We start from the raw sequence: 144,179 nt of genomic DNA, 5'->3' as shown, positions 1-144,179 counted from the left end.
GATGCTTTCTTATTGTCCCCATACTGTTCCATTGCATCTGTACATCTAACTCTTTGTGGACCCCATTGTTCCTTGTCAGTTCACATCAGTCTGATTACTTCTGATTTCTTCTGTGGCTCGTTCACTCTTTCAACATTTATTGAGTCATTATTGTGTGCCAGAAACTAAGTCAGACACTAAAGCTCACAGATGATATTCTGGATTCGATCATGGGCATGGATTTCAGTGCTATTGACGTGAGTTGTAGCATTTTTCAGAGGGACAAGTCCCTCTGGGTTGTGATGTCTGCTTTTGGTATTCCCCTGCCTATTTTCAACTCTCAGAGTTGTGGACTGGGTCAAGAACATGTGGTAGGGAAAGAAGTTGTCCTTTTCAAATTTAAGCCAGCTGATGACAGCCCCTAGCATCTGCATAGTCTGACTGTTCGTTCGGTGTCTGCCTATTTTAACACAAAATTCTTCTCCTTTGTAAAACTCTAAATAGAATCACAGGATCATAGTGAATTGTGCACAGCAGGCAACTCAGGTAAAGTCTGGAAGACATGTTTATTTGCTTGTCTTTCTGTATTTTTTATCAAAGAGGTTTCTTCCAGCCCACCCTTTCTCCAGTCTTACTGGTTTCCTTCTTCCCTTTCCCAGATCTTCTCTCACCCTCAAATTCTCCTCTCTTATGCTAAGCAGTTTGGCTGTGTCTTAGCTCTTTGATATTTTTGTATCAGTTTTGGCAAGCAATGGCTCCTCCACTTGTCAGAGCCCATCTTCTATAGATGGTAGTAGTACATTAGGACTAACAAACATTTCTTCCTTACGAAACATAAAATCCCAGAAACTATGGGTGAAAGAGCTTAGTGACATGTTAGTGTCCTATAGAATGAGGAAATTGTTCTAAAGAAAATGACAGAAATTAGAAAACAAACTAATGCGTCACCAATGTCTCTTGCCACACGCATGCTGTAGATGGCTGAGCCAATCTTACAGCTTCATTTGTTTCTGTTCTGATTGCAACGAAGAAACGGAAGCAGCTCAGCAGATTCTCTATACTGATTTCACAGTCTTTAATCCTTATGAATGAAATTGCTTAAGGTTCAATCTATATTGTAAAGATTTCTTCTTGTGTTTCTATTTCTCTAGTGATTTCTGTTCTTATTTGCTATGGCATAAATCTGTGAAAGGATGAGTATTCTTACAGGAAAACTTGCTTTGTAAAATTCTTATTATAAAATGGCTTCTTTCTGCACTGTGGTGATGGGAGGGTCTTTATAGCTCTCTCTGACTTTCCGTGAATAAAACAATTTCTGGGCCAAATGTTGGATAAGATAATGTTTTTCTTGCATTTCTTAAAAATCATTTACTCTATGAGTACTTCATGTATTCTCCTATCAGCTGTGTTTTCTCTGACTAGTCTCCCCACTCCCTGTCCCCACCTATAGCAGCTGGACTAAAACACTATGCGCTTGTTTTATGGTTTTGTGCTTAATGGATTCATGTCCTCTTACATGTGGACCACATAAGTCAAGGAAGGAAATCATTTTTATGTTCTACATGTTTACTGCGGGTCGTGTCGTTTCTTCTTTGACCCAAACTCTGGTGTGCTGGCGTGTGAGCTTGTTTACTCTAGATAAAACACAACTTCCAATTTGGAAATGAGATGACTTAACAAGTCTCATAAAAAGAATTGGAAAGATCTCTGGACATCCAAGAGCTCTTATGTGCCGGCATTTTGTAGAATGTAAAAGAATCTGGAACATATGGATTAGATTCCTGTTAAAATATACACATTCCTTTTAAAAACTGCTTGAGAGAAGTCACATTTTGAATTTCCTCAGCCTCTCTCTTCTCTTTCCTTCTGGCTAATATCCTATCCCACTTTTGGGACATTTTTTCAAATGGTCAAAAACACTGTCTTGATGTTCCTATAATCAACCATCCTGAAGAGGTTTCGGAGACCTGCTTTTTAATTTTCAATCACTTTCATCTTTTCTGATGGACAGTTCTAATATTTCAAATATGGGTTCCAGTGATGATTATTGTTTGCACTGTTATGTTTTTTGAACATGCATAGTTTTATTTTTCTGATTTTCTGATAAGAAGGATAGACTGTAAGTCAATGTAATTGACCACCAGATTTCTTTTAAAACTTTTCATTGAATTTCTGATTATTAAAGTATTCTAGTTTTCTCTCTACCTCTCTTGCTACTACTTAAGAGTCTGCTTTATTGTAAGCTGTAGGAGTAGTAGAACTTGGCTCACTTCTAGGTCTGTAGGACCCTGAACAGTACCTGGCACACAGTTGGTGCTCAACCGACATTTATTGACTTGTATGACTAAATTTTCTGAATGGAGTTATGGTTCAGGCTTTATCCTTAAGATCTATCCTTGACCTCACTTTCTACCTTACTTCCTTACAAATCTCAGCCACTCCTGTTCTCTCAGCTGGTACTCACTGGCCCCTCTATACTCCTGCTTCCTCTATCATGACTCCAGTTACGTGCAGACACACCAATTAGCTGTCTTCCCATCACCTTAGGAAAAAAACAGTGTAATTTACATTCTTTCCCCCAGTCTTGGAGTCAACCTTTGTTTTCACCTTTGCTTTCCCCATTATTATCTAGACATTTATAGCATCCTTTACATTCTTCCTTTTTAAATTTCTTGATTCTTTTTACTTCTATTACCAGTTCTCTAGTATTTTGTCAAAATATAATATTTCCTCTAAGCTTGTCCTCCTGCCTTTCTTATCTATCTTTACATGGTTGCTAGATGTATATTCTAAAATCTTGCTGCGCATATATGGTTTATGTGCTTAGAAATGTTCAGTGCAATAGGAGTCTTTGGAAAAGGATGATAATTTTGTGTTTGAATTCTCAAAGTCCTTCCTCCCTTTGTCCCAGTCTATCTTCCCAACTTCATCAAAATTGAAATGGTTTGCTAAGGTGATATTCAAAAGTAATGTACAGGATGATTTGGTGGGAGAGGGCATGTGTGACTTGAATCTGGGGCAACTGTCATTGAGAATAACCTTAGAAATAAAATTTATATTTCTTAAAAATAAAGAGAGGCTGGAGGCCAAGACATAGGTTCAGAAAGTCCTCAAATGCCTGTTGCTCATGTTTTGGTATTGATATGTGTCTAGACTAAAGATCCTTAAGACCAGAAATTATTTCAGAAATCTAGAAGTTGCTTCTGAAATCGATAGTGTAATAACAGCTTCTGAAAACAGTCAAATGTAGGTTCAAAGCCTTCATTTCCTAAGTAGTTATCACTTTGGGTAAGTTATTTACCTTTTTCACAACTTGGTTTTTTCATCTACAAAATGGAGGTGAAAATATATAACATAAAAATTGTTGCAAGATTAAAATGAAGTAATTTATGCACTGTACCAGATGCAGTCCTAAAATAACAAAGTTACTCAGAGATTCGTAGATATTATTATCATTATTTTTCCTCTTTTAGACGCTTAAAATTCTTTTTTTGGCTCAAAAAATCTGGCTACTTATTTGTCATAGCTGTATCTCTAGCACCCCTTACAAAGATGGGTATTTTACAGACTGTCAATATGTTTTTTAAATTGGTGATAAGTGTTACTGACATTTATTAAGGTGGTTATCTTGCCTTTGGAAACCTTCACTATTGTCAGGAAGAAGCTAAACCAAAAACTCTAGCATAAACCAATCTACAGTTGCTGATATCATTGGTGCCTTTTTATTTTTATCATTCTATTAGTCAAAGTTTTCTATGTGGGTAATATGACCCTTAAAATATTAACAGAGGCTAGTTTTTATGGAGTATTTAATAGATGCTTGGTCTTTGTCAGGTAACAAAAACACTGAGCTCTAAACCCTGCTTTGAGAAACACATACTGTAAGGACATTCCACCAAGTATAAAGCATTATGAGAATGACTGAATCTGCCAGAGAGTCCTAAGAGCCTTCTTAGAGGAGATGAGAGCTGAATATAGACATGATCAGTGGGTTTTAGTGGTGAGGGGTAGAGTGGATGTGGAATTCCAGGGAAAGAAAATCTTTTGAACATATGATACGTCTGAAAGGGAATGGCAGGCAGTTAAGCATGATGACTTCAGAATTTCTACATAGGAGAGCTTGGGGGCAGCATTCTGGTTGTGAAAAAGAGCCAAGAAACATGCATGAAAGTTGCGTTTGCATAGCACCTTGATGTAAAATAATAAAATATCCATTATCCATATTAAAAATGGGAGGGTGTGTCTCCTGGATGTTACTGGAGGGGACGGGCTAATATCTTCTAACTCATCTCCATGGCTCTGTATCCATGACAATCTGGAGAACTGGCTGAGATGAGTTGCAGAAGACGCAGAGGCAGGTAGAATAAGTAATGGAAAACCCCGTAAAGCATGCTAAGGATCTTCTGCAAGGTTTAACATGATCAGTGTGATGTCTCAGAAAGTTGACTCCGGCTAAAGTGTGGAGGGTCCATTGGGAGATGATGAAAACTGAGACAAAAGGTGAATTAGGAGCAGTGGATGGATTGAAAAGGTAATTGAGCTCATTCTTTACTACAACATTGTTTTGATTGATAAGAAAACATTTTATCTATGAGATACTTACAGTACAATGTTATAATACTTAACATTTATTGAGCTACTTCTATGTTTCAAACATTATTTTGGCCTCTTTCCATGAACTACTTTGCTTAATATTTATGACAACCCTGTATTTAAACATTCATTGTTTTCTTTCATTTATAGATTTTAAAAAATGAGGCATAGACAGGTTAAGCAACTTGCCCAAGGTTACACAGCTATAAAGAATTAGAATTAGTTTTAGGTGGCCTGATTCCAGAGCCAGTGCTCCTAATTATTATGTTAAGTTGTTTATTCATGACAACAATATTTTTACGTTTAATAATAAATTATTCAGAAGATCAATGAGATGCTATATCAACTGCAGTGTCTTACATGTAGGATATGTGTAATTACTATCTGTTGAATCAACAAGTAAGTTACTAATAATAAACATTCATCGAGCATTTACTATCTACCAGGCACTGGGCAAAATGCTTTACTTAAATTATTTAGTCCTCATAATAGTCTCTTGAAGTAAATATAGCAAAATACTAATACTTTTATATAATCAATTAGGATTACTAAACAGGTTTATATAGATAATCTATTTTGATTTACATAAAAATTATATAAATAACATTTTGGTTCTTATTGTGAGGTTAAAAGACATACCCAGGTCATAAAACTAATACATTGTGAAACTAATGCTTGAACCCAAGTCTTCTGATCCTAAATATTGCTAACACTACACTGCCTGTCAGAGATCTTGATCTTATTATAAAACTGTTCTTTTGTAAGAATTAAACTAACCAACGACTGTCATACAGGGAAGGAGGTTTGGCACTTGCCCTTAAAAGGTGGGAATACAGGTGTGGGAGAACATTCCAGGTAATAGGAATGATTGTCAAAGAAGAAAAGAAGGTTGGAAAATGTGAGATATTTTTGATGTTTAGCAGCTCAGGTGTGTGGCAGGTACTTAGCAAACTGTAAAGGCACGATATAAACAGTAGTAGTTGTTATAATGGAGTTATTACTAGAGTAGGCCAATTTGGATTCCTGACACATGTTGTATTTCGTTTGGATGGAAGGAGAAATCCTAAACTGTTCAAGGAACTGGAATACGCATTATACACATATATACGTTGGAGGACTGGACCCCTGCCATTCCTATTTTTATATGTTGAAATATCTAACTGTCTAATCGTGGTGGTACAAAGTTCACTCCCTCAGCAGCCAAGATTGATTTTTTCTTTGAGTAGACATGCTTCACAGAAGTACCCTTTCCCGTTACATTTTGAAAGTCATCAGACACGCTGTTATAAATGATCACGGAAGATTACTGGAGATGCTGCAAAATAATAGTGAACCAAGTAGCATCTGTAATTTCCAAGGATAGCTTGCAATCATCACTCAGAATGAACCCTATCTGAGTGCAGGGCTGAACTTTTTCTTTTCCTCCCTCTCTCTTCCTTTTACTACTTTATAACATAGCTGAAATGGATACGGCACCTCATGAATTTTTATGCAAAATATTAAGTTGCAAGCCACTGCTGTGCAGACAGACTTTCCTTGTGAAGATGAGAGTTAGCCTGCATAGTTCAATGGCTGACATCCTCAGCTAGAAAGACTTCATGTCAAACTGACCAACTGACAGTAAAAGTCCAATCTGGTTGCTGGCCCAGAAAGGGCTTTAGATGCCTCTTGGTTCAGACTTTCATATCGGCAGAGAGGAAAATTATTCAATATTTGTTGACTGAATCAAACCTGCTCAAGATGTCTGTTTTCTTAAGACTATATATATATATATATATATTTTTTTTTATATATATAAAAATATAAATAAATCATATGAAATCAGGTTCTCCAAGTTGACAACTGCTGAGCTATCCTTCCCAGTTCCTTCCAAGCTCAGACGCAACTGGTTCAGATGCAATTGCTCCCCAAGTCTTACTGACTTTTTCTCATTAATGTCTCTTGAATCCACATTGTGTCTCTTTGTCCATGCTGTCATAACCGGCTCAGCCTCTCTCCTCTTTTCTCAATCAGACCATTGTAGCTGCTTGTGACTCGATTCCCCTTCCTCCTGCCTTTCCTCTTTCATCCATTTCTTTACCAGCTGCTAGAGTGATTTTTCTGCCTTCCAGACCTTGTTCTTTGGCTCCTTTGTTGTAAAATCTCTGATGGCTCGCACATTGCCTAAGGGAGAAAGTCCAAGCCTCTTGGCATGACATTGATGGTTTTTCATTAGCTTACCACAACCAGCCTTTACTTTAACTTTCCGCTTACTTCCCTGTCATGCTACCCCCAAATATGGCATGTAATTTTCTGCTTCTATGCATTTCCTTACCTACTTTCTGAAGCTTTTCTGAAGCTTTTCCTGGTTTCAACCCCTATTTCCTGCTCAGGAGAAAGTTTTTTCCTTTTGTGTCCCTAAAAAATGTAATCCAGGGAAAAATTATTGAGGTCCTAATTTGCACCAGACACTGTGTTTTATCCTTGAAACTAAGAAATGTCACACTTCAATTGGGAGAATTCGGGAGATGAATAAAGAAACAGATAATTATAACCCAATGATGTAAAGATTGTAATAAAGAAAGGCTTAAATAAAAACTAGAGGAAGACTTTTTAGATGCTCTATCTAAAGTTTCCTATCTTTGTATACCCAATAATTCTTTATTATATTATCCAGTTCAATTTTCTTTACAGAATTTATTGTCTAAGCTATTTATCCTGTTGTTTCCTTTTTTTTTTTTTCTTTTTTGAGACGGAATTTCGCTCTTGTTACCCAGGCTGGAGTGCAATGGCGCGATCTCGGCTCAACGCAACCTCCGCCTCCTGGGTTCAGGCAATTCTCCTGCCTCAGCTTCCTGAGTAGCTGGGAATACAGGGCACATGCCACCATGTCCAGCTAATTTTTTGTATTTTTAGTAGAGACGGGGTTTCACCATGTTGACCAGGATGGTCTCGATCTCTTGACCTCGTGATCCACCCGCCTAGGTCTCCCAAAGTGCTGGGATTACAGGCGTGAGCCACTGCACCCGGCTGTTTCCTTGTTTATTTTGTCTTTTCCCACTGAAATGCAAGTTCTGTATGAGCAGATCTTTTGACTCTTTCATTTACTCTTGTCAGCCTGTGTTTTGAACAGTGGTTGGCATACTACAGGTGCTTCAGAAATATTTGTTGCTAAATAAATGTGATTGGAGAACACTTCCTGCTCCCGTTCCCTATCTTCCTCCTTTTATCTTTCTCTTAGGTTCACCAAGAGTGGTCTAAACTCTTACTGAAGCTGTTGAGTCATTATGAATATGATATGCTTGATGTGAAATATGTTTTATTTTATTCTGGGGATTTTTCTGACTATTACTCAAATTTATTTATTTGATTATGCATATCACAAATGTGCTAACTGCCAGGCTAGATGTAGAAAAAGAAAGATAAAAAGTAGAAGTCTCTTAAGTAACTTATTACACCAGATTAAACAGACATTGATACACTGAGATAAGTGTTTTTAATTGCAGTTAACACAAAGGTATACCATTTTGAGGAGGGCACAGATTTCTTTCATTGCCCCTCAGACAACCTTAATACTAATCACATTCTAGGCTCTATCTTTGGGGTATCTCAAATTTTCTTAAAATATAAATCAATTAATATTTATGGACAGCTACTTTGTGCACAATGCTTAGATATGGGGGTACAAACGGGAATGTTAGGTGCCATGTTCCTAAGCTATTGGAAGTCCAGTAGATTCTTCCCAAAAGGAATTTGAGTATTCTACAATGGATATCAAAATGCTGGTTAAAAAGGAGGTAAAACAAACATGTTAAACATGGTCAATCAAATATAAATTGCCATCACATTTGGATTTGAAATTCTTTTCTACAAAGGCAAAATAGGAACTGGATTAGGTTATAGAGCTTTTCAATGTGACAAAACTGTGATTTTTGATGGATATTCTGTTCTCTTTAGATTAAATTCTTTAAAAAAATTCAGAGGATCTAATATCAGTCATCAAATGATTAACATACAATGTCCTACAAAATAGCTTTTGTAACCATAATTAAATCTAATAACTGGCATTTACTGGACCAGGAGCTGCTGTAAATATGCTTATATACCTCTCATTTAATTCTCAACCTTATATGGTAGATGCACTTATTATCTCCATTTTGCAGATGGGGAAACTGAAGCCTAAGAGTGAAATAATTTATCAAGGGTTCACCACTAGTAAGTGGTAGAGCCAGTAATCACATTCAGGCAGCTTGACTGCAGAGCCTATGCCCTTCCTCTGAAAAATACAGAAGGAAGTAGAATGAAATCTCCTGATATTAACTATCCATGAGACTCTGTCATATCAGTAAAGAGCAACTCAGGACAAGTCTGTGATTGTTTCACTCTATGTCTTCTGGTGGCTCCCGGACCCTTTGGTAAAATGCTTAAAGGAGTTTGCGATGGAACAGAAATGAGACTGCACACCTACAATATCTGATCTTCAACAAAGCTGCAATGGAGAAAGAACAATAAATGGTGCCAAGATAACTGGCCAGCCATATGTAGAAGATTGAAACTGGACCCCTTCCTTACACCATATATAAAAATTAACTCAAGATGGATTAAAGACTTAAATGTAAAACACAAAACTATAAAAACGCTGGAAGACAGCCTAGGCAATACCATTGTGGACATAGGAATGGGCACAGATTTCATGATCAAGATGCCAAAAGCAATTGCAACAAAAGCAAAAATTGGCAAATGGAATCTGATTAAGCTAAAGAGCTTCTCCACAGCAAAAGAAACTATCAACAGAGTGAACAGACAAACCACAGAATGGGAGAAAAATTTGCAAACTATGAATGTGACAAAGGTCTAATATCCAGCATCTTTAAGAAACTTAAATGACAAGAAAAATCAAACAACCCCCTTAAAAACTGGGCAAAGAATATGAACAGACACTTATCGAAAGAAGACATACATGCAGTTAGCAATCTTAAAAAAAAAGCTCAGCATCACTGATCATTAGGAAATGCAAATTAAAACCACAATGAAATACCATCTCATACCAGTCATAATGGCTATTACAAAAAAGTCAAAAACTAACATGCTGACAAGGTTGCAGAAAAAAAGGAATGCCTGTACACTGTTGGTGGAAGTGTTATTTCAACCATTGTGGAAGACAGTGTGACAATTTCTCAAAGACCTAAAAACAGAAATATCCTTCCAGCCAGCAATCCTCTTACTAGGTGTATATCAAAGGAATATAAATTGTTGTATCATAAAGACACATGCACATGTATGTTCATTACAGCACTATTCACAATGGCAAAGACATGAAATTAACCTAAATGTCTATCAGTGTGGACTGGATAAAGAAAATGTGGTACATATACAGCATGGAATACTATGCAGCCACAGAATGGAATACTATGCAGCCACAAAAAAGAATGAGATCATGTCCTTTGTAGGGCCATGAATAGAATGGAGGCCATTATTCTTAGCAAATAAATTCAGAAACAGAAAACCAAAGAATGTGTGTTCTCATTTATAAGTGGGAGCTAAATGATGAAAACACATCGACACATAGATGGGAATAGCATACGCTGGGACTGATCAGAAGGTGGAGGGTGAGAGGAGGGAGAGGATCAGGAAAAATAACTAGTGGATACTAGGCTTAATAGCTGGGTGACGAAATCTGTACAATAAATCCTCTCAACAGAAGTTTACCTATATAACAAACCTGCACATGTACCCCTCAACTTAAAAGTTATATTTAAAAAGGAGTGGTTTGGTAGTATAAATATTTTCCTTCAATGCTCAGGAGCTTCTGTAGGCATTATGACATTATGAAACTAAAATTGCATGACAAGGCTCCGTGTATTTGGTTGAGTATGGGGTTTTACATTTTGGAAGCTAGAGGAGCAGATGGTAGGGTTGGCATTCCATATGAAAGCTGAGAACCCCAACAAATGTTTCTTCCTTGATGATAGATCTCTTCATTTCCACATGGAGAAAGGTCATAGGGAACCTACAGACAAAGTCAGGGTTTCTCTTAGAATCAGCTTTTGATTAATTCTAGCTTTGAATTCAAGTTTTGACCAGCTAAAACACTTGGAGGGATTTCTGTTGCTGACTTTTGGAAAAAAAATTTGTCAAGGTGGCACGCCTCTTACTTTCATCTACCAAACTGAAAGGAATAAGGCTGAAAGAATATGCTGAAAAATCCACTTGATAGGAAAAAAATGCAGCTTGGGCTCAACTTTGTACATTTCATGCCTTTAAAAAAAATACTATAGGTGAACTTTACAGTGAATGCTCTGAACAAGTCGTTTAAATGATTCTATAATGAGAAAACTCTTTTGTATGAATTTGTGAAGTTCACAGTCAATGCTGATCAATAAATCCTGCACCAGTTATTTTTTTAAAATGCAATTTATTGTAAGGTGGGGGAAAGAATGTATGGATTGGATTGCTTGTTCCAGCTTTCAGTGATAAAGAATAGATTTGATATCAGTGAGACTAAAGTATCCCTCCACACCGCCTACACTGCCTCAACCCCCTCCTCCTCACCAACTCCTACTCCTGGTTTTCCTTTTCTAGTGCCCTGTCTGTAGTAACCTTGGCTGGGGCTGCTGTGGATTCATCAAGTGGTGCTTTGAAAAATTCAAAGATGTATGATACTGCCTGGACAGCAGACAGTACATTTCATCACATTCGTTCATGGATTTCTGGCATACCTTCTTTAATACCTGTAACTCAGAAGGACATCATTCTTAGATGCTGTGGGCTCCATCCTCAGTTCTCAAGTTGCACACTTACCAGGAAGAACTGTGGTAGTAATATTTTGAGTTGCTTTTTTTATTTGTTTAGGAGTTTATCTCCTTTCAGTAGAGCAGACTAGAACATGAGTATTAGAATTTAACTGCCTGGTTTTGAATCTTAACCATATCATTAGGCCTTGGAAAAATTCTTTAAGCTGTGTAAGCTTCAGTTTCTTCATCTGTAGAATAGAAATAATAATAGTGTCTCTGCCCTCATAGGGTTAATCACAAAGTAAAGTACTTGTGTGTGAAGTATAGTGATTTGCTCACATCAGTTCCTCAACTAACATTTCTTATAAATATGGCTGAGTATATGTGACTTTCATTGTCTTAAAAATAATAAAGGTATCTTTTTATTCTCTGAATCCCAGAATTTATGGGATACAGCACACTGAATTCATGACAGCAATGAAGCCTGAGTATGATGGTTCCATGGATTTTCTCAAGTCAGCTCCTAAGTTAATGTTCTCCTTTGCATTTTAGTCTTGGCTCTGCTATGTATTCAGTGTGACCTTGGGAGTGGCATCCTTTTGTTATCCAGAAAATGTGGGATTGGCATGTAGGTCTTTGGAGCTCTGAAATTCCTTGCTTCTTTGACATTCTCTTCTCTGTGTTCTGGTTTCTTATGGTGACAAGATATCAAACACTGTCAGGATGCAGACTCTATGGGCCTATGTATCATCTGACCCAGAAGTCCTGAGTCAAATAGTTGGCTGATTTTGAGGAGAGCAGGTCAAACCTAGGAGTCAAGACGCATAGCCTGGAGTTGTAAAATCTTCATTCTATTCCTTGTTCTGCTTCTTCTGGATGTGTGACTATGGGCAAGTCACCTAGCCTCTCTTGGCTCGCTATGTGGGTACGATGACCTTTACTCTGTTTATTGCTCAGAGTGGTGATAAGGTTCCAAGGTGAGTGTTTTGTCAACTGTAACAGGTACACAGTTATTGTCGTGCTGCCATGGTTTTCGTGTGAGGATGCAGTTTCCCTTTCTTTGGGAGTTTACAGAGATGAGGATACAGAGACTTTTCAGACAAAGCCAGTAGACATTTCCTCAGAGTGGTCAGATCATGCTTAACTTCTGGGCAGAACATAAAAGTTGTGAATTACAGGCCACGAAGAGAACTGGACTGCAGTGACTCTAGGAATAATCATTATAATTGAAGTCATAACAATAATAGCAGAAGCTTCTTTCTGTTACGTGCATATGATGTGACAGGCACCAAACTAAGTGCATTAAATTTATTATCTCATTTAATCCTCACAACAAACCCGTGAGATAATAAGAGTACTTATTGTGCTCCATTGTGCAAGCGAGCAAGCAGGTTCAAGGGGGTCTCAAAGTTAATAAGTGTAATTGAACATGTTGGCGTAATTCCCAAGTTTGGGCCTCTCACTGCTGCATTATCTCCAAGGAGTGGAAACAGAATGAAATTAGGGTTATCCCTAACCTAGTGTTACTTTACTGAAAGTGTATGCCCTCTGGACTCTTACATCTTAACTGTCTCTGGTTGTTAATTTCTTTTTAGCCAGTTTCTTCTCCCAAGGAAGAGGCTATGGATCTGGAGGTTTGGACTATGAAACAGACAATGAATCCCTAAGGAAACTAGAGGTGAGGGCTTCCTAGGAGAGAGCTGAAGCATGACTAGGAGAGCTGAAAAGGGTGACAACTGTGACAAATAAGGTACTAATAGGTATCTGTCTAATAAGGGAAGCAGGGAAGAGCCCAGGCCATGGTGGTACCATGAGACTCATCTGGGACATATCTGAGAGGACAGGGCCTGGGCTTGGCCCTTCTCCTCAAGACCCAATTTGCCTAATGAAAAGGTGAGGACACTTACAGACAGTGAAGAAAACACTGCTTCTCAGGCTACCTGGCATTGACTTCAGGAAAATTAAGAAGGCCTTCACTTGGCAGAATCTCATCATCTTGGAAGATTTTTGAAGAAGATTTAACCTTTCAATTACCAGGAACAAAAAGCACCAGTTCCGCTGGTTGCTGAGGACTGTTCTGCTGCAGGCATTACACGAGCCTTTTACTTCTCTTCACCCTCGCCATCATAATGAGCTGGGTATTGTTCACCCCAATTTTTACATGAAAAAAACTGAGGTTCAGGGAGATTACACACCTTTCCAAAATCACACTGCTTGTGAAAGAATATGGTTGAGATTTAAACTCAGGTCTGTCTTAATCATGTCCCTCTACAGCTTCCCAAAACTGAGATAAAAGAAGCCTAAATACTATTCCATTTACATAACATCTGGTAATCTTTTATCTGTGTGGTGAGGCATTGTTTGAAGATGTAAAATAAATACTTTTGCATTCTACAATAGTTTGACAATTCTCATTCTTTTACATAGTCTTATTTTGGCCCTTTGCCAAGTATGTAAATAGATGTATGGGGATATGTTACCCTCAGAGAGCAGGGTGCAGAATTCTTACTTCCTGCCTGAGGTTTCCTCTTCTCTGCCAAATAGAATGCATCTGGCCTATTCCAGATAAAATAAGCACACAGTAGTCAGGAGAAACTGAAACCCAAGGGAGGTGAGGAGATGGCACAGAAGCCCTGGCATTGTAAAAACGAATGCTGGACTTTTGACTCAAATATATACAATCATTATGGTTAAGAAGACCAGGCCCGGTGTGGCGGCTCATGCCTGTAATCCCGGAGCTTTGGGACACTGAGGCTGGTGGCTCATTTGAGGCAAGGAGTCTGAGACCAGTCTGGCCAACATGGTGAAAACCTGTCTCTACCAAAAATATACAAAAATTAGCCAGGTGTGGTGGCACACACCTGGCTAATGGGAGGCTGAGGTGGGAGAATCACTTGACCCCAGGAGGCAGAAGTTGCAGTGAGCTCAGATTGTGCCACTCCCCTTTAGCTTGGGCAACAGAGTGAGACCCTGTCACACACACAAACAAAAATATTTGGAGTTCAGTCTTTAGAGTGCTTAGGTCAAGGGAATGTCATGATCTGACTCAGGCTGAAATATGATCACTCTGGCTGCCATGCGGGGAATAACTGAAGAGTACAGCAAGGGTGTACCCTTACAGCAAGGGTGAGGGTGGGAAAAGGTGGCAGTGAAGGCCAGCCAGGGAGTATTGCCACCTATTAGTTCATGTGAGAGGGAGGCTTGAACTAGGGTGGTAGATACGGAGGTGGAAGTGTTGAGGAATGGCCAATGTTCAGGTATATTTTAAGGATGAGTAAATACTATCTGGCACATGGATTGGGTGACTTCTAGGTTTTGGTCTGAGCAGTCTTGCAAGGTAGGAAGGGCTGAAGAGGAACACATGGGGCAGGGTGCAAGCTGCAAACTGAAGGAATAAATGGGAATCAGAAATTCCCTTTGGACATTTTAATTTTGAAAAGCCTAGTGAATATCCGTGCGGGGTTTTGGAGAAGCTAATTAGTCAACAAGGTGGAATTAGGGAAGATGCTGGGGATGGAAATTTCACATTCAGGCATCATGACAGAGTAGATGATATTTAATTATTAGCCTGGTTGAGCATACCTTGGATAAACTTAGAGAATAAATCAGAGTTGAGGATTGAGCCCTTGGGTATCTCAACATTTAGAGATTAGAATGAGGACAAGTTGGCAAAGAAGCAGTATAGAAGAAAAGTCTAATAAACCAATGAGCAAAGCAAACAATCAAAACAGAGACAAAACAGGAAGTATGCCTTTCTAGAAGTCAAAGGAGACAAATGTTTCAAGAGGGAGAAGGAAATTAGCCCTGCCAAATGTTCCTGAGACATCATGTACGCATGAGACTAAAAGCTGTCCATTGTCTTCATCAGGGTGGATGGCACTGGGAGCCCTTACAGAAGGAGTTAGTGTGGCATGGTGGGGATGAAGCCTTGATTAGAGTGTTTTTATTAGAGAACAGAAGGTAGACAAATAGAGACTATGAGGAAAGTAAAATTTTCTTAGAATAATGTGGCGAGAGGCTGGAAGGAGCTGTGTGGCCAACAGAGGTTTTGTTTTCATTTAGTTTTATTTTTGTTAGTTTACGTGGGAGGTATTATACCGTGGCTGTGTTCTGATGGAAAAGGGCCTTTCAAGTCAGGGCTGTGTTGCACAGGTCAGAGATGTGTGGCCCTTCCCAGCACAGGCCCTTATGCATTGATTCTGCCAGTTTGTCTTAATTTTGTTCTTTCCTCGAAGCCACCAAGTCATGTAATAATGAAGGCAGAAGTTGAATTCAGAGACCATCTCTCCCAGATTATTCTGACTTAACCAATCTTATTTGTACCAGCAGTAAGAGAGCTTTCTGCTTAAGTAATATTATTTGGCACTCCTAGTCCTCTTAGTGTTTGGTAGCACTGATTTCTGAATTTCAATTTCTTTCTGACCCACGTTACTTTGTTACTTTATTTAGATCTGCATCCTCTGTACTAGGAGTCAACTATAAGTCTTAGGGACTAATGATCAACATGAAAGAACTATGTCTTAGCCTCAGACCTGCCTTAAGATTGTTTTCCAAGCCTATAAAGCTATAAAGTCATTTAAAGAGGACAGTCAATGCTCAAGGAAGATTTGGAGGCAGAAATGTAGGAACTTTGATTTTAAGCTCCATGCTTTTGCTTTGCCAAGGCCTCTCCGAGCCTGGTGTTACTTGTGGATATGAAATACATCTCTAGGTCTGCATAATTAGCCTCCAGACCCAGCCCATAATCAATTATCCAGCGTGAGCCTTGCACTCATTTCTCTGGTTACTCTGCCTATTAAGTCTGTCTTCCTATTGTAACAATGGAATTCATGGATTCCTGGTGGTCTGTACCTGAAAATCAATTTTCACTCAGCATCTTTCTTTTATTTCAATTTTGGTCTTCTTGAGCCAATGCAAGGATTTTTGTTAGCTCTTTAGAAAATCGGCAACTGCATATCTTCTTTAGACCTGTTCCCAGCACATTGGTGGGTTTTCAGAGCATGGTGGCTCCTGGTATTAGGATGACTGCTTTTTTCTCAAAGCCTCCACTGAACCCCTGACATATCTCCAGAATCTCCACAGCCCCAAGAATTTACCTGGTCTGACTTCTTGGAAAACCAATCAAGGCTTGCTTCCTTTTACTCTAAGTAAAATGCTAAGTGCCAAGTCTATACTGCCTAGATTATGCTCTCATTGAGAGGTTTGGTGTTTGTCCACCTAGCAGAGGTTCCTGGCCTCTAGGGAGACCATGTGATTTCATCGGAAAAGAACAATAGAGTTCTGGAATCTTCTTTTGGAATATTTTTTTTTTCTGGCTGTTCTAAGGGTGTAGCACTCTTTCTTTCACTATCCCTCTCAGAACATATTTAATTGAAGTGAAAAGAGCCTAAGATGTGTAGGTAGTCAAATATACATGGATTAAGATTGAGGTCTATAAAACTTCTGTTTATTGACCTTTTGGCCATAATTTCATTCTCAGTCTTTTCCTCTGTAAAATGAAAGTAAAATGACTTACGGCATTGAATTTTAGTGAGTGTTCATAATAATAGGTCAAGTGCGCGGTATAAATAGTAGGTATAAAAACTTATCATTAATATAGATAATAACAGTTATAGGGCATGCGTCGTATGCTATGTTAGACCATAAACAAAAGTGAATAGAAAATAGTCTTTTACTCTAAAATATCTCCTTATCTAGTGGGACACGTAAAAGAATAATTCTAATAACCGCACAGCATCTGGAATAATAGAGTAAGCACAAAGTCTTAAAGGAGTCTTAAATAAACAGTAATTGATTCTTTTTAGGTGGTATCAGAAGTGCCACCTGAGCTGGAGTTTTCTAAAACATAAAGGACATTTTGGGCAGCGAGCACATTATGAACAAAGAAAGGGAGATAGGAAACAATATTCTGGCTTTTGAAATAATGAGTGGATGAAATCCAGTTTCTAGTAGTGTAATGATAGCTGCCAAAAACCAAATCTCTCCACATTCCCTCCAAAAAGCATACATATCAATAAGGAAAGCAAATAAAACAACCCATAGTTTATGTCTAAAGCACATAAAAGACAAGAATACCACAAGCTCAATTTTTGTGTAAGCACGTAGTGGGAGGCAGACTAATATCGCTCTCCCCAAAGATGTTTACATCCTAATCTCTGGAAACTGTGAATATGTTAGTTTTCAAGGCTAAAAGGGAATTAGAGTTGCAGAGGAAATTAAGACTGATAATGAGATGACCGTAATATGGGGAGATTATTATGGATTATCCAGTCGGGCCCAACATAATCACAAGAGTCTTTGTAAGCAGAAGAGGGGGAGAGAAGAGAAAACCCATAGAGATGGTCATATGATGGCCAGGTGCAGTGGCTCATGCCTCTAATCCCAGCACTTTGGGAGGCTGAGACAGGCAGATCACCTGAGCTCAGGAGTTCGAGTCCAGGCTGGGCAACATGGTGAGACTTAAAATACAAAAATTAGCCAGGGTGGTGGCGCACACCTGTAGGCCCAGCTACTCTGGAGGCTGAGGCAGGAGAATTGCTTGAAACCAGGAGGCAGAAGTTGCAGTGAGCTGAGATCTACCCACTGCACTCCAGCTTGTGCAACAGAGCAAGACTCCATCTCAGAAGTGAGACTCAGCCTTGGAAAAACAAAATAAAAGAAGTGGTCATATGAGAAGGATTCACCAAGACTTTGCTAGCTTTGAAGATGGAAGAATGTGGCCAAAAGCCTAGGAATGAATATGGCTTCTACAATCTATAATAAACAAGGAAACATTCTTTCCTAGAGCCTCTAGAAGGACTGCATTTTGCATTCTCCTCAGTTTTAGCCCAGTAAGACCCATTTTAGACTTCGGATCTTTGGAATTGTAGGTTAATACATTTATATTAAGCCACTAAATTTCTGGTAATTTGTTACAGCAGCCATAGGAAATTAACATGTAGGAAAATAAACATTCCAATGCCCAGGTATACTCTGAGGTCAAGCCAGAGAAGAGTTGGGTAGAGATTTCAAAAGGATGAAGGAGGGGTTAGGAAGGTCCTACCATCAGTGGAATAGAATAAAATTGCTCTTATAAAGAAGGAAACCTACTCTTAGTGGAAAAATACTGAGACTGGGTCTGAGGAAAAATGTATTAGAGCACTGGTTGCTAGAGAATCAAAACATAGGAGATTTAGGAGGTGGAGGCTGCAGTGAATTATGATTGCACCACTATATTTCAGTTTGATCCAGTCTCCAAAAAACAAAACAAAACAAAATGGGATTTAAAGTTTGTGGGACTAAAGGGCAGCCATTTGAGAAGCCACTGTTTTGGGAGAGGAGAGTACCAATTTAGAGGGAGCTGTCTCTTAGAGACTTGTTGGTATGGGAAGAAGAGAGCAAGCTATGCAAATAAAGTATACTTCTGAAACAAAAGATAATTGTAAAATCAGAAGGCACACCAACTCAACTTCAATCCAAATAAAAGATTATTGATTAAATAAATTAATCTCACTATAACAATAAAAGAGAGAGCTTTTGAACATAAACAATCTGACAAGCCATTCAAATTCATCACTTCTGCCTACACAAACCAGTTATTACTGATAGGAAAATATAAGACATTGAAAAATGAATAGCAAATAGAATTTACTAGAATATGAAAATAAGACAAAGCAAAAATATATATATATATTCTTCTTAAACTAATCATGAAGCACAAGAAAACTGACACATTATCACAAAGTGAATTGAATATTCTTAAGTAGTTATAAAGAACTTCCTCAAATAAAAAATTCAAAAATTCAGAATTGAGTTGGACAGAACACTCCAGAAGATAAGAAATTAATATTTTAAACTCACAAAAGAATTGAAGGGAAAGAATCATCTTCAAAATAAAGATATTTAATAAAATTCAAGGTACTTAAGTATAAATTCAACTGAAAATACAACAAAGAAATTGGGAAATGGAAATATAACAGCCAAGACAATAATAACCACAAAATATGGAAGGTAAAAAAAATTAAAAGAAAAAATCAAAGATCTAGAAGATAGACAAAGAAGGCTCAAAATATCTGTAATTAGAGTTTCTGAAAAATTAACACAATGAAACAGAACTTATGTTTGAAACTATAATCCAAGAAAACTGTCTGGAAAATAAGTGACCCAAACTTACATATTGAAAGGTCCTACCATATACTTGGGAAAGTTGGCCTGGAACAGTCAACACTGAATCATAGATAACAATAAATTTTTAAATATCGAATGAATCTCCAGACAAAAAGACAAATCCACTTTTAAAAATCCAGATTGGTATCAAAACTCTCAACAGCAAAACACAAAGACAATGGTAGAACTATTTTCAAGAAACTTAAAGAAATAAAGTGTTAACAAAGTATTTTGTATCTGGCTAACTTGTAAGAATTTAGGGAATACTGCACTTAAAAGCTCTTCCTGAAGAATATAATAGAGGATAAATTTCATTCAACCAAACTATGATTGGGGATAGTTTGGCACATTGGGAAAACACTAAATATATTTAACTTTAGATTTCAGACTTTAAAAAGTATGGAGGCAAGATCTGATATCAAAAGAAGTGATGTGAATTTTATGTTTTTACAAAATAGAAGTAGCATAACTAAATTATGGGAGGAGAAGAGGGAGAAAACTTCAATGTGATACTACCTCACTTCTGCAAGAATAACCGTAATAAAAAAAATTAATATTTATTGGCATGGATGTGGTGAAAAGGGAACACTTTTACACTGCTGGTGGGAATGTAAACTAGTACAACCACCATGGAAAACAGTGTTGAAATTCCTTAAAGAACTAAAAGTAGATTTGCCATTTGATCCAGCAGTCCCACTCCTGGCTATCTACCAGAGGAAAAGAAATCATTATATGAAAAAAATATTTGCACATGCATGTTTATAGCAGCACAATTTGCAATTGCAAAAATATGGACCCAGTCCAAATGCCCATAAATCAATGAATGGATAAAGAAAATGTGGTACATATTTGCTGTGGAATGCTACTCAGCCATAGAAAGGAACAAAATAATAGCATTTGCAGCAACCTGGATGGAGCTGGAGACCATTATTGTTAGTGAAGTGACTCAGAAATGGAAAACCAAATACCATATGTTCTCACTCATAAGTGGGAGCTAAGTTATGAGGACAAAAAGGCATAATAATAATGCAATGGACTTTGGGTACTTGGGGGAAAGGGTCAAAGGGGCAAGGGATAAAAGACTACACATTGGGTACAGTGGACACTGCTTGGGTGATAGGTGTACCAAAATCTCAGAAGTCACCACTAAAGAACTTATTCATGTAACCAAACACCACCTGTTCCCCCCAAACCTACTGAAATTTTAAAAAGGCAAAAAAGAAAGTTTTAAAAAGCTCAATGTGGTTTTGATTTGCATTTCTCTAATAATCAATGATGTTGAGCTTTTCTTCATAAGATTTTTGGCCACCTAAATGTCTTCTTTTGAGGGTTGGTCTGTTTATGTTCTTTGCCTACTTTTTAATGGCAAAGGACATGAACAGACCAACTCTCAAAAGAAGACATTTTCGTATTCGGACCCTACAAGGAACTTAAACAAATTTACAAGAAACAAACAACTAGGATGGTTGTTTCTTGTAAATTTGTTTAAGTTCCTTGTAGGGTCTGGATACTAGATTTTTGTCGGATGGATAGATTGCAAAAATATTCTCCCATTTTGTAGATTGTCTGTTTACTCTGATGATAGTTTCTTTTTGCTGGGCAGAATCTCATGCCAGTCAGAATGGCAATTATTAAAAAGCCAAGAAACAACAGATGCTGGCAAGGTTGTGGAGAAAAAGGAATGCTTTTACACTGTTGGTGGGAGTGTAAATTAGTTCAAACATTGTGGAAGACAGTGTGGCAATTCCTCAAGGACCTAGAAATAACAATACCATTTGACCTAGCAATCCAATTACTGTGTATATACCCAAAGGAATATACATCATTATATTATAAAGATACATGTATGTGTTTGTTTATTGCAGCACTATTCACAATAGCAAAGCCATGAAATAAGCCCAAATGCCCATCAATGATAGACTGGATACAGATAATCTGGTACATATACACCATGGAAAACTATGCAGCCATAAAAAGGAATGAGATAATGTCATCTGCAGGGACGTGGATGGAGCTGGAAGGCATTATCCTCAGCAAACTAGTTCAGGAACAGAAAACCAAACCACATGTTCTCACTTGTAAGTGGGAGCTGAACGATGAGAACACACAGACACATGGGGGCGAACAACACATATTGGGGGATGTTGGGGGAACAAGAGCATCAGGAGCAACAGCTAATGGATGCCGGGGTTAATATGTAGGTCATGGGTTGATAGGTGTAGCAAACCACCATGACACACATTTACTTATGTAACCTGCACATCCTGCACATGCCTCTCAGAACTTAAAATAACAGTTGGAGAAAAAAAAGCTCAATGATGGATCTATACATAGGTGATATAAGAGTCAGAGGATATGTTTAAAGATGAAAATCCAAATAGTAGAAGCCTAAATAGGAAAATAAATGTTACAAAGGGCATTATATAATGGTGTCTACAAGAACAAAAAATAAAAATCCCGAAACATTAAAAAGGGAAAAAGAGAAAAAATAGATTACCTTAAAAATATTTTTTTACAGTACAGAACACATGCTAACTTTTATGTTAGAAAGAGAAAATTGGAAAAACTGAGGTACAAAAGGGTTAAATCTAGGACGTTTGAATCTAGAGCACACTCCTTAGCTTAAACAAGGTGAGATATAAGATCTTATAGAGAATGTGGCATTCTGTAATGCTTATTTCTCTTAAATGCACTTATAGATTTGAATAATTGTCAATCAAAATCTCAGTAGAATTTCTCACATCAGTTATTAAATTCATCTGAAAAATCAACGAATGGTGAACAGACTAGTGTACACATATTAAAATATAAGAGAAAATATGCAATAATTGAAATACTGAGATAATATAATGTAATTAAACAATAAATGTAAGAAGTGAAAATGTATTACATATAAATTAGAGAATAGAAAAATCTATAAATAGTTGTCCATCTATTTTAAAAATAAAATTATGTCCTTGCCTCACGCCAAATAGCATTAAAAACCTAGCCAGCAACATATTAGAAAATAGAGATGATATCACATTTCTGTAGTGATGCTGACATTATAAGCCTTGAGATATTAGGTTAAATCACAAAATTAAAGATAGTCAGATTTAATCATCTGAGATAAATATCTGTTCAGGGAAAAAAATAGGGTAACAATATAGTATGAGAAAACATTTACAACAAACATAATAGTGGCTAATATCTTTATTATATGTCACAAAGAAGTTGAAAAAAAATCTGAAGACCCTCAAAGGTAAACATGCAAAATTTATGAAAAAGATTCAACCATACTAGTTCAGCAAAAAACTCATAGTTTTTCTACCTTTTAGAGTAATATGAGTTTGGAAAATATACTAGTTGAGATTGCAGTCAAGCTGTTACCTATACTTAATAGTGGTATGATAGATGGATATAAACCTTTTAGAAAACAATATGAAAAATTAATGTAAATGAGAAATTATGAAATATGTACACATTTTGAATTTGTAAATTATTTTTCTGTGAATTTTTATCCTAGGGAAAAAATATAAGAAAAAGGAAGGCGTTAACTATAATGTCATTTGTGCTAGAGTCTGGAAACAATCTAAATACCCAGCAATATAGATATTGTTATAAAATGAAATGTATTGATTTAGAAGATTATTGTATGATAATTATAAAATATTGAGCAATATAGAGACATTCTAAATATACACCAACTAAAAATAATTCAAAATGGTATTGATTCTGGGGAAGTCAACTATATCTGATTGTAGATAAAGACAGGAAGCAAACAAGAAAATAAAAATGCTTTGTTTTGTTAAAAATGTGACCTTTAAAAGCCTTTTGTACTTTTCTTTTTAATTGTGATTATATTATTGTGCAAGACATTATATGACAATCATCATTACATTATCTCTGGCTTAATTCCATTTCTATTATAGGAATTTGCTTATTATATTTAAATTGTGTGCTTACTCAGTTTATCCATTAGATTGTAAGCTGCCTGAGGGTATCTCTAACGTGAGTATAATGCCTAACACACAGTAAATCCTCATTTGTTATTCAGCAAATGAGTGATTATAGTTGCAGTTAACAGTAAAGTTTGGAATGATGGAAGAATGACATTCTCTTAAAATGAGGTAAGAATGGCTGTAATGTCTCAATCACAGGCTTATTTCTTATATGGTACTTTAAGTCATTTTTTTTTTTTTTGGCCTTCTTGTGTGTTGGGAATGAGATGGGATAGACAGTGGAGAGATTTAAGCAGCAAAGGAGAAAAGAGGAATCTTAGTTAATACGAATTTACTTACAGGCCATTTGAAAGAAATTGCTTTGTATTCTTACTTTTACAACATGATATCACTTCTCCTAGACACTAATTGGGCATGTAAAACAAATGACTATACTTAATCATTTCTTCCTGTTGCCAGCAATACAGAAAACCCTGTTTGTGAATCTGACTTAGGACTTTGACCTCAATGAAGCCAGACTTCGGTGTTTGGGAAAAATAGCATAAAGGAACACATTGTCTTTCCACCTCTCTGTATTTTATCTTTGGGTCAAATTAGACCCTTGAGAATGCTTTATTTCCCTTTATTTCCTCTTTCTACTCTCCGTCTTCCTATTTTCTCTCTTCTCCTTCTTATTTTTTTATTCTTCTCCTCCCTCATCCTTTTTCTCTTGCCCGCTCTACTCCCCCTTCCTGTTCTCCTTCTTTCTTATTGTCTTCATATCTTCCTCTTCATTTTCTTCCTTTTTGATACCTCAGTTACTAGAAATTTTGAAACTAAAAACACTTGTAGCCAATTATAATATAGTTGTAAGATTTCTAATATTTCTTGTCATTGTCATAATTTTTTCCTATTTTTTTCTAGGGCTCTACTTAATTACACATCCCTGAAATCAGACTGACATGGTTTGATGGCTGGTCTCTCCACCTGGCTCTCTGAGCCTATGATTTTCTTATCTGTAAAATGGGTACAATCTACCTATCTTCCTGTCTGTTGTGAAGGTTAAACAGTCAAAAGGCTCTGCGACATAATTTGTTCAATAAATCTTGGTTCCCATCCTCCTTTCTTGTTAATTACATCAAGTCTTTTTTTCATAAAAGGATGAGATTTAAACGACTGCTAAAATATCTGATTGTTAAGGGAATGGCAGTATACCATATGTGTGTTGTGTTTTTAGGGGGTGGGGATAATTACAAAAACCATGCTACCTACCTTCAGACTACTCCCAGGCCTGCAGCAAAGAGAGTAAGATGACTTGTTTTCAATTAAGTAAGATACCCTGTTCTATGAGGCAGTGCTAGAAAAAACTGTGTGGATTTTTTTTTTTAAACTGTGGTTCCGAGTGAAGTAAATAAAGGAAGACTTCTTAACTACAGTTTGACCCTGTCAGATATTTGTAAGCTTTTGGACATCAGTAGTGATTTGTCTTCCACTTCTGGCTTACAACTTCTGGCAGGAGCCCTCACCTTCTGCCAGACCAACATGGAAAACGGAAGACTCATCTCTGGACAGGGAGCATGGATGTGGTGTATGTGAAAGGCAGGAAGATTGAAAGGCAGCACGGATGTGGTGTGAGTGAAAGACGGAAAGATTGAAAGGGGGTTATCTCCTTTTAGCTGGGTAACAAATAGTGCTGGTCCATGGGCCACATTGTGAATATCATTGAAGTAACCAATGAACAAATAAACAAACAGGTTTATGCTAAGAGAAAAGGCACAAAAGTGTTCACATGAATTGGGAGGGAGACAGATCCCAGTGCTCCCCAAAGAGGTTCTCCCTCACTGCTCGTGCCTGGCTTATCATGCACTTGCACAGTTGGTTTTTTCTCAGGTGTTCAAATATATAAACTTTAAGTCATGAATAGACTATACCTTACCTGCACTGTTGGGCTTTCACACGCGACTGCCGTTTGTTTTTATGTGTTGTTCTCCTCCAGTGAACTGTGAGATTCAAGAGGGCATTGTTTGTGTCTCACTCAAGTTTGAGTCTCAGAGATCAATTCAGGGCCAGGGCCATAGTAGGTGTTTAGTAAATATTTGATAAAAACAATCCTGCTCTTCTGGAGCTTATAGTCCAGGAGGGGTGAAGTAAACCAGTGTTGCTCAGATGATCTTTGATAAAGAACCAATTAAATGTTTTTAAAATTTTCAGTCTCTTTTAGGTTGGCATTTTGAGCAATAATTCCAAAAATATCAAAAAGACATACAAAACACAAATCTGAATTTTTTATTATTAGATTCTACAGACATGAACTTCCCCTGTTAAGCTGCTATCCAAGTTTCACAGTTCTCTCTGTGTGTGTGTGTGTGTGTGTGTGTGTGTGTGCACGCGCATGCATTTCTGGTTTGCAGACTGGTGGCAATCCATGGACCACACGTAACAAGGGAATATTATATACAAATGCATGCATATTGTGCAGGTGTTGTGAAAATGCTAGAGAATGAAATAAAATTCAGCACTGGGATAGAGAATGATGGTGCTGGAGGATGGTGTTACTTTACTGAGGTAAGTTGGAGGGCTTCTCTGATGATATGAGGTTTGAGAAAGGGATGGGATAAAGTGAAAGAGTGAGGCTTGCAGATATCAAAGGAAGAGTTTCAGAGGCAGGAAACAATATGAACAGAGGTTGTGAGGTGAGATTAGTGCTATGTTCTAGGAGCGGGGTCAAGGATAAAGATGGGTTAAATTACCAGTGCCTAGTAGACTATTACAAAAACTACGGATTTTATTCAGAGCCATTATAGGGTTTTGAGCAAAGGTGTGATATGATCTGAACTGTAAATGTGGCCACCGTGCTACTCCATGTAGAATAGACCATAGGAGGGAAAGTAAGGAGGTAGACAAATGATGGTGGTTTGGCTGGGGAGGTAGCAGGGGAGATGGTGAGAAGTGGTTGGAGTATTAATTAACCTTGAAGACAGAGCCACCAATGTTGGCTGATAGATTGCATACAGACTGTGTGTTGTAAGAGTCAGGGCTGACTCTGAGGATTTTCGTTAGAAAAATAGCCATTTGCTGTCATTTATTGAGATTGGACAGTTGAAGAACAGAGCTGGATTTGCAGTTGGAGCATGAGTGGGAAACAATCATTCTGGTCATGTTAAATTTAGGATATTTATTTTTCATACAAAGATAAGGAGGCATTTGGGTATAAGATTGGAGTTCAAAGGAAATGCCAAAACTGGAGACATAACACTGGAAGTCAGGAGTGTATGGGTGGAATTTACAGCCGTGGGACTGAATGAAGTCACCTAGGAAATGAATGCAGATAGAGAAGTAAATAGGTCTGATGCCTATGTCCTTGGGCTCCTCCACATTTAAGAAGTCTAAGAGAGGAGGAAGAACTAGCAGAGGAGATTGAGAAATACTGGCCACCTCAGAATAAGGTCACAAAGTTAACAGTTTACTCAACAAGTAGTTATTAATCTCCTAGTCTTATGTTCAGGACCCTGTAAGAGAAACTATATTTTGGAAAGGTTTACATGCCCATAAAATGGTTAACCTTTCAGGGAAAAAAGTTTTATCTTTTAAAGACTAAATTCTGAATTCTTTCTCTTTTTTAAATTTTACTTTAAGTTCTAAGATACATGTGCTGAACCTGCTGATTTGTTACATAGGTATACATGTGCCATGGTGGTTTGCTGCACCTATCAATCCGCCATCTAGGTTTTAAGCCCTGCATGCATTACGTATTTGTCCTAACGGTCTCCCTCCCCTTAACCCCACCCCAAGACAGGTCCTGGTGTGTAATGTTCCCCTCTCTGTGTCCATGTGTTCTCATTGTTCAACTCCCACTTATGAGTGAGAGCTTAATGTGGTGTTTGGTTTTCTGTTCCTGTGTTAGTTTGCTGAGAATTATGGCTTCTAGTTTCATCCATGTCCCTGCAAAGGACATGAACTCATTTTTTTTATGGATGCATGGTATTCCATGGTGTATATGTGCCACATTTTCTTTATCCAGTCTCTTATTGATGGGCGTTTGGGTTGGTTCCAGGTCAAAGACTAAATCTGAACTCTTTCAAACCCAGCTATCTGGAATCATTTATCCTTTACAAATACCGGATAACCAAATGACTGCTTTTAAATTTTAGATTTATAAAACAGTCTACAGTATACAAAATATTTTCCCATAGACTGTCTCTTTTGAACTTTACAGCAAACCTCCTACATAAGCAAAACTTTGTTTCAGATCTTCATTTTATTTTTAGAGAAACTAAGGAAATAGATGGAAAGACAAGTAAGTGGTGAACCTGGGTCTGAGTCCTAAGCTTCCCTCGTAAGCTCTCAGGGCTTTTTCCTTGACTTTGCCCCCCTCCCACAGAAATAATACAATACTGTATGGCTACTGGGGAGCAAATAGCCTTCAGGGCCAATCAGGATCTGTAATCTTCTTCCTTCTGGAAAAACGCATTCCAATTTCTAAGCAATTGACTTGTAAACAAACAGTTGGAACCTAGCCTGGTGGTAAGTTAGAGATGCTATTTCTCTGTATTTCCACAGTATCTAGCTTTCTGAAAAAGGGCAGTTTGCGACGAACATGTAAATTCTCTTCTCTGTCATCCTAATTTTCCCTCCGGTATTCCACTTTCTGGCCACTGGTATCACTGCAGATAGAAGCATCAGTCATTTAAGGCTACACATTCTTTTCCATCTTTGGCATTTCATGAGTTACCAAATTCAGCCTGTTCTGTGTCCTGAACCCCTCTGGCTGTCCCCACCCCTATGCTAGTGCCCTAGTTTCAGCTCCTCATCTCTCACCTGCACTCCTGACATGGCCTTCGCACTGGCCTCTCTGCCACCTGGCTTTCTGCCTCTAATCTACTTTCTACAATCCAGCCAAAGGGCTTTCTAAATGCAAATTTAGCCCTATTAAAACTGACCCTATTTAAAAGCCTCTAGTGCTTCCAGTTGCTCTCGGGATAAGATCCAAGCTCTTTAGAATGGCATATCAGGACTTTCAGAATTTGCATATGGGACACAAAAATGAAAGATGTTCATTACCACCTTCAATGAGCTCACAGTTTAATCATGGAGGCCAATGTATACACAAATAATTTTAATGCACTATAAAAAATGTTCTCAGAATTATGAAAAATGTAAACAAAAACTAAAACAAACGGTAGTAGTTGTAATACTTCCATTATTGTGTAAGACGTAGGACTACAAGAGAGGAATTAAGGCTGTTAAGAGGGTGTTCTCTGAAGTCATCTGTTTGCTTAGTTTACCCACTCTGAAGTAAAATTTAAGTTATTGTCTGGTAAGTTCTTACCCCTGTAGACATATGCATATCTTGCATACGACCTAGACAGTTTCTTTAACTTGGGAATTAAAGAATAAAAGGGCTTGTTGAAAATGTCTTCTTGCATGAGAATTATACCTGTTTCATTATACTGTCCTGCTCAGGTATAATTCTGAACACCATGTTGTGACGCTCTGATATTTATTTCCAGTTCTCCCTCATAAAAGCCCTAAGCCAGTGGGGCAATATAAATGGCTCTGCTGGTTGCATTGTTTCATTTCTGCTTTTCCTCTTTAGGATGGTCTGTGTCATTCTGAACTGAGATGCCCCTTTCTCATTTCAGGGTCCTTAACTCAATATTTTTAAAGTCCTTAGCTTTTGCTCAGGCATTAATTTGAAGTAAGTCATTATGCTTGGGTTTTAAAAAACAATTCATTTCTGTGTTTCTGCTCTTCATGTCTTCATAAGATATGAAGGCTTTGTTATAGCCTTCATAAGGCCATTACCCAGTTTCTCTATGAATGATTACAGTGCTATAATACTAGATTGTGTTCCTTAAACCACTACATATAAGAAAAGTAAATTCCTGTTTGGATTATGGGCTGAAAGAGGAATCGTCATACACAGTAACATACCTGCATAACCTCATTACATTTCTCAGGAGATACAGCTCAGTGGAATTAATCTTAACTATTTCCCACTGTCTATTTTTCAGAACACTAATGCTGATAAATACCCAGGGAAAATAGTCAAATAAGCCTATATATTATATTAAAAACTCTACATACTATGTCTGATCTTGAAGAGTCATATTGCATAGAACATCTTAGAGGTCAGTAAAAGAAGCAGTACAGAACTGTGTTATCTTTAGCCCAATGCTTATTAAACTTACTTGACTCAGAACTCGTTTTGTGTTGCACTCATTAATGATCATTAAAAAAATGATGGCCTCTTCACTTATGAAAATGAGCCCAATTTGGGGTTAAACACCAATAAGCACTTGTTATGTTGTACTGTAATTGGTTTTTTTTTTCAATGTTTTATTATACAAGGTTTTCAAAATTAGAGAAAAACAGCAATGTGTAGGTGAAAGCTGGTATCTCCACCATCTAGATTCTACAACGAACATTTTGCTACGTTTGCTTTACGTAATTGTTTCTTTCTTCCTATTAGATTGGAGTGCCTTTATGAGAATTAATTTTTAATTTTTATTTCACCAATACTTAGCATAGTACCAGATCCATAGCTTGGTAACCAATAGGTGTTTGTTCAAATAATGAATGAATGAATGGACAGAATTTTTTTTTAATCCCCAAAGACATCATCTTGCTACATCACAGGGTCTAAGTTTTAAGGGAGATCAAAGACTAGCCAAAGCTGTTCTGCAGCTTTTCTAAGTCTGAACAAATATTAACTTAGAATAAGGTGCAGATCCTGAGATGGGACTTCTCTTGGGAGGGAGGTGGAAGCCTGCAATTTTACCACTGTGAGCTAATGAGTAGCCCACAGAAGCCTGTTTTCATCTCCGCACATAATATTCATTTTGAGAGGAGGCAGCTTTTGCCAAGTCCAGCAAGCTGTGATGAATAAAATGAAAGCAAGAGCTGGTCTACCAAGTCTTGACCACATGCTGGATCCTCCCCTTCACAGGTTTCATGTCTTTGTGAGATCCTGGTGCTTTCTGCTCTGATATTTGTCTGCCCCTTTTCATTCCTGGAAACCTGATCCTTGTTTTGTCTGACTCTCCACTTTCTTCATTAGTAACTGCAGATAGAAAACAGTTATTATATATATGTCTTTTATCCTTTTATACCTTAGTGTCTGATTACATACCCTGGGTGCTAAGGAAACAACTACCCTTCTTCTTTTATTTCTTCTCTGTTTCTGCAACCAAATCAAAATCAACAGTCTTTTTTCAATTTTAAAATATACTTCACTTTCCCTTCTAATGAATGCCATCCTAACTTTTCTAAGATTTTTAATCTTGACACTTGTCCTTCCCTCCTCTTTTTTTCCTCTATTCTTTTCTTTTTTCTCCTCTCCCCTTTGATTTTATTTCTCTGATAGAATGGAATTCAGTGCTGTAAGTTTAGAAGAAATCAGGTTGGGGGTTATAACCAAATCGATAAAGTATGTTGAATGAGCCTTCAGTCATCAGGCTAAGGTCTACTGTTTACTTGTTCAAATAGTTTCCACCGTCCTCTGTTTTCTAAACATGCCCCAAGTTTCCCATGACCTTGTATCTGCCACGTCAGTTCCTTTAACTGAACACTACTTCTGATCCACTCTGTTTTATTTCTGTCAAAATATGACTCTTGATTCAAAATTCTGTAATAATCCTCTCTGAAGAAACTTACCTATTTGTCTCTGGCCATCCTTAATATTTACTTCGAACCTCTCATTTAGCACTTATTTCATTCAGTATTGTTTTTTTAAAAACCATGTAAGTGCGTTTATCATGCAACAAGTCATTTTTATACTTGCTTACAAGACAAAGACAACATATGCAAATGATACACAGTTCAAAAGATACAAAGGAGGTAGTGCACTTTTGAAAAGCAAGTCTAACTCTAGGTTCCTCAATCATCCAGTTCTGGAGACAAAGGTTACCAATCCCTTTTGTATCCTGCAGTGTTTTTTCTGTTTTTTGTTTGTTTTTGTTTTTTAATTCACTTGCTAGCATATCTTACGCACTGTTCTGTACCTTGCCTTTTAAACTTCACTCTTTATTAATTATGGTGCCTCATTCTTTTTGAAAACCTCATAATTGTCTTCCATGATAGATATTGTTGGATATGTAGGATGTTTTCATTGTTTTTAAATGAATACTATACTTTAGGAAAAATTAGAAGTGGAATTACAGGGCAAAAGTATATTTTTTTCTCCGTTGGCTTTTTTTTATTAAGATTAAATTCATGTATATTAAGGGTACAACTTGGTAACTTTTGGTGAGTAAATATACCCATGTTACTCACCATCTTAGTAAAAGCATAGGACATTTCCATCACCTCAAAGTTCCCTTATATTCCTTCTAGTCTATCCCACTTCCCCCTATAGGCAACCACTGTCTTACATCTATCATCCGTAGGTTAGCTTTGCCTATTTTCAACATCATATAAATAGAATCACATAGTATGTATACTTTTGCTCACCATAATATTTTTGAGCTTCATTCCATGCTGTTGTTATATCTGTAGTAAATTTTAAAAAATTTCTGGGTAATAGTATATTTTATGACTGTATTACACCTTTTTCTCATTCTCTTGTTGATGGACATTTGAGTTGTTTCCAGTTTGAGGCCATTATGAATAAGCTGGTAAAAACATTCTTGTAAAATTTTTTTGATGGGTATATAGTTTCATGTCTTTTTGGCAAATATGTAGAACAGAACTTCTAAGTCATGGAGTGGATGGTATGTTTAACTTTGTAAGAGAACTACCACCCAGTTAACATTTCAACAAGCAATATATAAGAGTTCAAATTTCAGTTTGCTGAGAATGATGAAATAAAAAAAAAAGAGTTCAAATTTCTTTTCCTCTTCACCAATATTTAATGTTGTCATTATTTTTATATTATTCATTTGAATGAGTATGAAATTCTATCATTGTGGTTTTGAATTGCATTTCCTTTATGGCTAATGGTGTTGAACATCTTTTAATGTGCTTATTGGCCATTCATATATTTCTATTTTCATGAAGTATCTGTTTAAGTCCTCTGGATTAAAAAAAATTGGGATTATTTATCTTTCGCTGCTGATTTATATGCATTTAAAATGTATTCTAGATACAGATCCTTTGTCAGATAAATATACTGTAGATATTTTCTCATAGTCTGTGGTTTGTCTTTTTTTTTTTTTTAAATCAATGTCATTTGAAGAGCAGATGATTTTATTTTCAGTGAAGTGTAGTTTATCAGTATTCTTTCCTTGATGATTATAGTCTGTTGTGCTCTCTTTAGGAAAAAAATATATATAATTAAAAAAATTTCCACATTTATTTTAAATTCAGGGGGTACTTGTTTGTTATAGGTATTGTGTGGTGCTGAGATTTGAGGTACAGTTGAAATTCTCCCCAGGTAGTGAGCATAGTCCCCAGTAAGTAGTTTTTCAACCCTTGCCCTACTTCACCTGTCTTGTAGTTCCCAGTGTCTATTTTCCCCATCTTTATGTACCTATTTTAGCTCCCACTTATAAGTGAGAAAACATGGTATTTGTTTTTCTGTTCCTGCATTACTTTGATTAGGATAATGGCCTCCAGCTGCATCCAGGCTGTGGCAAAAAACATGATTTTGTTCTTTTTTATGGCTACATACTATTCCATGGTGTATATGTACCATATTTTCCTCATCCGGCCTACTATTGATGGTCATCTGGGTTGATTCCATATCTTTGCTATTGTGAATAGTGCTGTGATAAACATATAAGCACATGTGTCTTTGTGGTAGAACAATTTTTTTTCCTATGGATATGTATTCAGTAATGAGATTGCTGGGTTGAATGATAGTTCTACTTTTAGTTCTTTGAGAAATCTCCAAACTGCTTTCTATAGTGGCTGAACTAATTTACATTTTCTCCAACAATGTATAAGCATTCTCTTTTCTCCCTGGCCTCACCAATATCTGTTATTTTTTGACTCTTTAATAATGGCCATTCTGATGGGTGTAAAATGTAATTTCATTGTAGTTTTTATTTGCATTTATGTGATGTTGAGCATTTTTTTCATTTGTTTCTTGGTCATTAATATGTATGTGTCTTCTTTTAAAAGATGTCTGTTTATGTCCTGTGCTCACTTTTTAATGGGGTTGTTTTTTGTTTGTTGATTTATTTAAGTTCCTTGTAGAGTCTAGATATTAGTCCTTTGTCAGATAACAAAGTTAATATCCAGAAGGATATTTTCTAAGTTGTTTTTTTTTTTTTTTTACAGTTTTAGGTCATATATTTAAGTCTTTAATCCACTTTGAGTTAATATTTGCATATAGTGATAAGTATTTGTCCAGTTTCATTCTTCTGTATATGGGTAGCCAGTTAACTCAGCACCATTTATTGAATAGGGAGTCCTTTCTCCATTGTTGGGTTTTGTTAACTTTGTTGAAGGTCAGTTGGTTGTAGGTGTGTAACTTCATTTCTGGATTTTCTATTCTGTTCTATTGGTCTATGTGTCTATTTTTGTACCAGTACCATGCTGTTTTGGTTACTATAGCTAGCTAGTGTAGTTTGAAGTCAGATAATGTGATGCCTCCAGCTTTATTCTTTTTGCTTAGAATCATTGTGGCTATTCAAACGCTTTTTTGGTTCTGTATGAATATTATTTTATTTTTTGAAAGTTTTAATTTTTAATTTTTGTGAGTACAGAGTAGGTATATGTATTTATGGGGTACATGAGATATTGTGACACAGGCATGGAATGCATAACAATCACCTAAGGGTTAATGGAGTATCCATCACCATCACCTCAAGCCTTCATCTTTTGTGTTATAAACTATCCAATTATACTTTTTTAGTTATTTTGAAATGTATGATTAAATTATTATTCACTGTAGTCACCCTGTTGTGCTATCAAATACTAGATCTTATTCTTCTAAGTATTTTTTAGATTAAACATCCCCACTCCCCACAATTGCCCCACTGCCCTTCTCATCTCTGGTAACCGTCATTCTACTCCATATCTTTATGTGTTCAGTTGTTTTAATTTTTAGCGCCCACAAATAAGTGAGAATATGTGAAGTTTGTCTCTCTGGGCCTTGCTTATTTCACTTAATATAGTGACCTCCAGTTCCATCCAAGCTGTTACAAGTAAAAGGATCTCATTCTTTTTTTATGACTGAATAGTCTCCAATATGTATGAGTGCCACATTTTCTTTATCCATTTGTCTGTGATGGACACTTAGGTTGCTTCCAAATCTTGGCTATTGTGATAGTACTGCAATAAACATGGGAGTGCAGATACCTCTTTGATATACCTATTTCCTTTCTTTTGGCTATATACCTAGTAGTGGAATTGCTGAATTATATGGTAGCTCGATGTTAAGTTTTTTTGAGGAATCTCCAAACTGTTCTCTATAGTGGTCTTACTAATTTGCATTCCCACCCACAGTGTATGAGGGTTCTCTTTTCTCTACATTCTTGCCAGTATTTGTTATTGCCTGTCTTTTGTATAAAAACCATTTTAATTGGAATGAAGTGATATCTCATTATAGTTTTGATTTGCATTTCTCTGGTAATCAGTGATGTTGAGCACCTTTTTATATATCTGTTTGCCTTTTGCATGTCTTTTGAGAAGTGTCTATTCAGATCTTTTGACCATTTTAAAATTGGATTATTAGATTTTTGTCTTAGAGTTGTTTGGATACTTTATATATTCTGGTTCTTAGTCCTTTGTCAGTTGGATAGTTTGCAAGTATTTTCTCCCATTCTTTGGGTTGTCTTTTCACTTTATGGATTGTTTTCTGTGCAGAAGCTTTTTAACTTAAAGTGATCCCACTTCTCCATTGTTGCTTTGTTTGCCTATGTTTGTGGGTTATTACTCAAGAAATTTTTATCCATTCAAATGTCCTGGAGAATTTTCCTAATGTTTTCTTTTAGTGATTTTATAATTTGAGACCTCAGATTTAAGTTTGTTATCCATTTTGATTTGATTTTTGTACATGATGAGATAGGGGTCTATTGTTCTTTGAATATGGATATCCAGTTTTCCCAGCACCATTTATTGAAGAGACTGTCCTTTCTCCAACATATGTTCTTGGCACCTTTGTTGAAAATGAGTTCACTGTAGATGTATGGATTTGTTTCTGGGTTCTCTATTCTGTTTTCTTGGTCTATGTGTGTTTTGTGTTAGTATCATACTACTTTGTTTACTATAGCTCTATAGTATAATTTGAAGTCAGGTAATGTGATTCCTTCAGTTTTGTTCTTTTTGCTTCAGATAGCTTTGAGTATTCTGGTGCCATATAAATTTTAGGAGTTGTTGTTATTTCTACAAAGAAATAGTAAAATTTATGGTTCCATATAAATTTTAGGAGTTTTTGTTATTTCTATGAAGAATATCATTGATATTTTGATACTGATTGCATTGAATGTGTAGATTGCTTTGGGTAGTATGGACATGTTTAACAATTTTGATTCTTCCCATCCATGTATATGGAATATATTTCCATTTTTGGTGTCCTCTCCCGTTTCTTTCATCCATGCTTTATACTTTTTCTTGTAGAGATCTTTCAGTTCTTTGGTTAAGCCAATTCCTTGATATCTTGTTTTATAACATTTATAGATATTTTAAATGAGATTAATTTCTGGTTGTTCATTGTGGGCATCTAGAAATGCCAGTAGGTTTTGTAGGTTGATTTTGTATCCTGCAACTTTACTGAATTTGTTTATGAGTTCTAATAGTTTTCTTGAGGAGTCTTTAGATTTTTCCAAATACAAGATCATATCATCTGCTATAAGGATAATTTGACTTCTTCCTTTCCAATTTGGATGCCCTTTATATCTTTCTCTTGTACTATTGCTCTAGCTAGGAATTTCAGTACTATATTGAGTAACAGTGGTGAAGATGAGCATCTTTGTCATGTTCCAGATCTTAGAGGAAAGACTTTCAGTTTATTTTCCCATTTAATATGACACTAGCTTTGGGTCTGTCATATATGGCTTTTATTATGTTGGGATATATTCCTTTTATCCCCAGTATTTTGAAGGTTTTTATTATGAAGGGATGTTGAATTTTATCCAATACTTTTCAAGCATCAGTTGAAGTAATGATACATTTTTTGTCCTTCAATCTGTTAATACTAAGTATATTGATTGATTTGTATGTGCTGAATCATCCATGCATCCTTGGGATAAATCTCAGTTGGTCATGATGAATAATGGTTTTCATGTGTTGTTGAATTAGTCTGCTAGTATTTTCTTGAGAATTATTACATCAGTGTTCATTAGGGATACACGCCTATAGTTTTCTTTTCTTTCTCTTTATAGTCTTTCTCAGATTTTGTCATCAGAGCAATACTGGCCTCATATAAAGAGTTGAGAAGTATTTCTCCTCCATTTTTTTGGAATAGTTTGAGTAGGATTGGTATTAGTTCTTTAAATGTTTGGCAGAATTTTGCAGTGAAGCCATTGGGTCCCTGGATTTTCTTTGCTGAAAGACTTTTTATTATGGCTTCAATCTTGTTACTTGTTATAGGTCTGTTAAGAATTTGAATTTTTTTATAGTTAAATATTAGTAGGTTGTGTGTGTCTAGGAATTATTCATTTCTTCTAGATTTTTCAGTGTATTGGTATATATTTGTTCATAGCAACCTGTAATGAGGCTTTAAATTTCTGCTGTATTGGTTGTAGTGTTTCCTTTTTCATCTCTGATTTTATTTCTTATTTCTTTTTTTTTCTCTTAGTCTGGCTAAACGTTTATCAATTTTGTTTATTTTATCAAAAGACTAATTTTTCATTTTCTAAATTCTTCTGTATTTTCTTTGTCTTAATTTCATTTATTTCTAATCTGATCTTTATTATCTATTTTCTTCTAATTTTGGGTGTGGTTTACTCCTGCTCTTATATTTCTTTAAGATGTATTGTTAGGGTTTTAAAAAAAGTTTTTCTACTTTTTTTGATGTAGGTGCTTACACCGATAAAATTTCCTTTTAGTATTGCTTTCACTGTATCCCATAGGTTTTGGAATGTTGTTTTACCATTTTCATTTGTTTCAAAACTTTTTCAATTCCCTTTTTAATTTATTCATTGATCCACTAGTCATTCAGGAGAATAGTGTTTAATTTATATGTGTTTGTATAGTTTTCAAAATTCCTCGTTACTGATTTCTAGTTTTATTCCTTTGTGGTCAAAGAAGATACTTGATATGATTTCAGTTTTTTGAACGTTTTCAGACTTGTTTTGTGGCCTAATATATGGTTTGTTTTTGAGAACGAACTATGTGCTGAGAAGAAGAAAGTATATTCTGCAGCCATTGGATGAAATGTTCTGTAAATATCTATTAGATATATTTGGTCTATGGTGCAGATTAAGTCTGATGTTTCTCTGTTGATTTTCTATCTGGATGATCTGTCCAATGGGGAAAGTGGGTTGTTGAAGTCTCTAAGGTATTATTTTATTGGGATCTATCTCTCTCTTTAGCTCAAATAATATTTGCTTTATATATCTGGGTGCTCCATTGTTGGGCACATAGATATTGATGATTATTAAATCCTCTTGCTGAATTGACCTCTTTATCATTACATGGTGACCTTCTTTGTCTCTATCTGTAGTTTTTGTCTTGAAATCTATTGTGTCTGACATAAGTCTAGCTACTTCTACTGTTTTCTGGTTTCCATTGGCCTGGAATATCTTTTTCTGTTATTTTATTTTCAATTTATGTATGCCTTTGTATGTGAAGCATGTTTCTTATAGGCAACAGATCATTGGGTCTTGTTTTTTCATTCATGTAGCCACTCTGTGTGTTTTGATTGGAGAGTTTAGTCCATTTACAATCAGTGTTATTGCTGATAAGTAAGAACTTAATCCTGCCATTTTGTTATTTATTTTCTGATTGTTTCGTGGTCTTCTCTTTCTTCTTTGTTTCCTTCTTGTCTTCTTTTTAATGAAGGTGATTTTCTCTGGTGATATGTTTTAATTTCTTGATTATTTTTTATGGATCTGTTGAATGTTTTTTGATTTGAAGTTACCAGGAGGCTTGTAATTTTGTAATCCATTGTTTAAAACTACTGACAACTTAATGCTGATTGCATTAAAAAAAATAAGCAATGAGAAAACTAATGAAAACTCCACACTTTACCTTTGTCCCCCTGCTTTTTAAATTTTTGTTGTTTCTATTTATATCTTATTGTACTCTGCTTACAAGGTTGTCATTATTCTTTTGTATCAGTTTATTTTTTAGTCTTTCTACTTAAGATATGAGTAATTTATAGACTACAATTACAGTGTTACAATATTCTATTTTTCCATGCACTTACTATTACCAGTTAGTTTTGTGCCTTCAGATGATTTCTTATTGCTCATTCATTCCTTTTCTTTCAGACTGAGGAACTCCCTTTAGTATTGCTTGTAGGACTGGTCTACTGTTGATGAAATCCCTCATCTTTTGTTTGGTAAAGTCTTTACTTTGCCTTATGTTTGAAAATATTTTTGTGGATATACTGTTCTAGGGTATAAGTTTTCTTCTTTCAGCACTTGAAATATGTCATACCACTCTCTGCTTACCTATAAGTCTTCCACTAAAAAGTCTGCTGCCAGACATAGTAGAGCTCTTTTGTATGTCATTTCTTTCTCTTGCTGCTTTTTAGATATTTTCCTTATCTTTGCTTTAGGGGTTTGATTATTAAGTGCCTTGAGATAGTCTTCTTTGGATTAAATTTCCTTGATGTTCTACAAACTTCTAGTACTTGAATGTTAATATATTTCTCTAGGTTTTGGATGTTTTCTATTATTATCCCTTTGAATGAACTTTTTGCCCTATCTTTTTCTCTACATCCTCTTTAAGTGCAGTAACTCTTAGATTTTCCCTTTTGAGGCTATTTCCTACATCTTTTAGGCATGTTTTTTTTTAAATTTTTTATTCTTTTTGTTTTTGGTTTCCTCTGACTCTGTATTTTCAAATAGCCTGTCTTAAAGCTCACTAATTCTTTCTTCTGTATGATCAATTCTGTTATTAAGAGACCCTGATGCATTCTTCAATATGTCACTTGGATTTTTCCAACTCTAGAATTTCTACCTGATTCATTTTAATTATTTCAATCTCCTTGTTAAATTTATCTGATTGAATTTTGAATTTCTTCTTTATGTTATCTTGAATTGCATTGAGGTTTCTCAAAACAGCTATTTCGAATTCTCTGATAGGCCACATAGCACTGTCTCTCTAGGATTGATCTCCAGTGCCTTATTTTGTTTGTTTGGAGAGATCATGTTTTCTTTGATCATCTTGATGTTTGTGGATGTTTGTCGATGTCCAGGCATCAAAGAGCCAGGTATTTATTGTAGTCTTCACAGTCAGGGCTTGTGTGTACTGATTCTTCTTGTGAAGGCTTTCCAAATATTCAAAGGGACTTGGGTGTTGTGTTTTAATTTTCATTTGCTGTGGCTTTATCTACAATAGGGGGCATCCCAAGCCCAATAACAATATAGCCCTTGCAGACTTGTACAGGTACTGTTGTGGTGGTCTTGGATAAGATTTGAAAGAATTCTCTGGATGACCAATCAGAGACTCTTTACCCTTACATTTTTTGAAAGAGACTCTCTCTCTGTGTACAAATTTTAGAATAGCTTTTTCGCCCCCAATTCTGCAAAAAATGATGTTAGTTTGTTAGGAACAGTATTTAATCAGTAGTTTGCTTCGGTTATGTTGTCATTTTAACAATAATGATTTTTCAAATCAGTAAGCATGGAATGTTTTTCAATTTTTATGTGTCTTCTATGATTTCCTTCAGCAATGTTTTGTAATTATCTTTGTTTTTTGTTTGTTTGTTTTTGAGAAGGAGTCTTGTTCTGTTGCCAGGCTGGAGTTCAGTGGAGTTATCTCAGCTCACTGTAACCTCTGACTCCCAGGTTCAAGCAGTTCTGCCTCAGCCTCCCGAGTAGCTGGGATGACAGGTGTGTACCACCATGCCCAGCTAATTTTTGTATTTTTAGTAGACACAGGGTTTCACCATGTTGACCAGGATGGTCTTGATCTCCTGACCTTGTGATCCGCCCACCTCAGCCTCCCAAAGTGCTGGGATTACAGATGTGAACCACTGTGACTGGGCTGTAATTATCTTTGTAGAGATCTTTCACCTTCATGGTTAAGTGTATTCTTTGTAGAGATTGTTCACCTCCATGGTTAGGTGTATTCTTAGGTATTTTATTTTATGTTGCTATTGTAAATGGGATTGCATTTTTTATTTGGCTCTCAACTTGACTGTTATTGGTGTTTAGCATTGCTGCTTTATTTTATTTATTTCTTTTTTAAATATATATTTTATTGCATTTTAGGTTTTGGGGTACATGTGAAGAACATGCAAGATTGTTGCATAGGTACCTACATGGCCATGTGGTTTGCTGCCTTCCTCCCCATCACCTATATTTGGCATTTCTCCCCATGTTATCCCTCCCCAACTCCCCACACCCCCGCTGTCCCTCCCCAAGTTCCCCCTGACAGACCCTAGTGTGTGATGCTCCCCTCTCTGTGTCCATGTGTTCTCATTGTTCAACACCCGCCTATGCATGAGAACATGCGGTGTTTGATTTTCTGTTCTTGAGTCAGTTTTCTGAGAATGATGATTTCCAGGTTCATCCATGTCCCTACAAAGAACACAAACTCATCATTTTTGATGGCTGCATAGTATTCCATGGTGTATATGTGCCACATTTTCCCTGTCCAGTCTATCATCGATGGGCATTTGGGTTGGTTCCAAGTCTTTGCTATTGTAAACACTGCCAAAATGAACATTCATGTGCATGTGTCCTTATAATACAACGGTTTATAATCCTTTGGATATATACCCAGTAATGGGATGCTGGGTCAAATGGAATTTCTATTTCTAGGTCCTTGAGGAATTGCCACACTGTCTTCCACAATGATTGAACTAATTTGCACTCCCACCAACAGTGTAAAAATGTTCCTATTTCTCCACATCCTCTCCAGCATCTGTTGTCTCCAGATTCTTTAATGATCGCTATTCAGACTAGCATGGATGATATCTCAATGTAGTTTTGATTTGCATTTCTCTAATGACCAGTGATGATGAGCATTTTTTCATATGTTCGTTGGCCTCATATATGTCTTCTTTTGTAAAGTGTCTGTTCATATTCTTCACTCACTTTTGAATGGTCTTGTTTTTTTCTTGTAAATCTGTTTTAGTTCTTTGTAGATTCTGGATATTAGCCCTTTGTCAGATGGGTAGATTGCAAAAATGTTTTCCCATTCTGTTGGTTGCCAATTCACTCTAATGACGGTTTCTTTTGCTGTGCAGAAGCTCTGGAGTTTAATTAGGTCCCATTTGTTTATTTTGGCTTTTATTGCCAATGCTTTTGGTGTTTTAGTCATGAAGTCCTTGCCTATGCCTATGTCCTGAATGGTTTTGTCTAGGTTTTCTTCTAGAGTTTTATGGTGTTAGGTCTTATGTTTAAGTCTTTAATCCATCTGGAGTTAATTTTAGTGTAAGGTGTCAGGAAGGGGTCCACTTTCTGCTTTCTGCACATGGCTAGCCAGTTTTCCCAACACCATTTATTAAACAGGGAATCCTTTCCCCATTGCTTGTTTTTGTGATATTTGTCAAAGATCAGATGGCTCTAGATATGTGGTGTTGCCTCCGAGGCCTCTGTTCTGTTCCATTGGTCTATATCTCTTGTTTTGGTACCAGTACCATGCTGTTTTGATTACTGTAGCCTTGTAGTAGAGTTTGAAGTCTGGTAGTGTGATGCCTCCCACTTTGTTCTTTTTGCTTAGAATTGACTTGGCTATGCGGGCTCTCTTTTGGTTCCATATGAAGTTTATGGTGGTTTTTTCCAGTTCTGTGAGGAAGGTCATTGGTAGCTTGATGGGGATAGCATTGAATCTATAAATTACTTTGGGCAGTATGGCCATTTTCAGGATATTGATTCTTACTAACAATGAGCATCGAATGTTTCTCCATCTGTTTGTGTTCTCTCTTATTTCATTGAGCAGTGGTTTGTAGTTCTCGTTGAAGAGGTCCTTTACATTCTTTGTTAGTTGTATTCCTAGGTATTTCATTCTCTTTGTAGCAGTTGTGAATGGCAGTTCATTCTTGATTTGGCTCTCTTTAAGTCTGTTATTGGTGTGTAGGAATGCTTGTGATTTTTGCACATTGATTTTGTATCCTGAGACTTTGCTGAAATTGCTTATCAGTTTCAGGAGATTTTGGGCTGAGACATGGGGTCTTCTAAATATACAATCATGTCATCTGCAAATAAAGCCAATTTGACTTCCTCCTTTCCTAATTGAATACGCTTTATTTCTTTTTCTTGCCCGATTGCTCTGGCTAGAACTTCCAATACTATATTGAATAGGAGTGGTGAGAGAAGGCATCCTTATCTAGTGCCAGATTTCAAAGGGAATGCTTCCAGTTTTTGCCCATTCAGTATGATATTGGCTGTATTTATTTTTCTTGCCTAATTGCCTTTGGCAAGACCTCCACTTCAATGTTAAAGATAAGTGGCCAGTATGGACATCTTTGTCTTGTTCCTAATGGTAAAGGGAAACTCTTTCAGTTTTTTACTGTCCCAAGTATGATATTATATTAGTTATGGGTTTTTTATGTCCATAATAACCTTTAACTGGTTGTGGTAGTTTCCTACTATTGCTAATTATTTGAAGTTTCCTATGTGGTCTAGTAGATGAATAATTTTGTGAATGTTATATGGACACTGAGAAGAAGATACTTGCTATTTTTTCAGATAATAGATACCTATATAAATCAATGAAACATACCTTATTTATTACATTTTGAAGTCTTCACTATCCTTATTTTATTTGCTTTGGCAGAGAAAAAATTTTAAATCTTTGTATAAATTTGTTTCTGTCTGTATAAATGTTCTCCCTAGTCTATTTTTTATTAGTATAATTTTTTCTAAACTTACATAACTAATTTTTGTTTCATATAATGCTGCTTTTTTGTGAGCTTGTCTTTACAATGTTTTTATAAGACTATTATACTTTTTTGTGTAGTGCTTGCAATATGGGTCTTTGTTACTTTAATACTTTTATATTTTCTTTCCATCTTATCTTAACTTTGACGTCTCATATTTTACTTTCTTCTGTCACTTCAAAGATGGATCTCATATCTTACACCTGTATTTTTGGGTTCTTTAATTTTTTTAATGCCCTTTGAGTCACAGAGGAAAATTTTGTCAGGATTTTCTTCTACCTATTGACATTTTTGTTGTTGTTTTTGGTGGTAGGATCTCACTCTGTCATCAAGGCTGGAGTGCAGTGGAGTGTTCTCAACTCACTGCAACCTCTGCCTCTGAGATTCAAATCATTCTCCTGCCTCAGCCTCCTGAATAGTTGGCATTATAGGTATGTACTGCCTGCTCGGCTAATTTTTGTATTTTTATTAGAGAACAGGCTGGTCTCAAACTCCTGAGCTCAGGTGATTTGCCTGAGTCTTGACCTCCCAAAGTTCTGGGACTACAGGCATGAGCCACTGTGTCTGGCCAACATTTTTAAATGAATCTTCTATGTGTATATTCTTTTGTAAGAAAAGAAAAGCATTTTTTGCTCATTTCTCTTTTTTGTGTCTTAAATAATCTTCAATTCTTTTTGATATTGCTTTCTTTTGAATGAAATGAGTTCTTGAGTTCTCAGACTGCATATGTAGGAAGTTTATGGGAAAGGGACCAAGCTGTGTTGCAGACTAGTAGGGGTTTCTGTATTTCACAGTTATTTGTATATGAAGGTCTGTCTCTGTCTCTGTGTGTGTGTGTGTGAGAGAGAGGGAGAGAGATAGTTGTTTAAGTCTTTATACATTTCTATTGCCTCAGCCTTTTCACCTTTTCTTCTACTATAATTCATTAACAGACTGCTTCTTGTGAAAGTGGCATATCTGTTTCTTTGCTTATTTCTCACTACTCATTGTGGCCTGGGCATCTCATTTCAATTTTTTTAAAAGATGTGATTAATTTTTATGCTTCTTGCAGTGCACCATCTCTTTTGGTGATTGTGCTCTCCTGACATGCTTAAGATTTGCTGCTATACACTTCTTTCCTCAGGTTATCCCACACAGTTCTTCATCATACATGGTATTTTGGGATTAGAGATGTTTCTTAGTTTTTCCCAAACAGGACTTTGCATTCTGTTACTGTGCTTCATCTTGTTTTGGGAGTGTTATCTGAAACAAGAGATCAACTTAACACCAGAAGTCTCTTAGTTATGTTGATCTTAATATAAAGGTGCAAAATAGAGTGAGAAATTATTAAGTGGAAAGAAATGTTAAAAGTAATTACATTGGCTGGGCATGGTGGCTCACGCCTGTAATCCCAGCACTTTGGGAGGCCGAGGCAGGCGGATCACGAGGTCAAGAGATCGAGCCCATCCTGGCCAACATGGTGAAACCTCGTCTCTACTAAAAATACAAAAATTAGCTGGGCATGGTGACAGGCGCCTGTAGTCCCAGCTACTCACTGAGGCAAGAGAATTGCTTGAAGCCGGGAGTGAAGGTTGCAGTGAGCTGAGATTGCCCCACTGCACTCCAGCCTGGGGACAGAGCGAGACTCTGTCTCAAAAAAAAAAAAAAAAAAAAAAAGTAATTACATTAACAAAAGGGTAATAGAAAGAAGAAAGACCGTTAGTTTTGTCATCTTGGATGTCCTCCAGGACATCATATATTGGTCTATTTTGAAATTTTCAGAGAAGTTTAGAAAAATGAATATAAGATACAATATTGCAATATTTGGCCTTAATTTATGTCTTCATTAGTTTTTATCTTTATCATCCTGAACAAATAACCTAACTAGTCCAAACTTCAGTTTCCTCATCTGTAAAACTGGTACAGTAATGGCTTTTTAAATAGTCACCTGTCATCTAGCAGGCATTCAACAACTATCTACTGTATTTGAATATAATGTGGTATATCTTTATTTATATAATAAATATATTTATTTCAAGTGTCTTTTAAAAATCCCTTTTTAAAGTAGCAGATTTTAAAAACTGAAATCATGAAAAAGTCTGTGTCTATAGTATATGAAAACCATATGATCATATTGTAAGAGGATTATGCCTGAGTAAATCTTTGATTTTGATAATGGACTGTATCTCTAATAGTTTTCCATCTCTGCAACACTTGACTGTCCTTTCAAACATCAAACTCCAAACTTTCAATGTATTTTGTAATATAGTCTAATATAACAGTACTATCAACAATTACGTTTTTCTTTGAATTTTGGGTCCAAGATGTATGAACATGGATGGGTATGATACTTTTTTGTAATTGAGCAGACAATCCTTTCTTTCTTTTTAAGGGAATTACATTAATATATATATGTAAATATATATATATACACAATATATATGTGTGTGTGTGTGTTTCACACACACACACACACACACATCTCACCGGTAGTGGCTAATACTAACACATAGGGCTTTTCAGTTTGCATATATCCTCATTTGACATCATTTAGTTATAAAAATCTGGGCCATGAGGTAAAGGATGTTTGACAAAAACACTGTGATTCAGACATATGGATCATTCAAAAATCTGGATTTGGAATCTTCAGGAGTTCTATTCTAGAAACCTAAATTAACCAAATCCAAGTTTTCTAACTAAGAATGAAAGGCATAATAGGAAAATACCAATTTTTATGTATATCAAATGGTCTAATGTTACTTCATGATATCACTATAGAATTGAGTAGTTTCTGAAAGACAAAAAGGATTAAAAGAATGTACATAACATGTAAAAGCTTATTTTGACACCAGGAAAGTCACTTAAGTTTACTGAGCTTTCATTTTCTCAAGCGTTTAAACAGAATAATAATTCTTTACTGTTCAATTTAGATCATTGCTACGTGAATTTATTGGAAGCCTACTGTGGGCCAGGTAATAGGATTAAAATGTTATGTAATTTGAAAATAAATGAGTTTGATGTCTGAAAATGTCTTTTAAGTTGTAAAAAGTCCATGTAAGTCTTAATGATTATTAGTGTTACTGAGATATTAGTTAGCAAAGCAAACACTTTATTATTCCTTCTCCTGGGTAAAATCTCACGTATTTTATAGCAGTTGTGTTTTTCAAAATGTCTGTGAGAGTACTGTGTTTAATGCTGTTCTTATTCAGTACACAAGATCTTCTCCTGCTAAATTTTCTCTCCATTTGCTAGTATTTTAGTTCTAAGCACTGAGAAACATGTTCACAACTTGATCTTCCATGACATCACTGCCCAGAATGGGGCTGGGTAAATGACATGAAGAACATAGTTATTTAAAGTTATTTTGTCAGTGGACATTCATAGACATGTCCAAGTCCTTTTAGAATGTGCCAATCAGTTTCTTCTTTCTTCAGGTACAATCTTGGCTATATGAAAGACAGAGATATTTTGTCTACATTTGCTAATTTTATTTTGGTATATAAAGATAACAATTTAGAACATTTTTATGATGAAACTTAGGAGTTTCCAAAGTTTTGGTAAGAGCTATTTGTACTTTCTTCATCACAATTTTCTCCATTTTAAATAATGCTGTGTGTGTGTGTGTGTGTGTGTGTATAATTACAACCATGTCTTAAATAGTTGGGTTTGAATCAGTCCCAATACTGATTAACTTCAGCCTCTTACAAGCCATTGTATACCTGTAAAACACGGATATTTGCAAGTTTTCAAGTTTGCTGTGAAGATTAGCACTTGTGTATGTAAAATGCCTAGCAGTCTGTCTAAAATAAAGTAGGTGCAGAAAAGTGTTAATTCCCCTTTCTCAAACTCTGAGGCAGTAAGTAGAACACACATTTGGAAGTAGAAGAATAGGATTCAAATGTTGAGTCTGCTTCCGTGAGCTTCATGGCTTGTGAAGAGTCATTGAATCTCATGGTGTTTCTGTTGTCCCATTGTGAAATTGCCAAGCCTTGAAATGAGACAATGTCCTTAGTAAAAGTGTATTTTGCTCTAAGATGTAGTGAGTTGTTAGTATTAATTATTAAATAATTAGTATTAATTAGAGAGTGCGGTAAAATAGAAAGAGCACTGGATTTGCTGTCAGAAAGGCTGGCTTCACTTCCTCTTGCTATGTAGCACATTACTTAGTCTCTGGGGAGTTTTGTTTCCTTCAGTGTAAAAAACAGAATTAAAAAAACCTTCGGCCGGGCGCGGTGGCTCACACCTGTAATCCCAGCATTTTGGGAGGCCGAGACGCGTGGATCACGAGGTCAAGAGATGAAGAACATCCTGGTCAACATGGTGAAACCCCGTCTCTACTAAAAATACAAAAAATTAGCTGGGCATGGTGGAGTGTGCCTGTAATCCCAGCTACTCAAGAGGCTGAGGCAAGAGAATTGCCTGAACCCAGGAGGCGGAGGTTGCGGTGAGCCGAGATCGCGCCATTGCACTCCAGCCTGGGTAACAAGAGCGAAACTCCGTCTCAAAAAAAAAACAAACTCTATTTAAAAATTTTTTAAAGAAATTCCATATTTTTTTTTCTATAAAGGCTGCAGCAATTGACATTCCCAACAACAGTGTACTAGAGTTTCCTTTTCTCCACACTCTTGCCATTTGTCATCTTTATCTTTTTGATAATAGCCATCCTAACAGGTGTGAGGTGGCATCTCATTGTGGACACGGCAGTTCCACTACTGGGATATATCCAAAGGAAATGAAATCAGCGCCCTGTAGAGATATCTGCACTTTCATGTTCATTGCAGCATTATTCACAATAGCCAAGATATGAAAACAACCTAATCCAGATGAATGAATAAATTGTGGTATATGTCTATATTCAAAGAAATACTACCATCTTCCACAACCTGGATGAACCTGTAGGACATAATGCTAAGTGAGATAATCTGGGCCTGGAAGCTAAGTGAAATAAGCCATACATAGAAAGAAAAATACCATATGATCTTACTTCTATGTGGAATCTAAAAAAAGTCAAGAACATAGAAACAGAGAATAAAATGGTGATTACAAGAGGCAGGTGAAGGGAGAACAAATGGGGAGATGTAGGTCTAAGGGATGATAGTTAATACTACTGTATTCAAGATTTTGCTGAGAGTAGATTTGAGGTGCTCTTGCAACAAAAATGGTGACTATGTGAGATGATGGACATTTTAATTTGCTTGACTGCAGTGACCATTTCATAATGTGTAAGTACATCAGAACTTTATGTTGTATACCTTAAATATATACAATAAAAATATAGGAAAAAAACTTACCTTGTAGAACTGTTCTGAAAATCAAATCAGATAACATGTAAGAAAGCATTTAGAAAGAGCTTAGTACATAGTAGGTTTTCAATAAATGTTGATTGATTTTAGTTGCATACAGGAAGATTTAGGTCTCCTAATAGAATTTGAAAAGTTGCATTTAAACTGGCAATATTTACAAATCTTTCTTCTTCCTCCTAGTTCTCATATAATTTGCTATGTGAAAATACTTCCATATGCTAGAAGTTGGTCTTCACATTTTTTCTGTAGAGGTTAAAAAACATCAATAGAAAACATAGCATAGTGTCTAGTTTGCATATAAATACAGGGTATGCCATGTGTAAATATCTTAATGCCAACTCCTTGGAGACACCTGTAAATAATTTTCCAGGCCCAATACCTTATTGTTGAGACTAAGTGACTTGGATGAGTGTGTTGTGCAGGATGTCTTTTGTGAGCACTAATCTACATCCCTGCCTCCAACATGACAGTGCCATTAGTCAGAAGGTGAAGCACAGAAGGAATTTTCAATATGGGAAATACCCAGTGTGTCTATGCTGACACTTCTTGAGTTCAGCAATATGACATATTTCTGTGCTTTTCTCTGGGTCTGTTTATCAGGTTCATAGTAGCACTGGTTTTCTGAGGCCCCTCCACAGTCTTGGAGCAGATTGAGGCCATTTAGCATGAAAAGGGATACTGAGATTTAATAATCAGATGACTGGGAAAGCCATTTGGTCTCCAAATCTGATGTCAATGTGATAGATGTGATAAATTAGTTTACTCAACACTCACTTCTAGTACCTTTCTCTCATAGTTTCCTGTACTATATGGGCTGGAAAGTTAAAATTTCACATTCTGAGATTCTTGTGCAGCAATGATTTTACACGTTACCTAAGTTATGCTAAGCAGATAAAATTGTGGGAGACTTTGAGAGCAGAGTTAATAGCCATGTGAGATCAGATGCTGTGGTAGAAATTCTACTTACTTTCTGCTCCTGTGAGTCATGGTTGCTAAGCAGCAGGTGACAACAGCAGTTGGGTATCAGTCATAGAAGTCAAGTAATGTGGTTGGACATTTCTCCTGGCCATATAGCTCCAAGTTGAGTAACAGTCAATATTATTGCATTGGACCATCGTAAATTATGTGAGCTATCTACTGTCCTCTAATATAGATTCTTCTACTTAACACCAAATGTAATGGCTTCTGTTGTCTGGAACTAAGCTGACTCGAGGTTAGTTAGGCTTAAGAGTTTGTTGAGTTCAAAGCTGAAATATTTCCTCCACCTATATACACAGACTTACCTTCTTCCTCCTTCCTTTCTGCAATCAGAAACTGCCACATTATTCTAGACTCCACAGTCTACCTCCTTTAATTGGTGACAAGACCCCAGCCCAGGCATGGTGGTCTCTTAGTTTACTTATATTAACTTGGATATAAAGGACTGCTGAGTTTCCCAAGCATTCATTCTTCAGTCTTTAGTTTTCTAGACATTTATATATATATATATATATATATATATATCTCGGCTATTGTGTTGTCTTCCATCATCTCCTCCAGTTCATCTCTGAGAAATGAACCCTATAAGATAGGGATAATTTTAAAATTAAGACTATGCAATGGGCTCAGAAATAATATATAAATAATATAGAGCAGTAACCATCGTAACATCAACAATAATATTGATGACATTTACTATTATACACTAATAGCTACAATATCTTGAGCAATTACTCTTTTCCAAGCAACATGCTAGGGTTTTGCATGAAGTATCTCATCTAATAATTGATGATACCTCAGAATGTCCTATGGTCCCAATCTAGTTTCATTTTTGTTGTGTTTTTTTTTGTTGCTACTACAAACCTTGAGTAATAAAGAGGTAATTCTCTATCATCTATAAATGGTATTCTCTAATTTCTATCTTCTCATAGTTAGTGTGTAAATATATTTTAGAGAGTTTTCTTTAAGTAAGCAACAGTGTTATGTGAATATAACTGGCAGGGAACCTGCTCTAACATGTCCTGACAAACCAATGTTCTTTAAGTGTCCATCTACCTTGGGAATCAACTTCAGTTGCATTTGTTGGTTGGCATTCATCAATGTGACCTACAAAGAGAATTGTCATTGCTGTGGTCCAGGCTGGATTGATGATTTTATTGCATAGCGTCTGGAACTTAGTAGATGTTCAACATGAATAAGTTATCTTGGTTCTTCTGGCTGTGGGACGTGAGGGACATGAGGTTGGATGCAGGTTGCAATAAAAAATATTGTGTGTCCTTAGTTGTGTTTGCCTAAAGCATGTCTGCTCTGGGATGTCACTTCCTTCTGTGAGACACTTATTTCTATTTGGAAGAACTTTTCACCCTCTCTGTCTGTTACTGCTGAAAGGTCACCTGAAATGCAGAGCTTTTATTAGCTTCCGTGAAACGATGTGTTTTTCCCTGAATGCTCTCTGCCAAGTGCCTTTCCCATTTTCTTATTAGCAAGAATGGATTATCTCTTTGCTTACCTAGCCCTGCTGCTCTCTCTCTCTTTTCACACTTATTAATCCCCCTCCTGTCTTTTGCCCAAAGGAAAATGATGAAAGGAACTATTTTCCTGCATTTTTCTATTTCTTTTTATTTGCTGGGGGTACCAATTTACAGATGGGAATACAAACTCAGAAAGTATTTTCCCCATTGTTGAAATGACTGCCATCCTTCTTTCAGCATAATACTAGTAAATTATCCTGAGATGTGTGAGGGGTTGTGCTTAACTACTTCCTTTCCTCTGTCATATGGATGGCACAGGAAAGGAATGATTATGATAACACAAAGTAAGTGGAGGCAATGGAACAAGACTTATATTTGGCTTCTACTCTAAGAGGCAGAGATTTCAAATGTAAAGAGATGGCCCTTTGGCTGACATGAATCTCTCAGGATAAGAATTGTTTAACTTCTGGTTGGCTTCTCATTCATGGCCCAAGAGCAAGAGAGGTATATTTTTTTCTGAGAATTTGAAAACTTCCCAAGCTATAAATGATACTCATTTGCATTTCTTTTCAGAAGAGGAGGTGGACCATGGGCGAAGCCTCTGTTGATGAGGATTAAGCTCACAAAACAGGATGAGTTCACGTAATTCTTAGAGTTGTGCCAACATTACCAGCTACTAATATGGAGTATCATTGGCACTAGCTTGCCAGTGGGCTTAGGAACCTTCTGGTCTGCATTCAGCTGGCATTGGTTAATTACCTGCATAGCCATTCATGCTGTCAGGATTATTTTACAGCATTTTTAACAAAAAGAAGAGGAATGAAAAGAGAAATAAAATTCTCATTTTGAAAAAAACAATCATTTATTTGTCTACACTCTTCTAAGCAGTGTATTTATACTTAGAATCATGTCTAGTGCTGTAGACTGTGGCCTCTCCCAGATTCATAAGTTGAAATCCTAATCTTCAACATGATGGTATTAGGGGGTGAGATCTTCATTAGGTGATTAGATCATGAGGGAGGAGCCCTCGTGAATGGGATTAGTGCTCTGATAAAAAAACACCCTCTCACTCCCCTTCTGCCTTGTGAGAACTCATGGGAAATACTGCTGTCTATGTAGAGGACGCTTACCAGACACAAAATTTGCTATTGTATTGATCTTGAACTTCCCAGCCTCCAGATGTGAGAAATAAATTTCTGTTGTTTGTGAGCCACAGTCTATGGCACTTTGTTATAGCAGCCTGAACAGACTAATACATCTGGGTTACAGCAAATCACTCTTATCAGTGGTTTCTCTGAGCATGTCTGCCAAAAAAATAAAGTCAAAATCCATAAAATTGGGAGTGATAACATATTATCCAAAGAGAAAATCAGGGTTTCAAATTATGAAATAATGAGCTGAAAATCAAAGTAAGATACAACACAGCCGGACATCAAGTCCCTCAACTCAATGAATAAGTCAATTACCAAAATTTTGAATGTTGCAGGCATGAATTATTAGTCTTGTGAAAAATGTGAAGGAGAATTGAGTTGCCCACGACTGTTATGAATCAGTTGTCTAAAGTGGCACTAGACTATATAAAAGTTCCTTGGAGCTGAAAATCATGTCTTCTTTGAGTTATCACTGATACTGAGCATAGTTTATGAAAATATCAGGAATGAATATTTATTTGTGAAATGAGGAATGTTACTGCGAAAACTGCATTGTGATCACAGAGGTATAGAACAAGAACTCTGGATCAGTGAGAGAAACATTGGCAAAAAAGGAGACAAGAGAAATGCGATGAGGATGCAAAAGTATGTAGAAACCACATTAGAGAAGAAACAAAGAAGTGGAGGCTTGTGTTTCTTGGCAAAGTAAAAATTTAGTAGGGGGAGCTCCATGACAGTTGCACTTATTTTTTTGAAGAGAATAAGCCTATTTATTTTATTTCCAGAGAATAAATTATTTTCATCAGAGGCAAATTTTACTTAAATATAAGGAAGAGTTTTAAAACATGTATGGCAGAAACTGTCAGTTGTCCTCCAGTATCCATTTTATCCTTTTTTTCATTGTAGTAGAATCTTTGATTTTTTTGACAAGCCTAGACTAAAGACTTCCTCTTATTCATGTGTGACTGGAACGTGACTGAGTTCTGGTCAACTGGAATTGAGCAGTCATGATGCGTGCAACTTCCAGTTGGACTCTCAAAAGGAAGAGTGTACCTACCTCCCCACTACTCCTTTCTCTTTTTTGCCCGTGAGAATGTAGACTCATGTGATGATTAGAGCTGAGAAAGCCACCTTGAACCATGAGATTCAGGCTGTATTTTGAAAACAGTGGAGCAAAAGACAGATATAACTAGGGTCTCTAATGTTTGTAGAGCTGCTGTATCAAACTTGGACCTCCTATTCAGAAAAACAAAACACTATATAATTAAAACCTCTATTATTTTGGGTCTCTCTGTGACAGCAGAAGCAGCAATACTTGTCCATTCTTTCCAACAAATGGTTTAGAAGGTAGAGACCTATTAGCAGAAGGAGTTCAAACAGAATTACTATGGAGGAAGCTATCTAATTCAATAGGTGATCAGGCACGATCTCCTGTATAATTCCTGTCATCTTGGATATGGGGCACTTGGTTGATACTGGAAGAGCTTATGTCTGTCCAACGCATGTTAGAAAATACTTCTTTTCTGATTTAAATTGCAAGAAAAGACAAAATCATGTTATGTGAAGATTAGATAAAGGGGACATTTAATTCTGAGAAAGATAAGTCTTAAAAGGTTGGGGCAGGTTGGCATGTGGGAGCTATCTCCACTTAGCTGGTAGGATGTATGTTCAAGAAGTAAATTCTTTTTTTAGTCTCCAGAGGACTTTTTACATTAGATATTATTTTGTTGGTTTGAATTCAGTTTAATGTGGTCCTTTGGACTCCTTGTGATGATATATGATCTGGCAAAAGTTTTACTAGAACCCAGGTGTGACCCATTCTTTATTTATTAAAGCTAAGAATTAATGAAATGGCATTTTTTGAAGGGAAATTCCAAACATTGCTATGAGTTTGTCTTTTTTTTTTTCAGTTTTTTTTTTTTTTTTAATTGTACTTTAGGTTCTAGAGTACATGTGCAGATCATGCAGGATTGTTGCATAGGTACATACATGGCAAGATGGTTTGCTGCCTCCATCCCCTTGTCACCTATATCTGGCATTTCTCCCCATGCTCTCTCTCCCCAACCTCCCCACCCCCCACTGTCCCTCCCCTGTCCCCTACCACAGACCCCAGTGTGTGATGCTCCCCTCCCTGTGCCCATGTGTTCTCATTGTTCAACACCTGTCTATGAGTGAGAACATGCAGTGTTTGATTTTCTGTTCTTGTGTCAGTTTGCTGAGAATGATGGTTTACAGATTCATCCATGTCCCTACAAAGGACACGAACTCATCGTTTCTTATGGCTGCATAGTATTCCATGGTATATACGTGCCACATTTTCCTTGTCCAGTCAATCATCGATGGGCATTTGGGTTGGTTCCAGGTCTTTGCTATTGTAAACAGTGCCATAATGAACATACATGTGCATGTGTCTTTATAATAGAATGATTTATAATCCTTTGGGTATATACTCAGTAATGGGATTGCTGGGTCAAATGGAATTTTTATTTCTAGATCCTTAAAGAATCGCCTCACTGTCTTCCACAATGGCTGAACTAATTTACACTCCCACCAATAGTGTAAAAGTGTTCCTGTTTCTCCATATCCTCTCCAGCATCTGTTGCCTCTTAAATGTATATAATCTTTTTCTCTCCTGTTGATGGCTCTGATATAGTTTTATGAGTAATATCACCATGGGCTTAGTTGATGTCACACCTGGAAAATCTGAGAGTAATCCCTATTCCAATCATATCTTAGTCATATAAGATATGATTGGATATCTTCACTGTATGTCATTCAAGCATGACATACAAATAATTATAGTAATGAGCTTTGTCAACCATATGAAAAAAATGTAACATTAACACAGTGATTGGGATAAGGAACTGAAAGATCCTCATTTTCCTCTTCACAGTCGTATTTATGGTTTTAATGTGGAGCTTAGACTGTAGGAAAGTCTTCCTCTTGAGTTCCCTTTTGTTACTGCTACTTTGTAATGTGAACTCATGTGATGGATTTTCCTCTCCTTCCTCTAGCTCTGTAAGCCTATGTTGGTTGATATGTCTCCAGTTTCCATAGACCTACATTTTATTAGGTGCAATCTTGTGGAATAGTTCAAGGAGAGGTTAACCTGAATGTCTCTTTCAGTCTCACCATCAGCTTTGCCTACCCTTTCTAACCCTATATCTGTGTCTCTTAACGATCACTTCTGGTTTCCTTTGCAAGTTTATTCTTCTTTTACAAGCCAACCTTTTGTTCAACTATTCATTCACCCAGCAAACATTTACTGAGTACCATTTCCAATACACATATTCTGCCATGCACTTAGAATACAGATATGAATATGACCCATTTACTCATTCGACAAATGCTTATTATGCTAGGCAGCATGTATACAATAGTAAGCAAGATAGATTCTCAAAGACCTTTAAGCTAGTGGGGAAGTTTTAACCCAAGGGAGGAATACCAGCTCATCAGCAAATAGTTGTTAGCATTTACAGAAAGGTTACTTAGTCCCAGTTACTGTTATAAGTACTTTATATGCCTTGTTTTATGTAATCATCAGATGAACTAACCAGGCAGGTAGCTTCCTTGTCTTCAGCTTACAAAGGAAGGAACTGAAGAACAGAAAGATGAGTAATATGCCCAAGGTGAAACAGCTATTACATGGTGGAGCTGACTGTAGTGACTCTAGACCCTGCATTATTAACCACAAGTGGATGTAGGAATAGACTGTCCATGTAGAGAAGAGTATTTTATCACTGAGATTGTTTAGAATTGCAGGAACAAGCAACTTTTAATCTGTTTTTAATTTTTTTCACATTATTCATAAACAATACATCCTTTATTGTCTGTACCCAGGGCAGACCATGCCTACCACTCCTCTTGGTCCTTCACCTGCTCCTGACCATATATGCTTCTGCTTCCTGAGATCACTGTAACACATGGGGGAGAAATGTCAAACTGTGGGAACCTGAATGAAGTTAATTAACCCAGAGAGTTAGAAGAAGCTGGAGGAGTTAAACTAAACCTTAAGTGATTAGTAGAAGTTTTCTAAGCAACATGGGTGAGAGGTCAGGGGTTCAGGAAAGGGCACTCCAGGCAGAAGGAACTGCTTGAGCAAAGGCATGGAGACAAAAACAATACGTGCAGAAACTGACAAATAGTTTGGTGTTACCGGATCCAAAAGTCAGAGACAAAAGTTGCTAGTGGGAAGTAAGCAGGGGCCGGATTGCAGATAGGCATGCATGGGAGGTTAAGAAGCTTCAGCTTCATCTGAGTGCAGTAGGGTCACTGAGAGTGTCTAAACAGGAATGATACAATCAGATTGGAGTTTTAGCAAACTACATTGGAGGATGGATTTGAGGGAGGCAAGACAGAGATGTTTACTTCTCCAGCTTCTGTTTCTGAATTCCACGTCTCCAAATATCCTCCTGTATCATCACCAGGGAGCAGCTAAGATGGGAAAGTCAGAAATTATTTGGATAGCAGATTGGGAATTCTCTTTAAAAATGTAACAGCACTGGCCAAGGAGCTTTTGCTCAGAGCATATGACCTGGGACAGTCATGGTTAATCTGAGGAAGGCTGCGCATCTGAATAAAAGCATCTCTGTGAGCTAACTGTGTCAGCTTCTCACTCCAGCCGACAACAAATTACTCTAACTCTGGCAGAGGTGCACTTGCTGGCTATTTCATGTGGTAACACTGGATTTGCAACATGAAACACTAGTGTTAGATAAGGGTATAGCTAGCAATTTGAAATTGGTACACACAGCAGTCAATCTATTGCTCCCGTCCCCATCATCCCCCAAAGTAGGCTCGCCATTAAACACAGTGTGAGGTCCTGCCCAGTGGGGGTGCTCTTACCCACAGCCAGCTGCATACCCTCCATCCTCTCCCACTTCCTCTTTCTCTCTCTACTTCTATGTCTCTCTCTCATAGACGCAAGAGAAATAATATGAGCTGGCATTTGAATGGCACTTTTGAGTTACTTGTTTGTCGATCCTCTTGCTTTCTCACCTCTTCAGAGTACGTAGGAGGGGAGGAAAGAAGACAAGGAGAGAGAAAAGAAGGCAGGGAAGGAGGCAGTAAAGGAAAACACATTTTCTGTTCCCAAAAAGGCAATTTATGAGGACCAGTGAGGGAGAAACTGAGAAGTCGGCTAACTTCACATAGAAAAGCACTTCACAAACCTCCTTTGCTAGACTCTGAGGACCCAAAGATGATTAAGGCAGGCTTTCTAACCTCAAGTTGCCATAGTGTGGGTGTGGAGAGACATGCAGCATGCAAAGTGACAAAGGCATTTGATTAGTACAGAAGCAGTTCCAAGGGGGCACTGGAAGAGAGGATCTTAAAGAGGGAGTAACTTGGCTGGGAAGTTTTCTGCAAATGCACAAGGGAGGAGAAAACATTCCGCTCAGAGATGGCATCATGAGCAGAGATACAGAGGTAGGAGACAGCTTTGCAGAATACCAGAATCGGAAGTTGTCCAGTGGCAGGAGCAGAAATTGTGAGGGGTGGTAAAGGAACAGTATTAAATGAGACCTAAGAGGTGGTCACATGGCCTCTTACAGGAGTAGAGGGGCCTGTAAACATGGTGCCAGAATCCATGGGCTTTTTCCTAATGAAAAGAGGGAGTTAGTGAGCGTTTTTAAGTGGAGAAGGGACATCATCAGATTCATGTCTCTAAAATATTCTTCCTATGGCAGCATGAGGGATAGGTTGTAGAATGGAAAGAGCAGATAGGGAGATATTAGAGGGTGTCTATAGAAAACATGATGACCCTGAATTTCAGTGTTGTTAGTGGAGATAGATAAAAGAGTTGAGTTTAAGAAATAGATAGTTGATGACTATAATGGGCAATTATATTTATACCAGTCAGATCTCTACTTGCTATAGTCTAAATGTTTGGATACCCTCAAAATTCATATGTTGAAACCAAATCCACAATGCAATAGTCTTAAGAGGTGGGGCCTTTAGGAATTGATTAGACTATGAGGGCAGAGCTCTCATGGATGGAATTAGTTCCCTTATTAAAGAAAGAAAGAAAAGGACCAAGGAAGCTCATTTGCCCCTTTTACCATCTGAGGACAGAGCTAGAAGGCCCCATCTATAAAGCAGAGAGTGACCCTTCATCAGACACTGAAGCTCCTCAATCTTAGACTTACTGGCCTCCAAAACTGTAATATATTTTTGTTTATAAGTTACCCAGTCCAAGATATTTTGTGATAGTAGCCTAAACAAATTAAGGCTGTAAAACTACTGTTTTACAAACTATAAATATTAAACCAGTCCTATGCTTTTCTGTCTTCCTTTTATTTTTCATATAAGGTAGCAGCTGTAGCATTGTGGTTAATTCTGCCAACTTTGGGGTCACACAACCTGAATGCAAATCTTACCTCCACTGCATACTGGCTGTGGGTCCTTTGCATAAGAAATGTAACTTCTTATTACCTTGTTTATAAAATGAAGACATATATAATGATGTTACCCATTTCACTGAATGTTCTATGCATAAAGAGAAGCAAAATTGTGATGTGGTTTCAATTTTAGTTGCTGGAGAAAAATTGCTTAGGTTTGTATTTCTGTTTCACCATCTTCTACCTGTGTGACTTTGAGTAAGTCACTTAGTATTTACCACAGGTTTTAGAAAGGCAATCATTTCTTAGCAAATGACTAAATGTTCTATTTTTATGATATTTTCCAACTGTCATCTTTGAATGAGTAGCTGTAGTTTCAGGTACTGAGTCAAGAGAATCCATTAAAAGTATAATAATTGCTTTCATTTGCCTACCACTTCACAGTTTACTTTAGTAATTTCACATTGTCACTGGCCAGTCCTGAGATTTTCTGTGAAGTCACCAATGGAATAGTGGTAACTAAAATATGTCAGCAGCTAGAATTGACAAATTGATAGTCAGTGTTTATCTTGCACCTCCTTGCTCTAAGCACATGTTATAGAGACAGTTATTATGCAGTAGAAATTACTTGGAAAGAAGAGTTCCATGACCTGGGTTTGAATTTCAATCCTGTCATTTATCAATGAGGTGGCTTGCTAAATTGTTTAAACTCTTTTGACCATATAAAGTTTCACGTATAAGCATCATATGTGAAAGTGCATATACAGATAGATCAACTGGAGCTTTGGAGGTCAGGGAAAATCCAGAAAAGAAGGAAAAGAAGGAAAGATTTTCTAGAAAAGAAAAATAATCCTATAGTATCTGATTAATTTTTCAAGTTACTCCCCATACATGCAACTGAGGGACTGGGAATACTCTGATGTTGGTCACTTCTGCATCCTTAATTTTCAAAAATCTAGTAAGAGCTTGAAAAGTCTTCTCCAAGGTAGTATTCAATAACACTTCCTTCTTTCACCCTTTCTAGGGGCAAAGGAGTCTAGTGAAAGCATGTTAATTTTGAAGTCACTAAATCAGTTCAAGTTTCAGTTCTGTTCCATTCTAATTATGTGATCTTGGGTAAGTTAATTAACCTCAGGGGTTCCAGCTTCTCCATGTGTCATAACATCATTGAAAGGCTTCATAAGAAAATGAATGCAGACCTCCCCACGCAGATCTTGGCATATAGTAAAGGCTCAATGTTCATTTTGTTCTATATTTCCTTTCTTCTTTCCTTCTATTAATTGGTCTATCCTTCCTCTCACCCTCCTTTCTGTGTCTCCCTTGACCCTCTGCTCCTTTGACTAAGTGGATTCAGTTCTGGAGACAGAATGGCTTATGGTTCATTTCAGGACACAGATATTTTGAGCTGTTTGTTTTCCAGCTTACAGTCATGTTTTCCAATTCAGGTTACGTTTCCTGCTGGAAAACTGGGCCCTCATAAGAGCTTTTGGCAGTCACAGACTGATTTGGTTGAGAACCATCCCTTCCTTGGCAGACAGTTGAGGAGAGCCACTCTGTGTGTGCGGGTGGTAATTCACACTCCTCCGAGGTTGGACTGCTCCCCAAAGCCACTACCCACACAGCTCCATCTCCCCTGAGTTAGAGACACCCTTTTCCAGCTTACTGGTTATATGCTTCCTTGGAAGTAGAATGCAGAAGCACTGAAATAGATAAAGTTTAGCTTTGCTCATCTCCTTTGTCAGAAGCTGGGTATGAACTGTTGGGCTTTAAAGACCCTGGAAAGGGGATGGTGGGGAGAAAGGCCTCAGCCACTACTGTAATTCTGTGGAAATTGATCCTCGTTTACTGGGACATCCCGTGGTTCCTAGGCCTTGCGTCTGATTAGTCTCTGCTGGCTTTGATACTTGATACTGGATTTATCTGAAACGGGAGGTCATACTTGGTACTGCCTACACTATATGTCCCTTTCTAGTCTTGTTTCCCAATACTGATTACTGTCCCTTGCCTTCCAATCCTGAAGCTTGCTAGTGTTTTATCTTAGCCTTTTTTTTTTTTTTAATTTTCCCTGTAATGTTTCCATCTTGAGCCTAGTTTAACGTATCTGAAAACAAACACAGTAACGGTACCCCAGCTTTTCCTGTCTTCCTCAGTTCAGGGAAGACCATCATTAGCTCAGGCTGGAGACCTGGGGATTATTTTAGATTCTTCCATGCTCCTTTCTGTCCTCCATCATCTAGAACTAGCCAGTTCCTAAATGTCTCTTGAGTTTTCTTTTCTTCCTAGCCTGATTTTTCCAATTCCACTACTCAGGTATAGATTGTATTATTTCTCGTTTTTATTACTGAAAAATCCCCCTGTGACTTTTAATTTTATCTATCAACTTGGCTGGCCAAGGGATACTCAGATAGCTGGCAAAACATTATTTCTGGGTATGTCTGTGAGGTTATTTTCAAAAGAAATTAGCATTTGAATGAGTTGGCTAAGTAAAGAATATCTGACCTTATGTGACATGGGCAGGTATCATTCTAATCTTTTGAGGACCTGAATAGAAAAACAGGTGGGAGAAGGGCTAATTGTTTCTCTCTTCTTCTCCCTCTCTCTTGGCTTGAACTAACACATTCATTCTCTCTTGTTCTTGGACATTGAAGCTTCTGATTCTTAGACCTTTAACCTTGGACTGAAAGTTACACTGTTGACTCTTCTGTTTCTCAGGACTTTGGACTTGGTCTAAATTTCACCACTAGCTTTCCTCATTTTCCAATTTGCGGATTGTGTATCATGGGATTCCTTGACCTCCATATTTATATGAGTAAATTCCTATAGTAAATCTCCTCCTATATATCTTTATATAGCCTGTTGGTTCTGTTTCTCTAAAGAACCCTAATTTATCTCCCTCCTCTTTTATTTTTTTCTTGCATAGTTTCTGACCTAATGTATTTGAAACCGAAATCTTATTGTGTATCTTTATTGCTTAAAATCTCTGTCATTTCTTCTACCATCATTAAGCATAAGATTAAGTTGAAATGCAGAAAATTTCTCTACTTTTCCTATCTTGCACTTTGGCTTCAATATTCTGAATTCTAGAAAACCCTGGGAAATGTTATGACTACTGTATTATTGATCTTATAATTTCTTCTACCTACAAAGTCCTCTGCCACATATTCTGTGTCATTCATTCATTCATTCAAGAAATTATCAGTTCCAAAACCTAGTGCAAGAAATTCTTCTATTTAAAACAGAACTTGAAAACACTAAACTCAGTATTCCCTAAAGTACATTCTAGCTTGAAAATCCATGATTCTGTGAAATCATGCATTTCATATTCAGAGTCACCTTCTTTCTCTTATCCTTTTTTTTTTTTTTTTGATGTCAGAAAAATATCTGCCTTAGAAACTGTGCTGTGGGCTGAGAATGCCCTTTAATAGAAGTTAGAAATTGAAGATCAAATGCACAGAAGTATCGCCAGCACTGTTTGTAGAAATGAGACTCAGGGCAGAAATGGTGAGGAAAAAAATGCCTCATTTCTGGTAGAAAGAAAATGTAAGCCCTGAGATCTCATGGGACTTGACATTTCCATCTATCATGGCCAGCAAGCATAGAAGGGGAATGACTTGGTTTAATGCAAATCCTCTGGATCTAGTTAACCATTTGGAAATCATGAATAACAATCACCTTCTCCATTAAGATCCAATTCTTTTCACCAACCATAATAAATACATATTATATTGTCTATGCATTAATGTTACAAGATTCTTCAGGAACAGTCTCCTGGGATATACATGCATGTACAAGCTCATGTGCACAACACACACACACACACACACACACACACACACACACACACACACACATGAACTTATATGTTTCTTCTAATATACAAACTGAGGTTGACTGATAATGAGATATAGAAGCACTATTTCTGTCTTTCACAGAGAGAATTTAGACATCTTGGTCCTGCAAATTTCTTTGCCGCCTTGTTTCATTATCTATGCTCCTCATGTTTTGCCATGCTCTCACATTTACTAGGCTGGCTCCTGCAGCTCCCTCTCTCAACACCAGCTCCACAGTCTCCCTTGTCCTAATCTACAGTCTGGCTTCCCACCTTGTTGTCCTGGCACACTCACTTGGACTCACTCACCCTTTGATTCAATTTGCTTCCAAATGTTCTAGGAAACCCATCTCTCCAATTTCCATTTCAAGTCCCCTGTCTGGGGAATCCACCTCAGCAATGGCTGCTGGCCTTCTCAAAGCCCAGCTGGGCCAGATATTAAGCTACTGTCTCCTGGCTTCCAACCCACTGTTCTGCACTCAGATTTGTGATGCTGGGACCGGGAGCCTGTAACTTCGTTTCTGTTTTGCCACCTAGCTCCATGATAGGTTCTGTTAATAAGGAATACCAGAGGGAAACTGGAAGCCAGGAGAAGGAAGAGGAACTTTCTCCCTACTGTCTGCTTCCTGTGTGCTTTTGATGGAGACCCAGGTTCCCTTCTTTATCCAAGCAGCAGCAGTTTGCTTCTGCTACAGCAGAGGAGTTGATTTTTTTTTTTTTTTTAATGCTCATCAAATCAGCCTCAGCACCTTCCTCAGAGACACAAGCACAGCTTAGGAGAGGGCAACCCCAGTCTCAGAGATCTCAGGGTCTATGTGACTATTCCATTCTTTGGACCTTCCTTCATTCATGAGACCTTCATTCACCTTTCTAAATTTTAATAACTTTAGCCATTTTTCTTTGTTCCCTCAGATAGTAGCTCTTCCTACACTATCTCTGTGATACCTTAGTGTATCTTTTTGCCTTTTTCGGTATCTTGTTAACAATTCTTTAAACCTAGATAACAAGTTTTGTGTTAAAGTCTGTTACAATAACTGGTATGATTTCTTCCGGTGAGACATCAGCCATGGAGATGATTTGCAGAGGGATTCTCCTAAAACTCCAACCTTATCCACACTTTAGCTGACTTCATTGGTATCAGTCCTTCCCTCGAACTCTTTAGGGAAGTTGTGAACACTAATGCTGGATTCTCAAGTGTTGGGCTGGGTCGCTTGCCTATCCATTTGGATAACTAAGGGAGCAAAAACATTGCCACTCTGAGTTCAGCCATGAATGTTGGTAGAGACTGGGCTTGGCACGGGAACCTTGTAAGAGATGCTCACCAGGCACTGTGGTCAGCTGGGTGGACGTTGCGTGTCTGGTAAGCAAGAGATCTCAAGCTCTTCCTGTCTCTGTCTCAGCACTGATGGTACCTATCTTTGCAGGATGGGAGAGAGAGCTTGTGTTCACAGATGTTTGGTTTTCTCCTGTTTTAGCACATAGTTGGTTTGCACTTTTGCACCTACCTTGAAATTATCTGTGGCCATAGAATCTTGCTTTTGTCAGTGACATACGAATGGAAATGCTATGTGGCAATTCTGGGTGGAAGCTTTAACTTGCAGTGTGAAATTTGATACATTAATTTTTTTTTCTTTTTTCTTTCCTCCTCTTCCCCTCTCCCCCTTTTCTCCCTCCTCACCTTTTCCCCTTTACTCCTCCTCCTCTTCCTCCTCTTCCTCTTTTTTCTTTTTCTTTTTTCTTCTTCCCCTTTCTTCTTCCTCTTCTCCTTTCTCTTCCTCCCCTTATCTTTCTCCTTCTTCTTCCCCTCTCCTTCCTCCTCCTTCTTCTTTCTTTTGACTGTTTTAAAGGATCTGTTGATTTCGAGTCTCTGTCAGACTGAGTCTCTGTGTGTCTATGATAAACTGATTTCTTATTTTGTCTTCTGACACTGTCTTCTGACATTGCTCTAGACATGTAGCTGACGGAGAAATAGATCTATATTGTATTAAGCCATGGAGAGTTGGAGGATACTGTTACCATACGTGGTCCTAGCAGGAGAAAAATGCTTTAGAAATGTAGGAAGCTGGAAGTGAAAGTTTCATCTTGGTGAGGGGTAATGGTGGTTGAGAGCCTGTTTTTCTAAATTCAGAACTGGCTTTAACTATTGACTTTAATGCTAGTTACCTGTATGCTATTAAACCAGCACCTTAAGTTCTCTAAGCCTGTTTTCTCTTCAGCAAAATTGAAATATTATTACCTGCTCGTAGGATTGTTAGGAAGATGGATGGATGGATGAATGGACGGACGGACGGACAGACAGACAGATGGATACCTGGCCTCACATTGGATTCAGAACATCCATTCATTTGTTAATTTGAAATTCATGTACTATCTCCTTGTTTTATAACAGGCATGGGGCCAGCTACTATAGAGAGTTGTGAAAACGTCAAATAAGACAGAATGTGCAGTCAGCTGCTACAAACGACAAAGAGATGTACGATATCCTCCTCTATCCCATGCGTATAACACAAATCCTAACATAGAGATATCCAGGTCATTTATTGGAGAAAATAAAAAGCAATAAAATATCTAATAGATATGATATGATGAAGAAAAAGACGTGGGATCCAGGGAGATGAAGACCTGGGGATTAAACAGCTTGGGTGTATAATAAACTCTTCCACCTAGGAACTAAGTGAACTCAGATAAGGAATTTAATTAATCTTTGTTTCCTCATCTGTGGAAAAAAAAGAATGTGATAATTATATAAATATTGGATTGTATTAAAGAATAAGATATGCAAGCTGTTATAAGTTGTCAGCTCTTGGTATTATTTATGGCAGGAGTTTAGATGTTGGTGCTGGAATTCTCTCTTCATGTGGAAGAGCTGAGGGACAGCTTCAGTCTCCCAGTCAGGTTCTCTGACATCTTCTGCTATTTTGGTGTCCTGGGTATCTGCATCTCTGCTGCTATTTTGTTTTACAGTTTAAAATCACAAGCTTCTCCCTGTCCACTCAATCCTGTTCCCCCCTGGAGAGATGTGTGGTATTTTTTCTTGGGTAGTTCAGTCTTACTTATTCCATTTTAACATTTCCTGAATATATATTTTTATGTTAGGCTCATACAGGGAATAGAAGTAGATATGGTACATCTCTTTGTAGCTTGTAGCTAACTGTATAGACATTTCATCTTATTCGACTTTTTCACCCCACTCCATATTGGCTGGTTTTGTGCCTGGTATAAAATGAGGGAATAGTACATGAATTTTAATTAACAAATGAATGGATGTTCTGAGTTTAATATGAGGCCAGGTTTTTATCTATCAATCAGTCATCAATCAATCAATCATCTAATGGCCTAAAGGCCTAATCTATCTAATCTATCATCTATATAATTAACCAATTTATCTAGAAATATTTTGGATTTGTAGAACTATAAGAATTACCTAGGATAGGTAGGAATAGGAAAAAACTGGGATCAAAATCTTTTCTAACAATAGCTAGGTGGAGAATAAGAGAGGCTGTGGTGGTATGGACAAATTATTTACCTGATAGAATTGTATTATTGAACACATTATTTAATATATGTGAATCTCAGCTTCACTTGAACAATGTTTTATCTTTTTTGATCTATTAACATGCCTTAAAAGATGGTGAGGTAGAATAACCATGTATCAAAATACCCAATACTATGACAGACTCTTGTGGACTAAATCTTTGTGTCTCCCTGCAAATTTATATGTTGAAATACTAACTCCCAATGTAAAGATATTAGGAGAAAGAACCTTTGGGAGGTGATTAGGTCATGAAAGCATAGTGCTCATGAATGAGATTAGTGCCCTTCCAAAAGAGACCCCAGAGAGACCTCCATTCCTCCCACCACATGAGATTACAGTGAAAAAATGGCCTTCTATGGAGAGGGACTTCACCACACACTGAATCTATTGATGCCTTGATCTTGGACTTAGCTTCTAGAACTGTGAGAAATGAATTTCTGTGGCTTATGAGCCACTCAGTTTATGGTAGTCTGTTATAGCAGCTGGAATGGACTAAGACACAGATACATTATATATCTTCAATAAATAGGATATTCTGTTTCTTTTCTTATCATAAGTTTTGAGGATGGGGACAAAAGATCATCATCCAATAGGTTTCTTCATATTTGTGAATAAGATAATTGGGGGACAGAGAAAGAATGAAAGAATGGATATATGTTGACTGGCCTTTCTCCATAATTTCCTTCCTCTTATAGCTGGGATATGCCTTTAGATTCAGATTCATCCCTCACCTTTTTTGTGTATATAGGACAGGATATCATCCTGACTTCTTCAAATGAAAAAAGGTTAGGATGATACCCTGTCTTTAAAATGCATGCATACATATATATATATATGTCACAGACAGGCTGGTCTCAAATTCCTGGGCTCAAGTGACCATCCACACTCAGACTCCCAAGTAGCTAGAACTACAAGGGTCCTAATCTCTTTTCCTTCAGAAGAAAGTAGACTTTGAAATGGAAGACAGAAGTGATAGATGGGCTGACAGAGAAGAGAATAGAAAAAAAAAAAAAAAAAAGGAAATTCAGCTTTCAACAGTAAGTCAGAACATAATTCAAGTTTATGAGAGGATTCTGCAATGGATAGATGCCTCATGAAGAAATATCAGGCATTTTGAGATTTTAACATTCAATTTAAGGGAAACAGCCTTTTAAGAAGTTATGTCATTTTTCTGGATTCCAGATAGAGTAAGAAATGAAACTAAAATTTGGGGCCTGAGCTTAATTTTTTTTTTTAAGAGATTTGACCCAGTATAAGCTGTGTACATTTCTTTTTTCACCGTGATAACTAATCTGGGCTTATTCTTTGTTTTCAAAATAACTTTTGCTTTGATTATAACATTAGATTTTAGAAAAATTGCATGAATAGTTGAAAAAAAATCCCATATTGTCTATATCCAGATTCAACAAATGTTTATATTTTGCTCCATTTATTTTATCATTCTCATATATATATATATGTGTGTCTGATATATTATGATATATGTGTGTGCATATTAGAAAGTGAGAAACATATATGTGTATATGTGTGTATGAGCCCAGATTAGCTATTAGTAAAGCACACAGCAATACATGTTAACTTATTTATAAAATTTCCTTATTATTTCTGAAGAATCTTTTCTTCTTTTCTCTCTCTCTCTTTTTTTTTTTTTTTTTTTTTTTTGAGACAGTCTCACTCCATCACCCAGGCTGGAATGCAATGGTGTGATCTCAGCTCACTGCAACCTCCACTTCCCAGGTTTAAGTGATTCTGCCTTGGCCTCCTGAGTAGCTGGGATTACAGGCACCTGCCACCACACCCAGCTAATTTTTGTACTTTTTAGTAGAGATGGGGTCAAACTGTTGGGATTACAGGCATGAGTCAACATGCCTGGCCCTGAAGAATCTTCTGTGATAAATTCTCCATTCATAATTTCAATGATTTATTTTTTTGCTTTTTAAAAATGACTGCTTTCTTTCTACACATTTTGGTTTTAATTTATTTTTTATTCTATATCCTTAAGGTAGAAAGTTAGATAATTTTAAAACTTCTTTGTTTCTAATTTATGCATTTGATGTTATAATCACTCTTTAGCTATTGTCTATAAATTTTAATATGTAGTATTTTTATTATTAAGTTCAAAATATTTTCTAATTTCTCTTGATATCTTTTTTTAAATTTATTGGCTATTTAGAAGTGCTTTGTTCTATTTCTAAATATTAGAGCTTTTCTAGCTATTCTATTGACTTTATTTCTAATTTAATTTCAATTTGGCCAGAGAACATACTTTCAAGATCTCAATTTTTTGAAATTTGTTCAGACTATTAGTGGTTCTGCATATAATCTCACTTGATAAGTATTTAACGTACATTTGAAAAGAATGCATATTCTGAAATTTTACGAGTGGAGTTCTACAAATATTACTTAGAACAAGATAGTGGAAAATATTGTTCAGATAGTCTATATTCTTACTAATTTTTTTGGCTGACTATCAAATGCTGAGAGAGTAGTATTAACATACGTAAATATTTTTCCTCTTATTTTTGAAGTCTTATGATTAACTACATTTATATTCATAATCCTGGTGTTGTGTAGATAAATTGACTCCTGTATAGAAGATGTCTATCTTTATCTTCATTCAAGTTCTTTGTTTTGAAAGTCTGTTGCAGATAATATTAGCATAGTGATCTCACCTTACATATGGTTAGTGTTGCATTATGTACCCTTTCCACTTTTTACATTTTATTTTTGTTTTGGGATTTGAAAATTGTGGTTTGTACACAGCATATGAGTCTTGATTTTTTTAATGCTGCCTAAGGATGTTGGCCTTTTATTTGAGAGTTTAATCCATTTATATTAATATAGTTACTGATATTATTAGATCTATCATGCTTTCATTTGTTTAAACTATGTTTTGTTCCTCTATTTTACATTTCCTGCCTTGTTTTGTGAAAGTCCAACACATTTTGATACCCAATTTTACTTCAAATATTGGTTTTCAACCATACATCTTTTTTTTTTTTTTTTTTTTTTTATTGCATTTTAGGTTTTGGGGTACATGTGAATAACATGCAAGGTTGTTGCACAGGTGCACACGTGGCAGTATGATTTGCTGCCTCCCTCCCCTTCACCTATAACTGGCATTACTCCCCATGCTATCCCTCCCCAACTCCCCACCCCCCCACTATCCCCCCTCCCCCCCAACAGGCCCCCGTGTATAGTGCTCCCCTCCCTGTGTCCATGTGTTCTCCTTGTTCAACACCCGCCTATGAGTGAGAACATGTGGTGTTTGATTTTGTGTTCTTGTGTCAGTTTGCTGAGAATGATGTTTTCCAGGTTCATCCATGTCCCTACGAAGGATGTGAACTCCTCCTTTTTAATGGCTGCATAATATTCCATGGTGTATATGTGCCACATTTTTCCTGTCCAGTCTATCATCGATGGGCATTTGGGCTGGTTCCAGGTCTTTGCTATTGTAAACTGTGCTGCAATGAACATTCGTGTGCATGTGTCCTTATAGTAGAACGATTTATAATCCTTTGGATATATGCCCAGTAATGGGATTGCTGGGTCGAATGGAATTTCTATTTCTAGGTCCTTGAGGAATCGCCACACTGTTTTCCACAGTGGTTGAACTAATTTACACTCCCACCAACAGTGTAAAAGTGTTCCTATTTCTCCACATCCTCTCCAGCATCTGTTTTCTCCAGATTTTTTAATGATCGCCATTCTAACTGGCGTGAGATGGTATCTCAATGTAGTTTTGATTTGCATTTCTCTGATGACCAGTGATGAATTAATATCGTGAAAATGGCCATACTGCCCAAAGTAATTTACAGATTCAATGCTATCCCCATCAAGCTACCAATGACCTTCCTCACAGAACTGGAAAAAACCACCTTAAACTTCATATGGAACCAAAAGAGAGCCCGCATAGCCAAGTCAATTCTAAGCAAAAAGAACAAAGCAGGAGGCATCACACTACCGGACATCAAACTCTACTACAAGGCTACAGTAATCAAAACAGCATGGTACTGGTACCAAAACAGAGATATAGACCAATGGAACAGAACAGAGGCGTCAGAGGCAACACAACATATCTACAACCACCCGATCTTTGACAAACCTGAAAAAAACAAGCAATGGGGAAAGGATTCCCTGTTCAATAAGTGGTGTTGGGAAAACTGGCTAGCCATATGCAGAAAGCAGAAACTGGACCCCTTCCTGACACCTTACACTAAAATTGACTCCAGATGGATTAAAGACTTAAACATAAGACGTAACACCATAAAAACACTAGAAGGAAACCTAGGCAAAACCATTCAGGACATAGGCGTAGGCAAGGACTTTATGACCAAAACACCAAAAGCATTGGCAACAAAAGCCAAAATAGACAAATGGGACCTAATCAAACTCCACAGCTTTTGCACGGCAAAAGAAACAGTCAATAGAGTGAATCGGCAACCAACAGAATGGGAAAAAATTTTTGCAGCCTACCCGTCTGACAAAGGGCTGATATCCAGAATTTACAATGAACTAAAAAAGATTTACAAGAAAAAAACAAACAAGCCCATTCAAAAATGGGCGAAGGATATGAACAGATACTTTACAAAAGAAGACATACATGAGGCCAACAAACATATGAAACCATACATCTTTTAAACTAATTGTTCTACTTACAATTGGTGGTTACTGGTCACTATATGCATCTTTAACTTTTCACAGTGTCAAGTTTTTATTCCTTCAAATGAACTATAGGAAACTTGCAACAGTATAGTTTCAATAACATCATTGCCTATAATAATGTACTTTCCTTTGCATTATTATAAACATATACACATATATGCACATTATGTAATCTGCATATCATCTGCATATCATATACACCAAAACAAAACATTACAATTGTTTTATTTTAACAGTTCTATATTTTTGAAGCAAATGAAAAATGAAAAATGTTCTGTTATATTTAGGCAATACTTAGTATTTTTAGTGCTAGTCATTTCTTTTGTTGATCTATCTGAATTCCTATCTGATACTTCTCCTCAGCCATAGAATTTCTTTCAGCTTTTTTTTAAATGGTAAGTCTCCTGGCTACAAATTTTCTTGGTTATTGTTCATTTGAAATGCCTTTTTTTTGCCTTACTATTTTAGGGATAATTTCCCTGGGTATAGAATTCTTGGTTGTCAGTTTTATTCTTTCATCATTTTAAAAATGTCCTTCCATTGGATTGTGGCCCTCACTATTTCTTGTGAGAAATCAGTAAAACTCACATGATTTTGCCTCTGTACATAATGTGTAATTTTTCTCTGGTTGCTTTTAAGATTTTATTTATAGATTCCAGAATTTAATATTATGTTATGGTACTGATTGTATTTATTATTCTTGTGATTTATTTGACTTCTTGAATTTATAAGTGAAACTTTCTCAAGTAATTTGGGAAATTTTTGGTCATTATATTTTCAAACATTTTTCTCTGCTTCATTCTTTCTTTGCCTTCCTTTTGGAACTCCTATTACAAATGTATTAGACTGCTTGACATTATTTAAACTAGGTAACTAAAGCCCTGTTCGGTTTTATTCAAAAAGTTTCCTCCCTGCTTTTTAGTTTGGACCCCTTCCACTCACTCATCTATCTTTGAGTTCACTGTTTTTCTTTTTTCTGCCAATTTAAATTTTCTGCTATTTTGGTTTCCATTCTATAGTCTTCATCTAGTTTTTTTTTTAATATAATTACTATTTGTTTGCTAATATGTTCCATTCTTTCATTAAAATATATATTTTTAGAAGTTCTTGAGCATACTGCTCTGTTTTGGAGTATAAGTCACATATTCTTGTTACTTAGCATGTCTGGTAATTTTTTATTATATGATGACATTAAAAAAGATATTATAGAGACTCTATATTTTGTTAACTGTTTTTGAAGAATGTTGATATTTGTTATAGCAGACAATTTGGCTGGACTTGAACTCCAAATTCTCTCTTTCCTGGATGGCAAATAGTTGAAATTTATGCTCAGTTCTTTAAGCTTTTAACTTCTGTATTCTTCCTTGTTCAGCGGTTAAATAATGAGATTTGGCAGAGTTTATTTGTATATTTTGTCCTTACTTCCTCTGTAGCTCCTTTCTCAGGATACCCCTCCCCACCAACTTTTCAATGGTTTTGCCAACTCAGAACTCTATTCTATGACCCCTCAGCTAGTAAGATTGCGTTTTCTGCTGCCCTGAGCCACAGGGATTAAGAAATGCCCTCAGTAGCAATTTGCTGATTCACAAATCTCACCAGTGCCCTTCCTGTTCTAAAATGAATGATTTCCCATCCATTTCCTTCCTGCTTCTGATGTTCTTCAGTGCTTTTAAAATATTTTGTACAGATTTAATTATTGCTATCTATAGCAATAATTAAAGAGTTAGTCTGGCTAAGCTACTTTGCCATTACTGAAAGCTGGAGGCTTCTTAAATTTACTTTGTCTTTCTTCTTACTCAGTCCTTGGCAGCCTTTTAAAATCTTAACAACCTCTTTGAGAAGTCAGCTATAAATAACCATAATATGTAACATTGTATTGTGCTTTCAGTTTATGAGAAATTTTTATATTTTTTTCTCTTTTAGACCTTGACTCAATCTATTTAGAAAGATATTTTTACTATTCCTATTTTATAGATGAAGAAACTGGAATCCAGAGACACTATCTTACCCACGTTTATGCATCTAGTAAATGAAACCATCATCCTTTGAATTCTGTTCTTGCGATTGAGGTCCTATACTTTTGCCACAACACCAAAGCTGTGTCCACAGGGAATTTTTGATTTATATCTGAGGCCTAGATAGCTTTAATGAGTTGCTCATAAGAAATTTATTACTGAAATGGCTGAATGAAGGCAAGAAAGGGCAGTTCTTCTCTGAGGGCTGGGCAAGCACCACCGAGCAAGTTCTGCCAATTCTTACTGATTTTTCAGCACATAGAATTTCCAAAATCTAGATATGTGTTCCTCAGTCATCAAAAGTTGATGGGCCAATGTCTGATCAATGCAGTTTGTTTAAAGCATCACTCTAGGGGTCCTATCTGTTGATTTCGACTCAGAGAAGGCATGAAAGCAGGATACGCCTGGCATGAGATGAGAACCCTTGAGGAAACTATCCTGACTACAGAGATTGGCTCTGGAAGTATAGCCAGGCAAGAAGGCACAGGGCCCAGAGAATATGCAAGCTTGACATGTATCAGGCTTGGCTGAGCACAGTTGTGTGGGGTATGCAGATGAGAGATATTTAGGAGACACATGGCCATCATATGTGGGGAGTGGACCCTAACCCAGATAGAACTCCAGAAAAAGTAAGGTCTTGCCATTAAACTCTGACTGACAGCCTTGAAGAGCGCGGCTTGGCAGAACCAGCAGTGGGGCTTCCATTCAACTAATCGCTCAATGCCAGGCCTTGTGCCAGGTATATGTATCTTTTTATTTTAATTTGATTAAGCAAAAACATATCCTAATAACTGCACCAACTCGGGGAAAGAGCCATGCATGGAGAATACACTCAGGGTTCTCCCCAGGGTCCCTGAGGAACCAGGTGAGGGCTGATACTGGAGCTTTATTACAAATACGTGAAAAGCTTGCCAAAGTTCATGTCCTAGGTCACTGAATCTAAGAGACATGTTTGTTTTAAATGATTCTCTTATTCTTTGGCCTCTCTGCTTGTCCTTGTCCCAAGAGCTGATTTTCTTGTCCTTCTGGGGCACTGGCAGCTGGAGAAAGCGTGGGCCACTATTCTGCTTGGCAGTCACGGTCTGTGCAGAGCTGGATTGAAGCTCTCATAAGCTGCCAGTCTGACTTACAGGGGGCTTGAATAATCCACCATCCAGTGAGTGCCCCTAGCGAGGCTGTTCCAGGAGACTGGGGTTTGCTCCAGAACTGCAATTCTGACAAATTGACAAGGCAATAGGAGATCATTAGACTGCCAAGTGCCTCTGCAGGCAGAGAGTAGGACACTAGACCCATTTACTACATTTCCAGAGAAGTCCTAGGTGTAATATTAATGTTGAAACTGACCTATGGGGTGGGAGGCCCTTGCCACATCATTCTGTACAGATGGCCAGATCCACTGGAAGCTGGAGGTAGGAACTCCTATGAATGACTCATCATTGTATGTCTGTTTGTTCCCATGGATTTTTTTCCTACATGCACTGCGAATGGCCCGCAGGGCCTTTATACCATGTATTTTGTGTGCTAAGCTCACACCTGATTTTTTTTTTCTCTTTATTACTACTAAAACTTTCATTTTCTTTTTGTTCTACGTTCCTCATCTTCTTATTTGAAATTCAATTTTATCTATTTTTATATTGAATGTATTTAGATAATCTACCTCAAATCCTTTCTTCAAAAAAGAAGTTATAAATCAGCAGGCAAATAAATGAACATAATCTCGGAGTGAGATAGACTTGAATTCCACACAATGGTAAGAATTTTTCCCCGTAACTCCAGGTAGGAAAGAAAACTACAGGTGAATTTTAGGCATAGGTGGATTTTCTTGAGTTTTTACAGGGGCTCATTTTTTGCAGATCAGGGTAGGACATTCCAGTCATGTGCTGGAACTGGTTTATTTTAGCTTATAAGAGGTGACTGTTAAATTTGCAGAAATTTTACAAGTTGGTTGATGTCGTTTTGGTAGCTCAAAATCAGCCATAGTGGGAGTATTTGTGCAAAAGAAGTTGTCAAAGTTAAAAATTAAATCTTTCATGTTTTGAGAACTGGTTTACAGGCATGCCACTGGGTCTTGCCCATCTTGCTGTCTTCCAAATTTGAATTTGAAGGAATAGCATTGTCTTTTGAGACTTACATTATAGATCAATGTATTATAGATTAGAATAGAGGGTGTCAAAATTCTGATCATTGAGACTTAAGTGAAGGTAATAGCATGTAACTGTAGTTACCTAACCAGCTGTCTACAAATGTAGTCCCATCTAGTTTCTGTTTCAAATTCAAACCAGCTGAAGTATCCACATAATTAAGTTGGATATACACTATCTCCCTGGGGTGGGGGTCCCTTCTTTGTCTGGATTTTCCAAGAGATCTGGAGCTTACTCAGTCCAAAAAGGACCTTTCTGACTCCAAGTACCTCATAGAGAGATATGGGAAACATAACCAGTCCCCTATCACGCCCAGTTTTCTGATACCTACTTCAGTGAGTTCCTTGTGTGGTGCTGCTACATAGATGATACTGAGTGTTTTATCTAGTCTTGAAATATTCCGCTGTTATTCCAGGGTGTGTGTGGGTGTGCATACAGGGATAGAAGCTGGCCCTCTAACTTGGTAGGTAGCAGAGGTACCCTAACTTGTAGTCACCATGTACCACTCTAGCCCTAAGGTCTTGATGCATCCTTTAGGTCCCAGAGGGAGAATGATCACATTGACTCAGTATTAAACCTGGAAAATAGTGCCTCATGCCATGTATGGCCTGACTTTCCAATCATGCAGCTCTATGGACTCATTTGTATGGTCATCTCTCCAGGAGTACTATCTCTCTTAGGAGGGCCAGAGAGGGCCAGTTCTAGGATCTGCCTCAGCTAAAATCATGTCCATTTTCTTGTTTCATGTCACAGAGATCCAAAGCAATGATGTCCTCATTGGAATGGGGAATAGCCAGCTAGGGAAGTAGGGTAAAGGAATCACAAAGTTGGATGTGGGCAGTATCTTTCAGAGTACTCCCAGTGGAATGGCCGCTGGAATTGGAGATGTACTGCATGTTCTGTAAGGGCAGAAGCTGTCTCTCCTGTTTATATGAGTTTCCCAATGAATGAATGTTAGAAGACTGGCGAGGCCATTTCTACCTTGCAGTGGATACTGTGGCCTCTCACTTCATGATTATATTCATAATTTAAATCTCTAAGCTACACTGATTCTGGTCTTTCCAGGTTACCACCTAATTGGAATTAGGCTTCTGTGTTCTCCTATAGGGAGACACTGTTTGGGTCCTGCTGACAAGACTGTTCTGGTCCAGCTTGTACAATAGAGCAAGACCTCACATTTACAAAAAAACTTAAAACATTAGCTGGGCATGGTGGCATGCACTGTAGTCCCAGCTACTCACGAGGCTGTGGCAGGACGATACCCTGAGCCTGCGAGGTTGAGGCTGCAGTGAGCCATATAGTGCCAGTGCACTCCAGTCTGAGTGACATATCAAGAACCTGTCTCAAAAAAAAAAAAGTTCTGCAACATGTGACAATTCTCTTTCTCATCAGAATTTTTAAATATACATTATCATTAACTTTTCAAAATCTTGCTAGTGTAAAGACTTTTGAGTCTACCTCTCAGAGTTTCATCATCTGGGCCCCTGACAAAAGTAAAGTATTGGGTCAACTAAACTATAGACAGATCCCAGTGTGTGGTGCATCCTCCAAGATGCTGCCACTCTGTGAGATTATTTTGAGCATATCGAACTTTGCCCTATTTACAACCTAGTCTCAATGTGGGCTGTATCAATCGGGATACAACTAGGAAGGAAATTACTCCAGGAATTAAAAACAGGGAAGTTAATACAGACAAATGCTTACATAGGTAAAACAAAAGCTACAACTGAGGTCAGCAATGCAACCCAGAGGTTAACAATAGTAGGCTGGAAGTGGAGGCAATATTGTCAGAATTCAGGAGCTGGGGTCACTAGGAGGGAGCTGGAGTCATGAAAGGAATATCACTGTTTTCAGAGATTATTTCCTGAGCAGAGAGAGCAATACCCTGACTTGTGCATTACATATGTTCTTTAATTTCCTGCCAATCTCTCCCATTGGCCAAGCTCAGCTAGAAACCAGCACACACAGGTGCTGGGGAAATTCAATCTTTCAGATCGAGTCCCTGAAGGATGCAGCTCTGTTATCTGGAGCAGAGCAGGTAAAGGACAAGGGACAGGCTCTGCTGATCCACTTTGCCCCTCTCTCATCAGAGACTGCTGAGGGATGTATACACTCTAGGTAAAATCAGTATTGCTTTGAACAATCCGAGTTCCCCTTAGGATTATGGTTCTCACTTGATAGTAAGGGGATTCCAGGTAAGATAATAAGATGTCTGGGTAGGAGCCAGGGATGACAGAACCTGAAAGCATTCTTTCTCAATTCCCAGGTCAAACTGTGAGGGAGATTTTGCATCTGAGACCTTTTGGCTTATTAGGAGCAGCTGTGGATAACCTGGATGTGGCTTGCCCTTTACTCCTTTCCCCTGAACTAGTAATGTCTTTAATGTGCTGTTCCTCAGCAGGATTACTATGGGTTTCAAGTTCTAATGGAATTCTTTTAATTTTCTTTTTAAAGTAACAATAATAGCATTTTCTTCCATTTTAATGCTCTTAAGTGGTAAAGGATCTAGTTAGCATTTATTGCCTGCATTTTCTACAACTCTCACGTAATACTATGCAGTAGACACTAATATCCTCAATTTGCAGATGAGGCTTGGAGCCTTAGCGAGGTGAAATAATGTGTTCAAAGTCACATGGTTATTATGCATTTGTGTTCTTATACCCTATCTTATTCTACAAGATAATTTCAATAGGTTCACACGACCAGTAAAAGAAGGAATTGAAATTAAAACAGAGGCCTGTGTTCTTATCACTAGAATGAGGTTCTTTTGCTGCTCTATAATATCAGAATACCAGACCACAGAAATTCCCAAAGGTCAAAAACTCCTGCTATTTCCTTCTCTGCCTGTGTGCCTGACTGTATATTGGATAAATTTCAGGCCTTCATTTTAGGAGCAGAACTACAGGTCCTACAGTCAAAAAAGCCCTAAGGAGATCACCAGATCCCTTCAAACAAAACAATCTTCCTTTCTTCAGTTTGGAAACTGAGACCTGGAAAGGTTATGGGACACATCCAGGACCACATATGATACCATCATTGCTGAACAAAATTCTCTATCTATCTCTATCCAGGAAAATGTACACTGTTTAGGGACCCATACTTTCTCTCTTCATGTACTGGGCAATCTGGTTTTGATCCACAAAGAAAGCATGGGAAGCAAGATGAAAATTTTTTCTTGCAAAACACTTGTGTTAAGTCAAGCTGAATAAGGATGACCCTGAGATGGTCCCGGCCCCGTTCATGTTTTCTGTGTGCTGCTGAGTGGTCTTCCTTTGGGTGAGCATCATGAGAACATCCTAATTTGCTCAGGATAAAGCTGTAGGAGAGAGCTGTTCATTACCCTCAGGCCCTTGGCTCTGTTTAAATAACTTCCTAGTCTTGTCAATTCTGAATACAAAATGCCTTCGTTTTATTCAGAGTAAAACCCCGTGCTCTTTCTGTGATCTGAGAAGCCAACCGAGAGATGCCCCACTCAGTGTCTCTGACATCTGCTTCTATCACCCACATTTTTATAATTTCCCTCTAACCACATCCTCCTCCACACTTTACTGTGACTATACTAGGTTTCTGATCTTTGCCATAAAGGCTCTGTCCCAAGATATCTACTTGGTTCTCCTCTTTTTTTAGGCCTGTACTCAATACCACCTTCTCAGAGATGCCTCCTCCAAAGTCCCATTGAAAGAAATACCCATCCACATCTGTTACTTTCTACCCACACCTGCCACTCTCTAAATCCCTTTTCCCACTTCAGTTTTTTCTTTAGAGATCTTATCACCCTCTGACATAGGCTTATCTGTCTATTCTATCTCTATATGCATTAGACTGTAAATCCTAAAGAAAGGATTTGAGTATTAGCCATGGGCTTGCCCATACCCTCAACAAATACAACAATACCCGAAAGCATAGCAGGCACTCAAAAATAATATGTTGAATAAACGAATGAATGACTCATTTTCTCTTCTCTGATTCTACTACCCTCTCTGAAGCCTTATCACTTCTTGCTGAAACCATTCCAACAGATTTCTAACTGATCTCCCTGACTTATTTCCTTTAATTGCTCCTTAACACAACTGCCATAATGATAATTCTTAAATACAAATCTGATCACATTCCTCTTTACTTTAAACCCCTCAGTGGCACTGTATTACCCTTTACTGCCAAATTCCTAACTGCCTCCCAAGCCTTATCTCCTACTTTTTTGTTCTTTGTGGACTTTTTGTTATAAAATATAAGATTAAATTTCCACCTTTCCACCACAAGATTTCTCCTGTACTCATTTTCCATTTGCTGCTGTGACAGTTCAGCACCAACCTTGTGGCTTAAAACAACACACATTTATTATCCTTCAGTTCTAGAGGTCAGCACTCTGACACAGGTCCCACTGGGTTAAGGTCAAGGTATCAGCAGGGCTGTGTTCTTTTCTGGAGGTTCCAGGAGAGAATCTGTTTCCTTACCTTTTATAGCTTCTACAGGCCACACCCATTCCTTGACTCGGGGCCACCTCTTTTCATCTTCAAAACCAGCAATGTGGCATCTCTTTGACCCTGTGTCTGGCATCACATTTTCTTCTCTGTCTCTCCTGTCTCCCTCTTCCATTTGTAAGGATGCTTGTTGGATCCATGCAGACAATTTGGGATCATGTCCCTATTTTAATATCATCTGATTAGCCACATTAATTCTACCTCAACCTTAATTCACCTTTGCCATATAACCTAACATACTCACAGGTTCTGGAATTAGGATGTAGACACCTTTGGGTGGAGGGCTTTATTCTGCCTAGTACAGTTCCCTTCACCAGGTTTCTTTCCTCTTGATATTTTTTATCTGTCTATATCCTATCCATTTACTTCCCTCATTCCTTAAGGCTCATCCACCAAGTAAAAGTAACCCGACCCTGCATTTTACCTCCACAACATATTTTCCAAACTTCTCTTAAGGCAGATAATAGTTTTTATCTTATGTTACTTTTTTTTTTTTTTTTTCCGATACGGAGTTTCGCTCTTGTTACCCAGGCTGGAGTGCAATGGCGTGATCTCGGCTCACCGCAACCTCCGCCTCCTGGGTTCGGGCAATTCTCCTGCCTCAGCCTCCCGAGTAGCTGGGATTACAGGCACGCGCCACTATGCCCAGCTAATTTTTTGTATTTTTAGTAGAGACGGGGTTTCACCATGTTGACCAGGATGGTCTCGATCTCTTGACCTCGTGATCCATCCGCCTCGGCCTTCCAAAGTGCTGTGATTACAGGCATGAGCCACCGCGCCCGGCCTGTTACATATTTTTATGTGCATGCCTTAATACCCAAATCATAGTGCTAGCTCCTGGATGGCAATAACTGGTCATAATTTGAGATTTCCATGTATATTTAACTGTTTAATAGGAATTCGTTGTTGAAGAATGAATTAGATGAAAAGTAAGTAGGAAAAAGAACAAATTAAAAAAAGAGGAAAGAAAACAGGAAAGGAGGCATGGAGGATTTTTGTAGATGATCCACTTTCTCTAGAGACACAGAGATAATGGCTAAATCCCCAGGTCACACTGTATCTATTCTATAGCTCTTTTATGGGTGGTCGTAAAAGACTTGATTTCATCTCTCACCTACTTTTTTGCATACAGGCCAGATGTTATTGAGGTGATCTGGGCAAAAGCCTTGACGGTTTGAAGCATTCAAATCTTCACAACTCATCCTCCTCTTGGGCTAAGGTCAGAGTATCACCAGGGCTCTGTCATTTTCTGGAGGTTCCAGGAGAGAATCTATTTCCTTGCTTTTTATAGCTTCTACAGGTGACCCTCATTTCTTGACTGATGGCCACCTCCTTTCATCTTCAAAACCACATTTGTTACTTCATTATACTTCCGTCTGAATATCCAACAACCAGAAATCTTGAATCCTTATACCCAAAAGATCCAAATAGAAGACAGTATTCATTTGCTCCCTAAAGTTTTTAAGACCCAAATATGTTAAATATTCTAAGTTAAGTAGTAAGTATTAAATTCTGGGAAATGACAAAGGACACAGATTTGACATCAGCAGGCTTGTGTTTGAAACCCTAGTCTCAGATGTCACTTCTCTCATAGGGAGTTGATACCATTTACCTCACAATGTTGTTGTGAGGGGCCAACAAAATTATGTATATCAAGTGTCCCTCATAGTACCCATATAGTAGATATATAGAACAGATTTCTTCTTGAGCCTCTGCTCACAAATAAGGAAATGTTGGTGTTCCTGGAACTCCTGTTAAGACCTGACAATGGAGTGAAATTGGGTCTCATTTGTCTACATTCTTGGGTGTCATTGATAATATGCAGTAATACCAGCCTCCAGGTTACAAAAAGTACCAATGTACCCCTAGTCTCTAAGACATTGGCTGATGGATCAGATCCAACACTGGAGAGAGCAGGACCAGCTGTGTCTCAAAAGTGCCTTCCCACCTGGCTTGTGACAGTGGCCAATGTCTAGAGAGGGAAATTTACCAGCTGAGTTCAGGGAACATATTAGCCCACCAGATACAGCAAAAGTGTCCTTTGCCTATGCCTGGCTTCTACATATTCTCACAGTAAGTTCCAGCCATCTTTTTGAAGGCTGTCACTGTTGTTTCACTCTCAAATGTGAGTTAAGAAGAATCAAGCCCAAGCTAACAGTGAAAGTATTAACCAATTGATAACTACCCTCTACTTTGAAGTGTCAGGCACTATCAAAGCATGGAATTTTATTTTAACTGGTCAGATATCACATGTGCTCAGCCACCAAGAGCCTCATTTATTATCATGATGGAAGCCAGATACAGGGATGCAGCTAGGAAGGAGAGGATAGCGGTAATTCCTTGATGCCTTTCTAAAGCCTTGACTCATTTATACTGGCTGAAGCTGAGGCCAGGAATGGAGAAATTATTGAGCTCCTCACCTGAAAAGTGAAGAGCTGTCAGATATGTGCCTGGCAACACAGCACATTTGAAGAGAAGAGATTTTTATAAAGGTTTATGATGAATTGTAGCAATTCAAAGCTTCCCTTAATAGGGAAATATATTGCTCAAGAGTTGGATATGTGATGACTTTTGGGCAATCATTCTGTCTTGGTTCCCTTTTACCTTTGGGACAATAGCTTTTCACTAAGAAACAGATTCCGTCTATGAGTAACACCTGTTTATTGTTTATATTCTGGACATGGTAGCATATGTGTATATTCTGACCAAGAGTCATACACTAGAAGATCTAGACACTGAAGCGGTTCATATCCACAAGCCTATTGATCTACAAGAAGAAACTGCAGCTCTTGAGAGCTAGGAGTAAAAAAGTGATCAATTCTTTGTTGTTTTTTTGTTTGTTTGTTTGTTTTGTTTTGTTTTGGCATGCCTGAGTGTACCTGCTTTGCTAAATCCAGCATTACTAAATTCTCTGTTTGCACAGGATTTTCACGTGCCAGGTTGCTAGTTACTGAACATTTGCAACAGAAGCATAGGTACTAGTTAAGCTTTGGACATGTTCTTCATTATTTAAGTGTGATAACTGGGGAGAGGTTTAAAAGATAACTAGATATTTGTTAAGTTATGAGGGTAATGACATTTTAGGTAAATAGCGCTAAAGGTACAAAGGCACAGGCCACCATCTACCTTCCCTTATACCCCGCAAAAGCTGTTGGGGGAACTCTAAATAGTTCAGAATGACTTAAATTTAAGGCTCATGGAAAGGGATTGGTGAGAGATGAAGTAGGAAAGGGAAGAAGGGCCATTAGTACCAATTTAGGGATGCACATCCATACTTTATTCCAGATTAAAGCTTTTCAGATATGGGCCATCTACTTATACATCTTACCATAATCAGGAAAAATTAAAAGAATCCAGGACCAATCCTCTTTGGAACTGAGATACAGATACCCTTGATGCCAGCCTGTCCTTGTCTCATGTCTGAGGGTAGATATTTGGGTTTTTGTTTTAGATTCTGTACTTGAATCCATGGATTAATCAGCCTAGTATTCTGGTTCTCTGTATACTACAGTTATTGTCTACTGCACTGCTATAGTTTGAATAATTGTCACTTCCAAAACTCACAGTGAAATATAATTTCCAATGTGGTAGTATTGAGCAATAGGGCCTTATATAGATGATTGGATCATGAGAGCTCTGCCTTCATGAGTGGATTGATTCATTCATAGATTAATGGATTAATGGGTTATCATAGCAGTGGTACTGGTAGCTTTATAAAAGTAGAAAGATCTGAGCTAGCACATTCAGCCCCCTTACCATGTGATGCCCTATACCACTCAGGACTCTGCAGAGAGTCCCCACCAGCAAGATAATCCTCAACAGGTACAGCCCTTCAGTCTTGGATTTCTCATCCTCCATAATTCTAAGAAATAAATTTCTTTTCTTTATAAATTACCCAGTTTCAAGTATTTTGTTATAGTCAAGAGAAAAAGGACTAAGACATGTACCAAAATCGGATATGGCCCTTGTCTTCAGTTTGGATTGCCACATTGGTAATCTGATGCTAACTGCCTGTCCCACTACTGGGCACTACCTGCCAAGGAAATTCTACCAAGGAAATTTTCTACTTTTATAAAGCTACCAGTACCACTCCTATGATAACCCATTAATCCATTCATCTATGAATGAATCAATCCACTCACAAAGGCAGAGCTCTCATGATCCAATCATCTATTAAAGGCCCTAATGCTCAATACTACTACCACATTGGAAATTAAATTTCACCCTGAGTTTTGGAAGTGACAATTATTCAAACTATAGCAGTGCAGTAGACAATAACTGTAGTACACAGAGAACCAGAACGCTAGGTTGATTATTAATCCATGGATTCAAGTATGGAGTCTAAAACGGAAACCCAAATATCAATCCTCAGGCATGAGACAAGGACAGGCTGGCATCAAGAGTATCTGTATCTCAGGTCCAAAGAGGGTTTGTCCTGGATTATTTTAATCTTTCCTGACTATGGCAAGATGTGTAAGTAGATGGCCATATCTGAGAAACTATCAGCTGGAATATCTGGAATAAAGTATGGTGAGTGCTTAAAAAGAAGGTTAGACAAAACTCCCAACAGCTATGGGGAAAAAAGAGAAACATTTCACTGGGGGACTTGAGAAAATTTCATGGAGAATAAAGCATCTGAATGCTTATATGGATCTGAAAGATTCATAGAGAAGAAGGAAAAGAACAAGGAAGTCAAAATCTGAAATAGGATTGAGAAAGGAGACCATGCCAAAGACAAATTAGTCCAGTTTGGCCACTTTCAGGATAATTAAAAGTGGGTTAAACTGTTTTCTTAGCAGGAAATGAAAGTATAGGGGACAATATATAAAAGGAATTATCTTGGAATTTCTTACTGATTATTACTACTCTATTCAATGGTTCTTTAAATAATCCAGGAAGAATTCTTACTCAACATATCCTGAAGCTTTATTAAGATGTAAACATTCTGTTGCTGGGATACAGAGATTAATACTACAATTAATAATAGCAAATATTTAAAAAGTGGTTTATATGTGCTAGGCATTGTTCTAACACCATTACATATAGTAGCTCACAAGTTGGTTTTTTTTTTCCAATATCTCTTTGAAGTGGATACTTTTATTATTTTTTCTCATTTTAGGAAAGATGCTTAGGTTGAAAACCTAAAGCATTGAGAGGTTATGCCACCTACCCATGGTCTTCCAGGTGGTTCGTGGTAGAGCTGAGATTCTGATTCAGGCATTTGGCCTTGGATTTTTGGTTGTGAATCACTGTGCTATGCTACTTCAGAATAAATCATAGGTTCTTTCCTAATAGAATATCAACTGGAGAGACTAAGACAAAAAACCCACTTATGCCTCAATAAAGCTGATTAAAACATAGTCAGCCCCCATCTCTCCAAATAAAAGTGAAATAGAGGCATTTTTCAGATAGGCAAAATCTAAGAGAATTTGTTACCAACAGACCTGCTCAATAAGAAATGCTAAAGGAACCTCTTCAGGCTGAAGACAAAAGATGACAAAAGATAAAATCTTGGTTCTACCAGAAGAAATGAAGAACATCAGAAATGCTGACTTTGTGAGCAAATAAATGTAAAAGGTTATCCTTTTCCCTCTTTTGGATAGATTATATGGCTCTGCAGTTTCTAAGTGGAAAAATGAAACAGGGTAGCATAATTCAAATTTCTTTAGGGAAAGACAACTTGAACATGTCATGTGTCCAGGTTTAACATACAATCTTCCCAGTGGAGAGTTTCTTCATGAAAAACTGAGAAAAAAATTTTTTTTTTTTTACAAATAAAACTTGTATGTATTTATGGTGTACAATTTGGTGTTTTGAAATATGTATACATTGTGGAATGGCTAAATGGAGATAATTAACATATGCTAGAATCACTTTTTTTTACTTTCCAACTTTTGTTTTAGGTTCAAAGGTACATGTGCAAGTTTGTCATGAGGGTAAATTGCACGTTGTGGGGGTTTGGTATGTGGATAATTTTGTCACCCAAAACTTGGAAATATTTTATCCAGTTAAGTCTGCAAAGATAGTTGGAAATTTTTTTCTGATGCAGTCCCAAATCCCCAATTCATTTATGAATAGAAAGTCTAAATGGGCAATATGCCAGTTCCACCTGCTTGAAGCATCCTTGTTAGACAGCAAAGTCAAGTGGTGAAAGGATTAGAATGTGGTCTGGGAATTCATTAGAGTTGGAGGAAGTCTCAGGCCCTGGAATAGTTTTCTCTAAATACACAGATGGGCTGGGGAAAGATGTGCAATTTAGTAACAGTACCCAATCACATAACCACATTAAGAGCCAGTTCAAGGATACTGATGATTTTAGAAAGTGTCCTAAGCTGATAGGAACCCCTTGCATATTGGGAGATCCTACATGTATAACCTTGGTATGACTATAAGTTACTGATGATCAAATAAATGTTAGGTGCAATAATAAGATCAGAATATTTTGAATGACTCATAGATAAGTCATTCAAGCCCTAAGATGAGCTTCTCTTAGGTCAGATTCCATAAGAAGCAGTACCTTGAGATAGAATTTTGAGATCTCAAGATTTAGTGTTTACATATATGTCTTTTTAAATGTTTTGATTTTAAACCTCTCTCTCTAGATAAGTTATTTGTAAATAGAATTATGCTTATGTTTTGTTTTTTAATTGAAATGTTTTGTCCATTTATAGTTAATGAAATTATTGAAATGTTTGTGTTTAGGCTTGTTCTTTTGGGATTTCTGTTTTGCAGTGTTCCTCTACTTTTCCTGCCTTATTTGGGTTAATTGTATTTTTCCAAATATTTCATTTTAATTCACCGAATAGCTTTTTAGCCATGCTCTTTGTCTTGTTTTTGGTGGTTACTCTATGATTTTCATTATGTATGCTTATTGTAGTGAACTTAAAATTGTCCCACTGACAGAAAATATAAGAATAATTTATAATAATTCCACCTGTGACTACATATTTGTGCTATTTTGAACTTTTAGTTATCTATGTTATATACCCTACAATACAGTGTTACAAGGGTTGTTTAAAATTATCAATTGGACAGTGAGAAGTGCAGATGACAAAATAGCAAAATGAGGCAGTAGTATTTCATGGTGAAATGACAAGGTTAGTAAATATTGATTTACATATATAATTTTTAAAAATTATTCTAAAGTATATACACATTTTCATTCATAATGTGGGCAGAGTGGTCAACAGAGAAAACAGGCTTATGCATAAAAGATTAATCAATGGGATTACAATTGTTTTATAGTTTTTACATTTAGTCATTGAAAATAAATAATGTCAGAAATATAATAGCTTAAATATCATATCATTTAAAATAAACTTGCATAATTAAAATAAAAAATTATCAGTTAACTTCTAAGAAAAGAGAAGAAAAAATATTTTTTATATTTAGCATTTCTGATGCTCTTCATTCCTTTCTGTACATCCACATTTTAATCTGATATCATTTAACTTCATGAAGCCTGAAGAATTTTTTTTTAAATGTTTCTTTTCATACAGATCTATTGGTGACATACCCTTAGTGTTTATTTGAAACTGTCTTTATTTCAGCTTCATTTATTTAGGCATGTTATTTTAATTTTATTTTTAAAATCGGCTCCATGGAAGTACAATTTATATACACTAAAATGCACCCATTTGGGGTAGCTAGGAGTTTTAATAAATTCTTAAGCCCGTAGAACAATCATAAAACTCAAGATACAGAGCATTTTTATCTCTTCAAAGAGTTTCTTTGTTTTTACAATCTCCTTTACTCCACACCAACTATGGGCAACCACTACTGTAACTATTGATTTTTTTTCCTATTCTATAATTTCATATAAATTGAATTTTAGAGTATATGCCCTTTTTATCTGTCTTAGCCACACAAAATAATAATTTAAAATTTACCTATATTGTGTGTGTATCATACACAGGATTTCTTTCCTTTGTTTCTGATGGTATTTCATTATATGAACATGTATTTATCCATTCACTGTTGATAGACATTTGGATTGTCTCCAGTTTGGAGCTAAAAACTATGCATATTCACATTCAAGTCTTTGCTTGGACAAATGCTTTTATTTCTCTTGAGTAAATACCTAAGAGTGGGATTGCTCGGTCATATAACAAGCTTATCTTTAACTTTATCAGAACCTGTCAAATCATTTTGTGACATAGTTGTGCTGTTTCACATTTTACATTCCCACCAGCAATATATTAGGGTTGCAGTTACTCCATGTCCTTATCAACACTTGGTATTTTCAGCATTTTTAGTTTCAGGCAGTTTAGTGGGTGTGTAGTGGAATCTTGTGGTTTTAATTTGCATTTCTTGGGTGACTTGTGATTTGTGTTTCATATGCTTTGTTGGCTATTTATTTATGTTCTTCTGGAAAATGTGTGTTTTGATATTTTGCTTATTTTTAATTGGGTTGTTTGCATTTGTCTTCTTTTTATTGAGTTGTAAGCATTCTTCATATATTCTAGATTCAAAAGCCTTTGGCAGATATACATACTGTGAATATTTTCTTCTAATCTGTCAGTCTAATATTTTCCTAACAAAAATATCAGAAGAATAAAAGTTTTAATTTTGATGAATTTTTATTTATCAATTTTGCTTTTATGGTTCTATTCTTTCATGTAGTACCTAAGAAATCCTTGCCCACCCAAAGTCTTGATGATCGCCTATGTTTTCTAGAAATTCTATGTTTTACCTTTTACCTTGAGGTCTATGATACTCTCAAGTTAATTTTTAAGTATAATGTGCAGTAAAAGTTGAAGCAGTTTTTTTGAAAAAAAAAGTTTAGATTATTTGTTTAATATATTTTTCCCAATATATATATCTAAAAGTATAATTTTTTTACTTTAAAACGCTTTAGTGCCACAATTTTTTCTTGCCATACTGTTCATTCATTTTTGCTTAGTTCAAAATATTTAAAATTTTTTCTCATACTTTCTTCCTTGACTTTAGTATCATTTGAAAGTATATAGTTTAATTGTCAATACTTTGTAGTATTTTCAGATATTTGTTAATAATATCTATCTAATACTATGTACTAGAGGACATACTCTTTAAGAATAAACACTTTAAATTTATTTCAACTTATGTTATGGTCCAGGCTATGGTTGATCTTGGTGACTGTTGTATGTGTTCCATAGTATGCTAAAGTGGGCATCTCTTCAGTAAATTTGTATGTTTGATGGATTTACTAAAGTCTCAGAGGCTCTGTTAATTTTTCTTAATTCTTTCTTTCTGTTTCTCAGACTGGATAATTTCCTATCACAAACTATCATTTAATCATAATATAGCACATCACAGCTGATGGAAGACTTTTATAACTTTTATTTCTCTTTGTGCATTTTTAGTCATACATTTTACTTGTGTGTGTGTTATGACCCCCATAATACTTTATTTTTTGTTTTATATGGTCAATTATGTTTTAAGACATTTTTATCAGAAAAAGTCTTCTATATTTACCCATATATTTTCTCTATTTCAGGTGATTCTCATCCCTTTGTGCACATTCAAATTTTTGTCTAGAATCATTTTCTTTTTTTTTTTTTTTTGGTCTAAAGTTGTTTTTAAACATCCATTTTAGCTCAAATTTGCTTGAAATTAATTCTGTTAGCTTTTGTTCATATAAAAAAAAGTTTTTACTTAGCATTTATTTTTAAAGAATCTATTTCATATAGAATTCTAGATTGACAATTATTTTGCTTTTTAGGGCTTTAAAGATGTTCCACTGTCTTTTGCCTTCCACAGTTTCTAATGAAAAATATGTATTAATTATCTTTGTTTCCTTGTATATAAGGTGTGCTTTTTTTCTAGTTGCTTTTAAGATTCTTTTCCTCGCTGTATTTTGTTTTTACAGTTCAATTATGATGTGCCTGGGAGTGAATCTGTATGTGTTTGCATTTTTTTCCCTGATTTTCATTGTACATTTGGATGAGTAGGTGCATTGTTTTAATCAAATTTGGACAATATTTGTACATTATTCCTTCCAATATTTTTATGTCCTAGTCTCCTATATGGACTTGAATAACACATAGTTTGATTTCCCTATATTATCTCAATGGTTAATGAAACTTCATTAATTTTATTTCAGTCTTCTTCCTCTGAGTGCTTCTTTTTGAATGAATTCTGTCAATATGTCTACAAGTTCACTGATCTTTTCTTCTTCAGTATAAAATGTGCTTTATTTTTTCCATTATATATTTACTTTTTTATAATTAAACAAATACATAAAATAAAATGTGCCATTTTAGCAATCTCCAGTTGTATAGTTCAGTGTGATTAAGTACATTCACTTTATTGGGCAATCATCATCACATTGTCTCTGCAACTTTTCATCATACCAAAGTGAAACAATATGCACATTAAACAACCAGTAAAATTTTTATTTCTTTAAATTCAATTAAAAATATATGTTTATATATATGTTTATATTTTATCTACATTGAACACATGGAGCATAGTTAATCTATCTAATTAAATATGCTTATCTACAAATTTAATTATCTCTAACAGTTGAACAATTGTAGGTTTTCTTGATTTCATGTCACATATTCATGCTTCCTCATATGCCTCCAAGTTTTTGATAGTAGATGTCGTGAATTTTGCATTGTTTCGTGCTGCATTTTGTATTTTCCTTTAAGGAATCTTACCATTTTTTGTAATTAGCTAAGTTCTTATGGATTAGTTTGATGCTCTTAAAGTTCATTTTTGAGCAATTCTAGTGTACATCTAGAGAGCAGCCTTTATTCTAGGGCTCGTTTAGCTTCACTTTTAATGTGTGACCCTTCTGGCATTTCAACTGAATGTCCTGTGTATTTGATAAGGTCTTTCTCTTCTGACTGAAGGTAACTTAAGTCATTTCTCTGTGAAAGTTTCAGAAACTATTTGTCTTAAAACTTCCCAGTAATTGTTCTTTCCTCAGAAGTCATTCTTTTCCGCCTTGTGGGCTTTCATTTTTACACGTATACAGAGAGGTATTTATCTAAAAACTCAAGGGCATCCATATGAAGATTTATGGAATTAATGCTCTCAATAGGACCCTTCTTGGTGAAACTCTCTGAAAATATACTTGCCTCTTTTTTTCTGAACTTTAATTTCTGGCTCTTAAGCTTAACAAGATTGTCAAGTTCCCCAGGCAAGTACGTGGTTTATAAATTACCTCTTGGCAGAATATCGAGGTAATGGTAGAGTCCCTTTCTTGTTTATAAATTACCTCTTGGCAGAACGTCGAGGTAATGGTAGAGTCCCTTCTTTCATGATTCACATTCCTTGTGTGTTCATTTTTGCCTTCCCCATTATTCATTCATTATTACTTGGTGTGTGCTATACTATTGCAGTGATGCTCAAAATATCCCTTTACGTGATCATTTTTACAGTTGGGTCATGGTACAATTTTAGTCAAAGAGACATGTGTGATTCATACTACTATTTTATAGTTTAGTCTAGCAGATTTTGCATCAAATAAAATAGAAAAATGAGTATATAAATTAATGCCTGTGATCAATGCAATGACTGACATTTTAAGCAGGTTGTTTTAAATAAAAAATAAATGGTAACTAAAACTATTTTTTAGTGTATACTCTATACCAGTAGTTTGGTGTATGTTCTACATATATTATTGCTAAAATTTCTTCCAAAAAGTTGTTGTTATCCCAATTTTATAGATGAAGAAACTGAAACAGAGTTGTTAAGTAATTTGCCTAAGGTGAAATAATTAGCTAAAGGTAGAATTATAAGTTAAACTTTTCTGTTTTATTTTAAAAATCCTTGCTAATAATAAAATTATAAGCTCTGATTTTGTCTTCTTTAAGTAGAAACAATATGGATTACCTATGTATTAATATAATTACATAATAGTTATTTTTGGAGGCAGAGAACAAATAAAAATTTTCTTTTTATCCATTGTATCTCTTAAAGTTTTATGTATGTCCATTGGGAAATGTAAACAACTACTGTCTGGTATAGACCTTCTCTCTAATTTTGTAGATAAGGAGACAGAGGCCAAGGAAGATAAGATTAAAAGATTTGCCCAAGTTCGCAAAACTTGTTGGCCAAATCTGGACTAGCACTCAGCTTTCTTGATCCTCATTTTTGTGTTTTTAAATCGCTTTCCAATGTAAATATAAAGTATTGGTACTTGTTTTAAGAAACAATGGTTTTAACTGAAATTGCATTCATCTCTGAAACTCTTAGATGAATGTGACTACAGTGAGCAGTAGGGAGGAGCAGAGCACATAAAACATGAGAGAAGGGAAAGGCCATAGTAGGATATGTTATTGATTTGGCCAGCACTATAATTCACTGATAGCTTGATAATGCAATTATTATCATCATCATTATTATTATTATTAAATCTGTTGGAGAACCATCTACTCTGAGGAAGAAAGGGAAGAACATTTATTCATCATTCCCATTCCCATTAGTTGAGAATGGCCCAAAGGTGTATTAATTCTCCCACACTCTAGTTTGTATATACATGAGAAGCACATGGGTTCCCATGAGTCCCAAAACACTGTGTATGAGAATCCAGGGCAGCAAGTGAGAGGGGCAAGATGATGTCAGGTTCTACAGTGGGGAAGCTGGTTGAAACCTTCATGAAAACTGATAGATAAAATCATTGCTAGAAAAAGAGGAAAGGCCCAGAGAATTTCAAGCACTGCATAAGAGGCATCCAATATAATACACTAAGTCACTGCATTTTCAAACATGTTGCTGAGAACAGATGGAGGTAGTTGCTGACTACGATTGAGGTTCCCCAGTAGAAAACCATGAGTTAGGTCTCAAAAACCATGAGGGATGGGAACGCCGTTACCTTGTTCAAGTCATATAATGATGGATCATAGACAATGAGCTTATCAACCCAGAACTATCTGTTGAGATGGGAGCAACGATTAACACATAACTGATTAGGCACGCTCACATATACTTGTCTTTTTAAAAAATATTTAGGTGGTCAGTTACACAATACTAAAACGAACTGACTTTGTTGAAATACTAGAAAGATTTAGGGGCAAACCATTAGTTAGAAGTATGATCATAAAAGAGTGAATTCAGATCAAAATAAGGTATTGGAATTCCAGAGTAATACTGACTGCATTTTTTTGTTTTGGTTTATTTGGTTTCTACACAGTTGAGTATATTGGGGAAGAGTTTCATATACAAGGAAGCATTAAACTTCAATGTTGAATGATACATACATTCTTTTTTCCAGACAGAGGAACAAAAAACATTTTCAGAAAAATTCATGGGGTTGTCAAAGAGTGTGGCATATTAAGGAAATGGAATATTTAATGGAATATAGGATGTGTAGAGGAAAGAGAAAGGCAGGTGTTTAGTTATGGACAAAGTAGTAGGGATCAGATTTTAGGGCCTTTATTCCATGCTGAGTCACTTGAACTTTATAAGTTATAGAGAGTCATTGAAAGCCTTTGAGGTGGGGCCAGTGGTGGATGCCAGTTTCATGGATACTCTTAAGGTTGAAACACACGTAGGTCTCATAGGTGACTGAATTAAAGTCAGCCTTATCTAAGCACACTTGTCCCAGATGCCTCTCCAGAACCACCTGACTGTGTATTTGTCCTGCTGCTTTCTACCCTCAAATTCATGGTTATCTGGATTATCTCTGGAGCTCACTGTAGCCCTTTGATTCTTCAAACCTTTTGGATGCCTTTCCCTCACTCAGTGACTTAAGTTCCTGATCAACCATCAGCTCCTAGATTTTGGTGTCATCTAAAGGCTGCAATAACAAATATTTCTTCCCCAAGCCTTATTTCCACACAGTCTTCCCCAGTTTTTTTTAATTCCTCTAGCAATCCTAGCCAGAAGATGGTAGTGGTGGTACAAAAGGTTCTAGAATTGAAGAATTGAATAGTTGTAATAGACCATATGAACCTCAAAGCCTAAAATACTTATTATCTGGCTCTTGACAGAAAATGTTTGCTGATACCTGCCCTAGATCAAAATCAGGCAGTTAATGAAAAGAAACTGATATGCAAGCACACGCTTGTAATGTTTTAAAATTTTAGGTGAAGAGGAAAAACATAAAAATATTATGCAAAATGAAAGATCACCCAAAACAAAACAAATACCAGTCTGTCCCAAGACCCTGTCTCTTATAACAATAAAGTAACATCTATGCAATTATGAAAGAAAAGTTTATGGTTTCAGACAAGTTATTACACTTGCATGAAAGCTGTAGAAAGACATTATCAAATGGCAAAGGACACAGAAAATATTTTTTCTCACTTATCTTTTTTGAAGAAATACATGAATAAATAATTCATATATATCTGAGATGAATAAAAATAAAGAGCTTATTAAAAGAGAAGTCATAGATTGAGTGAACTGGTAAATTGAAATAATTTAAACATAAATCTCTAAATCATAACTTGAAATAAAAGTGAAAGAAAAAATTTTAAATTTTTAAGTTATTCTTGAAAGGGCAAATACACAGTAAAAATAACACAGATAAAAAATAATATAATGACAGTAACATAATGATAGTAGACTAGGGCAAGAGTGTTATATCCTACTAAAATAGGTTTTGACGAGTAAGAGGATGCCATATTATGCCAATTTCCTCATCATATATGGAGTGCATATGTCTATGTGCATATGGTATGTGTTTTATTCTTAATGCTGAAAATTAGAACAATATTAATGTATTTTTATTTTTGCTTTCATATTTTGAGACATAGTTTCCCTCTGTCACCCAAGCTGGAGTGCAGTGCCATGATCTTGGTTCACTACAACCTCAACCTCCTGGGTTCAAGCAATTCTGCCTTGGCCTCCAGAGTAGCTGGGACTACAGGCACATGCCACCACACACAGCTAATTTTTATATTTTTAGTAGAGGTAGGATTTCATCATGTTGGCCAGGCTGGTCTCAAACTCCTGATCTCATGTGATCCTCCCACCTCGGCCTCCCAAAGTGCTGGGATTCCAGGTGTGAGCAAAATGTATTTTTATGCAATTTAAAAATAATTGGTATAACTTAAAATTAGATGTTCATCTTACAAAAAAAGGGGATTTGAGTTGGTGTTGGGGCAGGGAAAGGAAATACAAACAATAGTATGGCAAAAGAAATTGTGGGAGAGATTACTGCTCTTTGTTGACTTCTGATTTTTCTCTACTTCTTGCTACAGAGAACATTTGTTCTGAAAGTTATGTGTGCCCATGTTAATTGCTTTGGCCACAAACGTGGGTGGAAGTTACTAGTGTCACTTTCTGGATGAAATATTTAATTTACAGTGCTCTACTCTCCAGCTCTCCCTTCTCTACCTTGGCAGCTTTGTTAATAAAAGGAGATAATAAGATTGACGTACTCTGGAATACTAAGCCAACACACAGCCACTCTGAAGAGGGCCTCATGCCTGAGTGGGCTTTGCATAAGTACCTAAATTTTATTTATTACTACAGCGTAATTTATCATAATTGATACAACAGAAAATTTTTGAAATGGCACAAAGCACAGAAAATAACATCACAAATTATATATATGTATATTTGAGACAGAGTTTTGCTCTTGTTGCCCAAGCTGGAGTGCAATGGCATGATCTCAGCTCACTGCAATCTCCACCTCCTCGGTTCAAGCAATTTTCCTACCTCAGCTTCACAAGTAGCTGGGATTACAGGCACTACAGGCGTGCGCCACCATGCCCAGCTAATTTTTTGTAGTAGAAATGGGGTTTCACCATGTTAGCCAAGCTGGTCTCAAACTCCTGACCACCTGCCTTGGCCTCTCAAAGTGCTGGAATTACAGGTGTGAGCCACAGCTACTGGCCTAAACTTACATATTTTTAAAAGAGTCTCTGATATCCAAGCAATTATTATCTACAAGATACAAAAAAGAACAACCTGATGACAATAGGGAAAGATATAAAATATAAGTGGTAATAAAAGTCAGTAAAGGTTACTATGTTATTACTATTTAACAATAAATAGGACAATAAGCATACATTTTCTTTATGAACTATATAAACCACAATGATAATTCAACTATCCTGAAACTTTATGGGTGTTATTAAATTGACATATATAAAGCAAAACTGTGAGAAACACAAGAAAATATGCACATAAATAAAGTATGGCTTTAATGATAAAGGAATATCTCACCAGAAATAAACATCCTGGACTGTATGCACCAAAGTATAAAAAGGAGGGGAAGGTGATCAAATGTTCCAGATGATAGTGAAGAAGTCTGTAAGTTCCTCAGATCTTCTACTTTTTAAAATTTAGCAGCTATGAGAACATTGGTAACCTGGAAAGGACAATTTCAGTAAAGTGGTAAGGGCAAAATTGAGTTTTCAAATATCTTCAGGATAGGAAAACAACCAATTTAGGAAGCTTGGAGGAAATGGAGAAGATAGATCATGGGCTAGGTAGGACAGGAAATTCTCGAATATGTTACTATACTGAGGAAATCTGGGTTAAGAAGCATAATGGGTGGAAGGAACTCCCTGTGGAAGCAAGAAAGAATGGGAACCAAAGAAGATGTCTAATCTCTCTAAATGCCTTAGGCAGAAGAAGGAAAATTCTTCCTTAGATTTAGAGGTAAGGTCTGATGAAGGTGAAGATACACTGGAAGGGTAGATTGAAAACTTGGCAGAGTGTCTACTTGATGGTTTCTTCCTCATTTCTCCTAACTCTTCTTCTTCTTGCCATATAGAACAAGTTGAGTCTTTCATTTGAGAGCCATTCTGCCCATGTTTTGAAGATAATTACTGTATCTCTTCTGAATTCCCAATTCACTGGCCTAAATATACCTAGGTCATTTAATTACTTCTTAGAATTTTGAGTTTTATCCCAGATTCTAATGTAATGAATGATCATCAAATTAGCATTGGTGATTGCTAAGAGAGATTCCTAGAGATATTGGTAGACTAAGCAAACTTGTTATTGTTTTGCTTTCTTATGGAAAGAATGCTGTAGATTCTAGAAGTGAGAGAAAGGTTAAATTTGCTATTGTTCCTCAGCAAAACATAAAACAGATAATTAACCTGAGGGTTAAAAATGCTAGAGAAGAATGTGGTGTTCAAATAGCCAATGTACTTTTGCTAAGAACAAACCAAGCCAAACTAAAGAAGATGACAACAATTCTCTTGGGTTAATGGATCTTTCTGAGACATCACTTGATGTCTCCATAGCATGTTATGCCTCTAACCACTCTCTTTCACTGAACATTGAGTTCTCTTTTAACTCCACCACTGTAGATTTTCTCTTCTTTAGCTGCTTCTCAATTTATTTTTTTTTTCACTAGACTTCTCCTCACTTCCTTTTAAACAAGTATTTCTTAAAGTGTGCTCTGAAAACAGTAGATATTAGAATTCTCAGGAGTGCTAGCTAAAATGTGAATTCCTGTCCCATTCCACACCTTCAGAATCAGCATCTAAAGAAGTGGGACCTGGAAGCCTCCAATTATTTTTTACCACATATATGTTTCTTTTATACATTAAAGTTTGAGACATAGCTTTAAATACTCACAATTCCATCCATTTTCATGGCCACAACCACTACCGGAATATTTATGAATTCAGTTCTGAAACAATAGTAACAAATATTGAATCCCCTTGAATGTTTTCCTGTGGTTGGACAAAAGAATCCTACAAGTCAACAAGTCAAAATTGTATTCATCATCTGCCCCCACCTTTTCCTTTTAGGGTTATATTAACATCATTCACCTTGTCACCTATACCTAAACCTGATCCCTAAACTCATTCACAATTTCTCTTTCTCTGTTATTCTTTAATTGTGTCTTCCTATAAGAAAATCTAGGCAAAACCATTCAGGACATAGGCATAGGCAAGGACTTCATGGCCAACACACCGAAAGCATTGGCACCAAAAGCATTGGCAACAAAAGCCAAAATAGACAAATGGGACCTAATCAAACTCCACAGCTTCTGCACAGCAAAAGAAACAGTCATTAGAGTGAATCGGTAACCAACAGAATGGGAAAAAATTTTTGCGGTCTACCCATCTGACAAAGGGCTGATATCCAGAATTTACAAAGAACTAAAACAGATTTACAAGAAAAAAACAACAAGCCCATTCAAAAGTGGGTGAAGGATATGAACTGACACTTTACAAAAGAAGACATACGTGAGGCCAACAAACATATGAAAAAATGCTCATCATCACTGGTCATTGGAGAAATGCAAATCAAAACTACATTGAGATACCATCTCACACCAGTTAGAATGGCGATCATTAAAAAATCTGGAGACAACAGATACTGGAGAGGATGTGGAGAAATAGGAACGCTTTTACGCTGTTGGTGGGAGTGTAAATTAGTTCAACCATTGTGGAAGACAGTGTGGCGATTCCTCAAGGACCTAGAAATAGAAATTCCGTTTGACCCAGCAATCCCATTACTGGGTATATATCCAAAGGATTGTAAATCATTCTACTATAAGGACACATGCACACGAATGTTCATTGCGGCACTGTTTACAATAGCAAAGACCTGGAACCAACCCAAATGCCCATCGATGATAGACTGGACAGGGAAAATGTGGCACATATATACCATGGAATATTATGCAGCCATCAAAAACGATGAGTTCTTGTCCTTTGTAGGACATGGATGAACCTGGAAACCATGATTCTCAGCAAACTGACACAAGAACAGAAAACCAAATATCACATGTTCTCACTCATAGGTGGGTGTTGAACAATGAGAACACATGGACACAGGGAGGGGAGCATCACTGGGGTCTGTTGGGAGGAAATAGGGGAGGGACAGTGGAGGGTGGGGAGTTGGGGAGAGATAGCATGGGGAGAAATGCCAGATACAGGTGAAGGGGAGGAAGGCAGCAAATTACGCTGCCATGTGTGTACCTATGCATCAATCTTGCATGTTTTTCACATGTACCCCCAAACCTAAAATGCAATAAAAAAAGAAAAAATCGTTGTCTTCCATCAACTTCTGTGTTATGTCTCTTTTGCTTCATTTTACTTTTCTTTTTTCCATTCCTATACATTGACTTTATCTAGTTCTTCTTACCATATTGATAACAGATAGCTTTCTTTCTTATTTTTAGTCTTCTCCCTCTACCTTTAAACTATCTTCTACCCTATAATAAGAATTAGCTTTCTAAAATATTGTGTTCATGTGATTCCCCTCCCTCAAATTAAACACTTGGATGTCATTCCATATGCTATAGAAGAAGGTCCAAACCCCATGGCTTCAAAGCATGATCTCTGAGAGCATATAGAACCCCCTCCTCCTACACACTTTAGCCCTGGCCATACTGATATTTTCTGGTTTTCCAAAGGTGTTGAACTTTCTCGTGTTCTTATTTTAAAGAATCTTTTGAAAACTTGATTTTCCTCTCTTGGAATGTTCTTCCTCTACTCTTCTATTTGGCTGAATCTTCTTATCATTCACTACTCAGCTTAAAAAGTCTGCCTGGAGACCCCTAATATGTATTAGGTATCTCATTTGTGTTGATAAAGAACCTCATACTTACCTTTACCACTGAATTTATCAAGCTGCATTATGATTCTGTTTACATTACCCTGCTCCCTATTTGACAGTGAGATCTTTGAGTAGGATCATAGGGATTTAAATGGACAAGGCCATTTAGGTGAAGTTAAATGGAGGTTTTAGGGAATACATCTCTCCATTTCAGCAATACAGCAGACCAAGTATGAATGTATATGGATAAAATACGGAATGGACTTTAGATAGATTTATAAGTCTATTTAACCAGATTGGTGACTCATTGATAACCATTTGATAATATATCTCTAACAAAGTGAAACAAATTTTTGTCTTTTTTCCTGTCTTTTCAGCATTTTTATCAGCAATGTGGATAAAGATAAAGGATGTATGCTTATCAAAACTGCATATCATACAATGTTGGAAAGGATTCTAAGCCCATAGATGCAAGACAGTTTAAATGGCTCAGCAGACAGAAATATTGGCTGGGAATCCAACAAAAAAATTAGCAACTGTAAATAAGCTCCAGATTTTAGCTTCAAGTCAATTTCACAAAAATAGGATGAGTGGATTTGCCCTGGCATCAGCTCATGTGAAATAGATTTAGGTATGCTTGTTGACTAGAAACATAATAAAATTCAGCAATGTGAAAGAGTTTCTAGCATAGATAACCCACTATTTATTCCAACTAATATCCGAATTCTATATTGGCTTGATTTGATGTGGCCTTTTCTAATTCTGACTGCCAGAGGGGCTTTGAGAAGCTAGAGTATATGCATGCATTCAAGGAAAAGCAACCTAGATCAATATGGTAGATAAATATTATTTTATGGAGAGATGACAAAGTATAGTTGTTACAAGCTGTTGAATATTTAATTAATTCATTCATTCATTTAACAAATATTTACTGAACACCTTACTGTGTGCCAGGCACTAATCTCAGAACAAAGGATCAAGTAGTGAAGAACAAGACAAACCATATTCCATCTTTCATGTAATTTACATCATAAGAAGGAAGAAAGACAACAACCAAGTAAATAAACAAGATAATTTGAAATATTAACTTTCACAAAGGCAATTCTGAGTGACTGTGAACACTTTGTATTGGGTATGTTGGGTCATCAGGGAATGCCTTCCTGGGTAGACACTTCAGCTAAGACTTGAATGCTCCGGAAGATCCAGCAATGCAATATCTGGGAGCAGAATGTTTCAGGTAGAGTGAAAACTAAGTACCAAGGCCCTTAGAGTGAGGATGGGCTTGCTGTGTTTGAGAAAGAGAAAGAAAGAAAAAAGGTATTTTTGCTAGTGTATAGTGAGCTTGGGAAAGAGTGGTTCCAGATGAATTTGCATAGAAAGGTAGTGGAGAGATTCTGTAGGGTCTTATTGACTATTATAGTGAGTTTAGATTCAATGGTAAGTCCTTAGGGGATTTAATTATAGCGGTGAGGTTAGTGAATCATTTTATGGTAGAGAAAGGTCACTCTGGCTGTTGTACATAGAGAGAATGCAGGGAGTCCAAACTGAATGTAGGAGAATAGTTAGGAGCTTACTGTAATTGTACGAGTGAGAGATAGTGAAGTTTCAATCAAGATTGTAGCAGTTGAGATAGAAAAAGAGAAACATTTTGGGTACATTTTGGAAGTAGAGAAGAACATATTTACTTATAGATTAGATTTGGAGTGTGTATGGGGGACGAATACAGAACTCAAGGGGTATCTCTATGATTTAGACTTGAGCAATTGAGTAGGGAAGCATGGTTTGCTAAGAGAATCAGGAATATTGTTTAGGCCATGTTAATTTTAACTCAAAAAGCCCATTCAAGACTCAAATTAAGACGTTAAGTAGACAAGTGAATGTAAGTGTCTGGGTCTTAGTGGAAAGGCTTTGCTGGATGCTTAGGTTTGAGATTTAACTGGATTACAAAGTGGCTGTGTATCTTCATGAAGATTTACCTGACCGGTATTTACTTCATGTGGACATCAAGTTTGGAAAGTAGGTACTGTATGTAACTCTATTTATCATGGTGGCTGCCCCATGGTAAGCTTTTGTTGTCTGCCATGTATTTTAATAGTTAGAATACTTTTGTCTGCAAGTTATAAAACCTCAACTGGTTTTAAAAATAAAGATTATTTATAATTTTACTTGATAAGAAATCATTGTGTAGGATAGCTCTAGAATTGGTTAGTTCTGTGGCACAAGAAATCATTAAGGACCAGGTTATTTTCATCTTTTATGCTGTATTCTTCTTGGTATATCAGTATATTCCTGATTATGACAACTAAATGATAACATCTAGCGAAGGAAGAGAGTCTGTTTCTTTTCATTCATCTCTCTTCCTTCACAAACATTTCATTAAAAAAAAAAATTTAGTCATTCAGAAAAATTGGAAAAAACAGGTTTTGGATTTTTTTTTTTGCCAAATAATTTGAAATTACCTTACTGATACCATGAGACTTTGTTCTAAATACTTTGACATGCATAACCAAAGAATTATAATGTACCTAAAGACAGTACAATCAGACTTAAGGAGACTAACAATAATTTAATAATATCATTTCAAATCTAGTGTATATTAAAATTCTCCACTAGCTCCCATATCTTTTATATTTATTTTTTAAAAATCTAAGATCCAGTAATTATGTATCCATTGTATTTATTTATGCTTTAGACTCTTTTAATCTAGAACAGTCCTCATACCTTTTCATTTTAATGACACTGATACTTTAGAAGAGTTCAGACCTTGCAATATGTACTACATATTGAATTTATCTGATTGTTTTCTTGTGGTATCATCTAAGATTTATCTCTATTCATTGTCTATCTAGACACTAGGACTAGTGCTTGAAAAGATTTAAATTATTTTTAGCAAGATAACTTCATGGGCCATGCCATGCACTGCACATCACAGCATATGAGGATACAATGAATGTCCTACTATTGATGATGATAAGTTTGATTATTTAATTAATGTGATGACAGTCATATATCCATTATAAAAGCATATATACTCTTCAAAGTTCAGTAATCAGTCTAGGGGAGAAGGTGATACTTTGCCAGTATGCTGTTCCTCAGCTAGTGGTTTTAGCATCAATTGATGATACTTACTTGAATTGATTATTACATTGGGGGTTACAAAATATTATTCTAATTATGCCTGTCATATTTATTACTTTGTAACTTTCTTTAAAAAAGATAATTTCACTTTTTAATGTTACTTTGGATTCATACATTTATTTTGAATGAAATGTTATGGTTGATTGTATTGAGTAGTCTTTTTGATGCTTAAATTGTCCCCAATTTTGCCAGTAGCAACACCTTTCAGCTGGTTCTTGTGTTTTTTTCGACATTATCCCTTTAGTTTTCTGGCAAAATAAAGTATCTGGGATTAACCTTTGTACTTTTCTGTCCCAGACATAGAATTAGCCATTTTTTCATGAAGGTGTTATTCCCATAAGTGGGAACTGGCAATTAGAAACCAAGATGTATACTAGGTGTGCTTATTAATGGTGGCTTATCAGTCATTCTGACCTCTTTTAGTGTAAAGAGCTGGCATATATCATGGACCTTCAAAAAGTTCTTGGAAAATGTATATTATGAAAAAACTATGCATGGATTTTAACATTTTTTGCACCAAAATAAGCTTATACAACTTGTTATAACGTGAATGAAAAAGAGCTAGTTTAAGGGACCCAGAAGGATAAGATGGCAGTTGAAGAGAGCGCCTATTAGAGCAACATAAATTCTGCTAAAATTCAATCAAAAACAAACATTAAATTTATGATGAAGTTTGGGTGAAAGAATGATGAAAATCATTGTTACTTTATGCAAGATTGCTGGGAGCAATGCCCTAAATAAATGAGCAGTTTACAAATGGATGACTTGTTTTAGAAGAAATGAGATAATATTGAAGATGAAGCTTGCAGTAGCAGGCCATCCATACCAATTTGCAAAGGAAAAATTTATCTTGTTCATGCCCTAATTGAAGAGGACCAGTGATTAATGGTACAAACAATAGCCAACACCATAGACATCTCAATTAGTTAAGTCACAAATCTGACTGAAAAATGAAAGTTGAGTAAGCTTTACACTCAATGTGTGCCGAAACCATTACATCCAGGTCAGCTGCAGAGAAGAGCAGAGCTTTCAATGGAAAATTTGAGCAAGATTAAGCTCCTGAAGCATTTCTTTGAAGAATAGTAACAGGAGATGAAACATGGCTCTACCAGTACAATTCTGAAGGCAAAGCACAATCAAAGCAATGGCTACCAAGAGGAGGAAGTGGTTTGGTAAAAGCGAAAGTGGCTGGTCAAGGGCAAAGGTCATGACAACAGTGTTTTGGGATGCTCAAGGCATTTTACTTCTTGATTTTCTGGAGGACCAAAAGATAATGTCTGCCTGTTATGAGAGTGATTTAGAAAGTTAACCAAAGCTTTAGCAGAAAAATGCCCAGGAAAGCTTTACTAAAGAGTCTCTTAGCCCAACAATGCTCCTGCTCATTCTTCTCATTACATTGGGTAATTCTGTAAGAGTTTTGATGAGAAATCACTAATCATCTACTGTGTAGTCCTGATTTGAATTCTTCTGACTTCTTTTTGTTTCCTACTCTTAAAAAAAACTTTAAGGGGGTACCAATTTTCTTTCAGTTAACAATGTAAAAAAGACTGCATTGAGTTAAGTATCCCTCTCCCTTCTTCCTTCCTTCCTAGAAGATCTGTATGACCTCTTCCCAAACCTCATTGTCAATTAAATGGGTTTTAAAATATTGGTCTTGACTGATTAGTATTTATTTCTGAGTCACACGGAGGACAGATGGGAACTGGGACAAAATCTAGCCTCTATCAGCAAGGAAGAAGGGAGAGGGATGTTTGACTGGCAACATCCTGTATTTTACATTTATTATAAAAATTATTATGAATTTCTAGGCCACTTCACTAAATACATGTACATGAGCCATTCTACATTAATATGTGAAAAAATACACATCCCCAATGTTAGTATAACTGGTCAAGATGATTTTTTCATATGTTGCTGATAGATGTGGAAATGGAACTGTCACCACAAAAATCAGTTTTATAAGATATTTATACGTTTTGGTTTAAGAAACTGGACACCTTTACCTCATCAGGTGGAACTAACCCAAATATTCAAATTCAATGGCTATGTAGTCAAATGGTTAATTAAATAATAATGCTTGATAGAAGTGTGGCTTTATCAAATATGAAAATTGTGGAAATCATGTAGTAACTCATGTAATAGGAAATGTGTTTAAATGTGTTTTGAAAGACAAATGGGAAAAAGCAGAATATAAAAGTATACCTATGCAATAATTGTAACTTAAGAATTATATCTGCACACAGGCAAAGGCTGAAACAGAACATAGGAAAAGGAAGTCAGTTTGATAGGGATGGGTGGATGGTGAACTGTAGGTAAATTTCTAATTTTATTGAGAATTTTGTTAATGTTTGTCAACTAAAAACAAACAAATATAGGCAAGTGAGGGGGAAAATCTCTCCCATGTTCTGAACCCAACCAGATTTATCTGAGCTCTTAAGCAGTTCTAAATCTTTTTTTTTTTTTTTTTTTTTTTGAGAAAACTCTGACTGTATCTGCAAGCACTTTCATAATCTACCTCACCCCCATCATCTAGGAAAGTGTAAGTCAGATTCCACAATTACCCCAACAGAATGTCAGTTGTGCCACTGGAATGTCTCATATCAAAAACTGATGGAATTTGCTTCGTTTAACCACACAAAATAACTGTACCCTTGGTGCTGCCAGAAAGCTCAGTCTGGAATTGATTGCTGTAGCTCTCTCCCAGAGCACAGTTGAGTTGATTGCTTTTTGAGAAAGCCTCTTAGGGATTTGCTATCCGTGTGCCTATTGGGCTGTCTGTGCCCCTGGCTCGAGCAGAAACTGAGGAAGGAAGATCCTAGGGCTCATCGAGTGAAAAAAGGTCTTTTGGGGAAGAAGGATTCTTAGAAATGTTCTGCCAAGAATTGGAATTGAGAATTCAGAAAACATGATAAAGAGAAGGAACAGGTAGAAACCATTTGGACATCCAAAAATAAAAGGCCAGGTAATGGAAACATAGAGCTCAGCAGAAAATGAGATTATCAAAGCATGTATGTGAGGACAATCTTTTGTGTAGGCCCTGGACAGAGCAGGGCTAGCCTTTTAAAGTTTCTAATTCAACCTAGATAAGTAACAGGGACCTGAGAAAATGTATATGCAATACTTGTGGGTTATATTAACTTTGTATTATATTTGTATTACATTATATTAGCTTTGTATTTGTATATTAGCATTTTAGAATTGCCTTCACTGAGTACCAATTTAGTATTTTTCTCTCTACTTTAACAAGGAATGTCTTTAAGATATAGTTATGTGAGGACTGTTACTTTATCTTCTGTAAAGCCACACTGAAGACATCATCTGTTGTTTTACTCAACATCTAGGTGGTGAGGTCTTCTTATAATGATGTGATAAAATGCTTTTTAGAATTCTTAGAATGCAGAGCCAGGAAAACATTTCTCTCTTCTCATGCACTGATTAACTTCCTTTTATCCTACAGCGAGAACCATGAAACTATAATTTTAATTTTCTTTTTGCCTTAGGTGCCTGTAAGCTCACAGCTAAATGTAATGCTTAGATATTTTTCTTACAATTGGTGTCAGCTATAATGATCCTCTCCTCTCTCCCCTCCTCTTTCCTCCCCTCCCCTCCCCTCTCCCCTTCCCCTCCCCTCCTCCCTTCCTCTCCCCTCCTCCCCTTCCTCTCCCCTCCTCCCCCCTTCCTCTCCCCTCCTCCTCCCCTCCCCTCCCCTCTCCTCACCTCGCCTCCTCTTCAGTTTTTCACCATTGAGTATGATGTTAGCTGTGAGGTTGTCATACATGCCATTTGTTGTGTTGAGGAACATTCCTTCCATACTTCATTTATTGAGAATTTTTGTTATGAAAAGGAGTTGAATTTTGTCAGATGCTTTTTTCACATCTACTGAGATTAGCATATGGTTTTTCTTCTTCATTCTGTGAATATGGCAAATCACATGTATTGATTTGCATGTTGAACCATCCTTGCATCTCAGGATTAAATCCCACTTGGTCATGGTAAATGATCCTTTTAATGTACTGTTGACCATGGTTTGCTAGTATTGTCTTGATAATTTTTGTATCTATGGTTGTCAGGGATACTGGCCTATAATTTTCTTTTCTGGTAGTCTCCTTGTCTGGCTTTGGTGTCAGAGTAATGCAGATATCATAAAATGAGTTTAGAAGTATTCCCTTCTCTTTAATTTTTTGGAAGAATTTGTGAAGGATTGGTATTAGTTCTTTAACTATTTGACAAGGGCTCAAGCCATCCGGTCCCGGGCTTTTTCTTGATAGGAGATTTTTAATTACTGATTCAATTCCCTTGCTAGTCATTGGTCTGTTCAGATTCTGATTTCTTCATGATTAAGTTTTTGTATACTATATGTTTTAAATAATTTACCCATCACTTTTAGATTGCCTAATTTCTTTATGGTAGTCTCTCATAATTCTTTTTTATTTCTGTGTTATCAGTTATAATGTCTCCTTTTTCATTTTTGATATTATTTATCATGTATTTTTTTCTTAGTCTAGCTAAGAGTTTGTCAACTTTATCTTTTAAGCAAACCAATTCTTAGTTTCTTTGATTTTGTGTATTATCTTTATAGTCTTTATATTTTCATTTATTTTTGCCCTGATCTTTGTTATAATGTTCTTATTTTTTGAATTGTAAATTGACAAATTATAGTTGTATATAAAGTGATAGGGTACGAAGTGAAACTATAATATACTTCTAACACTGTTCCCAGACATTCTAATTCAAAATTTGAAGGTAAATTTTAAGCCTTCCTTTATGGAGATCTACCATGTCAAACCAGTAGCCACAACCTATCTAGTCTTTTTTTGAAATGCTTTGACATCTGCTTTGTCTTTTCCAGCTTGGCCCAGTGAAAGGATGTAGATATTAAGACCACATTCTCCTTGTTTCAAACCTTAGTTCTAACCCTTTCTACTTCGATGACCATGGGCATTTATGTAACCTCCGTGAACCTGTTGGTGCATCTATAAAATGGCTTATTCATAGGGTTGTTGTAATGATTACACAAAAGAACATATGTAATTTACCTAGTATAGGGCTGTGTATGTAATATCTGTTCAATAAATCTTAGTTTTCTTTACTCCCCCTTACCTTCTCTAGAAGTTTCTCTGATTATATTAGTCTAGAATGTTAATATTATTCATCTTGCAATCAATTACAGATTGTCTTGAAGTATTTCATAGAAGCATTTTTATTACTTAGCCTGTAATATAACTAAACTGTAAGCCCTGTTTATTCATTTATTAATTCAGTCACTTACTTAATATCCATTTATTTAAAAGAGACAAAGCTTAAGTCACTGATTGACATTGTAAATGTGTATGGGAATTCTATTCTTAAGGGGCATTCTTCCTGGTACCGGGCACATATGTTATACATATCAAAGGAAAGATTGAGTGAATGAATATTTTAAGCATCACAAAGTAATGCTATGGCTCAAGGTAAGATGGATAGAAGGAATGAAAGTTTGGAAAGAAAGGAGATTAATAAAGTGGTAGTCACGCTAGATTGCGTGAGATAAAACAAATTTCTGAAGTAAAGAAATGACTATATATAGAGAGAGAACCTAGGAGGTAATTTAGGCAGAGCATATAGGTTTTAGACAGGATAATGATTCTAGAGGTTGACTCATCAGAAATTATCAGTGGCTATCAGGAAATTAGAAGGAAAGGAACAGTCAAATATAAAATCAGTATTTTTAATGTTAGTAGTCTTATTGTCTTCATATGCCCTGAAATGACAAATGAGGGTTTGGAGAAGGAAAGATGAGTTAAGTTCTAGATGTTTTTGGTTTGAGGTGGCGGTGGGACATTCAAAAGAAGTGTTAGTGAAAAATCTGGGATAAGAACCCGGGAGAGCAGTAAAAGATGTAGCTTGAATTTATCCTAGAAAGACAATGTGAAGAAAGAAACTTCAGGTAGAAATAATAAACATGCAAAAGCCTAAATGTTAAAAGGGCCAGCACCCTTTAGCTTTCTCCATGTAGGATGATAAAAGGAGTGCAGAGTGTGCAGGGGGAAGGGCGGGAGCTGAGGCAATAACTGTAAGGTAGCGCTGATCATAAAGGACCGCTTATGCAAGGCGGAGGATTCTACAATATGTCTTGTAGTTGACGGAAAGCCATTCAACATGCACATTGGCTGATCATCACATTGGGGAACAGAAAAGGGAAGAAATCTACAAGTTGAATTTGGAAATAGATCACACAAGCCCCAAGATTTGAGTTGAAATCCTCATTTTCAAATGAGCTTTTCTGTATTCTGATGCTTGAAATTCCACAAGTGCTTCCCTATTATTAGACAAAATTAAGTTTTCTGCTCTGGAAAAAAAAAAAAACCCTTTTTTTCCTTCTTCTTCCTCTCCTATTCTTCCTTCACCTTCTTCTTGTAACAGAGAAAATGGAATAAGATAACCTTTCTTACTCAAAACATCTCAGCAAACTCTAACTCTGGATTCCAAAGGAGGTGAATAATTTTTCAAAGTCATCTGGGGAGATTCTACAAGAGATGTTGCCAATAGAGGAAAGCCACCCCCTTACTGCTCTTGAGTATCAGTCAGGGAGATAGTGGAGGATTTCTGCAAGAAGAGACAGTTATGGATTTCTCTTCAGACAAGAATTGTCTGGCACAAATTCTGGAGTTCCCATTTCCTAGGGACACCTCCTCCTTGGTTGTGGTTGCACCTGATTTAATGATTCTATAATGAGCAGCAGCATGACATTGCCATCTTATATCTCTGACCCGAATGTGAATGTGTTACCAACAGAAAGGAAACTCAGGAAATGAAAACAGAAAGGATTCTATTATCAGGCCAACATGCCCACTATTGCAGTGCTATGAACGCCTTATTGACATTCCTATTCACGTCCAACCCCAGCGTAATTAATCACTGGTGCATTTGCTATCCCAGGCTACAAAGATATGTCTTGAAGCCTTTTCAAGTTTCTTCCAAGCTTCTTGCCTTGGCATTTTCCCAAGCTGCTTCTTGAAGAACAGCAAGCTGGTATTTGGAGCATATGGCGATGGTCTGTTTGTGTGTTCATTAAATCAAGATACCAATGAAAAGAAAGCAGAAAGCTTTCTGTCCTTTAAATGAAATTGTCAACCCAGATATCTGCTGCCTTTCCCAAGTCCTGGCCTGAAATGCCTGGCAAGTGGGGCTGTGTTATAATGACAAATTAATTCATATCAGACTTTGATCATGGCCTGAAAAGTTTTCTGACATCAATTTTCAGTAGTTGCCTTTAGAAAATCAGAATACACTTAGGTGCCTCCAATTTTTAATAACAAAATCAAAGACATCTTGCCCTATTTGGAGTATCAACCTCTAACATGAGGATGAGAGGATACATTTTAGGATTGTCACAGCTATTTGGAAAAGGAAGGTGATGTCGTGCATGGTCAAAACCCAACAGGAGGGGGCTCTCTTGCTGACGGGAGGCCTGTGCACAAAGAATGCTGTAGTTGCCTCTCTCTCCCTCATTTTCCCTTCTCTTTCCTTCTGCTATGTAACATGTCAAAAGCAAATGAAAATTGAGAGGATTCGGCTGAAAATAGAATTGAATTCTATTAGCCTAATAGTGAAGGTGCATTTGGAAATACAGTGCAGTATAGCTAATGTTTACCACTTGATTACTCATGCCCCAGGCTCAAAATGCATAATGATGCAAATTAAAACCCAGCAAATGGAGAAGCTGGAATCTCAAAGATAACCATACCTAACTCAGGGTATGACAGGACATCTGCTCTTTAATTAATCTTACGTAAAGACTGAAGCACTGCATAAGATGCACAGTGTTTATGACAACTGTTTTTTTGTGGTTAACATGCTCCTGGACTCCCTCATGTAATTGTTGCAGCTTTGTAACTCACACAAAGCCCAGCTGAACAACCCTCACCAGCCAGAAAGGAAAATATGGGTAGGAAGGGTACTGAGATGAGAATATGATGATTTCAGAATATAAATCAGGCCAGTCCCCAGTTGCAATGTTCATTCCTTACTTGTGGGGTTGCACTGGGTGGTGGAAATTTAATCTGAGTATTTTATTTTTTAACATAGGAAATTAAGTGTGTATGTTTGTATACACACTTATGTATACAATATATTAATATACATTATGTTTTATACTTTATAAAGAGCTCAAAGAGCTTGAACATATAAAACAATACTTACAGTTATAGGCTTTGGGGCCAGACTGGTCTGTTTGAACAGTGGCTCTTCTGTTTCCTAAATCTGAAATACTGAGTAAGTCAGTTAACCTCTCTGTGCCTCAGTTTCCTCATCTGTGTAAAAGGCCTAATAATAATTCCATTACCATGTGTTAGGCCTAAATGTGTTACTTCATTTTCATGAATTAACTTATTTAATCTTCCCAATAACCCTGTCTCATAGTGAATAAGCTAATATGTACAAAACTCTCAAAACTATGAGTGATACATTTTTAAGTAGGCAATAAATATTAGCTATAATAATTATGAATTTATAAGTCATCTAAAAATATCTATTATTATTAAACCCTGACTACTGCTCTGTAAGAATGGGTCTGTTAGTTTCCCCCTACTTTATAGCTGTCAACTGAAGCTCAGAAAGATTAATTCGGGTTCCCAAATCTACTCCTTTGGAGAGTGACAAAACAAGGATGCTAGCCCCAGATCATCTGACTTTAAATTTTGTGCTTTAAGCTTTTCTTCTGAAATTGGAGTGATGGGTAATTGTAAAAATTGAAGGGGGAAAAAAGAGGAGAGCCATTTGAAATCCATTGTAATAATGTGTTTGTTCAAATCAGTCCTACCAAATCAAGCATGCTCAGCTCTAAAGAAAATGGAGGTGATCTCAGATGTCAAAACACTTCCCTGTGAATATTACTATTTTGGACACTGGCCATTTTATAAATTTCAATATTCATTTTTTTTCCTCAACTGCTATTTCATATTCCTGTGGTATTTATTCACCAAACATGATGGTAAGATTATGAAAATGATGAGGCGTCAAGGTCTTAATTTTGTTCTGACATGGAATCTATTCCTATTTCATATACAGGTTGGCTGTTATTTTCTAGCAGATGCTTTCAGGTTGATGCATATAAAATTCACACACTGTGTGGAATTAAGTAGAAGGGGAAAGGGGAATACGAAAAAGGATGAAGGGAGAAGTGAGATGCTTGTGTTTTTTTGACACCAAAATTGAATCTTTCAGTGTGAAGATTTCAAAGCACTGACAACCATTCTCCTGTTTGCTGGGTGAGCTTCCTTTTGTGGTATTATTTCCCCATGGATATTGAGAGTCTTTCTGAGATGAGCACAAGAAGCTAATCAGAAACAAACAAAGAGAAGGCTGGCAATGCTGATTCCCAACCACCTTATTCCTTCCACTGGAGGGGGCTCTCTCAACCCCTTCTCTAAGGATGTGAAAACAAACCAGATGGGTGTGCTATCTCCATCTTTTGGCCTTTAGCAGAGTCTCTGGAACAAAGCAGGGCAGCAAGGCTTCTTGAAGACTTGCTTGGAGAGAGAGAGAGGCTGGATGGAATCTTGAATAAAAATGATAGGTTATGCTTTAAGCTGAATAAAAATAAGCCATCTGAAGAATATATAGAAGTGGCATGCATGCTGCCTCTGGAAAGATTCATTTTTATTTGTCTATGTATAAAGGAGGAAGATAGATAAATGGAAAGGGAAGTGCCATTTCTGTAATGTTCACTCTGGTGAAGGGTTTGCAAACAGTATAAAAATAGTGGCTCCTCCGAAATGACGGCTTTACTTGAAGTTTATCCACCTCTCTCCCCCTTGCTCATACCCCTCACCAGAAAAAAAAAATTCAAAGCTAGCATAGTCACTGTGGGGAAAAGACAGCAATCTTTTGTATGTTGTTATAATTAACCAGGACTGTTTCATCATCAGATTATAGAATGGGATGCAGTGTTAAAAAAAGAACTAAAGGAAGAAACCAGGAGAAGTGGCCATTTTAATTGCATGTTTATTCTCTCTTCGCTTTCCCAAATTGGTTTCGTTTCCTCTGAGTGGGGTTAGTGCCAGGGTATTCACATGAGCAGGGGCCAGGGTGGATTCCAACATTTACCAGCATTTGAATTACCTCCGGACGGTTTGGCGGCCTCTAAATTTATACCCTTGAAGGCACAGCAACAAGCCTTCATCTCCTATGGAAGAGACTTGAAAGCATGCCAGAACAGGACCTCGTCTTCCCTTCTTAGAGTCCTGGCACGTAGAATCACACAAGAAAACAAAAGGCATTTGTGAGGAGCCGTCCAGGAAGAAAGATTAACAATATAAACCGAGGGGGGAAAGAGAAAGAAAAGAAAAAGCCCTTTAAAATGGTTTTGTGCTTATTTTAATAGAACTTGCACAGTCCCTGAATATCCTCTAATCAAAACCAAATGCTTGTTGCTGTACAGCACTCATTCTTTGTTCACCGGCAATGCCCACTCTGCTTTGCTGGGGTGAGGGGGGTGGGACTGGGGCTGGCTGGCTTATCTTTCCACCAGGAATAAACAATGTTGTCCTCAAGGTTAGGGCATGGGGCTGATTATCAGAAACCCTAGGGAAAACACCCATTGGCAGCTGGACCTTGTTCTTCAGTCACCCCAAATGCCTGATGAAAAACTTGAAGATTTTTTTTATGCCTTTTGATCTTGAAATTTGTCAAGGAACAGGAATAGAAAAAGGAGCTACTTCCTAGCACCCCAACCCCCCCCCATCTCTGTCTCTCCTTCGCTCTGTCAGTCCATCTGTGCATCTCTAGCTGGGTGCTTTCCTCCTCCTTTCCCCACTCCTTTCCCCTCTCATCCTTTCTCTGTCTACCTCTGTCTCTCTGCCGGTCTTTGATTCACTACAAAAAATCAGTCAGCTTCCAACTTGATTGGCTAATGTTGTCTGACCTTGACTTTATGTGGGTTGGAAGGATTTCAGCTTTGGTTTTTATCAGGATTAGCTTTTTATCGGCACAGAAGTACCTAAGCAAGTAACTCATCTCCTCATCTTTCACCTTAGACTTGCTGCTTTCTCCTCCAATTTCACAAACAACGTGCAGAAAATAAACAGAATGATTGTGATGGTGACAGCAATAGGACTTTTACTACAGGGCAGAAGGGATGAAACCACAATCTAGTCCCGGGCTTAGGAGCCATGTCTTTGGTTTATACTGGGTGATGTTATTAAGGGAGTCGGCAGCGTGTTTTGTTTTTAATGCCAGACAATTCTTTTCAAATGCTTACGGGGTATCCAAGCATCCTGCAAGGGGGGAAATGGGAAGGAAGAAACCCAAATACACAGGATCTGCACCTTTTCATGTCCCCCCAGCTCCTTGCAGCACAAATTGACTTTGTAAGATTGGCTCTGAAAATGAATACCCAGGACATCACTCTGTGTTACTTTCCTGTGAAATTACTTTTCTGAATGAAAATATTGAATTCCTTTGAAAGCAAGTAGTATAATATCTCTGGAAATGAAAATCCTGTGGAAATCACAAAGGAAAGAAGGCTGAAGGATATGAAAGCTTTATATCTCTAAATGTTAGTCAGGCCCTGGACTTTTTTTTTCCTTGACAACAATCATAACTGCTCTTTCTGATGTTGATACACTGGGTACTGGGATCTCCTAGATGCTTCTATTACAGATTTATGTTTTATCTACCATAAACACCCAATATCATTATCTTAATTTACTACAGCATTTGTATGCAGTCAGTGCTTTTTGTAGTCTCTTTGCTTAGCAAGTCTGACCTGTGGAATTTTCCTTGTCTCAAGGGGAGCGTATTGACTTACCGCCAGGTGTCTGGCCATCACAGAGAGAGCTGCTGCTGAACTGACAGATGAACAAGGCAGACTCTCCTGAGGAGGCAGTGGTGTGGAAGACAGTCTCCTCACACTGCACCAGCTACCTGGTTGATCACCATTATCCCTCAGATCATCTTGAGAGGGACAACCTCTACCCTTCCTGTTACGTTGACAGGTTCACCAACTGTAGAGGGAATTTCCTGCAAATAAGAGTACTCTATAAAAATATGTTCCCCTTTCTATCTTCTCATTCACATAAGTTCCTCTTGACTCCATGAGTTGATGGGTCTTACATTACATTTGGTGCCATTTATTCTTTTGTTTGTTTTTAAAGAGTAAAGTGTCCATTGTCAACTGAATAAATTATAAAATGCCTCTTTCAGCTTCTCCTTAGATCAGCACAAAAGCAGGCAGGAAAGAGAAGAACTAACAGAAGGGGAGGATATGCCAGCCCAATCAAGGCAACGTGATCCCCAGGGAATGTTACCTCTCTGTAAAGGAGATGGAGCTCTCTGTCCAGATGGAGTATCAGGCCTGCTTGAGAGGTTGTGGATTAGATGGCTGAGGTGCTGTTGGCCATGTTTGAGCAGCGTGGAGAGCCAGAGCTGGCAGGTGGCTGAGCCAATAGCTGGATTCCCAAAAGCTTAATAACTCTTGAAGAAGCTTTTGATTCTTACATATGTAAATATAAAAATAAAATGTTTGAGCAATTAAAAAATATATGGTGATCTTTGAGAGTTAGCTAATCATCCCTAAGAACAAATTAAGACCTATCACCTTCATTTCATCTAGTGAATGGAATCTTGGCCTTTTATGAAATCCTGTGGTCACAAGAGTAGCATATGTGAGCTAGGTGAAATCTATTTCTTACCTACTAGCATGTTTCAGCTTTGTAAAATCTTAAAGATGAAAATAGGGCTTGACGGTTTTCCATCTGATGGATGTATAATGGTTAGTACCCAAAGAGTTGCAGTAGCTACTGGGGGAAGATTCCTGAGGACTCAGTAAATCTTAAGGGCCTTGGACCTGCCCAGGCCAATACTTTCATCAGATATAGATAAATACTTTTTGTTAAGGATGCAGATGACATGAAACTGGAAGAAATAATATAGAATATGTTTTATGTCAAAATTAGGTGTCTGCTTTTAGGGCAGGGAAAATACTTTGTATGACACTACACTGATGCATACATGTCGCTATAAATTTGTCCAAATCCATTGAATGTGTAATACTAAGAGTGAACCCAAATGTAAATTATGGACTTTGGTTGATGATGGTAGGTTACCATAGGTTCATCATTAAATTTTAACAAATGTACCACTCTAGTGGGTATGTTGATAATGGGGGAGACCGTGCACGTGCGGGGACAAGGGTATATGGGCAATCTCTGTACCTTCCTCCCAATTTTACTGTGAACATAAAACTGCTCTAAAGAAATAAAGTCTTTATAAAAGAGGAAATGAGACAAAGAAGAAAAGATGATTTCTAGGGGCTGGAGACAGGAGGGACTAGGGTATTAATGTTTAGTGGTATAGAATTTCAGTTTGGATGATGCAAAAGCTCTGGTGATGTGGTGGTAATGGGTGCATCACAACGTGAATGTACTTCATGCCATTGAGCTGTGTACTTAAAAATGGTTAAGGTGATAAATTTCATGTGATGCATATTTTACCACGAGAGGAATAAACACATGCTTCTTCAGTTGGCTGATAAACAACAACAGTAACAAAAACATAGATATCAAAAAATCTTAACCAACTGGATTGATGAAATTTAACATGGATAATGGGAAGTCTAATACTTGAATAGAAGTATGGCTTAATGTGAAACTTAAAACTTTACAGGTAAAAAAGAGAAGATTCGGGTACATCCAATCAATGTGAGAAGTTACTGATTATTCTGCTCGTACTCCCATCGAAAGTTTCCTAGAAGATGATGATCAGCCCAAGTCCATCTCTTCAAAGATATGGTTAGTCATCCCTTTTGATCTCCCCTACCTCTTTAAAATTATTCTAAAAGATCTCATAATTATACCCTAAATGTATGTATATCGCTACATAATTTTATATATTCATGTGTTTCAGCAGATAATTAGTGCTTAAAGTATTTATAGATTAAGTTGCAAAATTATTTAAGTTCCATTGTTCCTTTGTGTAGCCTGTGCTGCCTTCATCATGGGTACTTTGGGCTGGGACGTGCCTTCTTTGTATTCTCTTTTTCAGAAAACTTTCAATGTCTTAGTAAAATACAAGTGAGAATACATATCCTAAGTTGAACTTCTGATATTAATTTTTTACAATAAGTATCTGTAAAGCCATTTGGCCAGGGTGAGGCTTGTCATCAATTAATGTCCTTCAAGTGTATACATATGATTCCAATCTCCTATGTGTTGGAGATCAAAAACTCAAGTGTGAAGACATTCCTTGGCTAAATTATTTAAAAAGGATACCAGACAAAAATAAATAGATCCTAAATAATTTTTCAGTCAAGTAATAGCATGGAAGAAAGGGTATTTTAGCCACTTTTGGAGGATATCACTATCTGTATTTAATTTTTAGTTATGTAAAGCTAGAGTTTATTCTATTAAGACTTAATTTATTCTATTCTATCAAATAATTATTATTTGATAATTAGATAGGGTGAGAGAGGGAGTAAACAGAGAAAGAATTATAGATGATAAATCAGCATTTGCAATGTGGCCACAGGGTTGATGGTTATGGGTTGTATTTAGTCTTAAAATTTCCTTTCTATGCTTAAAGAAATTGAAAATAGTGAACAGTGAAGTGAGTACCATCATTACTCTGTGTAGCTGTAGAATCAGAAGCAATTAATATAAAGAAAGAAAACTTCAATGCTGAACAACACAAACACAGCACATGTGCATCTCATTTAGAAGGCAATAGAAAAATTATTGGGGTAAAGGATAGATACTGGACATTGTCATTCCCTGGCAGTTAAGGCTCCTAGGCTGTAGGGCCCTCCTACCATGGTACTTGCCCCACACTTCATTACATCACTGCATTATTTTGCTAAAAGTTCTAAGTAAAATTATGTGCTATTTCAAATATGTAAAACACAACTGTACATAAACCAAAAAGAGCCTGTATATACCTTATAAAAACAGTTGTACATCGTGGAATATTTACTTTTATTTGTTCAGGCTTGAGGTATGATGTGTGCTATAGTAACAGACCCCAGTGTGTGATGTTCCCCTCCCTGTATCCATGTGTTCTCATTGTTCAACTCCCACTCAGGAGTAAGAATACGTGGTATTTGGTTTTCTGTTCTTGTGGCAGTTTGCTGAGAATGATGGTTTCCAGATTCATCCATGTCTCTGCAAAGGACATGAACTCATCCTTTTTTATGGCTGCATAGTATTCCATGGTGTATATGTGCCGCATTTTCTTTGTCCAGTCTATCATTGATGGGCATTTGGGTTGGTTCCAAGTTGTTGCTATTGTAAACAGTGCTGCAATGAACATACGTGTGCATGTGTCTTTATAATAGAATGATTTATAATCCTTTGGGTATGTATCAGTAATGGGATTACTGGGTCAAATGATATTTCTAGTTCTAGATCCTTGAGGAATCACCACACTTCTTCCACAATGGTTAAACTAATTTACAATCCCACCAATAGTGTAAAAGCGTTCCTATTTCTCCACATCCTCTCCAGCATCTATTATCTCCAGATTTTTTAATGATTGCCATTCTAACTGGCATGAGATGGTATCTCAATGTGGTTTTGATTTGCATTTTTCTAATGACCAGTGATGAACATTTTTTCATGTTTGTTGGCTGCATAAATATCTTTTTTTGAAAAGTGTCTGTTCATATCCTTTACCCACTTTTTGATGGGGTTGTTTTTTTATTGTCAATTTGTTTTTGTTCTTTGTAGATTCTGGATATTAGCCCTTTGAAAGATGGGTAGCTTGCAAAAATTTTTTCCCATTCTGTTGGTTGCTGGTTTACTCTAATGATTGTTTCTTTTGCTGTACAGAAGCTCCTAAGTTTCATTAGATCCCATTAGTCTATTTTGGCTTTTGTTGCCATTGCTTTCAGTGTTTCAGTCATGAAGTCCTTGCCTACGCCTGTGTCCTGAATGGAATTGCCCAGGTTTTCTTCAAGGGTTTTTATGGTGTTAGGTCTTATGTTTAAATCTTTAATTCATCTGGAGTTAATTTTTGTATAAAATGTAAAGAAGGGGTCTGGTTTCAGCTTTCTGCACATGGCTAGCCAGTTTTCCCAACACCATTTATTAAACAGTGAATCCTTTCCCCATTGCTTGTTTTTGTCAGGTTTGTCAAAGATCAGATGGTTGTAGAATGTGTGGAGTTACTTTTGAGGCCTATGTTCTGTTCCCTTGGTCTGTATAAGAGGAAACAAAATTTCTAATGGTGCAGTGGGAGTAACTGTCTCTTGGTGGAGGAAGCTACATTTTCTGTCCTGCAGAGAAGCAGGTGGAGTGGAGGATGGCCTAATTTCAGGTACTTGAAAGACTTTGCCTATAGCCATGTAGCTATGTCCTATTCACAGTATGAGAGGAATTCTGGGGTGGCAGATTACACTCCAGATGGGGAAGGAATATCAACTGAATCATTAATATCATCTGTATATTACAATGAATATAAACAAGGACCTGAATTTGAAACACTGATTCAGGGTTTCCCCCAGCTTACTTTGGGAGAGGAGTAGAAAGACCTGGTCAAGATGGGCAGACAGAAATGTTAGAAAGATAATGGGACATCAGTCTGACTCACCGCTTAATTAATAGGATGACCTTTTGTTGCCTATTAAATCTCTAGGACTTACTTTTCTCAGTGCAGTGTGGTGAGGAGGAGTGAAGGTTTGTAATGGATTAACTCTAAGAGCCTGTCCAATTTTAAATTTTTAATTGAATAGCCAAAAGACAATTCAATTTTGTTCCTACATACTCATTGCATACTTTTACAAACTCTTTCATATATATGAATATAAACCTTCATACCTAGAAATGATGTAGAAGGCATATTGTACCCTAGAGCTAATACAAATTCACTAATTCTCAGTCTTGCATCCATGAAACTCAAACATCTAATTTCAATCTTCCTGTCTAAATGTATCTTCAATTTCTCACCTTTTAGCATTTCCCAACTCAGTAAATTCTCACAAATCTCTGAAAATGTCAAGCGTATTGTCTCCACCCCTTAACTTGGGCTTTCAGAAAGTTCTACAGCTCAGAGATCTCTGTATTCAAATTCAGCCCATCCTTCAAGGTCCATTGTAAAGGAACTCATGTGCCATGTATCTGATTGCCTCCTCCAGGAAGCTGAGCGGGATCTTGGTTCCCCAGAAGTCTACTCCTGTCTTGTAATACTTGTCCACTTGCTACATTGTGTTAGGTTTGTGTGTCTAAATATCTGTTTTGTTATTTAAGAGGAACAAGATCTTATTAACGCCTGTGCTCCCGGAGCTTAGCAGAGTTCATGGAATGTGATGGGCAATCAGTCTATGCCAGTGGAATAGAACGAGGGAAAAAAACTGGTATTTTACAATGGACACTTATGTAGAGTAAAAGCCTAAGCCCTTTCTTTCATCAGTGCAAGGCTCTGCATGGTCCTCCTTATTCTGCTCCAACCACATGACCTGCTTTCTGCTCCTGGGACAGTTCCAAGTCTCTTCCTATTTTAGGGCATTTGAATCAGTTGTTCTCCACCTAGAGTCCTCTTCTCCAGCCGACAATATGCCCCATTCCCTGACTTCTATCGGATCTCTGCTCAGCAAGGCCTTCCCTGAGGCTTTCTGTATTTAAAATGACAGTTCTATGGAACTGCTCATCTCTTACCTGTCTCATTTTTCTCCATAGAATTCATGACCATCTGACATACTATGTATTCTTTTGTTTGCTAGCCATGTGTTTCCTCCAGGAGAATGGAAGCTACAGAAAAGCGGGTCTTTGTTTATCTATACTGCCTAGAACCATGCCTGGTGCATAGTAAGTTTTGCATGTCTTCGTTCAGTCTCTGTTTATTCACATTAATGTGTCTGGGCTTCTCTGGACTCATGGTAGCTTGTAATCAATGTTACTGTCTTGTTTCTAGGCCCTGTTTTCTACTTGTGGAAAATCCACTCTCTCCTCCATATTGTAGATCTCAGCTTCAGAACCTCTGATCTAGTAGAAGTGGAAGGTATGAACTTCACATAGAATTAATATAGATGATTAATTCCATGGAGTGGTATCCATAGAATTGATCATCTCTATTAAAGGAAGAGGGAGGGATAAATAACTAAAGAAAAAAATAAAGGGTATGTTTTTTTCTATAGAGGATCTCATAATTAGAAATATATTTAAATGAAACCCCATACATTTTTTTATTGATAATAAATTTTATCTTAAAAGAGGGTTAATGATCTGTGTTTAGCTTGGACACATGACTTAAAAGAGATTCAATTCTATATGAAAGATTTAGTAAGTAGTTTCCATGAATAAAGCATGTTAAGAACTTTGCAGCTTTATGGATTCTACTCTAAAGAAGTTTAGGCTAATGATATAATTCGTATTTCTTTGATAAGAGAGCCTTCAAATTTTATCTTGATATTAGGAGTTTAATATGCATATATAAATTTTATCTAGATTGCATGATAATACCTGGTCTGCTTCTGTTAGAATTACCCTTATCTGAACTCAGACACATAGTGAGTTGAAAACAGCAGCCTCCAGCTTCTATTCCAGCTGATTTTATGTGAGTTGTTCGTTTTGTTTGTTTGTTTGGAGTTTTTTTGAAAAAATATTAAATAGGCTACACTCCTGGTCAAATGGGTCATCCCTAGCCCTTGGGTAGTCATATTGTCAAACATGAATGAACAAGGTTTTGAAGAGGTTTGATACATGGATGGAGGAGAGAGAAGAGGAAAAGATGACCTTTAAATCTATTTATTGAAAAAAATACTTATTGAGCATCTTCAACATACCAGCACTGCTGTAGGCACTAAGAATATAAAGATAATTAAGGCATGCTATCTGCCCTTGTGGGAGTCCTTGTCTAGGTTTTGAACCTATGTTATTGGGGCTGCCAGCAGAAAAAGAGAAGAAAGCAAAGGGCATTGGGCGAAGAAAAGACTAGAGGTTAAGACTTAGGCTTGCTGAATTTGAGATGAGAACAATACATCTAAATGGTCTTACTGTGCTGTTGAATGAATTGAAAAATCTATGTTCTGTAGGGAAAAAGCAATGAATAATAATGGTAGACCAGCATAAGACAAATATGAAGTCTGTTTTCTATTGGGAAGTATACATTTGATATTTCAGGATGGGAGTTTTTCTTTCTTTTTTTTTTTTAAGTTAGGACTTCTTGCCAAGTTTCTGCTTAGGAATTCTGAACTGAACTTCAAATGTTTAGGGGCTTCTGTTTTAAACACATTTGGAGTTGTGGCTTCTTGTTCAAGGAAGAAAACCTCTTGGAGTACATCAAGAGCTGTGAAAAAAGACACAGTATGTTGACAATTTGTGTGAGGGCATCAAAACCAGAAAAACTGTCTCTGTAGTACACACACATTTCAACGTTAGGGGAAAAGGTTTCCAGTGAGACTCCTGGTACTGTATTAAACCCCAAATACTTGGGAGGTAATTTAACACATTCACTGTACCTAAAATATGACCTGGCTCACCCAGCCATTTCAAACTAAGGTCTAGAAGATGTTTTCTCTTGTGAGTGACCTTTAAATAAATTGTGAGGCTTCTCATTGCTGTGCTCAGGTGAGAAGAGTCAGGGAATAGAAGCAGGGAGAGGAATCTTCCCAGAACATTGGAAGCCATTTGACTAAGGGCCTTTGTGAAAATTGCTTAAAAATTCAATTTGAGTCACAGTGGTCTAGATCTTATGAGGGGACGATGGAAGATTGTCTGTGTTGATTCAAGACACATTCACTCCTTAATCCTATTGAGGACCTAGTAGAAGAGGGTACGGAATAAAATCCACACCTTCAAGGAACGAGCCCACTATTAAATTCTTGGCAGAGGAGCTTGGGAGTTACATTCACACTAACCTCGTCTGGAGTCCTAGCTTCATAACTTATGAGCAAGGTAACATCAGGCAAGGTTTTAAGCCTGAGGTTTTCTTTACGCCTTTGTTTTCTCATTTAAAAAATGGAAACACCACCCACCTTACCATGTTGTCACTTCAGTCAATGAATATTGGATATAAAATGCCCAGCAGATTCCCTGATGCTTACAAAGAGCTCAAAAAATGGTTTTTGTTCCCACGTGCCACCCTTTTTCATTACCCTTGTTGGGATAGAACAAGTTGAGGCCTAGTTTAGGTTAAAGAGTCCAAGTTAAGAAACTGAGAAGGTAATAATTTGTATGCCAGTTCCAGTCTGCCACCCTTTGCTATGTGACCTGGGGCAAGTCACTTAACCTCTGTCACCTCCATTTTCTTACTAACAAATTGAAGGTAAGATTGAAGTTTAAAAATACTTGTAAATTGGAATAAAAGGGTAAGTTTAACTCTTAGGCAGAAAAAAAAACAGATTTGCAGGATGGTCAAGAGGGTTGGCTTTGGAATTGGACTTTCTAAGTTTCAACACAACTCTAAAACTTGCTTGCTGTATGACTTTGGGCTAGTTACCAAAGGTCATTGTATCTTTGTTTCCTCATCTGCTAAATAGAAATAATAGTAATAGTTTAAGCCTTATAGCTGTGAGAAGGATAAGGAGAGAATGCATGGAAAACACTGGTTATGCTTGGCACATGGCAAGTACTCAATATCTGTCTTTGTTTTCTCAGATAATTCTGCAGAAAAGCTCAAACCTTGTGACCAGAGAATAAGGATTAAATTAGCAGAGAAATCTTGGAGTGTGATTTGGAACTCTTCCGGCCTGGATACTCTGAACAGGCCTTCCAAATTTCTGTTCTATAGTAGAGTACAGACTACTAGGTTGGCCAAGTGTTTGGGGAAAGTTTTGGGACCAGCAACTACTTACTTTTTTACTGGAAATGCTCATTCCTCTGAGCCTCTCTTTATGGAGTTCACTACCCCTGTAATAGATAGACCTTCATTCAGGACCCCTTGGAAGAGTGTTGGAATTACTCTAGTATGGGGTACTTTGCCTATAGCTTAAGGATCCTGACCTGCATTAATCATCCAGACCTTTAGGTGTCAAAAGCATAAAGGATCGCAATACTCCTGCTGAGTAATCGGAGTCTGATATACTGTGGTTCCAATTCTGTTGGGCAAATAAACTTACACTTGATTCAAACCCGAATTTAGCCTATGAGAGTTACTAACCATGTCTTTCTGCTACAGCCTTACTAAGGACAGAGGGGCTATCATACTCAGCATTGCTGTGAATAATAAATTTAACTCATTGCACGCCTCCCATTTGCTGGTGCCTAGAAACTCCTGAAAGGGTTTCCAAGGAAGGAAATGTAGCCAGAGAAAAGAAAGCAGGGTTAGGGCAAGATCAGGACTTCAGAAGACTTAAGTGCTAAAAATTAGTATCTCACTTGCACCACCATTCCCTAAATTATATGCAATTAAAAACTATAAAAGAAATATACCCATGTCCAATGAAGTTCCGATTTCTCCATATGATTTAAAAATATGTCAACACATACATTTTTTTTAATCTCTACTTTTCTGGTTCTACTTTTTTTTAATCCCTACTTTTCTGGTTCTACTTTTTTTTATCCCTACTTTTCTGCAGAGTAACACATTAGTCTGCAATGGATAATCTAGCCCAGGTCACAATCTTGGGATCACCATTCAGAGAGCCTATCTGAGAAATCTGGAAAGTGATTTTTCTTCGGATAAAAGGATGTAATTAAAGAAATGGATCATTTGCTAAGTGTTTTATTTTACCAAAGGAAGGGCAGAGATGATGTGACACAGGAGTGATGTCCTATAAAGGATAGTCCTTAACAGTAACAGTGCACCCAAGACTTTGAAATAAGCTCCCATTATTTACTTCAGAACTCTGGACTCAGAAATTAGCCTCTTGAATGGTTTCTTTTATTCTGGTCTTACTTCCAATAGATTCTCTATACAGTTGCCACGGTGACCTCTTTGAAAAAATGTCACCATGAAAGTCTTCTGCTTATAATACTTCAGGTGAGACGTCACCATTGCCTATAGAATAAGGACAAACTCCTTTGCACCTACTTCTTCTTACCTATCAATTTTCATCTTTCCCTATTGCCCCAAGAAGCTGTATGCTCTAGCTATCCACGGACACTCTTCGCAGCCTCTGCATTGCTTTCACTGCTGTTCCTTCTGCCCTACATTCATCTGCCTGACAATTCCAGTCATTTCTTAGAACACAACCTGGGTATACCTGCCTATGTGGCAGGGTTCTCTGATTCTCCAGGCTTTGTGTGTCTCTTCTTTGTGCTTCCATGCATTTGTTTCATATCTCTAGGGTGGCACTTCTGCTATAACTTTTCAGACATGATGATTTATATGTCTGAATATAAAACCTCTTTGTAACTATAAACTAATTTTCCTGAGAACAGGGACCAAGCTTTGTTTATTTTGGTATTTTCATTGACTTGTACAGAGCCCAGCAATAGTGTCTAGCACAAACCAGATGCAAAATAATGTTTGCTGAGTAAATGCAATAACTGGTCAACAAATTGGCAATCATACAATAATACCTACCTCCAAGAAGGCAGAGACCATGTAGCTGGCACTCTGAATAAATGAGTGAATGAATGACAGCCATATTGAGCTGTTGTGAAAACCTAAATGAAAACTATGGAAGCTTTGCGAACTATGAATGGCTGAGCCCGGGTAAGATAGTATTACTGTGTTTGCAATGAGCACAGTCCCCCTGGCTCACATAGTGATGTGGCCATGTGCAAAGGGCCACAGGAACCAGCTTTCAGCTGCCTGACTGTCACCCCAGGTAAGGAAAAGGCAGCGTTCCATTGACTGGACGTGTAATGGGGTGAAAGTGAGCTTGCTGCTATTTCTTTCACAGCTTGTGAAGGCTGTAATGAAAAGATCTGAGAGACTTTTTCTCCCGGGTCCTGGAAGAGAGTGTCATAAATGTCCAATTTACCACTGATTGCCGCGCTGGCCCAGGGAATCCACAGCAACAAGTCATTGAAACAGCTAACCAGAGTGCACATGTTGAGAGAGCAACTTAACCTCTTTTAACTTCCTGATTGAGTAGCAAATTAGGAATAATAACCACCATTAATTGAACAACTTCTCTATGTCATACGTAGTGCCAGAATCTCATTTGATCTTCACAGAATCCTACAATTGGATATATTGTCATTTTAGGGAACACATTGCTCAGTCAGTTTAAGTGGTTTCTCCAGAATCGCTCAGTGTATCAGCTATCACTGGATTATACTGCAGTAACAACCCCATTGTCTCAGTGTCTTGGAACAACAAGACTTTCATTCTTGCTCATGTTACGAGTCTAGTACAGTGTCTGAGGTTGGGTGTGGCTCTGCTCCATGTATCTTTATTTTAGAACTCAGCCTGTAAAACAGTCCTAAATTGGAATTTATCATTCTCATGACAGAGAGTTAAGAACACTGATTGATCTACCAAAGGCTCCTAAAGCTCTTCTGGGTTATAACAAATGTTATGTCAACTCACAGTCAATTGGCCACAGCAAGCCATAAGGCCATGCTTGAAGTTAAGCAGGTAGGAGTGTGTGCTCTTCCCGTAGAGAGGCACCTCTAGTCTCATATCAATGTATAGGAATGAATAATTGGGAAAAAAAATAATTAGGGGCATTCATAAAATTACCTAATGAGTGGCAGGGCTGGAATTAAAACGGAATTTCTTCTTAACCCAGATTCCATGTTCTTTCCACTGTACCAAGTGGTCTACTATGGGAATCTCACTGGAGGTTTATTAACTTTGGTGACAGGAGCCTTGAGTAAAACTCCAAGGCTTTGATTGCTGAAAGTGCAGAAGGAAGAACTGAGAACCCCATCTTGTCACTTAACAGAACAGGATTGCAAGTGTGTGTCAGGAAAGTCTTGCTCTGCAGTCTGTCAGTGTAATTGGCATGAAAAACCTACTCTCTTTCTGCTGCCCTTATTGCTCCAGTAAATCTCCCACTGTACCTCCCATTACCCCTCACTTAAAGTACCGATTATTCCTTTATCAGAGCTCAGCCACAAGTAGGCCATGAATTTTTATGGCTTTTCCAGATCTCATAAGGCAATGGGAAGCATCCATTTAAACAGAATCACTAAACTATACCACAGGTTTATGGCCTGATGTAGCATTTTGCTGGTTTAAAAGAAGACTTACCCACTCACCCTTTCTTTGAGTATTTAGTTTCCTCTTTGAAAGAAAGGAAATTTCAAGTCCCCACTTTCAGCCTCTCCAGTAGTCACTCTGTGAACTGTGGCCAGGTCGCGTAATCTGAATGATCCACCTTTGAAAATCACTGCTACCTAGGATAAAAATTATCTCAGTCTCCTACAGTTCTGTTAGAATGTTTATTTTGCTTAATGTATATGTACCTTCATTCAGCAATTTATTCACCAAACATTAACTGTATAACTATTGTATGTCACACAATGTACTGGGCATGACTGTGAACCCCTCAGCTTTTAATCCTATCACTTGTCAGCTGCCCCTTGATAAAGAGAGAAGAAACTGCTGTTCTTGAGTGACTTCAAAGCAATTTCATGTACATTGCCTTCTTTGACTGTCCATGTTTTTCACTGTGGTGCAGAGTCATCTCACTTGAACATGCCATATCTGAAATGTTTTTGAGTTGTGGTCGCAGCCTCAGTAATACTATTGAGCATAATTGGATGTATGGATCTAAACACAGAGCTTAATTAATGAGGAAAGAAACATGGTCCTCAAACCAGTTCAATTTCTGCAAATAACCGAGGTATTTTCTATTAACAAGCTTCTTCTAAAAACATCCTGATGTTAAGTAGCTACTCTTAGCTTACACATAATCAGATTCTTTCCTCCTGAGTTTTTACCCTATGAACTAGGAACATACATACACATAGTTGACTTTTTCATCTGGATTTTTGCAGATATTTTTTAATTCAACATGTCTCAAACAAAATTAACTACGTCTCACATCTACTTAGTCTTGAATTTGCTCATCTTTACTCTTTCTCTCTTGGTCAGTGTAAAATCATTCACCCATTCACCAGCATTTGTTACCTGAGACACATTCTTGACTCTTCATTCTCCTTTACCTTCCCCATCCAATCAGTCACTAAATTATCTTTTCTTCCTAGAATCTTTCAGATCAGTAGTGTTCACTCCATTCTCACTGGTTCAGCCTTTCTTTACTGGATCTTACAATACCTCCTCTAACTGGGATCTTTTTCTCTTGAGTCTGACCCTGTTCCAGCCTACCTTAATCAATATTTCCATAGCGACCTTTCTACATCCAAGTCTGATCATGTCTCTTTCCTCTATAAAGGTCTCTGTTGGTCCTTCAGTGTGTTCAGTGGAAAGGCCTTCCCTTTCAGCATGGAATAACAAAAGAATTCATGCTAATGAATACTTGTTCCTATGCCAATTTTTATAATGATGCCTCCTATCCCTCAAAATGCACTCTATAAACCAATCATGTCAATAGACATGCCTATTTCCTGAAATCATCCTTCCTAAAATTCCCACATAGGCTACTCTGTCTCCTTTTAGAAAACTTCTGCCCAATCCCAGAGACTTAGTTCAAATATATATTCCTAAGGGAAGCGCCCTGAAATCCCATCAGATTTGGACTGAGCCCTTCCACATTTGGACTTCCACAGGGACTTGAACTTCACTTAATTTCCTAATCTTTTAATCTTCTCTAACAGACTGCCAGTTCAGAGGCAGACAGCATCATATCTTATAATATACACCTTGTTTTTACTGTTTACTTAGATTTTGTGTTCTTTATCTCATTGATCCTCCAACCCCATCAGACAGGTTGCTATTATCCAATTCTAGAGACAATAGTCAGGGTTACCTCATGTTTCAAGATTGTACAGTTAGTAAGTGGAAGACCTGGAGGTCCACACCAGGTATCCTCACGACCACACATTGTTTGCTAATACACTTCTTTACTGTTTGCAACGCTAGTAGTGGCCCATGCCATGAAAACAGGAGGGGCTTAGAAGAGGGCGTCTGGTCAGAATGGCAGTCTAGCAGATTTGCCGTCAATCTGTATTTTCAAGGCAAGAACAGATGTTGTATTTGGATTGTGTTATACATCATTAAAAATTGTAATGTTTTCTGAAGCTACTTTTATTCACACATCTTATAGGATTGAGAAAAATCTTAGTCTATATTAAAAATACATTATTATTATGGTCATTTTTTTTTTGAAGGGAGTTTTAGGGACTGGTTGGAAATTGTGAGGACTTCTTTGGTGGTGGCTGCTATAAACCTTAGTGGATTACCAGGAATAGATTAGAAGTCCAGCCTAAACCTTATAAGTTTTGCTCCAGCAGAAATGCTTTCACCAGGTAAATGCTTGGGGTTCTGGTCTCAGGTTGAATGCAAATGGCTGTAAGATGTGTCTGCATGGACATTTTTGCACTTAGGAAATAAAATCACTTCTGATGTTGTCTATTCTGCTGTTCAATGACCTCTGAATTAAGGCAGATACATCACAGATTCCTTCTGGAGTTTACAACTAAAGAACTGTTTTTCCTAAAGATGTGCTAACCTTTCTTTTATCACGGTGAGAGTTATGGAATCTAATATATTTCAAGTGTGGGCTATGAATCAGAATTATCCAGGGAATGTAATAAATATACTGATTCCTAGATTCAATCCCTAGAAATTCTGATTGAAAGACCAGAGAGGGGATGAAGGATCTGTTCATTGTTGGCAGCTTGCTACCCAGGCTCTTCACGGTGCACTGATTAAACCACTGTTCTCACCATTAACCTCTAATAATTTTAATCTGAGGTGTGGCTGCTGCTTCTGCTGTCAGTGCTGGGCTGAGGAGGCTTCCTCCTGATCTCTAACTTGGTATAGAAGACAATGTATGCCTCTAAACCTTGGCATTTTTTCTCCCCTGGCCTGAGGTTGCTTGGTCATGTGAAAGGTGAGCCCTGGGGCTGAAGGAGTTCAGGCCCCAACCCTCTGTCCTCAGTGTGAGTGTCTGGGACTGCATCTGCGTCTGCAGGCATGTAAATGGGGACTCTGGTCCACAGGGAAGAGTGTCATCTCAGGTGTTTATGGTTTAGCAGAGTGCTGATTGGAAAACTGAAGTTCTAAGAAGTGGATTTGCCCAAGGTCACCAAAAGCTAGTGGCAGAGCCCAAATGTGAGTCCAAGTCACTTGACTCTTAGACTAGTGCTTGCTCTTCTACTGCCTGTGACTGCCATGGGGATTGAGAAGGATGTCCCTGCCTCAGATCCTGTAGGAAGAGACACAAAACATGGGATTAGAATGACTGCTGCGTATTAAAAATCAGCCCTTTGTCTGTCTTTGAACACATCCACTGCTCGCGCTTCCCTTATTAGGACAGAAACTTCCCAGGAGAGGAACAGAAGGAAAATGAGAAGTATTCATGGAAGCTCTATGTTGGGGACAGTTTTTTTTTTTTTTTTCGTTTTTAAATTTCAGGTTAACATGAACCTGCTTATTTGCTCTGCATCCTTAGTGAATATCAAATGCGACTGATTTATGCTACTTTCCCTAACTGGCATTCTAGTGGGTCCACAAGAGGAAAATAAAATATTTAATAAAATAAAATGTGACAAATGAACTCTTTGAGTGAAACCAGCCAGAGTAGTGAGAGTTGCACATGCAGCATAAGGAGGAAGGAGGTTCTGAGAGCTGGAACGAGGCCGAGGTGAATGTTGTGATGGGTTTTGAGATTTTTTAGAAATTTTAAATTGAGGGGATTTGACCATATTATACATAATCTGATGTCTCCATGTATACATTTCATCTTCACTCGCCATTCTTTTGTGGCTTCTCATTTGCTGCAGTCGGAGCAGGGTTCCCTATTATGTAAATAAGGGAATGAGACAGATGGTGCCACAAAGCAATGAATTCATTTGGGGGGAGGGCTTTAATTATGGATGGGTGGGCCCGGCTGTGTTTTGGGTTCAGCAAACGTCCCAAACGTTATGGGATTGGCAAAACCCCAGATGCAGTTTTCCAGGCACATTTTAAAATCCTGTCATATTTTCAGGGGAATTGAAGTTGGGAATTGAACTTGTTCTTTATTAAATTCCTCAAGTTGCTGGCCCTAACTTTTAGCCTTTGAAACTGTGGAGGAATTTGAGCAGTGCTTTAAGGAGTTGGTCTACAAATTTTTAAGACTAAGATGCCTCATGGATACTATTGATGTTTTGAATAATCTTGTTTACTGAGTCTTTAAAAACTGGAGATCCAGATTAATATGAGGAAATTAAAATTATTTACAATCCTAGAAGATGATTGCTATTAATTTGTTGTATATTGAATTGTAGCATTTTTATTACATGTTTTATACAATTGAAATCACACTATACTTGCAATTTTATATTGTGTTTAGTCACCTAATACTAGATCATGATCATTTCCTGTATCACTTTTATTTATAGTATTTGTGAACATATAGTACTTCACTGAATTTATGACTTTGTCACTTGAAACAATTACAAATATATATTTTAGTTAGTGTTTCTTTCAGAGTAGTATAAACTAGAGCTTTAATCAGTCAGTTTTGTTTATATCCTTGGTTGATTAACTTTGGTAGAAACAGATTAACAGAATAATCAGAAATGGCTATGGGGATTTTGGGGGGTGCTATTTAAGGTCAGTGTCAATGATAAATTGATTAAAATCATGTGGCAAGTTCACAGTCAAAAGTAGAAGGTCAAAGAGAGACCCAAGGCAGGCTAAGCTGAGAACATGGTATACACAAAGGGTACTTGGAACTTTGGATATTAACACATAAAAAGCGAAATGCAAGTTAGGTGAAAACTTAAGAAAACAGAGTAGACCATTAGCCGTTGTAAATTTAGCATCCAGGGATTCAGCTATTCACAAGGGACCTTGCAAGACCAGGATATGGGTGATTTATCATTTTGCTGCAATAGCACTTTGAGTCTCATGGGTTTGTAAGGCTTGCATTTTGACTAAGCCACTGAATCTGCAAATGTAGCCAGCCACCCAGCTTTTGTGTTTCAGTTTTGTGGTTCCACACTTTTTGAAGAGAACTTAGTAATTCTCAATTCTCATAATGTGATAAATTGTTTCTTTGTAAAAACAAAACAAAACAAAAATAACAACTAGCAAAGGGAAGAACATCAACTGCAAGAGCTGGTGCTGAAACGGAATAGAAAATAAGCCTAAGTGATGGTCCCTTGCCAGGAAGCTGAACCCTTGGATTCATTAAGGAATGGAATGTCGCACTTGGCAGTACTCTGGTTCTATGACACAAACGAGTCCACCAGATGCTCTCTACAGTATTAAGAAAAAGATATTTGTGATTCCACTTAAGGCAGCACTCTACTCTGTGCAAATACTGCTCATTAAGTAAATTATTAAAGCACAACTTAAATGTTTCAGTTTTTCATTATCTCTTTTTTCTGGGAGAAATTCTATTAGAGTGATATTTGTAAATGTGCTGATTCCCTAAGACCTTGGATGTGTCAGGGATTCATCTTAGCTAAATCTCTTTTAGTAAGAATTTACACTGAGTCAGTTTCAACTCTGACAAATTCTGAATTCCCTGTAAATTCCAGGCAAGTGAGGTAGAATGAGAATGACCTGTTGAGGATAGAGCAATGAATTTATTGTGCAACATATGATTGGCATGGACCAGTGATTCACATCTCAGATGGGCAAAAAGAAATCTGTCTGCATTTGAGTGTTGGATGTACCTGTGACTGATAGAGTGACAAAAAGAGGATCATTTAAAGCCAGTCATGCAAATTTGTTTGGAGCTCCACAGAACAGCTGGACCTAAAAGAAATCATACTGAAGTCAACTTTAAAAGCAATAAAAATGGAAACTATTGCCCAAAGAATATATCTAGCCCTGACTTGTCACAGGCAAAATTTTGGAGGAAACAAAGTTAGCTTCAAAATCTTCCTACTGAGTTGAGTCCAGTGGATCAAAGTTGAACCCCAGCTCAGTTCATTAAAATTTATTCTACCTTGTTCATTTCACCTCTCTGAGCCTCAGTTTTCTCATCTGCAAATTAGGGGCAGAGTGATGGTTAGGGGCAGTACAACTGACTTTTCAAGATATATAATAAACTCTTGCTTCATATATTCCATATATATATATATTGCATTTTAGGTTTTGGGGTACATGTGAAGAACATGCAAGATTGTTGCATAGGTACACACATGGCAGTGTGATTTGCTGCCTTCCTCCCCATCACCTATATCTGGCATTTCTCCCCATGCTATATTATATCCACATACGCTCAATATCAGAGAAGAAGGTACCTATTTCCCCTGGAAGGATCAGACAGTTACCTGCAAAGTGGCCTGAAGTCAGAACTTACTTTCATTGTTTTCTACAATTCTGACATGCTCACAAGTCCTTGCACTGTCTGGCACCAGCAACATCTCCAGCCTGGTCCACTACTCTCTCCCTCACCCTGTGAGCTTCAGTGTCACTGGCTTTCTTCCTAATCCCTGCCCACATCAAGGCTTTGGGCTCATGCTGCCCCATCTACATCCCCGTCCACCACTGCCTCTGCCTCTCCAGCCTTTTACCTACGCAGCTCCTTCTCATCCTTCAGCTCTCAGCTCATGCTTCACTTGCCTTTGTGCTAGGCTCTTTAAAAACTGTGACTTTTTTCTTCAGAGCACTTATCTAGCTTCTGCAACAAACTCCTCTCCCTTCCTCATTAAGTTCCAAATTTCCTGAGATCAGGGTTCACTTGATTCTTCTGCCCATGATAGGAACACTGACACTTTGTACAAATACTCAGTAAATATTTGTTGAATAAATAAATAAAATTTAAAAATTCATGCCAATTTTAAAATTCGTTTTCATAATAGACCTCTTTCAGTACCTGTTTGAAATAAAACATACTGTTCCAAATAAGCTTTGAGTCGAATCAGGAAGTTGCGTCATGCTTTGTCTTCACTGTTAGTGATTCAATGCTGCCCGCACCTTAGTGTATGTCTTTCTTTCCCCCAATTTGAAAACAGGGAAATGACACTGAACAATGGTAACTGAAGTTATCCTTATTATTCTGCTGCTGTCTTCTCCTGCAGGATCAGATAGTTACTGGCATCTATATACAAGCGTTAAATAAGAGTTATCACCTCATCAAAGCCATGATCATCTTTAAATAATGGTTTTTCCTGAATCTGTTTCAGAAAGAGGCCAAGTAGAGTAGATTCACTTCAATAATAAGCATATAAATTTGGTTCCTACTGAAAAGTTCTTCAGGTACAACTGACAAATTGGCCACTTCCTCTTAGATTTCAACTTCATAACTTATGGTTTGTATGGCATATGAGTCATTCTTGTAAAGGAATGACGTCTGTTGAGGTCAGTTATGACTTTCTCTCTGTATATAAAAATAAGAAAACTTAAATCCCTGGAAAAGTATACAGATAAGTATTTCAGGGTGAATCTTCTTGTTCCATTTGTGCCCTCCATCTTTCCCAGAAAAAAATGTGAAATATTTTTACCACAGTGAAGGCAATCTTTGCCTCCCACCTAATTTCTTAAGATAAATAATACCAAAAAAAAAAAAAGATGAGGACTCAGATGGACAGTGAAAAAAATAATAAAAATATGTCCACTGATGCTCTTCTACCTTCCAAATTATTTTTCAAACCATTTTATTATGAGAGCCATTTTTCCAGGGATGAAGCTTTTCAAGCCATTCTAATACATATGTTTTGCTATAGAAGATATTGTAGTGTAAGGACTATAAATGCGATCCCTAAATCACACTGCCTGAATCTGATATTCTAGCTGATTTTATTTAGCCTTTTAATGCCTCCATTTTATCATCTGTAAAATGGGATTATAGTAGGATCCATCTCATAGGATTGTGTAAAGTGACAGATCTGGACTAAAATGGTGCTCTTCTGGGAGACTCTTTATTGTTGAAAGAGTCTCCAGAGGAAATGATGGAGGCAAAGTTGGGATTCAAGTTCAGGTCTGGCCATCCTGAGATAATTAATAATAAAAGTAGAATTTTGTTGTAAAAGAGTGGAAACTACTCCTGGGAAAGAAAATATGTGAAAACTATTTTTTGCCCATTTATTTAACTTTATTGAGTCATCCATACCTCTGTTCAATCCCTTCCTAAGAGCTACATCTAATAAAGGAAGGCAGCAATTTTGTTTTTCTATAATGCTGTAGGAAGAAAAACAATGTATTTGATATTTTTCTTTATATGATTTTTTTCTAATTAAAGTAAAATGGTATCAATTTTTAAAGTTGAATATTGCTTGACTAAATAATATGAAGTTATTAAAATCATGAAGACACAGCAAATAAAATTTATATTTTAATAATTGATTCAGAAAACATTTACTGAGATATCATTCTTTGTCAGGTCCTTTGCTAGGCTCTATGGATATAGACAGGAAATGTGGCCCCATTAGAAGGAGTTTAAATAAAACAGTCAGATACATAAACAGTCAAGTAATATATAAATATTATCACAGAAAGTATTCCTGAAGAGGGTTATGGCTGAGCACTTTTTAAGGGCAAAGTATGGTTTGCCAAGGCCAGTGGGAAGAGGAAGTCAGCTGGCAATAAGGCATGAAGCTTGAGAGATCAACAATGTGTTTAGAGAAATGTCAATGGTTGGGCCACAGAGAAAAAATGAGAAATGGAGAATGAATTTAGTAAGAAACTAAATCATAAAAGTGAGGAGTTAGGGTTTTAAATTGAGGGTCATGAGAAGTTAATTAAGGAAACCACATGAACTGATTTCCAATTTATATATATATATAAATTTAAATATACATATTTATATAAATATAAACATAAATATATATTATTAAAAATATATATATTTAAATTCATATATATATATAAATTGGAAATCAGTTCATGTATATATATATTGTATTTTAGGTTTTGGGGTACATGTGAAGAACGTGCAAGATTGTTGCATAGGTACACATGTGGCAGTGTGATTTGCTGCCTTCCTCCCCTTCACCTATATCTGGCATTTCTCCCCATGATATCTCTCCCTAACTCCCCACCCCCCGCTGTCCCCTCCCCTATTTCCCCCCAACAGGCCTCAGTGTGTAGTGCTCCCCTCTCTGTGTCCATGTGTTCTCATTGTTCAACACCCACCTATGAGTGAGAACATGCGGTGTTTGATTTTGTGTTCTTGTGTCAGTTTGCTGAGAATGATGGTTTCCAGGTTCATCCATGTCCCTACAAAGGACACGAACTCATCGTTTTTGATGGCTGCATAATATTCCATGGTATATATGTGCCACATTTTCCCTGTCCAGTCTATCATCGATGGGCATTTGGGTTGGTTCAAGGTCTTTGCTATTGTAAATTGTGCTGCAATGAACATTCGTGTGCATATGTCCTTATAGTAGAACGATTTACAATCCTTTGGATATATACGCAGTAATGGGATGCTGGGTCAAATGGAATTTCTATATCTAGGTCCTTGAGGAATCGCCACACTGTTTTCCACAATGGTTGAACTAATTTACACTCCCACTAACAGTGTAAAAGTGTTCCTATTTCTCCACATCCTCTCCAGCATCTGTGGTCTCCAGATTTTTTAATGATCGCCATTCTAACTGGCGTGAGATGGTATCTCAATGTAGTTTTGATTTGCATTTCTCTAATGACCAGTGATGATGAGCATTTTTTCATATGTTTCTTGGCCTCATGCATGTCTTCTTTTGTAAAGTGTCTATTCATATCCTTCACCCACTTTTGAATGGGCTTGTTTGTTTTTTTCTTGTAAATCTGCTTTAGTTCATGGTAAATTCTGGCTATCAGCCCTTTGTCAGATGGGTAAACTGCAAAATTTTTTTCCCATTCTGTTGGTTGCTGATTCACTCTAATGACTGTTTCTTTTGCCATGCAGAAGCTGTGGAGTTTGATTAGGTCCCATTTGTCTATTTTGGCTTTTGTTGCCAATGCTTTTGGTGTTTTGGTCATGAAGTCCTTGCCTATGCCTATGTCCTGAATGGTTTTGCCTAGATTTTCTTCTAGGGTGTTTATGATGTTAGGTCTTATGTTTAAGTCTTTAATCCATCCAGAGTTAATTTTAGTGTAAGGTGTCAGGAAGGGGTCCAGTTCCTGCTTTCTACACATGGCTAGCCAGTTTTACCAGCACCATTTATTAAACAGGGAATCCTTTCCCCATTGCTTGTTTTTGTCAGGTTTGTCAAAGATCGGATGCTTGTAGATATGTTGTGTTGCCTCCGAGGCCTCTGTTCTGTTCCATTGGTCTATATCTCTGTTTTGGTACCCGTACCATGCTGTTTTGATTACTGTAGCCTTGTAGTATAGTTTGAAGTCTGGTAGTGTGTTGCCTCCCGCCTTGTTCTTTTTGCTTAGATTTGACTTGGCTATGCGGGCTCTCTTTTGGTTCCATATGAAGTTTCAGGTGGGTTTTTCAAGTTCTGTGAAGAAGGTCATTGGTAGCTTGATGGGGATAGCGTTGAATCTGTAAATTACTTTGGGCAGTATGGCCATTTTTACGATATTGATTCTTCCTAACCATGAACATGGAATGTTTCTCCGTCTGTTTGTGTCATCTCTTATTTTGTTGATCAGTGGTTTGTAGTTCTCCTTGAAGAGATCCTTTACATTCCTTGTTCATTGTATTCCTAGGTATTTTATTCTCTTTGTAGCAATTGTGAACGGCAGTTTGTTCTTGATTTGGCTCTCTTTAAGTCTGTTATTGGTGTATAGGAATGCTTGTAATTTTTGCACATTGATTTTGTATCCCGAGAATTTACTGAAGCTGCTTATCAGTTTCAGGAGATTTTGGGCTGAGATGATGGGGTCTTCTAGATATACAATCATGTCATCTGCAAATAGAGACAATTTGACTTCCTCCTTTCCTAATTGAATACCCTTTATTTCTTTTTCTTGCCTGATTGCCGTGGCTAGAACTTCCAGTACTATAATGAATAGGAGTGGTGAGAGAGGGCATCCTTGTCTAGTGCCAGATTTCAAAGGGAATGCTTCCAGTTTTTGCCCATTCAGTATGATATTGGCTGTTGGTTTGTCATAAATAGCTTTTATTATTTTGAGATACGTTCCATCAATACCTAGTTTATTGAGGGTTTTTAGCATAAAGGGCTGTTGAATTTTGTCAAAGGCCTTCTCTGCGTCAATTGAGATAATCATGTGGTTTTTGTCTTTGATTCTATTTATGTGGTGAATTACGTTTATAGACTTGTGTATGTTGAACCAGCCTTGCATCCCCGGGATGAATCCTACTTGATCATGGTGGATAAGCTTTTTGATGTGCTGTTGCAGTCAGCTTGCCAGTATTTTATTGAAGATTTTTGCATCTATGTTCATCATGGATATTGGCCTGAAGTTTTCTTGTTGAGTCTCTGCCGGGTTTTGGTATCAGGATGATGTTGGTCTCATAAAATGATTGGGGAAGGACTCCCTCTTTTTTGATTATTTGGAATAGTTTCAGAAGGAATAGTACCAGCTCCTCTTTGTATGTCTGGTTGAATTCGGCTGTGAACCCATCTGGACCTGGGCTTTTTTTGGATGGTAGGCTCTTAATTGCTGCCTCAACTCCAGACCTTGTATTGGTCTATTCAGAGTTTCGGCTTCTTCCTGGTTTAGGCTTTGGAGGAGGCAACTGTCCAGGAATTTATCCATTTCTTCCAGGTTTTCTAGTTTATGTGCATAGAGTTACTTGTAATAATCTCTGATGATGGTTTGAATTTCTGTGGAATCTGTGGTGATATCCCCTTTATCATTTTTTTATTGCATCTATTTGATTTTTTCATTTTTATTAATCTGGCTAGTGGTCTGTCTATTTTGTTGACCTTTTTGAAAAACCAGCTCCTGGATTTATTGATTTTTTTTAAAGGGTTTTTTGTGTCTCTGTCTCCTTCAGTTCTGCTCTGATCTCAGTTATTTCTTGTCTTCTGCTAGGTTTTGAGTTATTTTTAATCTTGCTTCTCTAGCTTTTTCAATTTTGATGGTAGGGTGTCAATTTTAGATCTCTCCTTTCTTCTCATGTGGGCACTTATTGCTATATATTTTCCTCTAGAGACTGCTTTAAATGTGTCTCAGAGATTCTGGTATGTTATGTCTTTGTTCTCATTGGTTTCAAAGAACATCTTTATATCTGCCTTCATTTCATTGTTTATCCAGTCAACATTCAAGAGAAAGTTGTTCAGTTTCCATGAAGCTGTGCCGTTCTGGGTTGGTTTCTGAATTCTGAGTTCTAACTTGATTGCACTGTGGTCTGAGAGACTGTTTGTTATGGCTTCTGTTCTTTTGCATTTGCTGAGGAGTGATTTACTTCCAATTATGTAGTCAATTTTAGAGTAGGTGTGATGTGGTGCTGAGAAGAATGTATATTCTGTGGATTTGGGGTGGAGAGTTCTGTAAATATCTATTAGGTTTGCTTGTTCCAGGTCTGAGTTCAAGTCCTGGATATCCTTGTTAATTTTCTGTCTGGTTGATCTGTCTAATCTTGGCAATGGTGTGTTAAAGTCTCCCACTGTTATTGTGTGGGAGTCTAAGTCTCTTTGTAAGTCATTAAGAACTTGCCTTATGTATCTGGGTGCTCCTGTATTGTGTGTGTATATATTTAGGAACGTTAGCTCTTCTTGTTGCATTGATCCTTTTACCATTATGTAATGTCCTTCTTTGTCCGTTTTTATCTTTGTTGCTTTAAAGTCTATTTTATCAGAGATGAGAATTACAACTCCTGCTTTTTTTTGCTCTCCATTTGCTTGGTAAATCTTCCTCCATCCCTTTATTTTGAGCCTTTGTGTATCCTTGCATGTGAGATGGGTTTCCTGGATACAGCACACCAATGGGTTTTGGCTTTTTATCCAATTTGCCAGTCTGTGTCTTTTGATTGGGGCATTTAGTCCATTTACATTTAGGGTTAATATTGTTTTTTTTTTTTTTTTTTTTGAGACAGAGTTTCGCTCTTGTTACCCAGGCTGGAGTGCAATGGCATGATCTCGGCTCACTGCAACCTCCACCTCCTGGGTTCAGGCAATTCTCCTGCCTCAGCCTCCTGAGTAGCTGGGATTACAGGCACGCGCCACTATGCCCAGATAATTTTTTGTATTTTTTTTTATTAGAGATTGGGTTTCACCATGTTGACCAGGATGGTCTCGATCTCTTGACCTCATGATCCACCCGCCTCAGCCTCCCAAAGTGCTGGGATTACAGGCGTGAGCCACCGCGCCCGGCCCGGGTTAATATTGTTATGTGTGAATTTGATACTGCCATTATGATGCTAGCTGGCTGTTTTGCCTGTCAGTTGATGCAGATTCTTCATTTTGTTGATGCTTTTTACCATTTGGTATGTTTTTGGAGTGGCTGGTACTGATTGTTCCTTTCTATGTGTAGTGCCTCTTTCAGGAGCTCTTGTAAGGCAGGCTTGGTGGTGATGAAATCTCTGAGTACTTGCTTGTTTGCAAAGGATTTTATTTTTCCTTCACTTATGAAGCTTAGTTTGGCTGGATATGAAATTCTGGGTTGAAAGTTCTTTTCTTAAAGGATATTGAATATCGGCCCCCACTCTCTTCTGGCCTGTAGGGTTTCTGCTGAGAGATCTGCTGTAAGTCTGATAGGCTTCCCTTTGTGGGTAACCCGACCTTTCTCTCTGACTGCCCTTAGCATTTTCTCCTTCATTTCAACCCTGGTGAATCTGACGATTATGTGCCTTGGGGTTGCTCTTCTTGAGGAATATCTTTGTGGTGTTCTCTGTATTTCCTGGACTTGAATATTGGCCTGCCTTGCTAGGTTGGGGAAGTTTTCCTGGATAATATCCCGAAGAGTATTTTCCAGCTTGGATGCATTCTCTTCGTCACATTCAGGTACACCTATCAAATGTAGATTAGGTCTTTTCACATAGTCCCATATTTCTTGGAGACTTTGTTCATTCCTTTTTACCCTTTTTTCTATAATCTTGCCTTCTCGTTTTATTTCATTGAGTTGATCTTCGACCTCTGATATCCTTTCTTCTGCTTGGTCAATTCAGCTGTTGAAACTTGTACATGCTTCACGAATTTCTCATGTTGTGTTTTTCAGCTCCATAAATTCACTTATATTCCTCTCTATGTTGTCCATTCTCATTAGCATTTCCTCAAATCTTTTTTTCAATGTTCTTGGTTTCTTTGCATTGGGTTAGAACATGTTCTTTTAGCTCACAGAAGTTTCTTATTACCCACCGTGTGAAGCCTGATTCTGTCATTTCATCACACTCATTCTCCATCCAGCCTTGTTCCCTTGCTGGAGAGGAGTTGTGATCCCTTGGAGAAAGAGAGGTGTTCTGGTTTTGGGTGTTTTCATCCTTTTTGCACTGGTTTCTTCCCATATTTGTGGATTTATCCACCTGTGGTCTTTGTAGTTGCTGACTTTCAGATTGGGTCTCTGAGTGGACGTCTAGTTTGCTGATGATGAAGTTATTTCTGTTTCTTAGTTTTCCTTCTAACAGTCTGGCCCCTCTGCTGTAGGACTGCTAAGGTTCACTCCAGGCCCTGTTTGTCTGGGGTCACCTGCAGCAGCTGCAGAACAGTAAGGGTTGCTCCCAGTTTCTTCTTCTGCTATCTTTGTCCCTGAAGGATGCCTGCCAAATGTCAGTCTGATCTCTCCTTTATGAGGTGACTCTTTGGATATATGGGAGTCAGGGAGCTGCTTGAGGAGACAGTCTGTCCTTTATAGGAGCTCAATGCTGAGCTGTGAGCTCCGTTGTTCATTCAGAGCTGCTGGGCAGGCATGTTTAAGTCTGCTGCAGCTTAACTCATACACCCCTTTTTTTTCCCCAGGTGCTCTGTCCCAGGGGGTTAGGGCTTTATTTAGGAATTTCCATTATGCTGCTGCCTTTTTTTCAGGGCTGCCCTGCCCAGCAAGGAGGCAGGCTAGTCACTATCTGCTTGCAGAGGCTTTGCTGAGCTGCTGTGGGCTCCGCCCAGCTGCTGTGTGAACTTCCCTGCAGTCCTGTTTATATGGGTGTAGTTAGAACTGCCTCGGCAATGGTGGCCCACCTCTGTAATGGTGGACTCTCTCTGTAATGGTGGGTTGCCTCGGCAATGGCAGACTGCCTCGGCAATGGCGGACTACCTCCGTAGTGGTGGAGTACCTCGGTAATGGCGGATGCCCCTCCCCCACAGAGCTTGACCACCCCAGGTTCAGCTGTGCTTGCTGTGAAGCTCTCAACCCAGAGCATTTTCAATTACTGTTTTTTTTGTGTGTGTGGTGGGGTGGGACCAGCTGAGCCTGATCACCTGGCTCCCTGCCTCAGAGCCTTTTTTTTCTTTTAGTTGAATAGTCAACTCTGTCGCCTGCTAAAAAGGCACTGGGATCTGTGTGCTTTCCCATGCAGCAACCCACTGAGCTGGCTGAAACAGTGGTGCTGAGATTCGTGGTGCTTTTTTTTTGCCCAGGAATCTCCTGGCCTGGCTCCCTGTTTCAGTCCCCTTTTAAAATCAGATGAATGGGTGACTGTGGTTTCTTGGACCTCCACTCACCAGACCCAGACCAGTGTGTTTTGTATGGAGAACCACCACGCCGGGGCGCCAACAAAACAGATGGGGCTCCTCCGCCTGGGATTCTCCTGGTCTGTGGGCAATAAAAATCCATCTGGAAATGCGGCGTCCACTCACCCTCTACGCTTTCACTGGGAGCTGCAATCCTGAGCTGCTCCTAAGCAGCCATCTTGGATCTCCTGATTTCCAATTTTTAAAGCTCCATGTAACAAAAGTTTACAGGAAGAAGTGAGGAGAGATAGGTGAGTTATGGAATCCGTAAGATGATTGATACAATTCTGGCACAAAAGAGGAAAGGTCTCCAGTATCATATGTTAAATATAAACTTATATTTTCTTCTCTTACATAATGGAAAAGAAATAGCCCATTTTTGATTAGCTCATTCTTTAGTTATGCTCTTACTCTCAATCTACTCTGCAAAGGAAGGAGGAGGGACAAGGATTTGAGGACTATTTTTTTAGCAGTTAAGTAATATGGCAATTGCTTTTACATGTTAACAAGAAGATCTGCTGAAAAATGCCTGAACCACATTGGTTGTGAATATTTGTCCTTTTGTGTGAAGATATTCTCAAAGTGAAACCATTGAGTTCAGAACTTTGGAATGTCATTAGAACAGCAGCAATTCTACTCAATATTGTTCTTATTCCCTGACTCCATACCTCAAACCATTCATCTATGTTGTTCATCATACATATCAGCTCTCCCATTTTGAGGGAACACGGTAGAATTGCACTCTCTTGCTCCTTTTTGCTTGGGTGGAACCACAGGACTAGTTCCAGCCAATGGGTTTGAGTGGAAGTCATAATACATGTCCCTTCAAAACTTGATCATTTAGTTGCCACTGCGAGATACTCCACAGCTCTCTCTTTCTTCTCAGTCATGTTGTCCTGTTATCCTGAGCCATGAGGATGATGATAACACGAGAGCAAAGCTCTAAGCTGATCCACAGTGGACATATTGTACAAATTAAGATAAACAAAGGTTACTACATGTATAACCAAGTAATAACCCTTGGTTACCTTAATTTAGAGTTTCTCAGTCTCAATTAAATTAGTCACATTTAGGGCTGGATAATTTTTTCTTAGGGGGTTGATGTGATCTGACTCTGTGACTCCACCCAAATCTCATTTCGAGTTGTAATCCTCACGTGTGGCAGGAGGGACCTGTAATCCCCAAGTGTAGAGGGATGGAAGCAATGGGATTATAAGGGTGGTGTTCTCATGATGGTGAATGAATTCTCATGAGATCTGATGATTTTATAAATGGTAGTTTTCCCTGTGCTGTCATTCTTTCTTGACCACTGCCATGTAAATGTGCCTGCTTCCCCTTCCACCATGATTGTAAGTTTTCTGAGGCCTCCCCAGCCATGTGGAACCATGTGGAACCACGTGGAACCTCTTTCCTTTATAAATTACCGAGTCTTAGGGAAGTTCTTTATAGCAGTGTGAAAATAGACTAATACAGGGGTGGAGTGATGTGAAAGAGCTTTTTTGTCTATAGGATGTTAAACAGTAACCTTGGCAGTCTCTCACTTGTTGTCAGTAGCACCCACTTCCCCACTTGTGACAACCAAAACTGCCTTCAGACATTGCCAGATGGGGCTATGGGGAAAATTGCTCCTGGTTGAAAACCACTGTTTTGAACCACTAAGATTTTTGTTCATTGTGGCAGAATAACCTAGCTAGGACTGGTATATACTCCAATTCCTTGCTTTTATCTTTTGCTCCTTCTCTTGTAAGATTAATTATTCATATATATTTTTGATCTGTGAGACATTATATTTTATATCTTAACCATTTTTGGCCTTTTTGTGCATAAAGCTATCATTCAGTTCAAATGCTATTAAAATTTGTCCTTTCATGATCTCTACTCAACCTAGACAAAATAGTTTCTCATGATAAAAGTGTCTCTTGGCAACAGCTGTCATTAAAACAAGTTAGGATTTTTTTTTATTGTATCCTAGTTTAATTTGTTAACGATCCCCAGACTACTACCACAAACTGGTTCATTTTGGTTTACTTGAGGACACACACAAGGTAATCAGGAAAGTTCTTATTTTGACCAACTTGCAAACAAATTGGGCAGGCAGTAAATATTCATAAGAAAATATAAATCATAATACACTCTGTGTATTATTTTACCACATAGGTGAAGTCTTTAAACGGTACCTAACTCATAGTAAGTACTCAATACATGTTAGCCATTGTTATTATAAACACTATTATTTTTATACCATTTTAAAATTGTGTTGAAATTCCTGATTTATTTCCCTGTTTCCTGTACTACACAGTAAAACTCTTCAAAAACAAGGACCATGTCCTACTTGACCTTGAATTCCCAATGTCTGACTCTCTGATACAAGGAAGAAATACTGAATGAATGAATATAATTTAAAGTCAAAGTGGAAGTGACAAAATATTTAATTTGGATTTAGAAGAAGAGAGCAAGTTTTGGATTAAAGTATTCTAGGGATACGTCATGAAGTTGCTTTTTGTTAGCCAAGATTGAAGAATTTAGGTGAAAACTCTTTGTACTTAGAGAGTAATTTCCATAGTAGATTACTTTGTCTGTTTATTTTTAGAAATAAATGGTATCAGTAATACAGTGTGAGTTAAACTGAAACTTTGGGTCCAAGACCTGCATGGGAGTCTTAGCTCCAACACTTACAATCTGTGCAGGAAAACATACTCTTTCAGACCCTTGACTCCTCCATCTGCAAAATAATAATTATTAATAATATCTATTCTGTATCCATCACAGAAGTGTTATAAGGATCTCCACGATATATATAAAAACACTGATAAAATGCCATTAAGTGAAGTGTATGACTGAGACTGGTTTACAGATACCAATGAAGAATGCCTGGAGACTAAACAAAGGTCTTGCTGAGCATCTGGAACTGGGTCTGCAGAGACCTGTGGAAATGACTTATGTTTCATACCTGCGCAACTAAGCGTGAGATGACAAAGTAATAGATGCATTGGCTTACCGGTGACAGGAAACCTGAGTCCCAGCCTTTGTAGCACTTAGGAGTACTTGGGAATAGACAACAGAACCGTGGCAATGCAAAATCCAACCCTAGCCTTTCAGTCACCAAGAGGCTCAGAAGGTTAGGTGTTC

Source organism: Aotus nancymaae, unplaced genomic scaffold (genome assembly GCF_030222135.1).
Source record: "Aotus nancymaae isolate 86718 unplaced genomic scaffold, 86718_ANA_hifiasm-v0.15.2.pri h1tg000003l, whole genome shotgun sequence".
NCBI lineage: Eukaryota > Metazoa > Chordata > Mammalia > Primates > Aotidae > Aotus > Aotus nancymaae.
Note: the sequence above shows the minus strand (reverse complement) of the source record.